This window comes from Sprattus sprattus (genome assembly GCF_963457725.1).
Source record: "Sprattus sprattus genome assembly, chromosome: 1".
NCBI classification, from domain to species: Eukaryota; Metazoa; Chordata; class Actinopteri; order Clupeiformes; family Clupeidae; genus Sprattus; species Sprattus sprattus.
The window spans coordinates 38,542,595-38,678,148 of NC_137920.1; the positions used below are offsets into that span (position 1 = coordinate 38,542,595).

Below are 135,554 nucleotides of genomic sequence, written 5' to 3' on the forward strand. Positions count from 1 at the left end.
AGAGAAAGTTGACAGAGAGAAAGATGGAGATGGAGAGAAAAAAAAATAGAGAATGGATGGTGTCTTAATGTTCCTAGTTACAGTTAAATTGAGAGGGACAGAGAGAGAAGAGGTTCTTTGGATTTGGCACAGGTGTCAGTGAAGCATACTAAGGCAGAAGGCAGTAACTTCTATGTTAAAGCTCAGTGGTATGATAACAATGGAATAATGACCCTATTAATTAATCAGTAGTAATACTATTTCATTTATCACAATTACCAATACAATGATTATCACACACACACACACACACACACACACACACACCATTGAATTATCACATTAAGCACATAAAACAATGAACTTGAATTGTCACATGAAACACATAAAACATCTATGTCAGTCCATTGGGGTGTGTGTGTGAGAGAGAGAGAGAGAGAGAGAGAGAGAGAGAGAGAGAGAACGATAGAGAATGAGGCCCATTTTCCCCCTCCACATGCCCCCGCTCGCCAAGCGAAGTTACCCGATTTAGATGCACCTTTTTCGGACTAGCCACAGGCACTGGGTGGGGGCATATCTGCCATGCAATTCTAATGGTAATGCTACCTAGCTTGGTATGCTAACTGTCGGTAGCCTATACATCGTGAAATCAACCAAAATACTGATGTCACTGGCTTTAATTTGATAATGGCATGTTAGTAGTACATTTAATATCAGTACATTTGTTTAATTACTGCTGATATTTTACAAATACGTCAAAAACTCATTTTTGACCAAACTTGAAGTTACGGTCTTTTGCCTTAGCACGGCAGAGTAAAGCACAGGTGCAAGCCAGTTTAAAGACCCTATTATGATGTCATAATGGCCCAATGTAAGTCAATGGGAGAAATTTATATTCGTTTTTCTTTAATATCTTAAAAAGTATAAAGTTTAGAAAAGTGAAAAATACATAGCATAAGTGTCGTTTACAAGACCTACGCGACAAAGTTTGAATGAAGTTTCTACGTTAAGTGGTTCGGGCTGAATTAATCGCAGAAAAAGGTAACAAGAATAAGAAGAAGAAGAAGAAGAAGAAGAAGAAGAAGAAGAAGAAGCCTAGGAATAACAATACAGGGCATTTCATGCACTGTAACTAGAAAATGCATTTCCTGAAGGAAATACCAGTGCATGAAATGCAAAGGTTAAGAAAGGAAGAAGAAAAGAAAGAAGAGTGAAAGAAAGGAAAGAAGAGTGGAAGAAGGAAAGACAAAAGGAAAGAAGAGTGAAGAAAGGAGAGAAGAGCGGAAGAAGGAAAGAAGAAAGGAAAGAAGAGTGAAAGAAGAAAAGAAAGAAGAGTGAAGAAAGGAAAGAAGAGTGGAAGGAGGAAAGAAGAAAAGAAAGAAGAGTGAAGAAAGGAAAGAAGAGTGGAAGGAGGAAAGAAGAAAAGAAAGAAGAGTGAAATAATGAAAGAAGAAAGGAAAGAAGAGTGAAGGAAGGAAAGAAGAGTGGAAGAAGGAAATAAGAAAAGAAAGAAGAGTGAAAGAAGGAAAGAACAAAGGAAAGAAGAGTGAAAGAAGAAAATAAGAAAGGAAAGAAGAGTGGAAGAAGGAAAGAATAGTGAACAAGAGTGGCTCTGGATGAAGAGATAAAGAGAGAGTGAAAATATTGAAAAAAGGAGATAAAAATGGATTGAAGAAGAGAGATTGAGTGTGAGAGAAAGTTGACTGAGAGAGAAAGATGGAGAGATGGAGAGAAAAAAAATAGAGAATGGATGGTGTCTTAATGTTCCTAGTTACAGTTAAATTGAGAGGGACAGAGAGAGTAGAGGTTCCTTTGATTTGGTGCAGCTGTCAGTGAAGCACAGGTGCAAGCCAGTTTAAAGACCCTATTATGATGTCATAATGGCCCAATGTAAGTCAATGGGAGACATTTATATTCGTTTTTCTTTAATATCTTAAAAAGTATAAAGTTTAGAAAAGTGAAAAATACATAGCATAAGTGTCGTTTACAAGACCTACGCAACAAAGTTTGAATGAAGTTTCTACGTTAAGCGGTTCGGGCTGAATTAATCGCAGAAAAAGGTAACAAGAACTAGACTAGAAAATGCATTTCCTGAAGGAAATACCAGTGCATGAAATGCAAAAGTTAGGAAAGGAAGAAGAAAAGAAAGAAGAGTGAAAGAAGGAAGGAAGAAAGGAAAGAAGAGTGAAGAAAGGAGAGAAGAGAGGATGAAGGAAAGAAGAGTGAAAGAAGGAAAGAAGAAAAGAAAGAAGAGTGAAGAAAGGAAAGAGGAGTGGAAGAAGAAAAGAAAGAAGAGTGAAGAAAGGAAAGAAGAGTGAAAGAAGGAAATAATAGTTGAAGGAAAGAAGAGTGAAAGAAGGAAAGAAGAAAGGAGAGTGAAGGAAAGAAAAGTGAAAGAAGGAAAGAAAAGTGAAAGAAGGAAAGAAGAGTGGAAGAAGGAAAGAAGAGTGAAAGAGAAAAAAGGAGATAAAAATGGAGTGAAGAAGAGAGATTGAGTGTGAGAGAAAGTAGACTGAGAGGGATAGAGAGAAAGATGGAGAGATGGAGAGAAAAAAAGTAGAGAATGGAAGGTGTCTTAATGTTCCTACACTGTAAAAAAAAAAAAAAAGTTGGGTGAACTCAAAATTTTAAGGCAACAAACTTCAGTAAAATTTTAAGGCAACAAACTTCAGTAAAATTTTAAGTTTTGCTTTTGAGTTTGCTCAACTCTGAATTCTGATTTTGGTCAACTCAAGAGTAAGTTCTACTAACTCATAATTTTACATTGTAATAACATTTAATCCTTACTTGTGCCAACTCTCCCCTAAGTTGTACTTACTTATTATTTAACATTGTAATAACATTTAATCCTTACTTGTGCTAACTCTCCCCTAAATTGTACTTACTTATTATTTAACATTGTAATAACTTTTAATCCTTACTTCTGCTAACTCTCCCCTAAATTGTACTAACTTATTATTTAACGTTGTAATAACTTTTAATCCTCACTTCAGCTAACTGTCCTGTAAATTGTAGTAATTTATAATTTTACATTGTAATGAGTTCTTATACAGAATTCACTTTAAATGGGTTTAGTTAGTATAGCAGAATAATTTAAGAGGAATTTAAAATCGCACACTGCAATAGTTTATAATGTAACTCAACTTTATAATTTATAACCAGGAACTTCTAATCAAATGTATAGATAATTACAGACGCAACATATACATTCAAAACATTTGTTTTATTTATACTGTATCAAATCCCTTCCAAAAGGGGCAAGTAAATGCAAACTATCGAGACCATGTAACATGTTTCAGAAAAACCAACCAAAAAAAAAATGTTTCAGAAAAAACTAAACAAAATAAGATGCAAAATAAATGTAAAGTGGGAGATCGAGATACACAACAGTTGATTAATTAACATGGAGTTGGATGGACAGAAGGGAACAATTCCAGATCCAAGTAAATGTAAAGTGGGAGATCGAGAATACACAACAGTTGATTAATTAACATGGTGTCGGATGGACAGAAGGGAACAATTCCAGATCCAACACTTTACTTCACTGAAGAAGTTTGTTTTTTAGGGATCTGACCGTTGCAGAGAGGTCCGACCCCAGTTCCATTATGACCTTTCGGACAGTTTCAAAGGTGTATTTCAAATCCTTTGGGTAACTAAGGTTTAATGTATAGATCAGTCCAACAAGGTAGGCAAATGCAGTTGGCAGGTAAGGGAGATCTTGGAGGACAATCTCTTCTTCCAACACAAGAGCAACATTCCTGACACTTTTAGAGACTGCTCTGCTATCATCCTCCAACACAGTGAGGATACCCACAATGAGGCCTTTCGTCTGTCCCTCTTCTGGGTCAGTGTCCTTGTGTTGACAGACAGAAAACACCAAAACATGAATTGCAAGACATTAGTAATTAAAATACTGTGAATCAGAATAAGCTCTTAATCTAAAATAACTCAAAATATTGTATAAACATTTTTTTTCCAAATAGAATTAATTATGAGTTTGACATATTAACTATTTCCATCCCATACACCACAATCAAAAATGTAACCCTCATACACACATCATATGACATCAATTAGGCTACATCAAGTCAAGGGCAGGACAGTGAAACTACAGAAGACACTCTGGACATGGTTAGGGAACCAGGAGGACAGAGAGGTTATGGTTGAAGACAACGTTAAATACAGTATAATAACATATTTACAATTTCTATTCATAGCCACTCACAGTTCCTGAAGAGCTTCTCCTGACTCTCACGGAGATACAAGGGAAGGCCCTTTAAAGCTGCAGTTTGTCTATGTGCAGTGATGTCAGATGTCTGAAACAAGAGTTGCATGAAACATTACAAGATGTAATTGACATATAAGAAGTAGAGTAAACATGCAGGCAGCTGTCCTTTTCAATATCCAAAATGATTGCTACGATTACGATTGCTCACTGTGAAGGTATATCCACTGGAGGTGCTTTTTGTGTCACTGACAGGCTCATATCATTATCAGTGTCTGACAACATTATGAAAAGGCTCCCCACAGAGCAATGTCTTTTTGTTTTTAAGATTACAATACCCTTTGTTTAACAAGAAAAAGCCGCTATCACCTCGATTTGAAAACTGAATCAAAAACGTCTAAAAATGACCCATATATTCCACAATTCACACTACATGGACAAAGATGTAAACAGTGTTGTTGGACTGATCATTAACTTCACTGGAGCAATTCCAAGAACGCGATTGGATAACAACGACAAAACGTCACGATTATCGGACCCAAAGTGTAGCTGCCCTCTCCATTTGCCTCGGGAATAAAGTTATCGATAACGACTTAATAAGCAATAACTGCAAGTGGCAACAATTTTTGTCTAAACGTGAATACAAACGTAGAACATATTTACAAAAATATGGCTTCTCCATATCCAGGGAACGTTAAAATGCACGAAATCGCACCTCGGCCCACCACCTATTAGGGGAAGCCAAGCTTTAAAGAAATCGCCACTGGTCGTAAGTGTGAACTAGCCAGGTAACAAACTACACACGATGGCAGACAATGCTAATATTTGTATGATGTACGCAAAAAATGAGCTCCCCCTCTTTGAAAGATCAGCAGCTGCCACTGGTGGGGCAGGCAGAACCGAGCAGCAACCTGTCGCTGGCCCCGCTCTCTCTCTGTCCCTACTAAACCAGCCTGCTCACCTGCTACCTGGAGCAGAGACGGAGCATGACTACCACTGTGTAGTAACACTACACTTCTGAAAGATGGCATAAAATGTCAGCTAATGTTGCAACCACAATTTTGAGTTAGCATTAATACCATAATGTCTTTTTTGTATCTGTAACAAGCTGGCAAACACGAATTAAAGCAGCACAACGGATCAATAGCTATACGCTAGCTATATGCTATCAGCTAAAACTGACGAAATCTCTTGAAATGTGCTGACTTTGACATTATTACAAACTAGTTATTCAACAACTGTCCTTACACAGTCAAGCAAGTGCAACACAAGACAAAGCAAGATGGCAAATAAGCTTACTAGTTCAGCAGACAGTGGAAAGTTGGGCGGCAAAACTACAAAACGAAGTTATGTGCCTATAGACCCTGCATAGCAATGGCGCGGATGCAATTCTCCATATTAAGAGTCATTGTAGCGCCCCAATTTTTTTCAAGCTGTTATTTTTAGGTTAAACTGATTATCCTAACCCTAATCATGACGTATAATTGTTGCATTGTGTTACTTTAACACAATACCAACAGTCAGAAGATAACATGCCTGTCCTGTTTGAATAGGTTGCCTGACTGATGCTAGCTTTCTCTAATGACTGAAAAGCTTTGTGTAAATGTCTAGGTCGCTTTCTCCATTAAACGACGTACAACATAGGCCTACTGCACAACACAAATTAAAGGTTGATTTAAAACGTACCTGTTTGGACTCCAGCAAGAGGCAGCAGCACAGCCAGAATGAGACTTCAATTGTAAAGTGCCAACGGACAGTTGGCTATTTGGCGCAGCTGTCAGTAAAGCACAGGTGCAAGCCAGTTTAAAGACCCTATTATGACGTCATAATGGCCCAATGTAAGTCAATGGGAAAATTTCGATTCGTTTTTATTTAATATCTTAAAAAGTATAAAGTTTAGAAAAGTGAAAAATACATAGCATAAGTGTCGTTTACAAGACCTACGCGACAAAGTTTGAATGAAGTTTCTACGTTAAGCGGTTCGGGCTGAATTAATCGCAGAAAAAGGTAACAAGAATAAGAAGAAGAAGAAGAAGAAGAAGAAGAAGAAGAAGAAGAAGCCTAGGAATAACAATACAGGGCATTTCATGCACTGTAAAAATGCATTTCCTGAAGGAAATACCAGTGCATGAAATGCAAAGGTTAAGAAAGGAAGAAGAGTGAAAGAAGGAAAGAAGAGTGAAGAAAGGAAAGAAAAGTGGAAGAAGGAAAGAAGAGTGGATGAAGGAAAAAAGAAAGGCAAGAAGAGTGGAAGAAGGAAAGACAAAAGGAAAGAAGAGTGAAGAAAGGAGAGAAGAGTGGAAGAGGGAAAGAAGAAAGGAAAGAAGAGTGAAAGAAGGAAAGAAGAAAAGAAAGAAGAGTGAAGAAAGGAAAGAAGAGTGGAAGAAGGAAAGAAGAAAAGAAAGAAGAGTGAAATAATGAAAGAAGAAAGGAAAGAAGAGTGAAGGAAGGAAAGAAGAGTGGAAGAAGGAAATAAGGAAAGAAAGAAGAGTGAAAGAAGGAAAGAAGAGTGTAAGAAGGAAAGAAGAGTGAAGAAAGGAAAGAAAAGTGGAAGAAGGAAAGAAGAGTGGATGAAGGAAAAAAGAAAGGCAAGAAGAGTGGAAGAAGGAAAGAAAAATGGAAGAAGAAAATAAGAAAGGAAAGAAGAGTGGAAGAAGGAAAGAAGAGTGAACAAGAGTGGCTCTGGATGAAGAGATAAAGAGAGAGTGAAAATATTGAAAAAAGGAGATAAAAATGGAGTGAAGAAGAGAGATTGAGTGTGAGAGAAAGTTGACAGAGAGAAAGATGGAGAGATGGAGAGAAAAAAAAATAGAGAATGGATGGTGTCTTAATGTTCCTAGTTACAGTTAAATTGAGAGGGACAGAGAGAGAAGAGGTTCTTTGGATTTGGCACAGGTGTCAGTGAAGCATACTAAGGCAGAAGGCAGTAACTTCTATGTTAAAGCTCAGTGGTATGATAACAATGGAATAATGACCCTATTAATTAATCAGTAGTAATACTATTTCATTTATCACAATTACCAATACAATGATTATCACACACACACACACACACACACACACACACACACCATTGAATTATCACATTAAGCACATAAAACAATGAACTTGAATTGTCACATGAAACACATAAAACATCTATGTCAGTCCATTGGGGTGTGGGTGTGTGTGTGTGTGTGTGTGTGTGTGTGTGTGTGTGTGTGTGTGTGAGAGAGAGAGAGAGAGAACGATAGAACGATAGAGAATGAGGCCCATTTTCCCCCTCCACATGCCCCCGCTCGCCAAGCGAAGTTACCCGATTTAGATGCACCTTTTTTGGACTAGCCACAGGCACTGGGTGGGGGAATAGCCCGATAGCTTAGCATATCTGCCATGCAATTCTAATGGTAATGCTACCTAGCTTGGTATGCTAACTGTCGGTAGCCTATACATCGTGAAATCAACCAAAATACTGATGTCACTGGCTTTAATTTGATAATGGCATGTTAGTAGTACATTTAATATCAGTACATTTGTTTAATTACTGCTGATATTTTACAAATACGTCAAAAACTCATTTTTGACCAAACTTGAAGTTACGGTCTTTTGCCTTGGCACGGCAGAGTAAAGCACAGGTGCAAGCCAGTTTAAAGACCCTATTATGATGTCATAATGGCCCAATGTAAGTCAATGGGAGAAATTTATATTCGTTTTTCTTTAATATCTTAAAAAGTATAAAGTTTAGAAAAGTGAAAAATACATAGCATAAGTGTCGTTTACAAGACCTACGCGACAAAGTTTGAATGAAGTTTCTACGTTAAGTGGTTCGGGCTGAATTAATCGCAGAAAAAGGTAACAAGAATAAGAAGAAGAAGCCTAGGAATAACAATACAGGGCATTTCATGCACTGTAACTAGAAAATGCATTTCCTGAAGGAAATACCAGTGCATGAAATGCAAAAGTTAAGAAAGAACTAATAAAAGAAAAGTGAAAGAAGGAAGGAAGAAAGGAAAGAACAGTAAAAGAAGGAAATAAGAGTTGAAGACGGAAAGAAGAAAGGAAAGAAGAGTGAAGAAAGGAAAGAAAAGTGGAAGAAAGAAAGAAGAGTGGAAGAAGGGAAGAAGAAAGGAAAGAAGAGTGAAGAAAGGAAATTAGAGTGGAAGAAGGAAAGAAGAGTGGAAGAAGGAAAGAAGAGTGGAAGAAGGGAAGAAGAGTGGAAGAAGGGAAGAAGAGCCGAAGAAGATAAGAAGAAAAGAAAGAAGAGGGAAAGAAGAAAAGAAAAAGGTAAGAAGAGTGGAAGAAGGGAAGAAGAAAGGAAAGAAGAGTGGAAGAAGGAAAGAAGAAAGTAAAGAAGAGTAGAAAGAAGGAAAGAAGAGAGGAAGAAACAAAGTAAGGAAAGAAGAGTGAACAAGAGTGGCTCTGGATAAAGACAGTAAAGAGTGAAAATATTGACAGAAGGAGAAAAAAAGAGTGAAGCAGAGAGATGGAGTGTGAGAGAAAGTAGAGTGAGAGTGATAGAGAGAAAAAAAAGTAGAGTATGGAAGGTGTCTATTAATATTCCTTGTTATACAGTTGAATGGAGAGGTACAGAGAGAAGAGGACCCTTGGAGGCTTGCTGCAGGTGTCAGTGAAGCACAGGTGCAAGCCAGTTTAATTACCCTATTATGATGTCATAATGGCCCAATGTAAGTCAATGGGAAAATTTAGATTCGTTTTTCTTTAATAACTTAAAAAGTATAAAGTTTAGAAAAGTGAAAAATACATAGCATAAGTGTCCTTTACAAGACCTACGCGACAAAGTTTGAATGAAGTTTCTACGTTAAGCGGTTCGGGCTGAATTAATCGCAGAAAAAGGTAACAAGAATAAGAAGAAGAAGCCTAGGAATAACAATACAGGGCATTTCATGCACTGTAACTAGAAAATGCATTTCCTGAAGGAAATACCAGTGCATGAAATGCAAAGGTTAAGAAAGGAAGAAGAAAAGAAAGAAGAGTGAAAGAAGGAAAGAAGAGTGGAAGAAGGAAAGACAAAAGGAAAGAAGAGTGAAGAAAGGAGAGAAGAGCGGAAGAAGGAAAGAAGAAAGGAAAGAAGAGTGAAAGAAGAAAAAAAAGAAGAGTGAAGAAAGGAAAGAAGAGTGGAAGAAGGAAAGAAGAAAAGAAAGAAGAGTGAAAGAAGGAAAGAACAAAGGAAAGAAGAGTGAAAGAAGAAAATAAGAAAGGAAAGAAGAGTGGAAGAAGGAAAGAATAGTGAACAAGAGTGGCTCTGGATGAAGAGATAAAGAGAGAGTGAAAATATTGAAAAAAGGAGATAAAAATGGAGTGAAGAAGAGAGATTGAGTGTGAGAGAAAGTTGACTGAGAGAGAAAGATGGAGAGATGGAGAAAAAAAAAATAGAGAATGGATGGTGTCTTAATGTTCCTAGTTACAGTTAAATTGAGAGGGACAGAGAGAGTAGAGGTTCCTTTGATTTGGTGCAGCTGTCAGTGAAGCACAGGTGCAAGCCAGTTTAAAGACCCTATTATGATGTCATAATGGCCCAATGTAAGTCAATGGGAGACATTTATATTCGTTTTTCTTTAATATCTTAAAAAGTATAAAGTTTAGAAAAGTGAAAAATACATAGCATAAGTGTCGTTTACAAGACCTACGCGACAAAGTTTGAATGAAGTTTCTAGGTTAAGCAGTTCGGGCTGAATTAATCGCAGAAAAAGGTAACAAGAATAAGAAGAAGATGAAGAAGAAGCCTAGGAATAACAATACAGGGCATTTCATGCACTGTAACTAGAAAATGCATTTCCTGAAGGAAATACCAGTGCATGAAATGCAAAAGTTAGGAAAGGAAGAAGAAAAGAAAGAAGAGTGAAAGAAGGAAAGAAGAAAGGAAAGAAGAGTGGAAGAAGGAAAGAAGAAAGGAAAGAAGAGTGAAAAAAGGAGAGAAGAGAGGAAGAAGGAAAGAAGAGTGAAAGAAGGAAAGAAGAAAAGAAAGAAGAGTGGAAGAAGAAAAGAAAGAAGAGTGAAGAAAGGAAAGAAGAGTGAAAGAAGGAAATAATAGTTGAAGAAGGAAAGAAGAGTGAAAGAAGGAAAGAAAAAAGGAGAGTGAAGAAAGGAAAGAAAAGTGAAAGAAGGAAAGAAGAGTGGAAGAAGGAAAGAAGAGTGAAAGAGAAAAAGAGAGTGAAAATATTGAAAAAAGGAGATAAAAATGGAGTGAAGAAGAGAGATTGAGTGTGAGAGAAAGTAGACTGAGAGGGATAGAGAGAAAGATGGAGAGATGGAGAGAAAAAAAAGTAGAGAATGGAAGGTGTCTTAATGTTCCAAGTTACAGTTAAATTGAGAGGGACAGAGAAGAGGTTCCTTTGATTTGGCGCAGCTGTCAGTGAAGCACAGGTGCAAGCCAGTTTAAAGACCCTATTATGATGTCATAATGGCCCAATGTAAGTCAATGGGAAAATTTAGATTCGTTTTTATTTAATATCTTAAAAAGTATAAAGTTTAGAAAAGTGAAAAATACATAGCATAAGTGTCCTTTACAAGACCTACGCGACAAAGTTTGAATGAAGTTTCTACGTTAAGCGGTTCGGGCTGAATTAATCGCAGAAAAAGGTAACAAGAATAAGAAGAAGAAGAAGAAGAAGAAGAAGAAGCCTAGGAATAACAATACAGGGCATTTCATGCACTGTAATAATAAGAAGAAGAAGCCTAGGAATAACAATACAGGGCATTTCATGCACTGTAACTAGAAAATGCATTTCCTGAAGGAAATACCAGTGCATGAAATGCAAAGGTTAAGAAAGGAAGAAGAAAAGAAAGAAGAGTGAAAGAAGGAAAGAAGAAAGGAAAGAAGAGTGTAAGAAGGAAAGAAGAGTGAAGAAAGGAAAGAAAAGTGGAAGAAGGAAAGAAGAGTGGATGAAGGAAAAAAGAAAGGCAAGAAGAGTGGAAGAAGGAAAGACAAAAGGAAAGAAGAGTGAAGAAAGGAGAGAAGAGTGGAAGAGGGAAAGAAGAAAGGAAAGAAGAGTGAAAGAAGGAAAGAAGAAAAGAAAGAAGAGTGAAGAAAGGAAAGAAGAGTGGAAGAAGGAAAGAAGAAAAGAAAGAAGAGTGAAATAATGAAAGAAGAAAGGAAAGAAGAGTGAAGGAAGGAAAGAAGAGTGGAAGAAGGAAATAAGGAAAGAAAGAAGAGTGAAAGAAGGAAAGAAGAAAGGAAAGAAGAGTGTAAGAAGGAAAGAAGAGTGAAGAAAGGAAAGAAAAGTGGAAGAAGGAAAGAAGAGTGGATGAAGGAAAAAAGAAAGGCAAGAAGAGTGGAAGAAGGAAAGAAAAATGGAAGAAGAAAATAAGAAAGGAAAGAAGAGTGGAAGAAGGAAAGAAGAGTGAACAAGAGTGGCTCTGGATGAAGAGATAAAGAGAGAGTGAAAATATTGAAAAAAGGAGATAAAAATGGAGTGAAGAAGAGAGATTGAGTGTGAGAGAAAGTTGACAGAGAGAAAGATGGAGAGATGGAGAGAAAAAAAAATAGAGAATGGATGGTGTCTTAATGTTCCTAGTTACAGTTAAATTGAGAGGGACAGAGAGAGAAGAGGTTCTTTGGATTTGGCACAGGTGTCAGTGAAGCATACTAAGGCAGAAGGCAGTAACTTCTATGTTAAAGCTCAGTGGTATGATAACAATGGAATAATGACCCTATTAATTAATCAGTAGTAATACTATTTCATTTATCACAATTACCAATACAATGATTATCATACACACACACACACACACACACCATTGAATTATCACATTAAGCACATAAAACAATGAACTTGAATTGTCACATGAAACACATAAAACATCTATGTCAGTCCATTGGGGTGTGTGTGTGTGTGTGTGTGTGTGTGTGTGTGTGTGTGTGTGTGTGTGTGTGTGTGTGTGTGTGTGTGTGTGTGTGTGTGTGTGTGTGTGTGTGTGTGTGTGTGTGTGTGTGTGTGTGTGTGTGTGTGAGAGAGAGAGAGAGAGAGAGAGAGAGAGAGAGAGAGAGAGAGAGAGAGAGAGAGAGAGAGAGAGAGAGAGAGAGAGAGAGAGAGAGAGAACGATAGAGAATGAGGCCCATTTTCCCCCTCCACATGCCCCCGCTCGCCAAGCGAAGTTACCCGATTTAGATGCACCTTTTTCGGACTAGCCACAGGCACTGGGTGGGGGAATAGCCCGATAGCTTAGCATATCTGCCATGCAATTCTAATGGTAATGCTACCTAGCTTGGTATGCTAACTGTCGGTAGCCTATACATCGTGAAATCAACCAAAATACTGATGTCACTGGCTTTAATTTGATAATGGCATGTTAGTAGTACATTTAATATCAGTACATTTGTTTAATTACTGCTGATATTTTACAAATACGTCAAAAACTCATTTTTGACCAAACTTGAAGTTACGGTCTTTTGCCTTAGCACGGCAGAGTAAAGCACAGGTGCAAGCCAGTTTAAAGACCCTATTATGATGTCATAATGGCCCAATGTAAGTCAATGGGAGAAATTTATATTCGTTTTTCTTTAATTTCTTAAAAAGTATAAAGTTTAGAAAAGTGAAATATACATAGCATAAGTGTCGTTTACAAGACCTACGCGACAAAGTTTGAATGAAGTTTCTACGTTAAGTGGTTCGGGCTGAATTAATTGCAGAAAAAGGTAACAAGAAGAAGAAGAAGAAGAAGAAGAAGAAGAAGAAGAAGCCTAGGAATAACAATACAGGGCATTTCATGCACTGTAATTAATATTGTACTTGCCCTTCTGCCTGTGTTTTTATTGGCCACCGAGGTACCAGATCCCTAGCGATAGAACCCTATATTTACTTCTGTTACATTACAAGTCCTAGTGGTGAGTGTCTGCCACCAGTTCTAGTGGTGTGTGTGTGTGTGTGTGTGTGTGTGTGTCTCTTTTCCCCTCACAAGTCCTAGTGGTGTGTGTGTGTGTGTGTGGGTGTGTGTCTTTCTCTTCTCTCCCCTGCATTTCTCTCTTGTGACTACTATAGTTTAGGCACGGTTCTTCAGCTCCCTTGACATCTGACACCACGAACAAGGGTAACAAAAGCAGGACAGGAGGCAATCTTTACAATCTGAACCCTGATAAAGAGACGAGAGAGAGAGAGAGGACATGATTGGTTGAAAGTTTACAACATGCCATAAGAGACCACAACAAGACCACAATGTTTGTGTCAGGCTTGAACAGTCTCAACGGGTAACTGTCTACATCTCAAATAATTTTCATAGAACCGCTTCCTGTCGATGGGTCATTTCATCTCATTGTCATATGACCACTTCCTGTCTGGGTCATTTCATCTCATTTTCAGACCACTTCCTTTCCATGCATGTCTGCTCTAAACAGCTTTCACTTCTACATTTGCGGTCATGTGGACATTAAAGATGTATTATAGTTACATCAGCTCTGTGCATCATGCTCCAGCAGGTAGATACACTAGCAAATGTATAAGAATGATTCAGGCACATTTAACTACTTTAACTTTTTTTGACCAATGTCATACCAAATGTGCCAAACTATGAAACAACATGAGGAATTTTTACAACTAGATTGGGAATAATCTCCAAATTAACTTTGAGACAAACACACCCATCTTTCCCACTAGCCTGCCAGATTATGCAATAAGCAGTTCTGTGGAATTCCAGCCCCCCCCCCCCCCCCCCCCGCCCTCTCTCTCACGCACTCTCCTATCTCTTCTGTCTTTCTTGCTCTCTCTGTTCTCTGTTTATTTCAATGGAACCACACCGCAAGACTATGTCTCTTCTCACACTGTCACAGGCTTATTCATTTTCACACTTTTAAAAAAGAAAATACCCCGCAATCATTGATAAACTTAATGTTACAGACCCCGCTATCAACTGATGAACTGACCCCAAGTTACACATTGCAGCACACAAACACAGATATACAAGCAGCCCTCTCAGCATTTTTGATCTAGTGCATACTGCAAAGCGCACATGATTGGTTAAGTGCATACTGCAAAGTACACATGATTGGTTAAGTGCATACTGCAAAGTACACATATTTGGTTGAATGCATACTGCAAAGTGCACATATTTGGTTGAATGCATACTGCAAAGTGCACATGTTTGGTTGAATGCATACTGTAAACTTGGTATCGTTTAATAAGGCCTCTCCTTCTTTTGGGCAATATCTCTAAACATTTGTTCACAGTTCTGTGGAAGCATCATCACAGTTATATACTGTATAACACAGATTAAGTTTCCACAGTCCCACTTTCCACAAGGAGCCAGCAGGGCATCAAGCAGTGTAACTATTGCCTCACCTGTCGTAAATATGCCTGATCATACATTGCACTGGTGATAGAGGCCATGTTTCTGCTATCAGGCCAACTCCAGGTGAGCCAGTGCATGCCAAGGCCTGTTGCGTTTGAGGTGCTTAGGGAGATACATCCTTGAAATCCCACATCAGCATACCACACCTATTCTAACCCTTTCCCAGGCCATTCCTGTCTGCATGTTTCTGATTCGCCTCAGTTCCCCTCGCTCTCTCCTTCTGAAACCGCCGGCAGCCTTACCTCGATGCCATGTCGCTCCCGGATGGACTTGCGCAGGAAGTAGCCGACCAACGGGTAGGCCACTAAGTCCAGCAGAGGCATTAAGGCGCACCAGCCGTGCTGGGAGGCCGTCTGGCACTGCTGGCAGGGGAAGCACCACCACGCAAAGCAGACTGGAAGGGCATACCATGGATAAGAGGCACAAGAAAGGTCAGATGCATGCGTACCTTACAGTTCCCAAAGCACATTTGTTATTGCATGTCAGGTTCATATAGTCTGAGTTTTGTTCTCATTCGTGCACATATATGAATGAGGAAGAAGAGGGGTTCTGGGGAGGATTTTGTGATTTTTGTCAAAAAGAGCAGGGAGGGCACATATCACTCCATACACAGACTCTGACCTGCCCGCCGCACCCATCATAGGGAACCAGAGGCCACAGCAGCTTTCCTGATTACTTTAACCAGCTCTCCCTTTCTAATGCAATTTGCTGCCAAACTGCTCCTCTCTCTATCAAGGGCCCCTGACGACTCTCAGGCTCCAAAATCATACATTTTCCAGGGCTGCTGTTCAGCAAACCGCGTCACTTTCGGTGAATATTAGACACATGGGCTTTCCTTTAGTGAAACCGGGTAAGAGGAATGCAAAATTGTCTCTCCTTTCCTCTTTATAGTCTCTGTTTTGGTTGCTAACTTAGTAACATTGGTTGCTAAATTCTTTGCTAACTTCTCTCTGCACGCAATTTTCCCAAGCAATAAACATTGTTACATTGTAAGGAGGTGGGTCAACCAACTATTTCGAAATAAAAGTAGCTTGAGATAGACTCCAATTAGTAGCCTAATCCTACTTGGTAGCCTTAGTCTAATGAGGAGGCTCAGTGTTGAATGTCCATCATTGCTATTATTTACAATAGGCAAGGCTATATTGACAGAGGGGTCTAAGATAGAGTTCATTAGAATAATGAAATTATTCAAACAGACCACCAATGGGCTCATTCACATGGTTTATTATCATTAGTTATTTTTAGTAGACCTATCCATTCTCCATGTTGGCCTAGTTGTTGCAAGTTCACGTAAGGGGCACCTACCGCAACGTCTAAAAAGGCAGTTACCTAGATAGTCGATACCAAATTACTTGTTGACCCCTGCCATAGAGAAATGTTGAACTTGCAACTGTCAACCATTTCAAAGTCAACTGTTTCAAAGACCTTTGGGATGGATAAACAACAAGAGGTAAATAGTATTTACAAAAGTGTAACCAATAAAATAAAAGAAGCTTATTAACCCATTTAATTATAAGACACTTTGTGCTTGAAGTATCTGAATAGCTTGTCACGTGAATAAGCCCATGGATAAGATAGGACAAGGCCTTTGACTGAACATTAGAGAATCAACATTTGGTCTAATCAGTTGCAGAGGATGGCTACTACAGGCACGGAAGAAAACATTTCCTTCAATGTGACACCTGCACTGTAAGTGAATGTCCCACCATATACTCCATTACCCACAATTCCCTTATCACATTTCATTCCTTATCTACATTTCAGTGACCTCGCATTGGTTACAGCGAAGTCATAAAAAGGGTGACGCATTTTGCCCTTTAAAACAGCAATAAACCCAAAAATCTGTCTCTGTGGCGGTGGGTTTACAACACGTGAACTCCGTTCAATTAAGAGATACCCTCTCTGCAGAACAAAGGACAACACACGACAGACGTATTTGAGCTTTTGGCCGAAGTTAAGAAAATACTTTGACTCGTTAAGTTGCAACCTAAGTTATACCGGTAGAATTATACTGCAGCCCAGCAGTGTTCTGACTAAAATAAGGCGACCGGCTTCCCTTATTAGTTTCTCCACGTCGACACAGAACTTCTACATCCTTCTAAACCGATCGGACATCCAACCAGGGACGTGCAGTCATAGGAGGCAGGGGAGGCAGAGTAAAGTAAAAAAAAAAAAATATTTAAAAAATATATTTTTTTTTGTATAATAATCATATATATTTATGTATTATAAAATAAATATTCATATTTCTCTAGTTATCTGTGTTACGAGTGTCATTTCTGCATGATTCCGATCATTTCGAGCATTTTTATTATCAAAATCGCTGAATTTGAGCATTTCCGGTTCCCAGTGATCAGCCAATGAACATTGGACGTGCGGTCAAGGGAGGCAGATGCATTGCAGTCTATGGGCAGGGTAGGCAGTGCCTCCCCTAGGATTGCGAAATCACTCCAAACTGCGTTTTACGCATGCGTGCGCAAGCGTAGAACCTTTTGAGTTGAGCTGAAAACGCATTGAAAAATATTGCAAGGGAGGCACGCACTACCACGGATTCAAGAAGGGTGGCGAGCGAGAGGGCACTTGTTGGGTATATAATCTGACGTTGGATTTTCTTCTTCACTTCTCTACTTGAGTTTGACAGCGAAAATGGAAGATTGCATTGCTAACCTGAGGCATGTTGAATTAACTAAGAACGTTTAAGTATTTTAAGTTAACACAGTAGTATTACACATTTGCATTGGAGTATTTCACGTTTCCCAACGGGACTACATATTCATGCGCAACACGAACCTAAAGAAGCTAAAGGCTGTTGATGCAGGAAAGTTGTCTTGAAGTTGTGAGCAGACTAGGTAGGTGCTAATCCTTAGCTAAACTAGCCACTGACTGCATTCACTCAAGAAGAGGACAACGGATTTCCACTGATCTATACTGATAATCGTGAGTGGATTAATTTTGTTTCACCTCAAACTGACGGTTATGAGCTCCAACGAAAGTGCACCAACTTTAAATTATACTGGCCAGTAGAACATTTTGGTATTGTGTGCTATGTATGCGGTGTTTAACTGTTTACATGTTAATATGTTGTGTAAATAAATATGGAATTGTTTTTTCGAAACTGTCCGAGTTGGTTAAATGGTCATTTAAATTAGCATCCCACCACCGTAGTTATATTTTCTCCAGACAAAATTAAATGAGCCATATCATTGGTGGGAGGGCTACATACACTAGCTTGCAACTATTAATATCTTATTAATAACTCATCATAATACAATAAAAAAACAATCGTTTGAAAATAATGGTATTAGACAATAAAACAACGTTTTTTCAGTTCTGATCAGATGACAATTTTAAAACCATAGACATATATACATGTATATATACATGTATATATATAGTTTAAACTAGAGCTCAAAATGACGTAATCACTTCCGGTTTCTGTGCCTCACCAGCTCCGAACCTCACTGCACGTCCCTGCATCCAACCAGGCTTCCGCGAGTTTCAACTAACGAGTTGCAGAAAGAAAGGATACACGGACATTCCGAGAACCTATACGTCCCGCGTTGTTCACAAGGAATTCCGCAAAACACAGTTGAACGCTAAGCAAAAGCGTTCTTCAAGTAAGGCTGACATCTGGGCAGAGATTAATCTTTACTGTATGTGTGTTAATATATGTGTGAAAGTATTTATTTATTATTTAAATGTTTTGTTTGTAATTCACAGTGCACGGTCTGTAACCATGATATATCTTGTTTTTCTTTTACTTTGCTAATTTGTTAGAATGTGCATGCACCGTCTCTCTCTCTCTCTCTAACTCTCTCAATCACCATCTGAACATACACATGTTCACATCACGAGTTCAGTGCTGTTTGAATATATTGTATTGAGTTAAAGGCCGATTCTACCCTTGAGATAAGAATCCTTTGTCTGTAGCCTACTCATTCAATTCGTGCCCATCCTCCAACTTATATTGGCGCCTTAAACAGGCAACTCTGGCCTCATCTATCGCCTGTGCGCTTGCACATAGCTCCTCTCTCACTCCCCCTCTCTCCACTTAGCGCGTCACTGCACATACCTGCGCACGCACGCACGCACGCACACACACACACACACACAGAGACGAGCAGGCTCTCATGCCCCCTCCTCTGTAATCCCAACTCCACTTTGTCCCTTGTTTCATTGTTATACTCAGTTGTTTATGTGATTAGTATTAGCCATTAATTACTGTTTTTTACTTTTAATAAATTGTTTATTTAGACTTAAACAATTGTCTTGTCTGTTGTTGTTCCACTATTCCACTGAAAGCCATTTTCCGCCATTCAAGAACTCCAATTGCCTTCACTTCTCTGGTTGTTCCATGTAGTGTTATAGACTTTGTAGTGATATTGTAGTATGATAGTATTGTGATACCATACTCAGACTGTAGTATAGTGGTACAACTAGAGCTTTCCATTATTTTAGTAATTTAATGATCACATATTAAATACTAAATTTAATGATTAGTACATTTTATGAGACTTTAATTAAATTAAACTTATCTAACAACCCCGGTTTCACCTACAACAGGTCTGTCATGCATGTTTCTAAGTGTGTCAGTAAATATGGAATATGATGTCTAATACAATGTTTGTAGGCAGCAGTCCTGCAAATAGGGGTGTTAAGTCTACGATGGTGCCTTGTGTTATAGTCATGACCAGATGCATTTTGAGTGAACACGATCAGGAAATAAGCAGGGAGGTTTTTGTTTCAGAACTTGTGGTAGAATTTCAGGCACTGTATTATGTAGATATCATCTCATTTTAACTGATTTAACCGTTTGAAAATTGGCTCAGTATGCTCATTATATTTGCTTTTTGGTGATGATCCTCATGGCTCGTTTCTGTAGATGTACCAGACGTGCCGGATTGAGACCCCATAATAGTACACCGAAATGCAGATGCGGAACTATTAGAGCATTGTACATAGTTGTTAAAGTGGAACCTGGTAAAACATTTTTCATACGGTTCATTAGGCCTAGTGTACGAGAAATTTTGTTAGCGATTTTGTCGGTGTGATGTTTCCAGCTTAGTGTCTTGTGCAAAGTTAATCCCAGAAAATTAAAACTTTCTACCTGTTCCAGGGGTTCACCACTGATCTTTAGGTCGAGGGTTATATTTGAGATATCTTTCTGTCTGAAATGGAAGAGCATAAACTTGTTTTTTTTTACATTCAGTGAGAGTCTATTTATATTAAGCCATGTGGCAACCTTCTTAAGCTCATTGTTAATGGTTTCAGACAGGGCGTCTGTATTGAGCTGGTCATTGTCTAGTTGAAATGAGCATATGGGGCTAACCAATGTGGTGTCGTCAGCATATAATATGGCGCGGAAAGTTTGGCTCACTTTGTGGATGTCATTCATATAAAGCAGAAACAAAAGCGGCCCCAGTATAGAGCCTTATGGTACTCCTGTGCTGAGTGGTAGGATGGAGATTTTGCTCCATTGAACTCTACATATTGTAGATGGTTTGTGAGATAGTCTTTTAACCAGTTAAGAGCGCTGTCCCGGATGCCATAATGGAATAGCTTATTTATCAGAATGTCGTGATTAAGCGTGTCAAACGCATTCGACAAGTCCATAAAGACTGAGATTGGGATTTTTCCCTGGTCTAGATTATTTGCAATAATATCAACCATTTCAAGGGACGCGGTCTCTGTCGAATGCATTTGTCGAAAGCCATACTGACTATTATACAGGAGACTATGATTTTCTAAGTAGGTGTATAATTGGTTGAAAACAGTTTTTTCTAATACTTTTGATATTGCAGGGAGGAGAGAGATAGGTCTGTAATTATCAAATAGCTTACTGTCTCCTTTTTTGTAAAGTGGTATAACTTTAGCAATTTTGAGTTTTTCCGGGACAGCGCCGCTGTTTAAAGATTGATTTATTATGAGAGCAATTAGGGCTGCAACCAAATGATTTACAGCCTGAAGAAGTTTGGATGATAATGAGTCATGGCCTGAACTTGACTTCGGTTTTAGGCCTTTAATAATCTTGTAAATATAGCTATCGGAGATTGGAGTGAACTCGAAGGAACTGTTGCTTTGAGTGATCAGGAAATCTTTGTAATTTACCCCCGAGGGATCGCAGGTATGGTTTGAACCAGTTCAGGTCCTTTATTGGCGAAGAATTGGTTGAATTTTGTCATTGATTGATTGATTATTTACTAAAAATGTTGTGCGTTTTCACACCCTTGTTATAGAACTCTTTAATAGCACCCCAAGTTTTCTGTGCATCATTTTTATATGATTCAAACAGAGTCATATAATAACTTTTCTTGGCATTTCTGATGCATTTAGAAAGAATGGAGTTGTATGTATGGAGGTTTGTTGATGGCCTGGAGTGTTCTATACTGCCAGAAGGAGCCTGTTTCACTTTTCTGTACAATTTGTCCCTGTAAACTATCGAGTGTAAGATACCGTTCGTAATCCAACTTGACTTCTTGTGCTTGTGCTTATTAAAGCGAGCTACAGTAACTGGGTAACTACGCTCATAACATTTGACAATGGTTTGATGCATCTTATTGTAATTATCATTGGGATTAGATGTAAAGTCTTGGTTCAACTCGGCCATAATATTACTTGCCTCAATGTGGTTGATAAAGTCTATCAGACCCTTTTCACTATTAGTTCTCATATTAACATATTTTGGAGGCAAAGACTTCTTCTTGATTACATTAATACAAGTTAAGTATGGAAGATGGTCAGAAATTCAGCTGACGATAATTCCTGATCGGGATTTCATTGTCTCTGATGAATACCTGCAGAAAAATTGATCAATTAGAGTACAGTTCAGGTTGGAGAATCTGGTAGGCAGATTCATTTTGGGGTCATTTTGGGGAGGTTGCACCTCGTCTCCCGCCATTGACAGTCACATCAAGTCGTCCCATCTGACGAAGTCGGTTTCTGTAATTACCCATCTTATATTTTAGACTATTCACCCATCCAGCATAGCCACAGGATGAACCTCGTTCTTGAAGACAAGGGTGAGTCTGTACTAAGGCTTTTGCAACAGCTTCGAAATGTTTAGCTGTTGGATATGCTTTAAATTAATACATGGCCTCAGCCAGCTTTTGTAGGATTTCATGCTTCAATTCTTTGGTCACTTTCAGATAGGCTCCATCCCTGCGATACAAAAGGTTGCCTTGGCGGAGTCGATATGCTACATCAACAGAAAATGCAGGGGTCTCAAACTCCTCCGGACACTGCAAACTTATATCAAGAGAGGAAGAGGACAATATTTCTGTGTCTGCCTGACTGCCTGTCTCGCTGCATGTTTCCATTTCTGCTGTGACTATTTGCACGTCAATGACAGGTACAATCTTGATTGTTGCCTTGTCTGGTAACTTTAAATATCAACTAAATTGCAAAGTTCATTATTAAATTCCGGATCCTCATACTGCAGGCAGAATTTGTAGTCTGCTTGAAGAAGGTTTTTAACCCACCCAATCAAGTGTGTCAGGCTTTGTTGTTGTCACCTTCCTTATGTCTCCATCACAAACAACAATCCTCATTTTTAATTTTGGTTGCACAGCCATCTGGGGTGGGGGGGAAGATTATTTAGCAAATAAGAAATCGTTTCAGCGTTACCATCAGCTTCCCCACAGACCCTGTAGGCTGATAATGGGAAAACACCATTCAATTCTGAGACCTGAACCACAGACATAGAGGGAATAGCACTGCCTTCAAGCTCATAAGACCTCAAATGCTCAGAGTACCATGAAGTCATTTTGTGACAGACAAACCAGATTTGCTTGTTGCCAGCTACAACTTTATACATTTGGGGGGTTACTTTTGTTAATTCAATTGTTGTTCTGAAATATGAGCTGGAATCAAGGTGGTAACTGACTGCTTTCTGGTGTTTGGTAGCAAGGCTCATGGCAACGTTTTTGAAATTTTTAGAATTACGAATTGCCCCCTTAAAGAACTTGTGCTTCCCCTCAAAGCGCATTGTCCAAACATGAGACAAGGGACCAAATTTTCTCACATGCTGGGGGTAATGCTCCAAGAAGTGGTGTTTTGGCCTTAGCTGAAAATCTGTGAATTTTGACTGCAATGCAGTTCTGTGCTCTGTATGTCTTGGTGACACAACTAACTCCACAATGTCCTTAAGCAGCATTAGGATATCCCAAGCATCATCACCCTCAGGTACAGAATGGCCAATAAGAAATGGCAAGAGCCTGATAAGACACCAATTTTCATGGGCATTGGCACCAATTGTTTCCTTGGTGGCAAATCCCTTTCCAATTACCTGGGGACGATCTGTTTTGTCAGACAATGAGTATTTAAAGAGCCTGATAGCCAAATTCAATGAATCAAGTGTGAAATATCTTTTGCCAATCAGGTCTTTTAGACACAGTGACAACTCGAATGGAACGATGCCTTCAAAAACATCATGCATCTTTGTGTCTGTTCTCAAAGAGGGAAGAACTTACCTCGTGTTGTTTCGCTTCTCTGTTACTGGCCAAACAGAACCGGCAGAATTTGTCCACAATGAAGCTCTCCAGAAATCCTGCAAGAGAGTGCACCGAGATTGTCAGCAGCAACAAACAACACTGTGCCTTTCACACTGACACCTAGTTTCTCCAGGTAAACCCCATTTTGTTCTAATGACTTGAGATTAAATAAAAGGGGCTGTATCCACACTTCTTTACTCTGCAAAGAAGAGCCAGGTTGATTGAGTCAAGACTTGACCTGTCCTTTGAGGGTATGTTCGCAATTACCCAATAGACTGCACACATTTTATGTTTCAGTTTTGATGTACCCAATGGATTGGCTATTTCAAACTCATCAATATAGAGGCCAAGAGCAATTGTGAATTCATCTGTTGCAAGCAGTGTGTTTTCATTAAAATACTGCCCATCATGATATGACCTGGACATGTATTTCCTTGGCCTTGGCTTTCTGTAACGCTTTGTTCAGCAATCTCTGGAGCATGGGTATAATGGGGACATATGCCACTGCATGTTGGCCCTTTTGCACAGCATATTCTATGGGGCTTACCTGAGAAAATTCTCTGCGTACATAGGTTGCTCTCCTTTTACCAGTTCCTAAGGGTCCATCTTTGGCACAAAATCTCATAATGCTACTTTCTGATACGGCATTGGTAACCACTTTGACTATGGTTTCATCCATGTCTACATAATATTTCTTTAGTACAGCCCTCACTCTGTTACACATCAGTGGCTCCGACATCTTGTCAAGCTCTCAAAGCCGTTGTATCATTTCTTGTACAGTACTCTCTGGTACATGTAGAACAGCTTGTACCTTTAACAGCCGAGATGCAAAGTTGTGCTCAAGCTGTTTTTCTAAATCACAAAGATCACATATGCTGGCTTCTTCACCTACCTCCTCTAACTCCTCCACATCAACGGAAGCATCGGAAATATTCTCTTGGATCACATCATCATTACCGTATGTATGTACCAATAATTTGTAACTTGAAACTCTTCCAGTCTTTCTCCTTGTGAAGCTTACTCTTGTGCGCTTTGAATGTGGAGTAGACACTGCTTTTGAAATTACTTATAAGTGAAGCCCTGGGATAACCTGAGGTTATTGTAGTGCTTTAATATTAATGAGGTTATACCTAAAGTGTACAGATGCTTATCAAATAGCTTCTGAAAAAGTAAAAGGATATGGTTTGGCAATAATATGTTTTCAAAGTTTCTGTAATAAGTTAAAATAGCAAAATAGTGTAGTGTGTAGTAGGCAATCTAACATGTAAATTAGGTAAAATGGTCAGTAGTTGGAGATTATGTCCATCACTCATGAATAGTGACTCCCTATTGGTTGAGAGGCGGGATCTAAAAAAAGAGACGTGAGAGAGCACTCAAAACAGGTGGAGAGAATACCGCGTTTGTGTTAACAGTTAAGTCACGATAAAGACTGAAATTGAGAAGACTACTACAGTAGTAGTTAAAAGGTTGAGACACTATTAGTTATAGTGTACCTAAGGCTTTATTGTTTTATTCAGCCAATGAAAGGGCACAGTATTTTATGTTCTGTTTGTAATGCTAGCTAGCTTGCTTTGCATTCTAAACTCTAGACCTGGGCGCATGCGCACGCTGCGACCGGCAGGAAAAGTTTGGCTGTCAATGTTTAGATCGTGTTTTATTGTTTTAACGTCTGTCTGTGTCTGTGATTACGAGACCCCAAGTGATTCTAACTGTGCACGGTGCTTATGACTGAAGCGACATGGATCTCTTTCACGTCGTATCGCTATTTTCGCTACTTTTCCTGTTTTGCCTGGATATCATCTCTGCCTGCCCGGCTAGGAGGCAATACGACAGAAGTGAGTTGTTGCAACTGAACTTTGTGAGACCGGCTGGCGTGCCAGACATCACGCTACAGATTCCGGTTTTATTGAATCGGTCATCTCCTTCAGCCTGGTGTCTTGGTTCAGCAACCTACCCCTAAAAAATAAGAACTCCCTCAACCAAATTGTGAGGTGGGCTAGTAGGCTGATTGGAGAGCCACAGCTGAACCCAGAATCCCTACACACTAGGCAGCTACAGAGGCTAGTTGGGTACATTTTAGAAGACAGATCCCATCCACTAAATGGTGAATTTCAGCTTCTTCCATCAGGCTGCAGGTACATAATGCCTGTATGCAAAACTAAGAGGTACAGGGGCAGTTTTGTTCCCTCAGCTATTAAAACACTAAATAGCCAGACTATAGACTACAAATGGTCAGACAACACACTAATCTATTAATTTATGGACCGTACAGCCTTCTTAATCTATTTATTTATTTATTTATTTATTTATTCTGGACTAGTGTTTAATATCTATGATGGCTTTTACTCTGTATTTTATCCACTGTATTTCGACACTAATAACTATTTGTATATTTATTATCCATGTCCCTATGTCTGGAGCACTAGTCGTCACTGTTATGTCACTGTCCGTTTTCTGTTAATGTCATTAATGTTGTCTGTGTGTGTAAGCAGCCCACTCTTTTACCTGCAACAAAATCTACCCTCGGGTATAAATAAAGTTAACTTACTTACTTACTTACTTACTTACTTACTTACTTAAACTAGCTAGTGCTAGCTAATACAGTAGAGGAGTACTGTTGATAATACGGTGCACCCAGTGTTGTACCTGAACGCGTTCATTGAACGAAAGTTCATGAACTAGTTCATAATTTTGGTGAACGTGAACTGAACGTTCTGTATTATTGCCTGATGAACGATACTGTGAACGCGTTCATTCTGGTGTCTGTGAACGGTACGTTCACTCTTTTTAATTTCGTTCAATAAGGTGCCAGATTTCTAGAGACTTCCAGGCGAAAATCACACATTTAACAGTTCCTTTTCCAATCGTTGCGTGTGCTTCCTTTTACTGTCAATGCCTGGCAAGTGTAAGAGCGCCAAAGTTGCCTAGAGGCCGAAAGCGGTATTGCAGACATGTAGAGATTTAGATTTTTTTTTAGCTCGCAACATATTGAAAAAAAGAACTGAACTAATTCATTGTTTGGAGCTGTGAACTTAGTTCAAAATTTTGAATTATGAACTATGAACTGAACTAGTTCATTTTCAAATGTGTGAACTATGAACTGAACTAGTTCATGTAGAAAGTGAACTTTCCCAACACTGGGTGCACCGCCGCCATTTGATAAGAGAACGTGCTGCTCAAATAGCACCTGAGTAACCAGGACACTCGTGGTTCCTTTGAGGCAGCCTACGTGGGAGCCACGCCACTGAATAACGCTGCTAGCTACCAGGAACGTTAGCAGTTCCATTCAGCTACGTGGGACCATAGACATCCTATTACGTAGACGCAGCATCGAACGTAACTGCCGACAGGCGAGACGAGACACAGGGCCGCCATCTTGGAATGGTGATACGTTCCATTCATTGTAACTGGTGTAATACGTTTCACAGATGCAACGAACTAAATACCACTGACATTCACACGTTTTTTTTGTCAACCGTGTTGCTATGATATAGGCTAGGACACATTATTCGACGGGGGGTTTATTATTCCAAAAAAAGATGGCCGCCGTATTTCTCGCGTCCTGGCAACCAATGCTGCATCTACGTAATAGGATGTCTATGCGTGGGACAACCAGTTTGCCAGAAACGATTGCCGCCTAAAGGCTGATTCATGCTTCATTACGTAAGCGTAAGCTGTCTTGCGTGCGTCGGCCCCTTTCTTTTTTATTTTCATTGGTTTCATCTTACCCAGATACAACAGATACAAAATAAACATATTTTTCTGATCAGCTATTGTGTAGCCCATTTCTTTTTTTTTATTGGCTGATAAGTGGCACCTCACGGCAGAACTGCAGGGGATTCGGTGAGACGTGCTTCATTCCTCCATGGTGAGGGCAGCCAGCCAGGTCATGTTTGCCCGCTGCGGCACATTAAATAGCACAGTTTTTTTTCAGTGTGAAAAATACGATGTGTGGCGGGAGTGCGTGACAAAAGACCGAAATGATTGACTGTCACGCTCAATGCGTGACACTTGAGAGCCCTGCTTGAAGTATAATGTGAGATGTTCTGGGGTAAATCGCGTTATTGAGTATTTAATGCAGCAAAAGTCTGTCACTTCCAAAAAAAGTGTCCGTCGACGTAATGCTAGTGTTGGTATAGCAACTGTCACTCAAGAGTCGTTCGAAAGCCAATATTACATCACCCTGACCCTTTTGGCGCCCGGACACCTTTTGCCATGACAAGTCCTCTTCTCTCTGTCCCTCTCCATTCAACTGTATAACTAGGAATATTAAGAGACACCTTCCATTCTCTCCTTTTTTTCTCTCCATCTCTCTCTTTATCTCTCTCAGTCTACTTTCTCTCACACTCCATCTCTCTGCTTCACTCCTTTTTTCTCTCCTTCTTTCAATATTTCCCTTTTCACTCTCTTTTTATCTCTTTATCCATAGCCTTTACCTTCTTTTAAACTTTTCCCTCTTCACTCTCTTTTTGCTGTCTTTATCCATAGCCACTCATGTTATTGTTCTTTCTTTTCTTCTTTCACTCTTGTTCACTCTTCTTTCCTTAATTCTTCCTGTCTTAAATTTTGCATTTCATGCACTGGTATTTCCTTCAGGAAAGGCATATTCTAGTTCTTGTTGTTGTGCGCACAGGAACAATGAGTATAGGTAAGATACTCCGGGGTCTACATATTACACACACATAGGTTTACTTCTTGTTACGTAATTGTGAAAGAAATATTCTATATAAGTGTTATCATGATATGGTTTTTCGTTTAATATATGAATTCCTCATTCTCTGTCTCTGTTCGTGTGAGGAGGAGATGCAGTGTCTGGCAAAAGACCATAAGGATTGAACCAAAGCAGACTGGAGGGTCTCCTAGTTCGTCTTCTCTGATGAGTCCAATTTTCAGCTTTGCCCAACACATGGTCGTCTGATGGTTAGACGGAGACCTGGAGAGGCCTACAAGCCACAGAGTCTTGCACCTACTGTGAAATTGGACTCATCAGAGAAGACGAACTAGGAGACCCTCAGGTCGGCTTTGGTTCAATCCTTATGGTCTTTTACAAACCTCAGCCAGGCAAAGTACAACGTTGTCCCGGAAGAAAAACTTGCTTCCTTTTGCTCTGACAATGTTCCCCAACTCTGAGAAGTGTTTTTTCCAGCAGGGCAATGCTCCATGCCACACAGCCAGGCCAGTAAAGGTGTGGATGGAGTATCACCAGATCAGGACTCTGTCATGGCCAGCCCAATTTCGAGACCTGAATCCCATAAAAAAAAAACTCTGAAATGTGATCAAGAGGAAGATGGATGGTCACAAGCCATGAAAAGAAGCCGAGCTGCTTGAATTCTTGCGCCAGGAGTAGCATAAAGTCACCCAACGGCAATGTGAAAGACTGGTGGAGAGCATGCCAAGACACATGAAAGTTGTGATTTTAAATCAAGGTTATTCCACCAAATATTGATTTCTGAACTCTTCCTAAGTTAAAGCATTAGTATTGTGTAGTTTAAAAATGAATATGAGCTTGTTTTCTTTGCATTATTCGAGATCTGAAGACACTGCATCTTTTTTGCTATTTTGACCAATTGTCATTTTTCTGCAAATAAATTATCTAAATGACAATATTTTTATTTGAAATTTGGTAGGAATGTTGCCAGTAGGTTATAGAATAAAACAAAAATGTACATTTTACTTTAACACATACCAACAAATAGTAAAACCAGAGAAACTGATAATTTTGAAGTGGTCTCTTAATTTTTTCCGCGGCTGTATATATATATTTGTTTTGGCGCCTCCCTCTAGGTGGGGCTCTAGGCAACTGCCTTTGTAGCCTATAGGAAGGATTGGCCCTGCCTGGAGGAGAATAGTGTGGCCTAGGCTATTTTACGGGGTATAGTTTGGCCTATGACAGTTTATCCCCTGGGATATACTCTGGCCTGGAGGGGTATAGTATGGCCTAGGACAGTTTATCCCTGGGGTATACTCTGGCCTGGGCCAAAGTATGCCCGGGTTTAATGTGGATGGGGGTTGATTTGGCCTGTTACACCTGTAAAACTGGGATATGCATGAAGGCAATACAGAGTAACACTGTACAGACTAAACGGTGAGTATGAAGCACTATTTTTCTAATCTTGAAATTGAATATAAAGGATACCATGTTATTCAAACCAGGATGCAACTTCTTTCGTGCGCTTTCTCACCATGAGTTCAGGATAACAGTGCAAACTCTGGGGCCCTCTGGTCCAAACAGCTGAGACACTCCACAATGCCACATTCAACGAGCCTCATGGTGGTGCTGTGGTTCTGGAAATAGCAGGTATGAGCTCGTTAAATTAAAACCTCATCTTACTCGGTGGAGGGTTTTCATCACAGACCTCACGCTTTCTGGTAGGTGGGTTATTTAGGACATGCTGAAAATAGGGGAAACGTGTAAAATCTATCAGGGGGAAAAAACTAATTCATTAAAAACATTGAAAAAGCCAATAAAAAAATGCAGTTCTAAAAAAAGTTGTATGTAGACCTACATTATCTTCTCACATGTGTTGAAATGGTTGAATAGAACTCAGGAAATGGGCTTACCAACCAACACCATACACTTCACTGTACTGCAGTGCACCCAACACCATACCCTTCACTGTACTGCTAGAATAAAAGAAGTTGCCAAAGAAAATATATCAGGAAAGAATCAGTCGTGCTTCCATTATGTGTTGCCATGTTGCATATATCACTTTCAGAAAGAAAATATATCAGGAAAGAATCAGTAGTGCTTCTGGAGAGGGGCGTCCCTCTCTACCTTTAAGAAGCTCTTGAAGACCCAACTCTTCAGAGAGCACCTCCCTTCCTAACTGGCACCTTGGCTTAACCTGCACTTAAGCAGTAACAGGCCCGCACTTCTTTTTATTCTTTCTATGTCGTTTTCTATTTCTTTGAAAAAAATAAGCAGTATTTATTGTTACACCAGTTTTTTTTCTTTTTTAATGCTCTTAGATTGATTGTTCTCTCCCTTGAACGTCGCTTTGGACAAAAGCGTCTGCTAAATGACTAAATGTAAATGTAAAAATGTAAATGTAAAACTCAAAAACAGAATGTGATCAAGGAGATCTGGAGACAACAGGTAGACAGAAGCAGCATTGCAAGAGGAGTGGCAGGAACAAGTCCGACTACACTGACAATATGAGGGGAGGGTGGGGGGGGGGGGGGGGGGGGTGGTTGTTTTAAAGTGTTTATGCTTATTTGTATTGCAGGGGGCGATGAATGAGAAAGGCTTTCGCATCTTACCTGCTGTACAGGTAAGAGATCATTCTGTGTAATCCTAGTTTTTACTGCCAGCACATTCTTGGATTTGGAAGAAGAAATGTGAGCTGAAGGCACTAGAACTGTCCATCATGGTTCTAGGAGCTGTGTGTTATGTAACCAATTTTGTACAGATTTCACTTCACCATACTACTGAATTGTGTGATCAGCATATCTAGTTCCTTAGTACTAATGGAACCTTCTTCTAATACAAGTATGCAAACTTTGCAAAAATAAAAGGAATGTGGTTTTGTTTTGCTTTTTCATTTACCTTGTGTAATGTCTTGTCCTATCATACTAACAACCCAATCATGGCCCTCAAAACAAAGTCTTCTAAAAGAAATGGCTTTGCAGTTTGTTTTGTCTTTTTCCACAGGTCTTCAGACTTTAACACAATACCAATATTAAAGACTTCAGCATACAGAGATGTCCCACCAAATGACTGGCAACTATCTTCCTGCCATCACACAATACTTAATTTCTATCATATACATCAAGTCTTTTTTTTAAACCAACACACAGTAAAAATATAAAGATAAACATGTTTCAACCAATTCTGATGTTTTCACGGTATTGTCAGCTAAATTACATATTAGCACATTAAGGAAATAAATCTGCAGAAGGATCAGAATCACAGAGAGTGGCAAGCAGTCTGTGAGAGTCAGATTAATGATGTCTGTGTCTGTTTATACTGTTGGTATCTAGATTTATGCTAACATGCTAATAAAAGTAACATTTTTACTAGGTATAAATAATATGGGATTATTGACTGGCATATACTTATTAACTATGAATACCAGTCCCTTCAATACAGAGTTACTGATGTAAGGAGAACATGAAGTATCAAAACATTTACGTGAGGGATAGTATAACGTGACCAAGAGCACTTCTGCAAGAATTTGATCAAGCCCTTTCTTTGTTCCTCTCCCTCCTACATTGCATAAACGGAGATGCATGCAATGAGTGATTGATAACAAAGATGAATCAAGTAAGGATGAGTCGAAGTGGAAGTGACACAAAAAGCCTGAAGGGTAGAGGGGAGAGAGTATCTGTGCATACACACACATACAACGCTGTTGAATCATCAAAAAAAAAAAAAAAACTAACACGCCCGACTGTGGAACCAGGTCTCATGGGAAAATCCATTGACTAAACCTTTTAGTCGGACTGGTCAGACAAGTTCCAATGTTCCAACGGCTTCCAGCAAACGTCACACCCTTCTAACTTGTTCTGTGGAACACAATTTTCTTGGCTCACACTGATACACTACCATACCTGAAGGACATACACAAGGAATGGACAAGAACTATAGAGCCAATTACGAGAACATTTTAAAAGTAAAACTCTGACCCAGTCTAAATCTCATCCGTACAGATTATGCTTCCTGTTCAAAGTTCAAGGGAACAAATGTCAGAGTCTATGGGTTCATTCTGTTATAGATGTGCAAGGCCGCCAATGTCCAAATCCAATGAACATAGCCACGGCAGGGTTCAAATCCAGTCATGTATTGAAAAGATATGGACTGAATTTGATGCCTATCCGTCAATTGCTTCTGGCTATAGTTGTACGTTTTGTGTTGAATTGTATTCGAATTAATAGATAGCTATTATCATTTATCATCAGTAGGTGCATCGTTATTAAAGATAGACAACAGTTTGAAGCAACACATCACATGCACTACACTTTTTCTTCATTGTTGTGGTAGAAAGATCCTTATTGCTTAATGCATGTGTAGCAGGACGGGTTAAATCTGACATCACTGCACCATCTGTTTACTTCTCCCCGTCCCTCTTAATTTACCTGTAATTAAGTGACACTTTGTGAGTCTGCCCAGCCCCTATAATTTACCAACAAGATGCCATCACGGCATGCGTCAGACTCCACCTGTTGCATCAAGCTCAGGTCGACCAGTTTGTGATAGTAGCTAAGCCTTGTTTGGTTGGGTCCTCGTTACCAGCTGTTGCACCTGTATCACTCCAGGTTGAATAATACGCTTGTTATGCGCTACGGACAGCTAGCGTACTGCCTGTGTCATCCTGCGGTCCGTGCCTTTGGATGCTTGAAATTGGCCTGGGTGGTTTGACACCCGCTGCTGTTTTGCTGGTAGCTGTTTTGCTGGTAGCTGTTTTGCTTATGGTTGTGTTACTGTTTCCTGTTCGTCTGGCTTCACGTCTTGTCCTCCTTCCAAGCAGCAGCTGCTAACAAGTGCTGCTGCTGCGTGGGTCTGTGCGTCTCTGTGCGTGTGTGTGTTATTGTTGATGTTGGTTGTATTATTTATATATTTTCTGTTTATTTGTATCTATCTTTAGGTGGCTACTTTTTTTTTTTTTTAGTGTTCAATGTTCTGTTGGCTGTGCTGGGTACCCAAGGTATCCTCCCCCACCCTAGTGGTGGTAGTATCTCCAGTGTGTGTGATTTTGAGATCATTTGATGTGTGTGGATTCACCTTTCACTAGGTTTGTGTGCATTTGGTGTGAGCGGTGCACGTTTGCTGTGTCCTCCTGGAGGTAATACCCCGCTACTTAAATACCCCTGCCTGACTAGTAAGCCTCAGTCCAGTATCTGTTGTGTATGTGTTGTCCCAGATCTGTCCTCTACTGTTACCAATTTGAGTGTTTGGTACTTTATACCAACGTTGTAATTACGTTGTAATAAAATAAAACATATTTATTATTTATTAAAACACGTCTCCAGCTTCCTCAGCAGACAAACATGTGTGCCCCTAGTGGGCTAGTTTAATTCCATCTAGACCTTAACTACTTCTCTGGGTGAATCTCCCAGGGTGGTGTAGTCGTGCATGTGCACGGTTTAGTCCTAGCTCCACTCCCTATATTGTCATGCCACAATTGTTGATGTTAACTATGGATCGCACCGCCCCCAGTCAGGTCTGAGCCAACAAACATGTTTGCGCATCCTGGCAGGTGGTCAATGGAAACCTTTTACCAAAAGTCGGCCTGTGGTTACACTGGATTTACAACATTTTTCATTGCGCCTACACACGCTTAAAAATACTGATCTGCTCTAACATTAAGGACTGCTGCTGACATACGCACTGTTATTATTATTAGTTCTTCAAAGAGGAGGCTACTCAAGGATAAAACTGGTAAGACCACATTAAACCTTTCTGATGGTTTAACTTCTCTACATTTCTATTCTATTGCTTATTTATTTAGGCCAAGGCTTTCTTTGTTCACACAAGTTTCTCTGGAACTCGGAAATATAAATAATACCTGTTGCAAATGTCCCTGAATTCGAACAAACTCGGTTAATGTGTGTAACCGTATATGTATCTTTTTCATCCGTAATTCCATTTCACACGTTCACGTTTTTCTTTGGCAATAAACGCTTTTTCTGTAGACTGCCATTTAGGAAAATGTAATGCTTTTGAACATTTTTCTTCTCATTTCTTAACTTCTCATTTACAATTTTGTCAATACATTTATTTTATGTCCCATTTAATTTGAAATACGCATAGCCTAGGTTGCCTGTCAGACCTCGTATGCATTCATCTGTCAAAGTAGAGGGTTTAGGTGAAATAATACTCGTTCTGTTCTTCTAAATGCCTGTTGGAAGTTCTGAGCTAGAAGCACTGACCCTGGCTATCGGCAATGTCCGACGGGTAGCAAGAGACTCCCTCAAGGAACAATTCCCGGATTTCAGACCAAGAAATAAGGGGGGATATGTGACTTGAATATGGTACAAAATTCTTTATTAATCAGGTAATGAACTAGACTGGCTGGCGGAACGGGTTGGGGGAGGTAAGAAACATGTCTCTTTGGAGGACAACTTTATTTTTAATAAAGCACTTTTTTTCCCAATGCAATAGAATATAATCAGGATTTACATTCACTTCATATTTACATGTTCTCCTACCATAACCATTTTTAGTGTGACCCTGAATCCCAATCGCACCACATTTAAAGTGTAACATTGAACACATGAGACGCGACAAGGTGACGGGCGAACAATAAGTAAGACAGAGAGGCAGACAAACAGGTAGGTTGACAGGGAGTGAGACGGGCGAAGACAGACAGATAAGACAGGACTGGACAGTTAAACAAAGGGATGTTTTCTTAGTTATTGAATAGAATGGTCTCTGGGTGGCCACGGAAGAATGTTGAAAATGTTTTGCTTGGGTGTTGGTGTGCTTGAGTGTTGCTAGTGAGTGCCTATGTAGAATGGTAATGCAGGAGGGTGGGGGGTCACAGAACATTGAAGGGGGGTGTCTGTTAATACGTATATCTGGCCTATGGTTATGTTTTTGTTCAATTTAGAAATGATAGAAATGGTGACCAATCAGTTTCAAAGGCTGACATTTGCCCCTATGTGTATGGAGGACCAAACCTGCCATATTTACAAATGAATGAATAAATAAATAAATGTCCACATCCATGCATTTAGACAGAAATAAATGGATAAATGTATCAATTAATGCACAATTGTCAATCAATAGTTACTTATAATTTACATTTACGTATGTATTTATTTATTCATTCATATATTCATTCATTCATTCATTCATTCATTCATTCATTTATTCATTCATTTATTTATTCATTCATGTATTTATTCATTTATTCATTCATTCATTCATTCATTCATTCATTCATTCATTCGTTGTTCCTAATATGATAATGAGAGGAGGCCAGTAGGCGTGGAAACTGACGTGGAAACTGACGTTCAGACCTTTTGCAATCAATCCAGAGCCTTGATGATACTGATTTAGTGCTATGGCTTTGTATCAGATCGCCATGTTATTGCTCTCAGGTTGTGCTTTATGCATACCATGGGATACTCAGGAGTAGGCTTCCCATTCACAAAATGCTACAAAGATTTCAATATAAAAAGTTATTAATGGCCTTTTGGGACGTTTTGTTCAAGGTTGTAGTGTGTTGAGCTCCTGGCAAATAGCTGGCGTTTTCTATCGCTAGTAGCTAGGAGGATAGCTCAGACTGCAATTTTTCAAACAGTAACATTAGCATTTTGACGGTGACATTAACATTTTGATTTTAACATTAACACATTTGTTGGAGAGACTAGTTATGTACTTCTGATGGTAATAATACTAGTTGCCATGAACCACAACTGTTAGGCCGGGGATGTTCTCTCAACAAGATAGTTAGTCATCATAACTAGCGATAGATAGCTAGCTTACTGCAAGCAGCTTCATTTATTTTGGAGCAGACATATGTGCATTTTGCGATATATTGAGTTGGGAGTGGGGTTTCCCACACTGTTTAATCCACAGCTGGCAACTTTCCTCCTATGTTTTGGGCTTTGGAAATGCGAACAAAAACGATGTGTCCCTCTAATCTCTCAAGGTACCTTGTGTAAGATCTACAAGTCCCGTAGGCACTCTGGGGACGGCCCAGTGTTCTGAAAGGCCAATATTCCGAAATGTCAATATTGCGGGGGGAAAAAGTCCCCCTTGCATACTTTAGAACTAGTTTAAGTGGCACAAAACACCCACAGGTTTTAATTTGCGCAAGGGGAGACGCCCATCGGGCTATCACGCAGATCACTTTTCCTAGGCAATATTTGTTAACTTAGCCTACTATGGTTTTGAATATGGGGTACCATTCCTGTGAAGGAAATCATGGTTATTGTAAACAATGCACCTAGTGGGGCCGGCAAAGTGCTCAGTATCGTGCCAAATGCTCAAAATGATCGTATTTGAAGGATCATTATTGTGCACCTGGCAACACTGGGAGGGCTGTCGATGACCTATGACAGTTCTCTCTAGTCAGAGCTCGCGCAAGAGGGTGGAACATAAGGGAGATACCCTTTCCCAAACTTGTAAGGGCTTAAAAACGAGTTTGTGAAAGACCCAGAAACACAAATTTCCGATGACGCAAAATCCCGGACAATTTTGGAATCCCAAAAATGTTTAGGTCTCGGAATGTCCGGGTTAAAGAGGACGTCTGGTCACCCTAAAGCACAACCTGAGAGCAATAACCTGTCGATCTGATACGAAGCCATATCATTACATCAGTATCATGAAGGCTCTGGATTGATTGCAAAATGTCTGAACATCAGTTTCCACGTCAGTTTCCACGCCTACTGGCCTCCTCTCATTATCATATTGGGAACAATGAATGAATGAATAAAGAAATGAATGAATGAGTGAATAAACAAATGAATGAATGAATGAATGAATGAATGAATGAATGAATGAATGAATGAATGAATGCATGCATGAATGAATGAATGAATACATAAATAAATAAATAAATAAATGAATGAATGAATGAATGAATAAATATATGAATGAATAAATAAATACATACGTAAATGTAAATTATAAGTAACTATTGATTGACAATTGTGCATTCATTATTACATTTATCCATTTATTTCTGTCTAAATGCATGGATGTGGACATTTATTTATTTATTCATTCATTTGTAAATATGGCAGGTTTGGTCCTCCATATATGTGCGTTGTGTTTTTCTTTTGCAATGTATTGGGCGATAAGATATTTCCAGTGGTTGATGTGGCAAGATTTCTTTGACTTCCAGTTTTGCAGGACTACTTTCCTAGCGACAGCTAGAGAGATGAGCAAGGGGTTCTTACATTTTTGCGGGAAAATATCTCCCTTGCCTGCGACCAGTTTTCTTCTTTTCTTCTTTTGTTTTTGTCAAGGAGGGTCAGAGTAAAACAAACCAGAGATTCTAACATTCAGAATTAGACCCTGTACGAACTCAGCCATCTTTGCCTGAATGATAAACATCTGTGAAAAAGTCAAATTCAAAGTCAAAGTAACTTTAGTGAAACATATAAAGGTGCACAGGCACAACAGATAAGACAAGACATTTCTTAATACTAAGTAAACATAAAGATTCACGTACAGTGGTTATAAATACGTAATACAATCTTAAACGTAATACAAGAAAAAAAGTGCATAGTCCTGAGTGATTTTTAGGGGGGGGGGGGATTTTTCCGGGTGAGGCGGGTGGTGTGTATGGCTGTGTTCACTATGCGTTGCAGTGCTTTTTTTGCTGAGTTCAGCGCAGCTACTGCCCCACACAGTGATGCAGCTGGACATTGTGCTAACCCTCCCCCCAAAACACACATATCTGATGCAAGTGATTTCTAGTCTAGTAGATGTCAACTCTGAAATTTTTGATTTTGAAACCTTCCTCTCTTGCTGTCTTAGAACCATGCCAGTGACACAGCAGGTAACCACAGTGACGACCACGACCACTCGCGGCACCGGCTCCTGGGGTACTGGACTCTTTGAATGCTGCTCAGACATTGGGACCTGTAAGTGTCTACCCCTTCTTCTGAACATACATCTGATACACAGTTCTGATCTTTTGTCATGTCTGTGTACTGTTTCCTTGATTCTTTCATATCCATCAAAAATCTTGTCAAGTGGTAGGATTTGGGTTATCCTGCTTAACTTTGCTTAAAACAATAATTATTGTTTAATTATTTCAAGTTAGCCATTCCTTAATGTCTCATAGTGCAGACATTAAAACCTACTTTTGATGAGGTAAAGCCAGCTAAAGTTGTCAAAAAAACTGGTGCTTATATGTCAAATAAATGCTTGCACTGTCAAAATATAATTTATTTTTCAACCAGAAAAAAGACAGTTCCCAGAACGAGAACTGCGAAGTAAGGAATTCTTGAATAGGATGGATAGTGCAAGTATAACATTGAGGGAAGTGTTCTCTTCCGTGCCTGTAGTAGCCATCCAACAGCAACTGATAAGACCAAATGTTGATTCTCTAATGTTCAGTCAAAGGCCTTGTCCTACCTTATCCATGGGCTTATTCACGTGACAAGCTTTTCAGATATTTCAAGCACAAAGTGTCTTAAAATAAAAATGGGTTAATAAGCTTCTTTTTTTTTATTGGTTACACTTTTGTAAATACTATTTACCTTTTGTTGTTTATCCATCCCAAAGATCTCTGAAACAGTTGACTTTGAAATGGTTGACAGTTGCAAATTGACCTCAAGTCCATGGCTCTATGGCAGGGGTCGGCAAGTAACTTGGTATTGACTTGGAATTGCGCAAAACAGTATTTTTCCCCTAATTGAAAGGGGGAGCTGGTTAAAGTTATCAGGAAAGCTGCTGTGGTTGCTGGTTTCCTCTGGTGGATGCAACGGGCAGGACAGAGTCTGTGTATGGAGTGATATGTGCCCTCCCTGCTCTTTTTGACATCATGAAAAATTATGAAAAACACAAAATTCTCCCCAGAACCCTCTTTTTCGTCTGGCTTCCTCATTCATATATGCGCACGAATGAGAACACAACTCAGTCTATATGAACCTGACATGCAATAACAAAAATAAGCTTTGGGAACTGTAAGGTACGCATGCATCTGACCTTTCTTGTACCTCTTATCCACGTTATGTCCTTTCAGTCTGCTTTGCGTGGTGGTGCTTCCCCTGCATGCAGTGCCAGACGGCCTCCAAGCACGGCTGGTGCCTCTTAATGCCTCTGCTGGACTTAGTGGCCTACCCGTTGGTCGGCTGCTGCCTGCGCAAGTCCATCCGGGAGCGACATGGCATCGAGGTAAGGCTGCCGGAGGTTTCAGAGGGAGAGAGCGAGGGGAACTGAGGGGAATCAGAAACATGCAGACAGGAATGGCCTGGGAAAGCGTTAGAATGGGTGTGGTGTGCCGATAAGTGTGTTTATCTCAAAATTAATTTGAAGATGATTCCAAATCTAGTTGTAAAAACATTCCTAATGTTGTTTTATAGTTTTGCTTTTGGCACATTTGGTATGACACTGGTCAAAAATAGTTAAAGTAGTTAAATGTGCCTGAATCATACTAATACATTTGCTTGTGTATCTACCTGCTGGAGCATGATGCACAGAGCTGATGTAACTACAATACACCTTTAATGTCCACATGACCACAAATGTAGAAGTGAAAGCTGTTTAGAGCAGACATGCATGGAAAGGAAGCGGTCTGAAAATGAGATAAAATGACCCATCGACAGGAAGCAGTCCTATGACAATGAGATGAAATGACCCATCAACAGGAAGTGTTCATATGACAATGAGATGAAATGACCCATCGACAGGAAGTGGTCCTATGACAATGAGATGAAATGACCCATCGACAGGAATCCGTCTTATAAAAATGAGTTGAGATGTAGACGGTTACCCGTTGAGACTGTTCCAGCCTGACGCAAACATTGTGGTCTTGTTGTGGTCTCTTATGTCATGTTGTAAACTTTCAACCAATCATGTCCTCTCTCTCTCTCGTCTCTTTTTCAGGGTTCAGATTGTAAAGATTGCCTCCTGTCCTGCTTTTGTTACCCTTGTTCGTGGTGTCAGATGTCAAGGGAGCTGAAGAACCGTGCCTAAACTATAGTAGTCACAAGAGAGAACAAACAAGAGAGAAATGCAGGGGAGAGAAGAGACACACACACACCACTAGGACTTGTGAGGGGAAAAGAGACACACACTAGGACTGGTGGCAGACACACACACCACTAGGACTGGTGGCAGACACACACACCACTAGGACTTGTGAGGTGTACTTATAAAACTAATGTTAACGTTTTTTGGCCATTAGTATTTCTCTGGTTGTAAACTGTGATTAACTAACAAATTTGGCCTTTTTTGGATCCAGTCTGGGTTTATTTGTTGATCCATCTGACTCCCTCTGTGTTACTTGGGTTCTGATAGTAAAGAACCAAACGCCCATTACTCTGAATTAGGCTGCGCAGTACAACAATATAGTACAACAATATATGAGCCCAATGTAAACTGATTGCCCATACTTGAGTTTTTACAGTCTTTTTTTTTTTTTTTTTTTACTCCTGCTCACATTAGCCGTTATGATTTCATGACAGGTGCTATCATGAATTATAAATACTTTCTTTGCAGTAATACTGTAAGTAGTAAAATATATACTTTAAGTATGACATTTTTGAAGGTACAATGTGTAAACCGCTTCAAAATATTTGTACTGGTATGCAAACATATATTTGTAAACACATCATAATCTTAAGGAGATTTGTGTCTCATAGTCACAGTAAATATGCTTAAGATGTTCACACTCATTATGTTGTCATTTTCCTAACTATGTGCTCAGCAGGGACCAAATAAACAAAGGATGTCTACATATGATTGTCTTCTCATTTTATTTCCATATTGTTCAGTAACATACTTCTGTCATATGCCCATGCATAAACTGTATGTTCATATCATGTTTACCAGATGTTAAATGAGTGTGCTTTCTATCTATCTATCTATCTATCTATCTATCTATCTATCTATCTATCTATCTATCTATCTATCTATCTAACCCTGGTCATTTCCTTAATTTTTTACAAATCTATTTGATTTCTGCATTCTCTTCTTCTTTTGGAAAGTTTAGCTTCCTCTTTACTTGCAATGTAAGAAGTTATGTTACATAAGAGGAAGTGATGCTCCACTCGAGTGAGAAGGCGAACAACAACAACAGGTACAGACCAAATTAAATACAAGATAGAAAGCCAAATTTGTGCTAACAACCATGAACAATGACAAATGAAATGATCACCAGTTAAACCAAACACACCTAAATGTACCTAAAATAACCTGAAAAGAAACCCAAATTGAGTCAGTGAATAACACAACAAAACTAGAATATGCATTTCCTGAAGGAAATACCAGTGCATGAAATGCAAAAATTAGGAAAGGAAAGAAGCGTGAACAACAGTGAAAGAAGAAAAGAAAGAAGAATGAAGAAGACTGGCTATGGATGGACAGTAAAGAGAGAGTGAAGAGGGAAAAAACTGAAAGAAGGAGAGAAAATTGAGTAATGCAGTGAGATGGAGTGTGAGAAAGAGGAGTTGAAGAGGGATAGGAAAACAAGTGGATGGAGGTTCTACAGAGAGAGGGAATTAGTGAAAATAGGAAATAGAATGGACTGGAGGAAGGAGATTTTAGAACCTGGTCCTGATCTGTCCATCTGGTGTAGGTGTTGGGCTTTTGTTATTCCCACCCAGTCATTGTCCAGAGCTTTGTTGAGGTGTCTGTTTGCTTGGCTCTGAGGCCATGTACAGACGAAGTCTAGTTTGTCTTCGTCCGTAAAGTTCATAATACAGATAGCCCTATCATTTAGACGAACACTAATACACAGCCAGCATTTGGTCGCTGGACATAGTATGTATACAGACATCCGGTGGTAAATACATGATACAGGCAAGACCAGATTACTGTACCAATAGGCTTACTGTTACAGGGGTAAGGGATGTAGGGACAGAGAAACATTTCAGTGGTGGCAATAATGTATATTCTATATAAATGCTAGCATAGGGTATTGGGTAGAGTAGGTGTACGGCAATGCAGTGGCGGTGGGTGCGATTGGCTGAGGCAGTAGTAGTGGGTGAGTATAATATTTGTAAGTAGCGTGAGTATTAGTCTGATATCATTAAGTATTGTTTTCCGTTACACTCACAGATGTCAGTGGCTATCTTTTGCCACGGCCTCTCTGAAAGAGGTGTTGGCCGTAATGGTTCTTTGCGCTGAGTGCGTCTGTTTGTCTGACAAAAGTGGCATGTTTGCACTTTGTGCTTAATGTCTGTTGCTTTTTCAGGCCACCACACTGCGCATATTCTCTGCATTTTGACTGGGTTTGATGACCCTCATGTATGCGATCCAACATCTCCTGCCTCATGGATCTGGGTATCACAATGCGGCAGCCTAATGTGATAAGGCCTTTGCACTCTGATAGTGAGTCTTTCACTGTGTGATACGGTCTGTGGTTCAGCTTACGCCCTCTTTGTAGCTGCTCGTCCTCCTCTGTAGTTGACCTTATCATGTCCATCTTGTCCTGTGAAACGGGCCAGCTGTGGACCACTGCATTCACATGACTTGCAATGATCGACTCTGTGGTATTGTCCAACTCATTGATTGCGGGACAAAGTGTCTGCTATGACCAATGTTTTAACCGGTGCATATTCCGCTTTGCCGTTGAATCGCATCGGCCGCATCAAGAGTCTTTGGCACATCACAGGTTCTGCGTCCAGGTCTTTGCTGCTACCTTAATCTGCTGTACTCTTTTCACCAGTCCCATCTCTACTGCTGTCTCTCTGCCTAGGAGGTTGCTGACTGTTGGCCCTCTTGCCAAATATACTGTATATACCTATAGTATATGTTTAGTCTAAGGTACTACACATATTGAAAAAAGTAGTATCTTAAAAAAAGGCTTATGTCACATCAAAACTAGTAAAACACAAGAGAGATCAGGTTCTACTTCTGAACAATGGAACTCTTTGCATGTACTTTATCCACTGATGCAACTATTCCCAAAACGGAATATTGTCTAGTGAAAAGCAGGGACGCTGTCCAAGGTTCTGAATTAGGACCACAGGATCAGAGCTCATGGAGGCAGAAGAGGGAGATACTCTGTTATGGGATGGCCATCTCAGTAGTGTTAGTTTCTAGCAGGCAGGAAACATGTGTATTTTAAATCAATGTCAAAGAACTTTATAAAATCAGTATTTAATATTATGGTCAATACGTTATCAAAATTTCTTTTCGCTTTATCTTAAAGTTTGTCAAATGCCAGTAATGTGCTACTGGTTTTAGAAACACCACGATATTCCTAAACGTATTACATTAAATTAAGGTAATGAAAATCAGCAACAGAATTGTAAGCTCTTCATACCTGATGTATTCAAGTCATGTTGTGGCTAATCCTGTGTTGGGATATGAAAACGAGGGATTTGCGCACAATGTAAAGTAAGTATAATTGTATTTATCTGAAAGCTGTGTTCTGTTAACCTTGCGTAACCATTCCTTCAGATACTGTAAGACTTCATACAATGACACACTGAGCGTGGTGCTACTGAGCGTGCCGGTAGGTGCATGACCTCCTCTCTGATCTCCACTGCACTTTCATATTAGCCTCTCACTTAAATAGTGTCTACATTATGGTTGTGAAGTAGAGTGTGAAGGAATACAAAAAGAAAGACCATCGCACTTCAGTGTTAACACAGTTAATATTAACATAAGTGCATTAATGCACCGATATTACACAAGGCAATTAGTGTGTATGCAGTGTTGGAAGCAGATGGAACGTGTGTAATTTGTGGTTCACTGAACCAGCTGTGTCTGAGACGTAGACAGGGCCTATCGGGAAAAGATGCAAGATCCTAGAAGAGCAGTGCCAAAGTGGACGATGGAGTTTGCAGAGAAGGCCAAACCCTATTAAGACATTTATGGGTAACAGCCTAGCACAGAGGTCAGTAATGCGTCCATGGATACTATGTCTTCCTCCATCCAGTGCAACTTCCAAGTAGGCACCTATTAGTCTGTAGTGATTTTTGCCCTAATTATGTAACGGTGCATGTGTTGCAAGGAACCATTTACATTAGGAGGAGCTGTGTGTTATGTGTTCCATATGGTTGCAATTTGGTACAGATTTGGTACAGATTTCACTTCACCATACAACTGGATTGTGTGATTATCATATCTAGTTCCTGAGCACTAATGGAACATTTTTCTAGAAACATTCTTACTTTGTGTATTGTTTACAATGAAATCTTGCCTAATTTGGTCCATTGTAATTTCAATGTTTAGTATTTAGTATCATAGCAGTTATTCAAGAATATAATGTTCACCACTAGGTGGTGACATGAACTAACCTTAATCTAAAGAACAGTGTGGTGGCAAGTGCCAATATACGTATTTGGATCCATTTTCTGTTTGAGATGGTTATAGTCTCGCGTCAATATAACTGACACTAATATTGTGTCTATGTATTTGTTTATTTTCCCGCAACAGCCATTGGTATCGTGAACTTGCTTATTTATCTTGAACAAACATCCGGGGTCTAAAAGTGCTGGCCAACACAACAGTTGCAGGTAACTGCAAACATCTCAACAGTAGGCCTACTTCCCATTGAGTAGCCTTAGTGTCATATTCATAATTTGGTCACAATTTAATTTGAAGGGCTGATGTCTTTTTTTTTTATGTCTTGACTTGACTTGACTGCTAGCGTGTGTGTGTGTGTGTGTGTGTGGGTGTGTGTGTGTGTGTGTGTGTGTGTGTGTGTGTGTGTGTGTGTGTGTAATCAAGAAATTGATTACTTTCTGCCATCTTTCCCAAGGATCAGGCCGTTACCTTTGACAAAGTCAAATTGCGAAAACAAAATCAGCTCTAACTTCAAACTGTGTAGGCTAATGTTTATGGTTTGCAGTTATTGCAATTTACACTTACAGCAATCATGGCAATATAGATTATAGTGGTATAGATGAGGTAACCGGTTTGTGTGCCGTCCCAAGCTGATCATTTTTGCTTCACTGGTTGAGGATTCAAGTCCATAAGTACCATAACACGTGGTTGTAACCATTATAGGTCAGTACACGTGGAGCCGTGCCGCTTCTTATAGGAGAAGCTGACAGATGGCATGATGCTGTGATGCGCGGGGCATGGGACCTGAGTTGTAGTCAGTGTATGAAATGAATGGAGCGATTTAAAAATGAAGGTGATTACTGTAAAACCCTTGAAAGATATTTGTTTTCGATAACTTCACTAATAGTGTTTTTTTGTATCCAGTCTATGGAATTTTATATGGAAACTGTTCTCCGGTAGGAACGCGAGCTCTAGGGGCGTAGGTTTTTAACTTTCCCTTCCTACACCGCTCCCTGACAAACGTCATCACGTTGGCTGTCAAAATACGGAAGTGTGTAGCTGGACATGAGTGTTGTGTCGTGTGTTGTGTGTGTCCCTCGTGTTGAATGTGCCTGACCCGCAATGTCAGTTAAGCCCGAAGAGGAGCTGAAGAAGGAATGGGAAAGGTTGGAAAGTTTAATCTATTCATAAGATTTTGTGCGAGTCACGCCTCGAGAAAGAGACGTTAGCCTCCCTCAATCCTGAGAACGAGCGGCACTTCGCTATCACTGACTTTAGATAACTCTCCGTCAGTCCGTCATATTACGCAGAGTGAGTCATTCACTAATGAAGCAAGGCGACTTGCTGTCACTGAAAAAATAGCTGAGAAGGTTAGTTTTCTCATAATAAACATAGTTGTGTGAAATCACTTGTAAGTAAATAAGTAGGTTGCAATGACTGTTTTAGTTGGTAAGGGTTATGTTTCTCAGACAGGAAAGCTATACTGACCGGTGATGCACACCTCGACAAAGTGAAGAGTACCGAACACAGGGGATTTAACCAGGTCTTCAGCAGTTTATTGAGTCATTTAAGACTACTACGGTTTTTATTTGTGGTAGATTTGTTGACAAACGTTTATTTTCTGGCCTTGGCAACGTTTTTCTACAGAATAGGCGTCAACGACACTGATATCTGCAGCAGTCTCTCCAGTGATTCTGGGAGAGAAGTTGTACATAAATTGGGCACTGGATGCCCGCCAGCATGGCACAGATTGATGACTTTTTGAATCCCTGATGAGTGCATCCCTGATAAGGACATAACTTCAGTCTCTCTCGTCACCCAAGGCCGATTTGTGGCACAAGTCACCAAATAAATGACATGATCCGTGCACAGAGACAACCCCAAAGGCTACCCTAGGATTTAATCTAAGCTTTACAGTGTGCTGACAAAAGGGATCTGTTCAGGGTTATGCTCTGAATCTTTGAATTCTCTTAGCAGTAGAGCAAAATATATTTGATGCACTTAAAAACATCTTACGTTTTTTTTTCTCCAAGATTACAGCACAACTGTACCATTAGAGCAGTGGTTTTTAACCTTATTGGAGGTACTGAACCCTGCAAGCTTCATCAGTCCATTTACCGAACCCTTCGTAATTGGAAAAATAAAATATGATTTCTTCCAAACATATAGGTATGTTTTTTATTAGTGCAAAAATTAACCATGCATCATTTGCACACAAAATCACTGTGTTCAAAGAACAAAACCAACAAAACATGAATTTCACACAAAAACTTAACTCAATGAATATTTACTGTAAATCAATTTGACTTTTGCTGTTGCCTTTCAGATACTAGTTCAGAAATGCACATTTTTACTAAGCAACAAACTATTTGTAATCTTACACGGCGAAAAGAAAAATTGTGTGTTGCCAAATTGTCGGCAGTCGACATTGCTAGTGTAAAACCGGGCTATAGCCTCAAAAACAGCCCGACATTGCTAGTGCGATCCAGGCTATTGCCTTCTGTGTGTCTTGACCCCTGCCGAACTCCTGAGAGTGACTCAACGAACCCAGGTTAAGAACCACTGCATTAGAGTGTAAAGCAACATAATATATGTTTTTAGGGATGTTTTTGTAGGAAACTACTTTATGTAACATTTTGAAATTAATTTTGATGATGCACGGTTATGTAAAATAGAAATAAACACAACTCACTTGCCCACTTGTTGCTCAGGCTATTCACTCGGTTGTTTCGTGCTCTGGCCACGAACACAAATGCTTACAGCACTTTGTTGCAGAATATATCAGCAAAACACATCAGTTAGATAGTTAGCTTTTATTAAATCCTACTGTGCTGCTGTTGGTGTGTGCTTGACAGGTCTGCCAGCTATTGGCTAGTTAGCTTTAGAAAAACTCCATAATGCCTCTTTAAATAGCCCAAATGGTTTCAAAGGCACTGTATGCACGTAGGTGTTGAGCTGTCCCTGTGTTCCCTGTGAGCAGAGAGCAGGCCAAGCTGAAGGAGCTTCTCCAGGTGGGGGACACTGAGGACTGGCAGAGGAGCCCCGGCTTCGCTGGACTGGAGCGTGTCGGAGGAGTGGATCTGTCCTTCATCAAAGGGGACGATGTTAACGCCTGCGCACAGCTGGTCGTCCTCAGCTACCCAGACATGAAGGTACCGAACATGAAAATGTAAACTCACTTAAGGTTGAACAGGAGGATGTTTTTTTAACAGGTTTGTGTGTATCAGCCTTTTAGAAAGGCTGACCACACCTCAATTCTTCTCCTCCCCGCAAATAGACAAAAGCTAAAACAGGTCAGACCTGTTGCAAGGACAGTCCATCAATGGAGTGACGAGAGTGTGGCGACTCCTGTTTTGACACCACTGACTATACTGAATATACGGACACTGTTTCCAGCTACATCCATCACTGCATGACTATGCACACCGCCCTCTCAAAGGGAAAGGGAATACGTATGTGAGGATGCTGTTCATTGACTATAGTTCAGCATTCAACACCATTATCCCGTCCAGACACCTCTCCAAGCTTGTAGACCATGACTGCGGCTGGTGTCAGGATAATAACCTCTCTCTCAACATCAGCAAGACTAAGGAGATGATTGTGGACTAAAGGAGTCGGCAGGAGGAGGAGCATGCACCCCTTAACAGATCTAAAGTGGAAAAGGTCAACTGCTTCCGGTTCCTTGGGGTGAACATCAGCAGTGATCTCACCAGGTTTGCTCACATGGACAAGGTGGTCAAAGCGGCATGGAAACGCCTCTTCTTACTTCCAAAATAAAGTTCTCTGTAAATTTGTCCTCATCCACATATCTCACGTTAGCGATCAGCTGGCAAAGGCCACTAGCATCAGGGGACTCGTCTATTTGAAGAGCAAATGTCCCCCTTAGCCGTAGTTTCTCACTCAGCACAGATTCCATGTTCTCCGACATATCATCAATGCGATGTTTGATCGTGTTATCATCGTGTTTTCTGAAGTGTGTGCTTTTTAGATTTAGCAAGCAACTCTGCAACTAAAAAACTAGCCTTTTGTACCTTCTCAGACACATGCACGGTAGAAAGCGTTCGCTCTGTGTGGTATTCTGTGTTTTAAGTCTTTCAAAATATTCAATGTCTATGTTCTGGTGTGTCGGGTGCTTGGTCTCCAGGTGCCTTGCCAACCTGTAGACACCTTGGCTGCATTATCCAACGTCTCCCTGCAGAACAGGCATACTAGTGTGGGGCACGTCACCTCACCACACTAAGTGAACCCATACTGGAGGTACGGGTCGTTATAATGGCTCACTTTTCTATTTGATGAATTCGATTCCGATGTCTGTTACTGTGGAGATGGATGCACTCTCTTTAAAAATGTATCCATTGCGCCTACCTGCACTCCTCCATCTGCTGTCAATACGGAATAAAGAACAATGTCAACAAGAGAACTGTTGTTGATGTTACGCCCTGAATCAACAGTAAACTGTAGCCTATTGTTGTTTGTGCTGCAAATACATTTTTTAATTGATATAATTACAATAAAATGAATTTTGAAATTGATATATATATTTTCTAAATGTCATTAAATGATCAAGCCTTGGGCCATTCCACGGCACCCCTGAGCTTGCGTCACGGCACCCACTTTGAAAACCCCTGCTATAGAGAGCATCCTGACTGCATCACAGTGTGGTACGGGAGCTGCACAGCCAAGGACCGTAAGGTCCTACATAGTGTGGTCAGGTCTGCTGAGTTCATCATAGGCCGGGAGCTTCAAGCCCTGCTGGACATATCCACACACGATGCCTCAGAAAAGCTGGCAGGATCCTAAAACACTGCTACCATCTGACCTTTCACAGTTACATGGATACAGTCTCGCCACTTTACATGTTACAGTTTCATCTACTGTTTGCACTCGGTAATATTGCACTACCTTATACCAGACACACTTGGTTTTGTCTTAGGTATAAGTATAGGTCTATAAGGTTAGTATAGGTTACTTTATGTGTATTATATGTTTAGCAGATTGTATTGTATATTTATTTGGTAGATTTATTAGATTTATTATATGTATATCATATGTGTACATTTATGTTCAGAGTACTTGTCCTGTGTTTACGAATTTCAGTGCCCAGTCTGACTCTGAGTTGTTGTGTGCATCTGACAATAAAAGACTTGAATTTAAACTTGAACTTGTAACTACTCCTCCTGTTAATCAACCTTTTTCTACAGGTCAAAGGTATGTTGATGCTACGTCAAAGTCCATCCCCAAATTACTAGTATTACCTACTGTCTTTTTATGGACTGAGGTGCAAGCCAGTGTGAGTACCTAGTGGCGACTGGATTCTGTTCACTTTTAGTGTGATCTCGAGCATTACTTTGTAAATGAGCTTTGAGGTTTGTCCTGAGTACCTGGAGGCTTGAATCATTCCGGTATCTCTCCGATTTCTTGATGATCCTCCATTTAAGTTTTCAACCATTGGCACACCTTCTTAACAACTTCACTTCTGCCCCCCCACCACCCGACTCTTTTATGTATTAAGTTTGCCCCCCCCCACCACCCCACTCCTTTATGTATTAAGTTGGTTCCCCCCCACTCCTTTATGTATTAAGTTGGCTCAGACTCATTTTGTCGCCACACTCATTTGCTGATGTAATGTAATCTGCAACACTAATTAGATTCTCTTCAGTAAGCCTGACAAATTAATTTACTTGTGCTCTCCTCTGCGTCCACAATCTTTTCGCCTCCCACCAATGTCTCTTCATCAAAGCGATGTTACTTCTCTCTGTACTCAATCTCGTTCATTGCCTGTCATTGCCCCTCATTGGCAGCGCTCCTCGACGTGTCCAGACAAACACAGACATGGGCGTTTATGAGCAGCTGGTGAGACAAGGTGGAGGGGCAGTCCAGTATGCGTTCACCTCTCACTGAAGAGTCTCCCCCCCCCCCCTCTCTCCCCCTCCTCCTTCTCCACCTCTCCTCTGCTTCAGTGATGTTATGGCTCTTTTTAAATGCTCCCTTCCTCCCATTTTTCTGCAAACACAGTTTACTCGAGCTGAATGAAGGCCGTTTATTTGCCTGACATTTAAATTCCTCACCTCTCTGGGGAGCCTGAACCCTGTGGAGTGGATGGATTGGGTGGTCTGCTGATATCTGTGCGCTCTACTTTAATCTCTCCCCCCTCCCTACCAGCCCACCTCCATCTCAGGCTGTGTGTATGTGTGTATGTGTGTGTGTGTTTGTGTGTGTGTGTGTGTCTGTGTGTGTCTGTGTGTGTCTGTGTGTGTATGTTTGTGTGTGTCTGTGTGTGTGTCTGTGCGTTTGTGTGTGTGTGTGTGTGTGTGAGCGTGTGTGAGCGTGTGTGCGTGTGTGTGTGTGTCTCTCTGTAATGGCTCCTGACGGCCCTGTCTCTGCTCTGGTGTTTCTCCAGCTGCTCTACCAGGACAGTCAGATGGTGGCCCTGGATGCTCCGTACGTGGCTGGCTTCTTGGCCTTCCGGGAGACACCCTCACTGCTCCGGGCCCTGAGAAGGCTGGAGGAGACCCAGCCCTCTCTGATGCCACAGGTCAGGGTTCATCCTGGGGGTTGGGGAGGGAACTCAACACCTGTACAAACACACTCATCCCTCACTCAATCTACCCTCACACAAACATGCCTATTCACTCTCTCACACACACACACACACACACACACACATGCACACGCGCGCGCACACACACACACACACACACACACACACACACACACACACACACACACACACACACACACACACACACACACACACAAACACCCTCACACCCTCACACACACACACACACACATGCCTAGTCTCGCTTGAGTTTTACTTCTAGTCTTATTGTACACCTCTCTCCTCTCCTTTTCACACAGTTAGGCAGTGTACTTGTCTCGGAAGTGGGTTTCCATGCAGATGCATCTTATGACCTGTTTGTGGTTCTATAGCCATGGCTGGAACCATCTGAAGCTGCACTTTTCTCAGCTGAAGCCCACTTGGCCCTCTCTTTCCTCTGTTTATTTAAGGCCTAGCTGTCTTGTGCTCTCTCTCTCTCCTCTTGTCTTGTGCTCTCTATCTCTCTCTCTTTTCTTGTATTGTGCTTTCTCTCTCTCTCTCTCCTCCTGTCTTGTGCTTTCTCTCTCTCTCTCTTCTCCTGTCTTGTGCTTTCTTTCTCTCTCTCTCTCCTCTTGTCTTACTCAAACTCTACCCCCTCTCTTCCTCACTCTTGCACTCACTCAACTCTCATTATCTGCTCATTATTTGTCTCTCCCTTCTTTCTCATATTTCCACTCAGATTTCTCCACTCTGTCTTTTTTCCCTCTGTCCTGTGATTTATTTTTTCTCTCCCTTTCTCCCTCCCTAACCCCTCTGTCCGCTCAGTCCATCACGTCCCACGCATCCCCTCCCACTCGCCCCGTGCCCCGTGCCTTCGCTGTGTTGCTTTGCTGACAGCATGAGCGTGCCCACGATACAGCTCAGCAGCGCGCTGCCATCTGAGTGTGCCGCCAGGCATCAGCTCCACTCTCCGCTCTCATCAGCGCCCTGTCAGGAGGCGGCAGCTGTGAGCCGCAGCTGCTGCCAACGCTGCCACCGCTGACGGTCGCTTACTCACCACTCCACCAGAGACGGCTCCTTATTCATCGTGCCAATCCCCTCGACTGTGTTATAGATAGAACATTATCACTCTTGGTGTAATTGGGGGTTTGCCAATGTCGGGATAGTCAATTGTGTGTTCGAAGATGCACTGAAGTATCATACAGGGTGCAGATTCTGCCTAATTAATACTGTATTTTATCAGGGCAAATTGTGCTGAAAAGTCAAATGAAAATCATTAAACCCATAATTGGCCTTATAAGACCCTGTAGCCGACTAACCAGACGTTCTTCTGACGCTCACACAGGTGGTGTTTGTTGATGGCAATGGACTCTTCCATTACAGAGGTAAAACTTCAACCTTTCCCTATATATACAGCCGCGGAAAAAATTAAGAGACCACTTCAAAATGATCAGTTTCTCTGGTTTTACTATTTATTGGTATGTGTTAAAGTAAAATGTACATTTTTGTTTTCTTCTATAACCTACTGGCAACATTCCTACCAAATTTCAAATAAAAATATTGTCTTTTAGATCATTTATTTGCAGAAAAATGACAATTGGTCAAAATAGCAAAAAAGATGCAGTGTCTTCAGATCTCGAATAATGCAAAGAAAACAAGCTCATATTCATTTTTAAACTACACAATACTAATGCTTACACTTAAGAAGAGTTCAGAAATCAATATTTGGTGGAATAACCTTGATTTAAAATCACAACTTTCATGTGTCTTGGCATGCTCTCCACCAGTCTTTCACATTGCCGTTGGGTGACTTTATGCTACTCCTGGCGCAAGAATTCAAGCAGCTCGGCTTCTTTTCATGGCTTGTGACCATCCATCTTCCTCTTGATCACATTTCAGAGGTTTTTTATGGGATTCAGGTCTCGAAATTGGGCTGGCCATGACAGGGTCCTGATCTGGTGGTACTCCATCCACACCTTTACTGGCCTGGCTGTGTGGCATGGAGCATTGCCCTGCTGGAAAAAACCCTTCTCAGAGTTGGGGAACATTGTCAGAGCAAAAGGAAGCAAGTTTTTCTTCCGGGACAACGTTGTACTTTGCCTGGCTGAGGTTTGTAAAAGACCATAAGGATTGAAAAAAGCGGACTGGGGGATCCTCTAGTTCGTCTTCTCTGATGAGTCCAATTTTCAGCTTTGCCCAACACATGGTCGTCTGATGGTTAGACGGAGACCTGGAGAGGCCTACAAGCCAGAGAGTCTTGCACCTACTGTGAAATCAGACTCATCAGAGAAGACGAACTTAGAAGAACCTCCAGTCCGCTTTTTCAATCCTTATGGTCTTTTACAAACCTCAGCCAGGCAAAGTACAACGTTGTCCCGGAAGAAAAACTTGCTTCCTTTTGCTCTGACAATGTTCCCCAACTCTGAGAAGGGTTTTTTCCAGCGGGGCAATGCTCCATGCCACACAGCCAGGCCAGTAAAGGTGTGGATGGAGTACCACCAGATCAGGACCCTGTCATGGCCAGCCCAATTTCGAGACCTGAATCCCATAAAAAACCTCTGAAATGTGATCAAGAGGAAGATGGATGGTCACAAGCCATGAAAAGAAGCCGAGCTGCTTAAATTCTTGCGCCAGGAGTAGCACAAAGTCACCCAACGGCAATGTGAAAGACTGGTGGAGAGCATGCCAAGACAAGTGAAAGTTGTGATTTTAAATCAAGGTTATTCCACCCAATATTGATTTCTGAACTCTTCCTAAGTGTAAGCATTAGTATTGTGTAGTTTAAAAATGAATATGAGCTTGTTTTCTTTGCATTATTCGAGATCTGAAGACACTGCATCTTTTTTGCTATTTTGACCAATTGTCATTTTTCTGCAAATAAATGATCTAAATGACAATATTTTTATTTGAAATTTGGTAGGAATGTTGCCAGTAGGTTATAGAATAAAACTAAAATGTACATTTTACTTTAAAACATACCAATAAATAGTAAAACCAGAGAAACTGATAATTTTGAAGTGGTCTCTTAATTTTTTCCGCGGCTGTATGTTTACGTATATATATATACTGTTTTTATAAATGTAAAACCTTAGTCAGAAGAATTGACAGATATTTGGAAAGTATATATAAAAATAAACTTCAACTTCTTCCAGTGCTCTAAAACACCATAAACACTTGTTCACTAGTTAATTGTCAGTGCTTTGAGCAGTCTTGGCGTTGGTCTTGGACTGGATGAAACCCCCCCCGGACTCTGAATGGGCCTGTCCTGTTTTGTCTGCGTCTCCTGTAGAGTTTGGCCTGGCCTGTCACCTGGGGGTGCTCTCAGACCTTCCCTGTGTCGGAGTGGCCAAAAACCTGCTGCAGGTCCAGGGGGTGGTCCGGGACGAGGAGCACCTTTCTCAGGTGAGAAACACACACACAGACAAGTTTCAGACAAGTTTTGATTTACGGTTACTTAAGGTTCCTTAGGTTCTCTAAGGATTGTGCGTGTTGCAAAGCAAATGTAGGATTTATTAGCATGTAGCAACTGTAGGATTTATTGTGGATGAAGTAGGCGTATTTATTGCAGCAGGACAAAGGAAAAAAATTACTGGAGCATGAAAGTGTAGTGGGCGAAAGGCTTGATGTTATGAATACATGTGTTACACAAAATACAAAGGTTGGCAATTCAGTACCAGTGGTGAAAAAGACAGATCACATGATGCAGAAGTTTGTTTATTGACACATCTTTTAATGACGGCAACAGCGCTTTAAAACGATGTGTTTATGAGTTACATTATTCAAAGGTGAAAGGTAAACGGCGAGAGAATCGCCAGATGTACCTTCTCATCATGAGGGTATGTTGTCAGTGCTTGTAATACAATGCTGTTGGCTGCAAGTTAACTCCACTTTAATGTTATCTTTTGTTTATGAGCAGACCCGGCTCATTCTATCAAACTCGCGCTTGCCTCACGGGTGCAATTGATTGATTCACGTCAATATGAATGGATGTCAAGACTTACAAGTGGTGGAAAATGAATATGAAAGTATTTGTTTGGTGAATTAGCGCGTTCTCTCCAAAACAATCAAGGGTGATGTCTCCTGTGAGAATGGGATAGTCTCTCCATAAATTCGCGGTCATTTGAGCATCCTTATAAGTGTTTAAAGAGGGTTTGTAAAGGAGTTAATGTCTTCGGACCTCTTCTGTTATGTTTGTTCATACTCCACAAGGCTTGTGAGACGGTCTGCAGGCTATTCATGATTAAAAGACTGTAGTATTCTATGAAACCGGAAACGTGAGACTCATGAAAGGCTGTGGTTAGCAGGCCAATCACAGTCTTTGCGAGCTGCGTGGGGCCGGAGTGGCTTTGTCGGATAGTCCGAAATTTTGGGGGATGCACTTAAGCACATAAAGAGGGTAAGTAACTGCGCAAGGCTGGGCTCTTGTGTATCTTACGTGCTTACTAGGGATGCAACGGTTTTCGGTATTTTAGCGAACCGTTCGGTTCGCCTTGTTCGGTTCGGTTGACCCAGGTGAACCGCGATATTACGGTATGGGTCACATTAAACTTTTAATTTAATATGTGGTTATAATGAATGCACGCATGTATTGGGCGATAGCCATGACTGTTTGGGACTCAGGGGATGAGTTCTGCGCTCCACAACCATGCAACAACCAATCAGAATTGTACTGACTTTCCCAAGAGCCAATCAGCGCTCTGAATGCAGACGCTGGAGCTCCATGTGGGGAAAACGAAACTTACCCTGTTGCAGCACGATCATGGCAAGTCAACAAGACACGGAGAAAAGAAAGAGGCACCGTCATCTTACAAATCAGTTGTATGGAAATATTTTGGGTTCAGTGTGGAGTATGATGATAAAGGGAAAAAGATCGTCAGCAAGGAAAGCACGGTGTGCAAGCATTGCTTTACTACGATCGCCTACTCCACAGGTAATACATCCAACATGTTGAGCCACTTGCCCCGTCATCACCCAGCTGTAACTATAAGCGGAGCAGCACGGTTTGTCGCCGAAAACACAACCATCCATTGCTGCAGCATTTCAGCAACAATATGCAAATAATTCCGAAAAACACAAGGCAATAACCAACTCAATGGGCGTCTTCATAGGGAAAGACATGCAGCCCTATTCAGTAGTTTTAGGCACGGGATTCCGTCACAGGATAAAGACCATTGATCCTCGTTTTAATATCCCCTCCCGCACGCATTTCAGCAGCAAAATAATTCCAGAACTGTACGAAGTGACTAGGAGAGAGGAGGTTTGTTCTGTTGTTCTTTAAGGGTGTATTTATAACAGTTAAGTATTTTCTAGGGTTTAAGTGTGTGAATGACAATGTTTGTTGTTTGAGTTTATTGAATAATGTCAATGTTTACTTTTCACATTACTTTACAGTATACTGCACTTTACTATATTTAATATTGCCTGTTTTTTTTTTTTACAGAAGGCCAGAATAGTGTTCCTTGTTTAAAATACATTTTGTGATTTTACTTAATATGTGCCCTTTTTACATTTAATTGCATCTTGCATTGTCTCTGCAAGTGTGAGTAGAAGCACCTTGTTGACTTGAAATAGAAAAGACAAATATAACCTAATGCTTGTTAGCGGCAGGATAATATTGATATATCGAAACCGAACCGTTACCGTGGCCCAAAAACCGTGATACAAACCGAACCGTGGCCACACTGTACCGTTGCATCCCTAGTGCTTACGCGTTGCGTTTAAAACCAACTATAATCCGGTCTTTAGTGTTTGAGTGCTGTAATTGTAAGGTGTGCATGATTGGATTCACTTCTAATGAGGCAGTTCCCGCTGAGAAACATGGCAGTTTAGCAAGTCAGCCTTTTCTGGGCTTCTTTCCCATGATGTTCTTGGTCGTCGTGGCTGTTGGTGCTGTGTGCTTCTTGAGGGTTCTCTGGTTTCAGTAATCAGTTTTTGTTTGTCTTTGTGTGTGTGTGTGTGTGTGTGTGTGTGTGTGTGTGTGTGTGTGTGTGTGTGTGTGTCTGTCTGCTTGCATAGGTGTCATTTATGCTGGGGACGGTGTTTACATATCCCCACCATTTTTTGCAATCACAATTCCGTTCCCACTACTTTGGTGATAAAATCTTACCACAATGAATAGAAAGCGTTTCACAGAAAGTGCTTATTCACCAATTGAGAAATTAATATCAACATGATACACGGAAATGTTGTGTGTAACGGAAGTGTTACATTGTATCCATATGATGACCCCCAACGGGAGGCTATGCCTATGCCATCACCTTTGTTCCTGTGTATTGTACTAGCCGACCATCTAAAATGAAAGCTTTTCTATCAAGTGTCAGGATCGGTATGTCTTCCTGCCATTCCTGGAGAGGTTTTAAAACTCTCTTACAGAGTTTCTAAGTGTTGCTACCAATCGCAATGTTTGGTTTAGTTTGCCAGGTCCCAATAACAGAAAGTGTTGCTGTGCTAAAAAATAGTCAGATTTGTTGTAATGACAGTAGCAACTCTGGCAAGGCTAATCTCTAACTAGCTATCTACTAGTTCACCATGTCTAGCATACATTGTTTCATTACCGAAAAAACAGTGGACTTAACTCTGTGTTTCGATTAAGTTTTATTTATGTAGCCAAACCATAAAATTGTCCAAATGCGCTTTGCAGCTTTATGTGGATAACTCTCAGTGGACCATATAAAGGTAAAATAGCAGGCTTGTTACAGCTGAATGTTGTTGAACATATGCAGTAGTTGGATTATTTTATTGACAGGCTCATATGTCTGTCCCATCTTGAGATTAGAGTCGCCGCTGTGAAGCGTGCAGAACTTGATGTTATCCATGGACACAAACTCCCAGCATGCAGAGTTGATTTTTTTTATGTGTTGCTTGCTATGTGATTTTATAGTGTAGTGAGATTGGGTTTCATACATAGGAGAACTCATAAGTCAATGGGAACAGCAATAGGCCAAAAGCACCCCCGCACTGACGGACACAATAACGCTTGACAGATAATCGCTAACCTAACAGGGCATAAAACATCAGACATACATTACACATGCACTCTTACTAGATACAAAAGGGACCTGAACGAGGAAGCCTCCAAGCAGGCCGCAGTGTTAACGTACAGTACACAGTCCTGTAATGGTTTCGAACCTGCACCCTCAACGACCGGGGGTGGGGGTGCTAATTATAATGCAGGGGTTTTCAAAGTGGGTGCCGCGGCACCCTGGGGTGCCCTGACGCATGCTCAGGGGTGCCGCGGAATGGCCCAAGGCTTGATCATTTAATGACATTTAAAAATATATGGGCCATTCTACCGAATTGGTGCAAAGTCAGGTCGGAAATATTTAGATTTTTTTTATGTTTTATTCCCAAAACTTTGTCCGTATGTATATTGTACCATATCTAAAGTACACTTATCTAGTAAAAGAACAGTCAATTTTTATATTGTATTTTCAGAATGTGTTGGAATGTTTTTCCTCTTCCAAAAATTGTCACTACCGAAACATCACATTTACTATAGTAAAAAAGTATTATTATTGACCTGTTCAGATTGTGTTTCCTTCCCTTCTCTGAAGAGTATTTTTACAAATATTTCTTGAAGGTTTTCACAATGAAATCCATAAAAATGAATTTTTTATCAAATTTTCAAGTTCAATTTATACAATTCATCAAAATCTAAGTGCAATATTTCTTTGTAAAATGCAAAATACTGATCATATTGATTCCAGAGTTGTTAATTGATGAAATTGAACATACATTAATCCAATCAGTATCATAACATTTTAGTTGATTACTCAATATACTTAATTTTTTACAAAACATCCTGTGTTTCGGTAGTGCTGCACTGTTTCGGTAGTGACATCCAGTGTTTCGGTAGTGACTGCACTGTTGGATGGATGTTCATTTCTCTCCCAAAATCTTCCAAAAGGTGCTCTGGGCCGCCCTTTAGTCCACACAACACATATATTTAAAAATTATGGGATTGAACTACTTACCATTTCATTTTGTCACTACTGAAATCATCAGGTCACTACCATATGTTTCGGTAGTGACTGTTTCGGTAGTGACAATTCTAGCTAACTTTAAGCATAAATAAAGAATTCTAACAAGCACACGGCATGCAAACACATCTTTGAAGAGGTGAACACACATACAAACATAAGATTTTCCATGAAACCCCAAAAGGTTTACTTAATTGAAGAAAACATGCGTTTCGGTAGTGACAATTCTTAAGGTTACACGTCGATTTTCAGACTTTGGAACACATTTATATAAAAACTATGGGATTTAGCTACTTACCATTCAACCATGAGGGTCAGAGATGCAGTGTCACTGCATGGTCAAAAATGCAGAGTCGTGGCTAAAACACAGGCTCAGCCAATGGACTAAAACTCTTGTGTTTCGGTAGTGACATGAAAACTAGGGACATGATTTTTTGAGTATAGAAAATTGATTTAAAAATTAAACCCACAATAAATCTAAATATTCCAAGTTCTGTTTCAACCCAATCATAAAGATCTTTGAAATTAAATCATTGAAAAAAATCTAAAAAAATTGAAAAGTGTTATTTAAAGGCATTGAAATTTAGATGTCAGGGTTGGGGACAGCTACTTCTCAATAGAAAGTACCCTATAAATGATGATTTTGTATATATTTAGCTTATCACTATCTCATGAAATGCATTGGGTTTATATAGACCATAACATTTTCTAATTAAATATCTATGCCTAAATACCTAATTGTTTTGTAAATAGTTTTTATTGTTGAGGGACTGCATATTACACGAATTCGGTAGAATGGCCCATATACATCAATTTCAAAATTCATTTTATTGTAATTATTCAATAAAAAAATGTATTTGCAGCACAAACAACAATAGGCTACAGTTTACAGTTGATTCAGGGCGTAACATCAACAACAGTTCTCTTGTTGACTTCGTTCTTTATTCCATATTGACAGCAGATGGAGTTGTGCAGGTAGGCGCAATAGATACGTTTTTAAAGAGAGTGCATCCATCTCCACAGTAACAGACATCGGAATCGGATTCATCAAATAGAAAAGTGAGCCATTATAACGTCCCGTACCTCCAGTATGGGTTCACTAAGTGTGGGGAGGTGACGTGCCCCACACTAGTATGCCTGTTCTGCAGGGAGACGTTGGCTAATGCAGCCGTGGTGCCTACAGGTTGGCAAGGCACCTGGAGACCAAGCACCCGACACACCAGAACAAAGACATTGAATATTTTCAAAGACTTAAAACACAGAATACCACACAGAGCGAACGCTTTCTTCCGTGCATGTGTCTGAGAAGGCACAAAAGGCTAGTTTTTTAGTTGCCGAGTTGCTTGCTAAATCTAAAAAGCACACACTTCAGAAAAAAAATCCCCCTCTCTGATTACACGATCAAACGTCGCATTGATGATGTGTCGGAGAACATGGATTCTGTACTGAGTGAGAAACTACGGTAAGGGGGACATTTGCGCTTCAAATAGACGAGTCCACTGATGCTAGTGGCCTTTGCCAGCTGATCGCTAACGTGAGATATGTGGATGAGGACAAGGAACTGGACAACCATGCTACACTTAATGGGACACATGTGCCCGTCTTTGACTGCAGAGTTTGTTAATGCGAGGAGGGATTGTGGACAGTGCAGCACCTGAGGAAAAGGCTGTCAGTTGAACAGGACCTCCGTGTTGCACTGTCCACAATCCCTCCTACACCTGAGGCAAAGGCTGTCATTTGAACAGGACCTCTGTGTTGCACTGTCAACAATCCCTCCTCTCATTAACAAACTCTGCAGTCAGAGACAGGCACATGTGTCCCATTAAGTTGATAAGTTGTCTGTGGAGACGTGAATAACTATATTTTTGTGAACTTTATATTGAAGGTTTGTTTCTGCTATGTTTTGTTACTGCCAGCTAATTTCTCGATTATTACCCATACGTATTTTGGCTGTGATATAGTTGTGAGAGGGACAGCACTGTCTGTTCATATTCTGTTCACTATTTATTCAAAAGTTCTATTAAATGAGTTGAATTAAAGAGAGTGGTTCATTTGAATTTAACAAAAATTAGATAAACCTCGCCTTCTCAATGTAATGCCTGTAATGACGAGATGAAAGGAGAGGAGAAGAGAGGAGAGGAGAGGAGGGAGAGAAGAGGAGGAAGAGGAGAGAGAGAAGAGGAGAGGAGAGGAGTGGGATAAGAGGAGGGAGAGAGACGAGATGAAAGGAGAGGAGAAGAGAGCAGTTATAGCCTATTCAACATATGACAAGGTTAAATCAAATGGCATAAAGTACCAATATGACATAAAAAATAGGGGTACCGTGGATGGAGAGAGATTTGTTTAGAGGTGCCTTGAGCCAGAAAAGTTTGGGAACCACTGTCTTATAGTATCAGAGAATGAGATGTTCTCACTCCTGTAGTCGCTGACCAGTAATACATAGAGATGCATCCCACTTGTTTTTTTAATTAATTTATTTATCTATTATTTCTAGTCTTACAAAGCCCAAGTTCTCCAAACTCCAAGTAACCTATGCAGTTTGGTGCAGACGCTGCAAACGGTCAGTTACCCGGTGGGATCGTGACATCCCATTTATGTCCCCAGCACTTTTCAAAACAGAAATGAAGCCCTTGTGTATTTGTGTTCAAATGTTTTTCCATTTATAGCATTTGATTGTGCAGCTCAACTGTTCAAAGCAGGCTGTCCTTGAACAGCTTGGTATTCTATCTTTGCTTTGTAGCCTCCTCTTCCTGTATTTCTTTTTATCTCTATGATTCGTGACACTTGTGACACAAAAGCCTCTCTAAGCTCTGACAGTTGTTTCATCTCTGTAAAGGTCAGTGCCATAGCAAATGTAATATTGCTGTGGCCATGAGATTTCTACCCATCAGACTCATCACGCTGCCATGTCATAGACCAGTGGTTTTCCTTTCATCACCGTGTCCTTATGTACTGTATTTTCCACCTACAAGGTTGTGTGGTTTCCCTTAAACAGACAGATCTTTCGATTTTTCTGGGATAAAAGCAGCCAAACTGAGTTGATCATGAACACTGTTGAGCTGTACACTGACGTCTTTGGTGACCCTGGATCTGTGCCTCAATTTCTGGTAATTGAAAGACACTCAAGAAGTACCTGGGAATGGGTGGATGGTGAGGAGACCTTGAACAATATATAGTTTGACTATTGTTCAAAAAGCATCTGAACTTTTAAAACCAGGAAGTGAAGTTAGCTTTAAAAAGAAGCATAGACATCTTTGCTATATGCAACTGTATAAGAAGTGAAATTTACTGTGGTCCATCCACACAGAGGCAGTTTTATTATCTGCTTCTCTAAAAATCCCCCAGCCCCTGCAATTATGAGTTGAGCTCCAGAAACTAAGGTAAATATTAAAGCAATTGTGTGGGAGTAGGAGTGCAATAAGCTGGGTGGGAAGATGTGCTTGAAATGAAAGCAGATAAAAAAACTTTCTCCGGGTGTTTTTCTTCTCTGCTTCTTCGAGATGAGGAACTGAACATAAGTGCAAAAGGTGCATCTGAGCAATAAAGCCTTTGCTCTTCCCTCAGTTTGGCGGCTGAACTCAAACAGCCACCGCTGACTTTGTGCTACACTCAGACTTGTGCTTGGTCTGCTGTGGAAGCATGACTGTGAACCAATCAGCTGGACCCGGTGGATCCTGCCCCCATTTCTAACCCTCCATCAGGCTCTTATTTTTCCAGAACTCTTTGGGCCTTTTAACACAGATCGTTGGTTGTTCAATGAAAAGGACTTATAAATCATGTTTTTCTTTGCCAGATATAAAGTCTAGATGGCCAAAAATGCAGGCACTGGTAAATGATATGCATCATATTAATTGAGGGCTCCTCTGTTGAATGATGACTTGCCTTACACTGTTCAATAATATGGTAGATAATGAGATCCCATGGTTTTGTTAGGCAAAGCCAAATCTTGTGGCGCTACTGATGAACCCAAACGAGCTCAGCCTTTTGGGAAAAGGAAAGCAGGCAGAGAGCTTGCAGCTTACGGGGCACCCAATGGCACCCAATGGCACCCAATGGCAATGCTCACCATATTCAATTAACCGGTGGTAAGCACCCGGCTTTCCATTAGCCAGTAGTTTTTACCTGATAAATGTATAAATGAATAACTGGCTGTACAAAATGTCAAGCAATAATGGATACAAAAGGGATATCCCTGGACAGGAAATTTTACAGCAAAACCTACAGCCTACAGTACTTTTTTTTTTCACCAAAAGGGTGCGATTTACCCTGAAGTGACAGCTGCACCTCTCAATGATGCGAAGAGCGCTCTTTGAGATGTAGTGGCAGTGATGACGTTATGGGAGGTTTTTATGCTTATTTATGAGTTCAGCAAACTAGCCCCTGATTGGGCTAAACTGCTAGTGTCCCCTGATTGGGCTTCACTGGCTAAAACTGCTAGTGTTCTGCATCCTGATTGGGCTACACTGGCTAAAGCTGCTAGTGTTCTGCATCCTGATTGGGCTTCACTGGCTAAAGCTGCTAGTGTTCTGCATCCTGATTGGGCTTCATTGGCTAAAACTGCTAGTGTTCTGCACCCTGATCGGGCTTCACTGGCTAAAACTGCTAGTTTTCTGCATCCTGATTGGCCTACACTGGCTTAAACTGCTAGTGTTCTGCACCCTGATTGGGCTTCACTGGCTAAAACTGCTAGTGTTCTGCATCCTGATTGGGCTACACTTGCTTAAACTGCTAGTGTTCTGCATCCTGATTGGGCTACACTGGCTAAAACTGCTAGTGCTCTGCAAGTGTGAAGCGTGTCAGGGGGCTTCTCTCTGCAGAAGTTAATTAAGACAACGCTGTGATGTCATCTGGAGGAGAAGAGAGTGATACAGCTTATGCGCGTTGCAAGATGCAAACATTGGAAACATTTGATTTCAAGTCGGCAATGTTGGGCCAATGTTCAATTGTTACTGTTGGATTTGCCTAATCGTTACTGTTTAGTAAATAGTGAAACTGAATTGTCATTCTTTCATTTAACTTGGTGCACTTTATGTTTGTGTTTGTAACATAGATTATTGAAACATGACCAATAAGTTATACATTTGTCCGGTAAAATAAATGATTTTCGGCCACCAGCAAGAACAGCAAGGTAACAAACTAGTGGTAATCCTGGTTAGCACCACACTGATGTTACCCATGGCACACACATACAGTCGGCTATCACACCACACTGATGTTACCCATGGCACACACATACAGTCGGCTATCACACCACACTGATGTTACCCATGGCACACACATACAGTCGGCTATCACACCACACTGATGTTACCCATGGCACACACATACAGTCGGCTATCACACCACACTGATGTTACCCATGGCACACACATACAGTCGGCTATCACACCACACTGATGTTACCCATGGCACACACATACAGTCGGCTATCACACCACACTGATGTTACCCATGGCACACACATACAGTCGGCTATCACACCACACTGATGTTACCCATGGCACACACATACAGTCGGCTATCACACCACACTGATGTTACCCATGGCACACACATACAGTCGGCTATCACACCACACTGATGTTACCCATGGCACACACATACAGTCGGCTATCACACCACACTGATGTTACCCATGGCACACACATACAGTCGGCTATCACACCACACTGATGTTACCCATGGCACACACATACAGTCGGCTATCACACCACACTGATGTTACCCATGGCACACACATACAGTCGGCTATCATTTTTCTTGGACATTATAGTGGTATTACCCTCCCCTGTCCCTGTGTGCAACTGGCTGTGCCTTTTATGGCCTCTTGGCCTGGTAATGGTGACCGTGTTGGTGCCATCCCATGTCATTACGGGGAGGTTTATGGCCAGTTTCCCACGACTGCTCTGCTCTCATTTAGGCCCGGCCATAGGGCTCTTCACCACTATGTCACACCGCCAAGTCAGCTCTTCTGTTGTTAGCTGCGTTGCACTGGTGCTGTGTTGCAGACACACGGAGACAATCAAGCTAGCGCCCCCATGTGGACAGTGATGAGTGAGTGCCTCGTTGAGTTCCCTCTGTCCAGTCAGTGTTTTTGAGCAGGCCTGAGCTGTCTTGGTTGGGTGACCTGTTACAGGTCATTTAGCGCTACATGTTGTATAGCACCTGGGGATATTTGGTTCTTGCCTTGCAACTCTCCAGATTTCCAAATTGTATAGGTGGATGTGATGGTAATATGCATGTTTTATGTTTTTAAGTTATACTGCAGACATATCTCACAATATCTCCACACTCTAGACTAGACAGTGGCTCTAAATCCCCTACACTTGCTCAAAGATGAGCATCAAGCCTCCAGCCATTTTTCATCCTTGAGTTGACACAAGGCAAAGCATCTCGGGAGGTTTTCTTCAAAAACATGCTCCGAGAGGTATATGACTGTTATAAAATCTTTTACAACCCTTCTTTACCCCCCCCACCCAGAGGAGCGGGCTACTGGTGACAGCATCGCTACGGTGACGACTTCCATCTCTGCACTACGCCGTGTCCCTGTCACTAGCTTAATGCTCCCCTGAGCCGAGGAGGAAATTGAAAAAAGACGCCGCTCTCCAGCTCGCTGTTATTCCACTCCAGGCAGTCACTCGGGGAGCCCCGTTGCCATTTATTGTCTCTCGTGCCATCACTCTTCGGGTTCCTGTTCAAATGTGGGCCGACTGTCAAAGACGACGCTCTGAGGCCCTATGGCACACTCTGCATAGAGTACACCCACCAAGCCCCCTTTAATCTTTTCATCATCCCAACTGTCAATTTAGGGGTGGGGGGTGTGGGGATGAAAGCCATTCCTCCCACCAACATAGGGCCATTTATAAAATCATCTCTGTCCCCACTGACCCAACTTTGTGCTTCTGGGGGCCATTCAGTCAGTTGCCCATGTTCATCTTGCTCTGCGTTGGAATAATGTGTCCAGAGGTGGCCTTGTGTTCCCAGCACCGTCTGCAAGGCGTCTTCAAGCGCTTTTCTGTAATTGCGTTTAGCTGGAATGGCTCTGCCGGCTTTGTGGTGTCAGTAATTTGTTGGGGGATGCGATACAGAGGAGGTTATGCTGAATCAACATTGTGAGGCAGCCTGGCAGAGCTGCAGATTGAGGAGGTGTGGGGGAATAAATGCATCACAATCGATCCTGGGGCCAATACTCTATGGAAGGGAAAGGCTGCATTGTAGTCAGTCAGGAAATTCTTGTGAACAATGCGACATTTTCTAGAGCTAGAGTTACTGCTGTAAAGTGGCGATTAAGCCGAGCCATCACCTTTAGTTTGGATAGTTTACCCAAACATGAAACATTTGGTATAAGCTAACCAGTTTCATTCCAGTAGTCACAAATGCAATTATTGTTTGGCAATTTGGCCTTGGAATTTTTTTTTAATTCACTGGATCTGCCATTCATTTGTGTATTGCAGAACCAGTGATTTCTTGTCAAGGTCATCAGATGAAGAGGTAAGGGACGTGTTAAACTGTGTCTGGCGCGTAACACACACATGGGTAAGATATAACTGTCATGTGCAAACATTGAGTTATGGGGGTGAATTCAACTCACAAAAGCAGCAGCTGGTAAGGCCTCTCAAAGTGCCTCGTAAATGATGGATAACCTGCTAGAGGAATGATGGCCTTGGTCACCCCCCCCCCCCCCCCCCCAGCCCCCCTATCTTTGTGCGTATGTCGTAGTCCCTTCACCCCTCTCTCGCTCTCCAAGTTTCTCTCCGTCTCAGCTCTGTTCGTGCCCAAACACCACAGTTTGAGCCCCAAAAACGCCTTGCTGAGGAGAAAACAAACAGACTCTGTCAGCACCGAGCCACTCAGCAGAAGCCCCAAATCGAGCCGGCGTCGGCCCTGCTGTCGTGTGCCCCTTTTTCATCCAACCACCGCTCTCTCCGCCTCTCTACAGGTTGCTCCGACACGCCGAGCGCCCACCTGTCCCACCTCTGCCTGGTGTCACCGCTGCCCGGCACCAGGCATCCATCACCCTCGCCCTCGTGCCCGGGCCCCCGCTCAGCCCATTATCACTCTAAGTGCCTGAGGTGCTTCATTAGCCTGCCACAGGCTGTCCAAACACAACACCCGTATGGATGCATTAACATGCTAATGCTCCCTGCCTGGTGTGGCCACTCAATCACTCCACAAGCACAAACCTGTTGTGGTCTTTAACCTGGCGCTATTGTGTGTGTGTGAGGGTGGTGCTGTGGTCGCGGTGAGGTGTAATCACGGTTTGAAATCTTGATCATAACTGAAAAATTAATCGCGTTAGATCGAACTCAACTCACCTTGTGAGAGAAAAGAGGGAAAGGGTTTCGCTGTGACAGATGGCCTGCTGCCAGAAAGTGAAAGGAAGAGAAAGAGGGGAAGGGAGAGATGACTCTCTTCTTTTTTCGCCCTCTCTGATAGATCAATGTGCTGCAGAAAGGAGGAGACACCTTCTCCCTGACCTCAGAATCAGGACGAGAGCTGGGAAAGGTATGGAGAAAACACGACTGGGAGCCTGTTAATTTCCACTAATATGTTTTACCTATATTATATATTCTTATATGTTTAACTATACTATATATACTAATATGTTTAACTTTACTATATATACTAATATGTTTAACTTTACTATATATACTAATATGTTTAACTAAACTATATACTGTATACTAATATGTTTATCTATACTATATATATACTAATATGTTTAACTATATATACTATAACTATTGAGCCACTGCCATTCTTGAAACTGTATGGAATGATTTTATTCAGACATTTTTCTTTAAGATAATATCGACCTTCACTTTGGGTAGTATAAGGGAAAGATTGCCTTGTCTATTTAATATAGAGGCTTCTCTCCTGTGCCTCTCACTCCCACCTCTTTCTGTCTTTCTCTCTTTGTCTTTCTCTCTCTGTCTTTCTCTCTCTCTTTCTTTCTCTCTCTCTCGCTCTCTCTCTCTCTCTCTCTCTCTTGCCCCAGGCCCTGCGCAGCTCCGACTCGAGCACCAAACCTGTGTATGTGTCGGTGGGCCATCGCATCAGTCTAGACACGGCCGTGCGTCTCACCCATGCCTGCTGCCGTTACCGCGTGCCGGAGCCCATTAGACAGGCAAGCCAGTACCACACCACGCCATGCCAAACCATGCCATGCCACAGCCTATCACATCACAACACCCCCCAGTCTGTGCTCTCTCCAAGCTCTGCACTCCAGACCACTCTCCTCAGTGGCTCACTTGGTTTGTTGAACACGTCTGATTTAGTGAATGAAGAACATCCTAATTACAAGGAGAAGAACTGACAACCTCTGCTCTGCGCCATACCATTTCATATCACCACTCCGTACAACACTAGCATCATACCCCTCTATCCAGGTCACTCAATACAATATCATGTCGTTCTACAGTCTAACCACTGATATAGAAACACTTTCCATGATGGGTTGGGCATCTTTACTGCCTTGTAATCCTGCCCTACTTCTGCTAGCATTAGCTGTTACTACCCTTAGCTATAGCTGTGGCAGTTTATAGCCCTTCTGTCGTGTATAATTGCGTAGCTGTGTGTGTCTGTTACCGTCGCTGTGGGGATATTTTGTTTGTGTGCCTGGGTAGTGTTGTAGCTACAGCATCCATATTGTGTCATAAAATAGAAATGGGAGAAACTGGGACATCATTCCCTTGTTAATTAATGGTTTCCTGGTAAAGGCTGGCAAACAGGAGGACACAGACAGAAAAGCATTCAACTGAGCTTTGCTCTCCTCATCTGCTGCTGTATTGCCTGAGGAGCAGTTAGAGTGGGGATGCTGTACTGCCTGCCTAACACTAGGGGGCGCTACTCCATTGGTCATGAAGAGCGTCAGCAACATCATGAGCCTCTCTTCTCCTGCTCCCTGGCTTCACACGACACTGCACCTGTCTCTCTGCTGCAGTCTCTTCCCCTCCACACACACACACACACACACACACACACACACACACACACACACACACACACACACACACACACACACACAAGCACACAACCTCGACCACTATATATTTCCCTCAACATACCGAGAATATCACCAGAATCACAACACACATCAGAATTTCAACACACACACTTCTGCAGAAACACACTTCATACATACCTCATGCTTACCACACACACACACACACTCACACAATCCCATATACATAATCATAGTCACTCTCACTCTCAATTATGCAAACACAAATATATATATACTCATACCCCTCCCACATACACACACACACACACACACACACACACACACACACACACACACACACACACACACACACACACACACACACACACACACACACACACAGACTTAAATGCACATCTCTATCTATTCTCATACAGCGTGCCTTAGCCAGCGTGGCCGTCCACCAGTGTGGGCGTGATTTATTTTATCAGCAACAGTTTAAATCTGGTTTGTGGGCAGGAGGTCAGTAATGGGATTTAATCTGGGGGAGTTATCCAGCCGCCTGCTGGAGTAGTAAATGCCACACACACACACACACACACACACACACACACACACACACACACACACTCTTACACGCATACACACACACTCTTACACACACAGACACACCCCTTCCCCCCTCAAACAAACACTCAAGGTCGAGCTGTGGCATGTGGCTTGATTCCCAGTAGAAGTGTGACACACGTTTCCGTCCTATATACTTTCACACCCACACACGTGAGGGAACGACCCTGCAGAAGTTACTCTTGAGACACACACACACACACACACACACACACGCGCGCACATGCACATTTCACCATGCACGCACATCAGCACTCACATAGCTATACTGTTACATGTGCTCCCAAGCATTCTCCAGGACACATATTTTTCAAATACAGATGCACTCTAACTTAGATTCACTTGCTTAATACGTACTACACACACACACACACACACACACACACACACACACAGACGGCCGTGATAGCTTGTGACAACTTGTGAGGGCGCGTGGCAGAAATCTGCAATATGGTTTTGTTCCCTCCCTCTTGCCTTTCTCTTAATTGCAGTTCAGTGCTGGGACATCAAAGGGGGTAAAAAGGCTGGGTTTTCCCTGCATACCATTTTCCAGGCACACACACACACACACACACACACACACATACGGGCACAGCAGCTGTCAGAGGACTCACAGGAGAGCGGCGAGGGATCAGCCGCCAAAGACACTGTGTCAGTCGAGAGAGGGAGAGTAACAAAGAGTGTGAGAGGTGTTTGAGTGCGTGCGTGCGTGTGTGTGTGTGCGTGCGTGTGTGTGTGTGTGTGTGTGCGTGTGTGTGTGTGTGTGAGTGTGTGTGCCTGTGACGGTGTGCAGTGTGATGATGCGGAGGGCTGTATAAAATGCCCTGTGTGATAGTGTGTCACTGTCAGACCTAGAGCTGCTCTGGGGCGCCTTAAGACTGCAGCCAGAGAGCTGCCCCACATCGTCTGCATATTTATGTCCTCCTACGAAAGAATGAAGGGAGATAGAGAGAGAGAGAGAGAGAGAGAGAGAGAGAGAGAGAGAGAGAGAGAGAGAGAGAGAGGGAGGGGGGGGGGAAGAAGTAGCAAAAAGGGAACAGTAGCAGAAAAGAAACCGAGTGAGAAAAGGAGAAAGATAGACAGCGAGAGAGGGATTGGCAAGGGAGTGTAAGACAGAAATAGGAGAGGAGAAAAGGCGTAGTGTGTGAGTGTGCGGTGTGTGTTTGTGTGTGAGAGGGAGAGGGAGAGATTCTGATTCAGAGAGAAACTTCAAGGGATGGGAAAAACATCAAACTCAGTGGAGTGAGTGTGAAAGGTGGGATGGGGGAGTGTTGCGTGCGTGCGTGAGTGAAGGGGTGGGGGGGGGGGGGGGGGGGGGGGGGTATCCTGGATCTTTCACTCAAAAAAGAAACAAAACCCTGAGATCATCCAGAATAATCTGCAGTGATCCGTGGAGCTGCTCTACAGAATGCTGCTGCATTCCATGCACCTCCAGCCAGTCATGAGCCAGCAGAACAGGGAGAGAACCAGCCAGAGCCAGTTGAAAACCCCAACCAGTGGCCAGCAGCCCTGGATCTCATGACCGGCCCTGGAGCACCAGCTGCACTTACAGGCATTTGTGGCCAGCAACCCATCCTTTTCCCTCCCTTGTCCACCAGTGGTTCTCCTATACATACATACAATGACTGTTCATCTTTACATTGTCCTAACAAGGCCATAAACACCCTAATGGACAGAGGGAGAGTCCAGTAACCCAAACATGCCTCTTAACAGAGTACAGCCAGGCAGCCCAAGGGGTGCCTAACACCTTATAATTTACTGGACTGCAGACCATGTCCTGGAGGAAAGTGGTTACCATGGAAACTGAAAAAAAAGTGAAAAAGAAGCAAAGGATTTAAAAAAGTGAAAAAGGAAGGAACATGAACAATGGAATGGCTTGCAGCAAGGTTTCCTAGTTGAAGGAGGGACGTTTTTCACGTACGCCTCCCTAGCCCCAGGTTCACTCTTCAGTCATTTCTTTTCCATTTGTCAACCCCCTTGTGGCAATGGTTTACGGTTTATATGAGAGTTGTTGTGAGTTTTGAGGTACAGTAACATCATAAATTCACTTTTTATGGATTGAGAGGTAAAAGAATGACGGTACCAATGCTCTGTGCCGGTCGAATAATACACCTGAGCCAGAGGTCGATCAGGCGCCCCGACTGGATGCGTATCCCAGCCTGCAGCCCAAACACTCCCAAACCCAAACAAATAAGCACTAGTACTGTGGCCCTGGAAGGAGTCTGCTGGTCCAAACACAGACTGCGTCAGTGAAGCAGAAGGGTTATGCGAGGGGGTTGTAACTCTGGGCACCCGCTGGAGTCTGTTTTGGTTTCCAGCTGAGTCGCTCGCCGGCTGTACAAGTCTGCTTATGATTACCTTTCAGCACAGCTTCTCTCCTCTCCAGCATAGAGCAGGCCTGCTTCTTGTTGTTCAGTCTCCAAACAGGCTCGCTAGACTCAACAGGATATGCATCGGATATGCATCCCAAGTCACTGTGGCGCTCCCGTGTTCGCTGCGGGGGATGGGGTTTTGAGTCAGGGTAGTTTGGGAGAGGGGGGTGGAGTGGGGATGAGCAGGCGTGAGGAGAGAAGGATGCTGAAGCTAGCTCCCGCCCGCAGCAGAGATCCCTCCTCAATTTGTTATTTTAATCTGTCATGTTCTTCTCTCTGCCTCTCGTCCCCTTTCCTCCTGTTCTGTCCTGCCCTCCTGGTCCCGTGAAGGCTGTTCACTTCTGTCCTCTCTACTCCAGATATTCTCTCTCTCTCTCCTCTTCTCCTCCTCTCCTTAGCTCTCTCTTCTGCGTTGTAGTCCGTTGCAGTTATCTGAACCTTTCTCCTTTTCCCTTCTCTCCTCTCCTCTCTTCCCTTCTCTCCTCTCCTCTCTTCTCCTTCCCTCCTCTCCTCTGCTCTTTTCTCCTCTCCTCTCCTCTCTTCCCTTCTCTCCTTTCCTCTCTTCTCCTTCTCTTCTGTCCTCTCTTCCCTTCTCAGCTCATTGCAATCTGGTGTCGGCTGCTGCAGAGGTAGTAGTAGCAGGCGCCGCTTGCTTGCCATTCCACTCCCCTCTGAATAATTCAGGCCCCGAAAATGGCTCCAGCCCTTTTACCCACCTGGGCACGCCGTTTTGTTGGCTGTTTGTTGCCTTTTTGTCACCGTGCGGTTAAAAGACACCCTGACAAGTGTGCCGGTGGTGGTGCTGCCGCTGCAGCCGTTATGGATATAAATGAGGGCGTGCGCCTGGAAAACCCCACACCTCCAGCCTGCTTAATGATGAGGGATAACTCCGGAGCATAATTACTCTCTTCCCTACCCAGCCCCTTCTGCCCAAAGTGGAGCCTGGCGGCTGAACTCAAACATGTGACACTCTTAATACTCAGACACTGCAGCAGTGAAGCCTGGCCTCATCAGCTGTGACAGTGAGCCAGAGACTAACTAAGCGGTAACTGTGAACATGTGGGTTTGTTTGTATTATAATCTAAGTAAAAATCATGGAAGACCAGATGTGTTGCTGTTCGCAGAACTATCAGTTGCAATTTGATTGATCCCCCCCTCCCCCTCCTCCTCCACACTTGGTATCCACATGATGGACGGTCGCCACCACTGTTTCTATGGGAACAGTTTTGATGCTGCTGTGTCTTGTGTGTGAGATGACTGTTTATTCATACAGGCCCTCAGGCGTTTAGAAAATGCTAATGTCGGTCCATTTAAAAGTGCTACAAACATGGCCCGTCCTTCCACCACGCGGCGAAGGCATAATTCCCACACGGCAGCGGGAAAGCGAGGGGGCGCTGCAAGTCTCTCCAGGCCATGAACTGCAGCAGCGCCAGAGTTAAGCCCCTCCACCTGACCCATCTGTGGCCCTGCTCCTGGTGCCCGGCCCGAGGGCGCCCACCTGCAAGGGTCCTGGCTGGAGGAGCTGGAGGTGGTTGGTTGAGAGTGACGCGGAGTAGAGTTGGGTGTTCAGCCTCCTTCTGGGCCTGGCATCCCTGATCCGGTACACTCTCATTCTCCCTGTTTGTTTGGACTCCCAGATGCCCACAGCTACTTTGAACACTGCGTTGAACCGTTGCATCATGCTGTTGATTTTCCAACTGTTCCTCCTACTCGACAAAGGCGACAGTTCCGCACAAGTTTGCCTTTGTTGCAAAGGAGGAGGAGGAGGAGGAGGAGTATGGAAATGACTCAGCACCCGCTGTGCTCTCTCTTTGCACGGCAGCACAAGAGACAGTTGGCTTGAGCCATAAATACCTCTTAACTTTTTCCCTTTTTTCTCCCCGTCCGCTCTCCTCTCCTCACCTCCTCTCTTGCCTGTTAAGCTACACCCCGGTGGGCAGGGCGCGGCACGCTATTGCCTGAGAGAGGGGGGATTTTCAAATGTCATATTACTGTTGGCAGAGGAGAAAAGGAAGGGTGGGGTCCAATCCTGGCTACCCACCGTGACTTAAATGAGTCACCCCTCTGATGAACAAGAGAGTCCCTGCAGCGCCTTTCGTGGAGGATCTTGTTATCGAGCAGAACTCACACAGGGTTGGAGACTTGCCTCTCATTACCCACTTTTTCTTGGCTTTTGTGTTGCAGTCCTGAGCCAGGTGTCATTCTCCGGCTCACCTGAAACACGGGGTCAGGCGGGGTGAACCCGTGACATGACACATTGGAAGCAATTTGCTGCTTGGCTTGTCTGTACCGCCATGCGAGATCATGATTTGTTTGAGCTGCTTTTGATGGGGTTTGTTTCCTCTGCTAGGGAGGATGTGTAGAGATGAATCGCCCTTGCTGGCTAATCTGTCTGTTAATGGTTGAGGAAGTGCCAAGGTACAGGGGTGTGGTTGATCCATCAGTAGCAGGATTAACTTCTCTCTCTCTCTCTCTCTTCCTTTCCCCCTCTCTCTTTCTCTCCCGCTGTCACTCCCCCCCCCCCCCCACTCTCTCTCTCTCTCTCTCTGCTTTTCCACAGGCTGACATGCTCTCCAGAGAGTACCTGCGCAAACACTTCCCCTCTGCAGGCTTACAGACACAGGATGGAGGACAACGGTAAGTGGTGGCTGCAGAGACTCTCTCTCCATTAGAGAAGGGCTGTGCTGTGTGAATGCCTGTTTATGCATGTGACCGGCAGGAGTGCGCTTCACTGTGTAGGTCAGTGCTGCTGATTGCTTTTAACAGGACTTCATGGCTTCACATGATTCACAGCCTTTTGAGAATGGCCATGGTCTGAATTATATTATTGGATGCATAACATTCAGAGAGGAAGGTGATGTGAAATGCATTGTGGGTCATTGAGTCAGTTTACTGTGTGTTGTTTGGTTTGCTTCCTGTCTAAGGCACACCCTAATACAGGGAGCCGATGCCAGTTTGGCAGTCCTTGTCATTAAAGGTATTTGAGGCCACATGCTGTGTCAGGCTGACTGAGAGGAGAGGACAGAGGGCTGAAATGCCAAAATTAAGCAAAACAGCTTGAGGAAGTGAGTGGTTTTAGAGGAAAACTGCTCTTAAGCTCCCTGTTATTTGGTGGTGAATATACAAGGTTAAGGGGGAGACTAGAGCCCACCTGTGCCATATTAACATGATTGCTCTGAACTCTGTGAAGGGTGATGAGTCTTTACACCCACAGTTGGAGGTGATCCTCAGAGCAGGAGCAGCACGTCCCCTACTCCTCATTCAGACACGCCCAGAATGACTGGCTCCTCGCCGAGGCCCCTTCCTCGGGGGACCCTCTTCAAAATCCACTCTTACTTTCTTTTAGCCTGTTTTGATCATCCCTCTTTTTCATCTAAAAAAGAAGCAAAGGGGAAGAAAGAACAGGGTGGGTTTTTCTGCCAAGAAAGCAGCAAACATGTCCTCCTCCCTCAGATGGAATCTCCTGGCTTCAGCAGAAATTTTCGGAAGCAATCGGAGACGTCCCTGGGGAGAGCCGGTGCAGCCCAGTGGTCGTCCCCCCCCCCCCCCCCCCCTTTGGGAAAGCCTGGCTGTGATCTCGTCATATTAGCTCACTAATGAGGCGCCCCGAGTCTGCTGAGTGCAACCGTACGGTGCCCCAGACTTCCGTGTCATTAAACCGTTTTTGGAGGGGGTAGCCCTGCTTCATTACCAGGAGTTCACTCCTCTTTCTCACTCTTCTATTATGTGCGTAGATTCACTAAATAACTTGAAGTAGAATTGCTGATCAGACTAGAACACCCTTCTCCAAACCTCATTTGTGATTCGGTTGTTAGGATATATTATCCATGTATGCCCTTACGAGCAGATTGTCTGATTGAGGCTAGAGGGAGCCTTAACTCTGAGCAGAATTCCTCAGAGTGATATGTTAAGAGATGGCAATAAGACTTGTAATAGCGTTGAGAATTACCCTCTGGTAAAGGGGGTGGGAAAGTCGCTCTGAGGCCTCCTTATGCAGCAGCAAAACGAGTAAATCCTTGAATGTCTGATTTCTCCATGTCTCTCTAAAATGCCTAAACAGGCGCTGAGGCCTGATGCATCCGGAATTTAGCTGCAAAGTCTCATCCCCTCACATCACATTGTCACCTCCTGCATATGGATGCCTCATTTACACCGCCAGAGGAAAGGAAAAAGCTCTTTGGTGTTTGAAAAGCCAACCCCTTTTGATGAAGCCTTTTTATCCCAGTTATGGGGGGGGGGGGGGGTGGGGGGGATGTGCTTCCGACCACCTGTAATTGCCAATTATTTGATTAACGTTTAATTGGCTGCAGCTTGATGTCATTAGCAGCTCACAAACATCAACACTCGGTATCAAACACTGACCATGACAGAGAAGAACAGTACAAATATGTTACGCGTGGCGGTTACAGTAAGGTAAAGTGGCAGCGCCGAAACAAAAACCCAATTTAGGGTTGAACTTTTGTTGGTGATGGTCTGACATTTTGTGTGCTAGACTTCCACCCTCAGCTAATTCATTTTGTATCATTTGTTAATTAAATTACATTTCTAGGCCATCGTGGTCTATGTGGCTCGAAGTGCTCAGTAATACTCTTTTAGTCACGATCTTCAAAGGCTGTTGCTGCTTGTGCTGGCAAAACTAGAGATGAGTCATCATCGCTCCATGATCGCCAACGGCTGTGTCGGTGAATTCATCGCTGGTTAGTCACCGCCAGAGGACATGATGGCACATTGATGCTCACAGTCATGTTGGCCTCGGTGAGCAGTGGTCTTGGAAGTGGAGGGATGGATCCAGGCTCTAGGTGTCCCACGGCGCTCCGTAAGGTCCGAACGCGTGCCGCGGCACCACCCCCACTGCGCTCAGGTAATGAGCCCAGTGCCCCGGCAGGAAGCTGGCCAGCGGGAGAGCGAGTGGCGGCAGCCGGGAGATGAATGGGATTCCCTCGCCCCCTTCCCGGCCGGGCCCTGAGAACAGGCAGAGCCAGAGGCTGGGAGTGGGACAGGGAACAGCAGGAGAGGAGATGAAGGGAGATGATGGCGAAAGGGAGAGAAGAAGAGGAGAGGAGGTGGGGAGGAGGTCGTGGAAAGACCCATCGGGTGGTGAGATTGACGGGAGACACGGGAGCGACGGGACGGCATTGACTGCGAGAGGAGGTCATCTGTACCTCGCACTCACTCACTCACTCACACACTCCCGCAGCCACTAATTTACTCCTTCACTCATCCTCTCATTGCCGTGACTACGCACCTGCGGCACTAATAGACTCGCTGGGCTGCTGCTGATGAAGGCACTCTGTTACAGGCATGGAGAGTTCTGCACGTGTCGGTCTAATGGCTCCCATTTGCTTTTCCTCAGCCCAATCCCCCCCCCCCCTCTCTCAAACACCAGCAACCCTGCATCCTCTCCCCCCTCCCCAGCCATCATCAGCACCACCCACCCCCCATCCCCCCCCAGCTGTCCATAAGTCCTTTTGAACATCAGGCCAACAGGTTAACAAAAAAATCGGAGTGGGCAATCTATGGGCTGTCCTGCTTTAATTAAGTTCACGCTGATGTACACATCGAACTGCCCTTTTCCAAACAGCCCAAATGTCAAGCAAATGTTAAGGAATGTGTTTAGGAATGCCTCTCTGCAGCTTTTCACTGATTGCCTCTGTGGGGAGCTGCCCGCCGTTATAAACGACAGAGGCAGGAAAGGTCGTCATGCTTTACCGATGCTTGCCGGACCTGGGGGACTAAATGCTCCAAGCGTTTGCCAAACACAGACTACTCTCTCCCTCCTTCTCTCTGCCATTCAAAAAATCAGATCCCTGGTAAGGTATTGACCCTTTTCTATACTTTGGTGTCGAGGAAATTGAATAACCCATGAGAGTCAGTTCGCTTGTAATCCTCCCCCGTCCCCCCTTTAAGACCTTCTGATTCCCCGGATGGAGCCCTGTGCAGTCGTGGGGGATGTCATCTGGAAGATCACCTGTTCGTTTCCCCCGATGTTTTGAAATAATGTGCTGATGAGTTGGCCCGTGCACTAAAGTTTTAAAGGTCACTGTCCAGCTTGGTATTCAAATTAAGTTTTGACCAGGTGATGAGCTGATTGATCGGAGTACAGAAGGTGGCCCCAGGAGGGAGGCAAATATTGACAGCTCTGTGATCCACGGAAATCAACCTCTTTCTCCCCGTCTCTCTCTCGCATGCATGTGCACTCAATCCCTCTTTCTCCCTCGGCCTCATTCACCCGGGCTCTGCTCTCCCTCTCCCTCTCCCCTCCTCTCCCCTCCTCTCCCCTACTCTCCTCTCCTCTCCTCTCCTCTCCCTCTCGCTCTCTCCTCCTCTCCTCCTCTCATCTCCTCTCCCCTCCTCTCCTCTCCTCTCCTCTCCTCTCCTCTGCCTCTCCCCCTCCCTCTCTTTCTTACTGATGCTCTCAGACAATGTGCCTGTAGTCACTCTCTCTCACACACACACACACACACACACACACACACACACACACACACACACACACACACTCACACACTCATAGACACACACAGAAACATTTCTCCTGAAATGCGTGGCCAGGCCTCCTGTGTGATGGGAGCAGAAGCACACAGTGCCTGAGGCTGCAGGCATCTGGGCCAGCCTGGCACCCTGGAGCAGGAGCTATGGAGCACGTCTCTCCCCAGCACACACTGGGACGGTGCAATGGGAGAAGGAGAGAGGGAAAGATAAAGAGGGAGGAGGAGAGAAAGAGAGAGATGGTGAGAAAGTGGAAGGAAGAGTCAGTGAAAGAAAGGGGGAGGGAAAGATTGTGCAACAAGAAGGCAGTGAAAAAGAGACTTTATTTACCTGTTTCATACAGCCATTCATATGCCTGCTGTGAGTTGCCAGCCATGCAGAGAGAGAGGGAGGGAGAGGGAGAAGTTGACGAGGGGGGGGGGGAGAAAGAAGGAAGGCAGGACACGGAGGGAGAGGGAGAGAGGAAGTAGAGTCAGAGGAAGTATGAGGGAGGAGGGGAGGAGAGAGGAGGGGCGGACTGAGAAGGCTGACAGGAAGTGCGATGGGAAGCAGCTGCAGCCGAGAGGAGGCCGGGCGGGCCACTTCTGTCTGTTTGATGCAGTGCGTGGGCTCGGCAATCGTCTCATCATGCTTGGCCTCACACTGAGCCTCGGCGCGCCTCGAGGAAGGGCTGCGTTCCCCCAGGAGCTGATAAATCACAGCCACCTGCATCATTTTTCACCTGCTCCCAGCTTAGACACCAGCGTGTGACAACACCAGCACGCGGCAGCACAGAGCTGGGGCCAAGAGTGTGGCCAGATGAGTGGAGAGGATGAGGGGAATGGAGGAGAAGTGGATAGAGTGATCGTGTTATTAGAGAATGAGTGGACACGATGAGGGTGTTTGGGGGACGGTGGGTGAAGGTGAAGGGGGGTGAGAGGACGGGGTGGAAGTGAAGGAGAACGAGGTGGAAGTGTTCGAGGCCAGAAGAGTGGATTGGATGAGGGGGTTTGAGGAGGGGGTTTGAGGGGGTTTGAGGAGAAGTGGATAGAGTGATCGTGTTATTAGAGAATGAGTGGATGGGATGATGGTGTTGGGGGCAGAGTGAACAGGCTGAAGGTGTTGGAGGATAAGAGGATGGGCTGATCATGTGGGCGAATGGGATGAATCGATTAACGAATGTTGAAAGAATCCAAACATAGATGACATGATGATGCCCGTGATGGAAGGGCCTGGGAAATTAGTCATGAGAAGGATCCTTATGAAATACTGTATATTGATTAACACTTCAAAAAGAGTGGTAGGTTAAAAGATGCTCTGCCGTTTCACTGAATTCCAATTTCAGTTGTACAACCAGTCTCTGTTTTGAGTAATCAAAGTAAATGAATGTGCTGAATAATTATCATAAAACCTTAATTTTTTTCTACATGAGCCTTCGGTACCAAAACACCTTATGTTAATTTCATTTCTCACAGATGTGCTTTTGTGTGTACCTGGTCATTCTTCTAGACGAATGAGCCGGTGCAGCCTTCATCACATCTGCTGCCGAAATGAGACGGTCTCCACAGACGCCTCATGTAATAAAAAATGGGCATCTTTGATCTGAGGTGATTTTCTGTTTCCCCGGTACCTTAAGCAGGTGTGAGCAGATTGAGTCTGTAACCGACACCCGGAGAACAGATTCAATAATCAGCACGCCATTAGAGCAGTGGGGAGGGAGATCACCACGGTAACCCATCACCCCACACGCTGGGAACCAATCCATTCACAGCGGCCGAGGGCTGAGGAGAAGTAGACTCATGCTTATCAGATTGCTGAGAGTGAAGAGAGACTGAGCGGGTCAGAGAGAGCAGGGGGCTCCCGCAGAGCCGCTAACCCTGTCTCAACCGGACCAGGCGGCTCAGCTTTGGAGATATATAATACTGCTCCATCTCAGGAGATGTCATGGAGGGAAGGCTTGCTTTAGAAAGGGTAGTGATGGGGCCTGGCCCCCTGTTGTTTTCATGCACAGGTTATTTTCTTGGTCCGTGCAATTTGATTGTACATTATATTGCTAGGCTAATAGTTAGCCTTTAGCTTGTCCTTGATGCTAATAGATATCTGTAGACCTCCAGAGGTCAGGGGTCAGGCATGTCCTCAGTGCCGTGATTAAGGAGGCTGCTGCAGGCGTGCTCCCACAGAGGGTTTGACCTGAAAGGTCCCGTGTGACGCACGAGCTGGGAGGCGATGAGGGGCCTTGATGGAAGAGATGTGCGTAGCCCTCACGGAATCTTCCGGATGGAGACGGGAGCTTGGCCATCACACAGACATGGCGCATCTGTCTCTGCGGCGTGTCACTGCCCTGGCGGTCTTCTCCGTGACAGACGCCGGCTGCTGCTCAGACGCTGCCGCCTTCCTGCACCCCCCAGTCGGCGTGATTGACAGGCTGGTCGCCATGGCGGCAGTGCTGCTCGCATCATAATCTAATCACTCACCCTACCTGAGGCGTCGGGCAGCATGTCAACAGGTGGCCTCGTCACATTCCCCTCACATCCTCTCCTGTTCTCTTCCTGTCTGATGGGCAAGACTCTCATTTGTCCCCTCAACACCACCCCTCCCAAACAAACACACACACACGCATGCACACACTCACACATACACACACACACACACACGCAGACACACACTCACTCACACACACACACAGGCACACGCACTCACACACACGCACTCACACACACGCACTCACACACACACACTCAGACACACACACACAGACACACACGCACTCACACACACACACACGCAAACACACACACGCAGACACACACGCACTCACACGCACACACACACGTACACACACATACACACACACACACACACACACACACACACACACACATGCACACACACATGCACACGCACTCACACACACACACAAGCACTCACATGCACTCACACACCCGTGTGTAATCCCCATCAAGGCAAACGGCTACAAATCCCTTGTCCTCAGCCTGAATTGAAAAATCAATGCCATTTTGTTATCTTTTAAGGCAAATCAATGGAGTCCAATCTGTTCCAATAAGAACATAACCATCTCAGATGGACAAGAAAGTGAGGGAGAGGGGCCAGACAGACAGAAGAAGAGAGGAAGAGGGATGTTGAAAAGAGCAGAGAAGAGTTAATCAATTTCTGACAGCAGAGAACAAATCTGTGGAGAAATCTGCTCTATCTGTCGTCCTCTTCATCCCCAGACTCGCTGTAGGACTAACTCTGTAAACACCTCAGCCCCTCTCACGCCTCTTCTCCGAGCCTTCTCATTCCACATACTTAAAAAAACACTTGTGGAACTTGTAATGTCAACTTCTGCCCAGACAGATTAAACATTCTTCGCGTCGCGCTCTAAAGGTTATCTTTAGTGAGCGCGCTCGCACCGAGGCGGCACGCTGAGTGTTGCCTATGGAAGCCGCTGGAGGTCTCCCATATATTTTTCCTTCTCTCCATCCGCTGCCAGGTCCCCATGAGAAAAGGCCCCATAAATTATCTCCACTTCAAAGCGGGAGAATCACAAGCGCAGCTGCTTCGCAACACATCAATGGATGATCCTCTGCATTTTCCATGAATGTCGTTTTTTCCGTCAGTGTATGAGTTTCTGCATCTCTGAAGGGGCTCGAGCATACATATGCATGTTGCTCAGTGGTGAGCAGACACCGGCGATATGAAGCGTGCCGAATCGGCAGGCTCTAGTCACGCCGCAAACCCCCCCCCCCTGTCACATCTGTTTGGTGGGGAAACGGAGTGAATTTGGGGGCACTGCCTATGTTTGATAATTACATTTGGCCATCCTGCCAGTTTAGATATTATTTTACTGCAGGCGTCTCTTATAAAGGACTGTCAAATGTTCTTTTGAAGTCGGGTGCCATTGCTAACTGCGTAAGCAAATAATCCATCAGTATAACCATCAGTTCTTATTAGCTCAGTGGGGGGATTGTGAATTGTGTGTACAGAAAAGGTTCTCTAGTTCGTCTCAGTTCGTTCACCTCCCTTTTCACAAAGCAGGAAGATTTGCTTTATTGGCATCAAATATGGATCTCCTATAAAATTCTCTCATTTTGGACTTAGCTTTGTTTGTTTGTTCTTTGTTTTCTTTTTTAACAGAGAGCCAAGAATACTGACCCCTAGTGCTTGTGCCTCCTGCTCGGGCTGTCACCCACGATGTTGAGTCGCTGGAAGTATTTCCTGTAGTGGGGGGCCTGATGAGGCGTTTAATCACGGGGCCGCTGAGAGTCTGGCAGTGGAGATGTGTGGGGGCACAGTGCACCGCTGGCGTCTGCTGGTCGCCCGCATTATCCCCAGTATTTATGGCACCGGAGGAGATGAGTGATGGGATGGTGGCCCGGCTTTGCCATTGAGATGTACGGTGTGGAGCAAGGGAATAGAGAGAGAGGGAGAGGGAGGGAGGGAGAGAGTGGGAGAGAGAGAGAGAGGGAGTGGGAGAGAGAGAGAGGGAGTGGGAGAGAGAGAGGGAGAGGTGGCTGACTGCAGGTCTGGGGCACAGATGAATATGAATGCGCAGTTAGCAGTGGTTTGACAGTCAGGTTCCACACTTACTCACACACACACACACACACACACACACACTCACACACACACACACTCTCTCTCTCTCTCTCTCTCTGTCTCTCACACACACACACACACACTCTCACACACACACACACACAAACGCACACTCACACACACACTCACACACACACACACACACACAAACACACACACACACACCCTCTCTCACACACACACACACACACACACACACACTCACAAACTCACACACAAACACACACACACACTCTCTCTCTCTGTCTCTCTCTCACACACACACACACACAGGCACACACTCTCTCTCTCTCTCTCTGTCTCCCTCACACACACACACACACACACTCTGAGCCCTCAGTAATTCACTATGACCCTGTCTCCAAGTGTCACTTACAACATTTGCATCTTATTCACCTGAGCAAGTTCACAGACATTCCAAAACAACATGTCACCTGTGCAGCGCAGTGTAGCTGTAACACACACACACACACACAGATGCACCTTGTGTCCACACCCTGTAGACGTGTACAGCTGAGGTCTCATGTAACACACACACAGATGCACATTGTGTCCACACAGTGTAGACGTGATTAGCTGAGGTCTCATGTAACACACACACACACACACACAGATGCACATTGTGTCCACACAGTGTAGACGTGATTAGCTGAGGTCTCATGTAACACACACACACACACACACACACACAGATGCACATTGTGTCCACATAGCGTAGACGTGTACAGCTGCGGTCTCATGTAACACAAACACACACACAGATGCACATTGTGTCCACATAGCGTAGACGTGTGCAGCTGAGGTCTCATGTCACACACACAAGGGCACATGTGCAATGTTGTGACATGTGCTGTCCTCTCACAGAAGCACACAACATGCTCAGTGTTTTGACAGGCAGAGGTGCATACATCCTCTCACACCCAGTCACTTTGCAAGTTAATGTTTCAACACATACCTGCTGAGACGCTCAGAAGGGTCACACACACAAACACAAACACACACACAATTAAGAGAGCCACACACACACACCCACACACACACACAAACACACACACAATTAAGAGAGCCACACACACACACACACAAACACACACACAATTAAGAGAGCCACACACACACACACACACACAAACACACACACACACACACACACTGCCTGGCCCTTCTCCCTCCAACCCTCCTGCCTTCTGCATGCCCCCGCACGCAGAGGAGAGCTGCAGCACCAGGTGACCGTCAGCAGAGGCATTCATTAGCAGCCCTCTCCACATTCCAGTGCTGCAGGCCCAGTCCCACAGGGGGTCTGTTTGTGGAGCGAGTATGATATGTGTGTGTGTGCGTGTGTGTGTTTGTGTGTGAGGGAGCGAGAGTGCTGGTGAGTTACTGCCCGAGTCCCATGGGATGTGTATACGACGCAGTATTTGTGAGTGTGTGTGTGTGTTTGGTGTGATGTATGTTAAATGTGAGTGTGTTTGTATTTATGGATGTCTACCTATATGTGTTTGAGAGCACTTGACTATAAAGATGTGTGTAAGTGTGTGGCTATGCACGTGTACATGTGAACTTGCCTGGTCATAAATTAGGTCCCCTTGCTGTTGGGGCGTAGTGCTCCACCCCCGCTGGAGCTGGGATGGGGTATCACTCACCCCCGCCCCCGCCTGCTGGTATTAGGGTCGACGGACGGCGCTGTAATAACACGCAACGCTCCGCTGCAATGTTTTATGCATCACGCAGCCACTAAAATGTGACGTGCATCACCCCCTCGTTATACAGCGCTGTTATCACAGCCTTATTGTGATGTAAGGCGCATTATGGTGGGCTTATTGCCAACACACGCCGCATTATATTCTGATGGGTGCCCGCCACCGCTGATGCTGTAGACCTGCATCATTTTTATTGGCTGCTGTTGTTTTTGGCTGTCCTTGTTGAGTCTGCCTGCCCCCCTTTTTCTGCTCACCCTCTCTGCCCTTCTGTTTTTTTCTTTTTTCCTGTCTTTTCCTCTTCTTTCTTTCCCTTTTTACCCTTCCTGTGTCTCTCTCCTTGTCTTTCTCCCTCTCTCTCCATCTCTCTCTTTCTCCCTCTCTCTCCATCTCTCTCTTTCTCCCTCTCTTTACATCTCTCTATTTCTCCCTCTCTCTCCATCTCTCTCTCAGTCTTTCTCTCTCTCTCTCTCCTTGTCTTTCTCTCTGTTTCTCCCTCTCTCTCCATCTCTCTCTCCGTCTCTGTTATTTGATACCCTCTGATGCCCCCCCTACCAGTGAGCGGAGCACTGTTTTGTCAAGCGGAGCAGGTCAATGTCAGCCTAGCTGTTCTTTCCTTCTGTCTCGCTCTCTCTCTCTCTCTCTCTCTCTCTCTCTCTCCTCCTTTCCTCCTGTTGTTTACCCAGTCATCTGTCTGGGCTGGATCATATCTGCAGTGCCTTAAATCACACAAGCAGGCTCCCTTTCTCTCTTCCTATCCTACAAACTGCACTGAGCACTGAGTTTTTCTTTGTGTGTGTGTGTGTGTGTGTGTGCTGTTGTGAAGCTACGGCTAGTGAAGCGTTTAGCGGCTGCCGCTAACCCAATTAAAGCAGCTGGAAGCCCCAGCAACCCCACTGCTGACCTCTAGAGTTGAAGCAGGGGAGGTGCAGAGACGTCCCCTCGTCCCTCACGTCTTTCCCTCTCCTGTTATCTCCTCTCCTCCCATCTCCAGGATGCTTTAGGCAATTAGCCGTGGAGGAGGCGGTTGGCTGCTCCGGGGCATTGGCTCCCCAGGGGACAGGGAGAAGGGTGGGGGAGAGGGGTGGGCACCCGGCACGGTGACTCAAGCAGTCCCTCCTCCCTCCCTCCCTCAGCAGTGCAGGTCACTGCACAGCAAGCAGGCAGCTCACTTAGCACACACACTCATACACACACACACACTCTCACACACACACACTCACTCACACACACACACACACACTCACACACAAACACACTCACACACAAACACACTCACACAAAAACACACTCACACACACACTCACTCACACACACACACACACACACACACTCTCACACACACACACACACACACACACACACACAAACATTCACACACACACAAACACAAACATACACACACACACACACACACTCACACACACACACACACACACACACACACAAACATTCACACAAACACAAACATACACACACACACACACACACACTCACACACACACACAGGGAGAGAGGGAAAGACTGTATGTGTGCTTACACTGCATGTGTGATCTGGCAAAAACATTTGAACACTAGACAGGATTGTAATCTCAAATCTGAGATGGCACTTATATGCAGGTTTACCACTAGTTTGGTTCACTTTTACTTCACAAATATCATACATTAGACCTTGGTACCTGAACGTCACATGAAATTCACTTGATGTGATCTCCACAATCCTCTCATCCCGCTTGTACTCTCCCAAACTTCCTGTCTTAAGGTGCATTGTTCTTGAAATTCTCTTTTTTCTACTTCACAGACAGCACAACGCCTGGATGTTATTCCTGTGCCTTGCGCTTAGGACGAAACCTGTGCTAAACAACTTCCCTTGAAGCTATTTAGCGTTCGTTTCGGCACCTGTCTCTATGCTTCCGGAAGCCACTGATCATATGTCGTGACAGACAGGCCTTTCCAGCACATGAAAGACGAGACTCTTGACAAGCGTGCGTTCGTAAAGTAAGTGTTCGTAGAGTGCGTTTTTTTTAAACTGGGGAGAAAAAAGGGAAAACAACACATTAAAAACAGCACACCCTTACATAACACCCTTCAGAGGACCTGCAACAAAGCTGAGAGATAAAACATTGAAATTAAACTCCATAAGATAAAGCTTTGGCAACTCGCCTCTGCTGATGCGTCCCGTCTGGGACCTGCGCGGTAAGCTTCCCGTTTAACGTCTCCCTCAACGGGATTTTTTTACCCTTCTGATGAAAATAATGGCAGGATTAAGGCGATATAATCTCCTAAACCAAAGGTTGCTTGGTTATGGTTTTACACACTTGTTGTTTACATGTTCCGGACATTGTGCAAGCTTCTTTGTGCTGCCCCCTTTTCATTCCATCCGTCCATTCTTTCGTCTTTCCATTTGCTCTATGCCATTATAAGATTGAAAATTATCTTCTAAGTCTTTTATTTGCTCATGAAATGTTTGTCAAGCCAGCTGGGCTAAAGTAGTTACTGCCTATTAGCTCGTTTCAGCTTTTGTCTGAGTGATTCAACAAAATCAATCAAATACAGGATTCTGCAGTCAATCACATTATGTAATTTCTCTGAAAAGCACTTCCAAAGCACTCACTCCTAGCAAAGCCTCTTTCTCTGCTGTACTGAAATTACAAAGTGTTGCACCAACGTCAGACAGTGATCTTGTTCACCTCACAGGCCCCTTCTCCGTGACTTCCATCCTGCTTGAAAATAACTTTTCAAGCAAGAGAACTCTTCATGGGTGTCAGTAGAGGCCAAGTTGATGTGTCACAGCAAAGGCCTGAAGTGTTCGGAGGGTTTCAGTGTATCGGACCATGTTCCCTCCGTGGTGATTAACCCCAGCCATGCTAAGTGCTCGCCTGTGTGCGGTGCTCCAGTCAGACAGCAGGCTCTGCAGGCTCCCTCTAGCACAGAGCTCAGCCAGAGAGCTCCAGGAGTGCCTCTCTTAATCACCCAGGTCAATCAGGTAGGTCTTACATCAGACTCTAGTCCACGTCTTTGCCAGCGTCACAGATGTCACCCTACATGCCCAGCCACTTCCACTGAGGGTGGCAGGAGAGGGGGTGGGTGGGTGGTGGTGGTGGGTCATATTGGGTGGAAGAGTGGGTTGGGTCCTTTGTGGGTCTAAGTAACACAAAGCCTTTGTGATAATGGATGTCTTTCAGTGTGTAGTATCCTGCCGACTTCCAATCTATATGCACCAGTCTGTTTGTAAGATCTTGAAGCTCGCTGTTGTTTCCCCCCATAAGGCCTGTGTCATCTGCAAAGCGCAGGTTGCAGATAAGTCTGTCCCCAATGGCGACTGAGGTGTGGTGGTCGTGGAGGGTCTCTTGCATGATTCTCTCCAGGAAAAGCATTGAATAGCACTGGAGAGAGTAGCACCTTTGAATAGCACTGGAGAGAGTAGCACCTTTGAATAGCACTGGAGAGAGTAGCAACTTTGAATAGCACTGGAGAGAGTAGCACCTTTGAATAGCACTGGAGAGAGTAGCACCTTTGAATAGCACTGGAGAGAGTAGCACCTTTGAATAGCACTGGAGAGAGTAGGCACCTTTGTCTGACACCAGCAGTTGTTTGGAAGAACTCTCCCAGTTGGATGTCCAGAAGCACTGTGCTACTTAAGTGGTCATAAAACACCTTCATGACTTAGACTAGGCCTTCTTCTAAGTCTCTGAGGACCTGCCAGTCTAACACACTCTATCAAAGGCTTGCTTGAAGTCAGTAGTGGAACTGGTCCTTTTGACACTGGAGGTGTTATAGTTTAGGCTTATAGTTCTATAATTCTGGCATTGTTGTGAGTGAGCTGATGAAGTGACAAACACCATCAAACTACCAACAGGAGGAACCATTATCGGAATACGATGGCATGTTATGGGTGGGTTTTAGGGCTGTAGGGCTATCGGGCCCGGTAGTAAAAACAAAAATGATTTTGTTAAGGCCTCAGGCCATTAGCCCTGGTTGACCTGAAGCTGGCCCTAGCTCGCACTGGCCCGATCGCGGAAGCGCAGCTAAGGATGGCAAGCTTCTGACCACCTGTGATGACGCCCTTACTGCAGAGACCTTTACTACCTTGAACTCCACCCAGACACCTCCATACTGCAAGCAAAACCAGTACCGCACAACAGTACTGAAGGCGGAGGTTGAAGTGAAGGAGAATAGACAACAAAGGCCTTAACCGCTCTCTGCTAGAAGATCTGGGAATCTGGGACCGAAGACACAGTCTAAGGAGCAGACACAGTCACTGGTGATAAGGCTCCTAAAGCAGGCTCTCTCTGAGTAGTGTGATCCTATTGAATGTGATTAATGTTGAAATGCAGAAAGCCCCCTCCCCCCTCCTTTAGTTTGCCATCTCCCCCACTTATTCAGTGCCGCAAGTGCTCCATTCGGCCCTGTGAAGAAGATGGAGAAATATTGCAAATGTTTACGGGCTTTTTCCAGAGCGAGGCATCAAACACAGAGCCTCTGAGCTGGGTAATAACCCCACCTGCATCGCCAAGCAGCTGGAAGCCTATTTTGTTAGTCCTGAATCTGCTGACAGCAGCGGGAAAACGAGAGTGTGTGTGCGTGCGTTTGAGCGTGTGTGTGTGAGCGAGTGTGTGTTTGAGCGAGTGTGTGTGTGTGTGTGTGTGTGGGCGCTGACAGTTACAGGTGTTGATTTAATGTCTGTGGATCTGTTTGTGAGAGCCCACTCGTCTTGTATTGGATTGTGCATTGTCGGCTTGTACTCCAGTGCATGTTTGTGTCCCAATTCTGAAAACAGGACAGGAAGTATGCCGTGTCCTGCAGGCAGGTGTGTGTGTGTGTGTGTGTGTGTGTGTGTGTGTGTGTGTGTGTGTGTGTGTGTGTGTGTGTGTGTGTGTGTGTGTGTGTGTGTGTGTGTGTGCGCTCTCATATATTTCTTGCACTAACATTTGTATCATAGTCAGTTACTCAGTACAGTTCAAATGTGGGGCAGAAGACAAACTGAACCCCTCGCCTCATTTGAAAAATAAATAAATAAATAAATACATGCAATCGATGCCGTAATCACCACACAGACACATTCATCACCTCATGTTGCATGCCTGTTAGCCTTTAAGAGACCAACATATAGTCCACCATCACTCTGTTACTTCACTTAAATTCCCCTTTGAGCTTTCCCACATTTCCCTGTTTGGTGTAATCTCGCCATACTGCACGATTGATTGAGTCAGGTGACACAGCATTGGGGTCTTAGAACATAGCTGAGTTGCTTTCGTTGGAGCTCATTTGTGCAGACTGCGGGAGATTGCTGTTTGATTCAATGATGAGATCGACCTGCCAGGAAAGTGCTGAATGGCGTGGAAAGGAACAGCAGAGAGAGAGGGGTAACGGCACCCATGTGGAAACTAACAGAGGAGAAAAGGAACAGCAGGGAGCCATAGATCACAATTAAAACTTACTCCACCATTAGCGGGCCAGCAGTGAGCTGTAAAAACGGGGCCTGGCTCAGCCGAAAGGGGATTGCAGCCGACACTTCAGCGTGCTAATGCTGACGCAGCCTCGGGTCTGTCTGTCGAATGTTTATGCAGCCGCTGGTATTAAGGAACACGTCTGATGCTGATTGGGTAAAAACAATGGGAACTTTCGTTTAAACAAAAAGCTGTCAAGCTATTTTTTTTAATCAGCACCCCATGCTATATTGACTATTGCATTCACCATCAGGGGAGATTTATGGCTAAGCTACCGTTTGACGATGTCAGTGAAAAGCACCACTACAAATTGGCAGAAAGCCAGCATACATTTTTTTTTCCTTCTGGTCATACACTAATCTCAATTACGGCCATTAGCACTCTCTCCAATTCTTCATACGCTTGCAACTTGAGTGGTGAGTCCTTCACATCCTTCTACACCAGCAGTTCAGTGCATTTCGATTTTGTGTGATCGTTAGACATACTGTAGAACTTAGTAGAGGTCATAGAAGCTACGCTGCTGGAACTCTCTTGTGTTTGTTGTGGTTCTCCTTCTCTTGTTCTTCTCCAGTGAAGAACACGGGCAGAACAACAATAAGGTGCACAGGCACCACATCATCACCCTAGATTCCAAATTGGTGGAATGACTTGGTGAAATTACCATTTTTTGGTAGCGCTGCATTCATATGCACATTTATGTTTTTTCTCATATCTTAAAAAATGATTTCCTCCGATTCCTTGTAATCTAATGCACCCATTCCCACCAATCTGCCTGCCACATTGTTTCACCATTTTCAAAAAACAAACTTGTCATAGGCCATCCATCCAATTCTCATTCGATTTGTCTGTAGATGATGTATACCAATGCTGACAAAAACTTATCAGAGAAATGTTGTTTCGTCAATCCGTCTCAAAGTTGTGCCTCAATCAAATTTGAAATCGTGTCCCATATGCCTTTATGGCCAAGCTCTTGTGATGTAGAAGTCCAAACTTAACAGAACTTCATACTAAATCAATACGACATTCTTTAGACTCCCCAAATTCTGTAAACATTTCGTCCATAGGGTTCACAACAACTGGAACTGCAATACCTCAAGAACCACTTTGCTAAAATTGTGAAATTTGGCCTATGTTACATAAAGTGCCAATATGTTCACTCAAAAAAAATGATCATTGCATAAGCCACAACTTTCCAAATGCTCCCAATCTGCTTGGACCCCGATGATTGCCGCTTGCTGCAATATTTTGGAATACTTTTGAAACTGGCCTTTTCACTTCTGGCAGGTGACCTAAACACTATGAGATGATTTGAGGGCGACCCAGCCCTTCTTCCTGATCTTTATTCTCCAAACAGAGTGTTTGAGTGCGATGGCCTTTCTGGCTGACCAGCCATGTGACGGAGCGATGTCTGAGGCAGGGGGCCCAGAAGGTGGGAGCACCAGCGGTGACAACCGGCCTTATCGCAGGGTTCGGGTCGCCTGGCGGGGTCCACAGCTGCGGGGCGCTGACGGACGGGGGGGGGGAGGGGGGGATGCCCCCATCTGATTATCAGTAGGACATTCATCTCTGTCTCTCTCTCTGTCTCTTTTTCTCTCACACACATACACACACTCAGAGCAGGCCAGGGCAAGGACGTCATCCACACATCAGGGCTGACAGCTGTAGAGAGAGAGAGAGAGGGATAGAGTTTGAAAATTACAAGGAAAATATATATATATATATATATAAATATATATATATTCTCTCTTCAGAAAAACGTCTATTCACGTCTAGCTTATTCTCCTGGTGTGTCAAGAAATTGTCCAATGTGAGAATGAATGATGGTATTTTTCTTCAAACTGTCATTACAGTGCATGAAATGCCCTGTATTGTTATTCCTAGGCTTCTTCTTCTTCTTATTCTTGTTACCTTTTTCTGCGATTAATTCAGCCCGAACCACTTAACGTAGAAACTTCATTCAAACTTTGTCGCGTAGGTCTTGTAAACGACACTTATGCTATGTATTTTTCACTTTTCTAAACTTTATACTTTTTAAGATATTAAAGAAAAACGAATATAAATTTCTCCCATTGACTTACATTGGGCCATTATGACATCATAATAGGGTCTTTAAACTGGCTTGCACCTGTGCTTTACTCTGCCGTGCTAAGGCAAAAGACCGTAACTTCAAGTTTGGTCAAAAATGAGTTTTTGACGTATTTGTAAAATATCAGCAGTAATTAAACAAATGTACTGATATTAAATGTACTACTAACATGCCATTATCAAATTAAAGCCAGTGACATCAGTATTTTGGTTGATTTCACGATGTATAGGCTACCGACAGTTAGCATACCAAGCTAGGTAGCATTACCATTAGAATTGCATGGCAGATATGCTAAGCTATCGGGCTATTCCCCCACCCAGTGCCTGTGGCTAGTCCGAAAAAGGTGCATCTAAATCGGGTAATTTCGCTTGGCGAGCGGGGGCATGTGGAGGGGGAAAATGGGCCTCATTCTCTATCGTTCTCTCTCTCTCTCTCTCTCTCTCACACACACACACACCCCAATGGACTGACATAGATGTTTTATGTGTTTCATGTGACAATTCAAGTTCATTGTTTTATGTGCTTAATGTGATAATTCAATGGTGTGTGTGTGTGTGTGTGTGTGTGTGTGATAATCATTGTAGGCTATTGGTAATTGTGATAAATGAAATAGTATTACTACTGATTAATTAATAGGGCCATTATTCCATTGTTATCATACCACTGAGCTTTAACATAGAAGTTACTGCCTTCTGCCTTAGTATGCTTCACTGACACCTGTGCCAAATCCAAAGAACCTCTTCTCTCTCTGTCCCTCTCAATTTAACTGTAACTAGGAACATTAAGACACCATCCATTCTCTATTTTTTTTTCTCTCCATCTCTCCATCTTTCTCTCTGTCAACTTTCTCTCACACTCAATCTCTCTTCTTCACTCCATTTTTATCTCCTTTTTTCAATATTTTCACTCTCTCTTTATCTCTTCATCCAGAGCCACTCTTGTTCACTCTTCTTTCCTTCTTCCACTCTTCTTTCCTTTCTTATTTTCTTCTTCCATTTTTCTTTCCTTCTTCCACTCTTCTTGCCTTTCTTTTTTCCTTCATCCACTCTTCTTTCCTTCTTCCACTTTTCTTTCCTTTCTTCACTCTTCTTTCCTTCTTACACTCTTCTTTCCTTTCTTCTTTCCTTCTTTCACTCTTCTTTCTTTCCTTATTTCCTTCTTCCACTCTTCTTTCCTTCCTTCACTCTTCTTTCCTTTCTTCTTTCATTATTTCACTCTTCTTTCTTTTCTTCTTTCCTTCTTCCACTCTTCTTTCCTTTCTTCACTCTTCTTTCTTTTCTTCTTTCCTTCTTTCACTCTTCTTTCCTTTCTTCTTTCCCTCTTCCACTCTTCTCTCCTTTCTTCACTCTTCTTTCCTTTTGTCTTTCCTTCTTCCACTCTTCTTTCCTTCTTCCACTTTTCTTTCCTTTCTTCACTCTTCTTTCCTTCTTTCACTCTTCTTTCTTGTCTTCTTCCTTTCTTAACCTTTGCATTTCATGCACTGGTATTTCCTTCAGGAAATGCATTTTCTAGTTTGATAATGGCATGTTAGTAGTACATTTAATATCAGTACATTTGTTTAATTACAGTGCATGAAATGCCCTGTATTGTTATTCCTAGGCTTCTTCTTCTTCTTCTTATTCTTGTTACCTTTTTCTGCGATTAATTCAGCCCGAACCGCTTAACGTAGAAACTTCATTCAAACTTTGTCGCGTAGGTCTTGTAAAGGACACTTATGCTATGTATTTTTCACTTTTCTAAACTTTATACTTTTTAAGTTATTAAAGAAAAACGAATCTAAATTTTCCCATTGACTTACATTGGGCCATTATGACATCATAATAGGGTAATTAAACTGGCTTGCACCTGTGCTTCACTGACACCTGCGGCAAGCCTCCAAGGGTCCTCTTCTCTCTGTACCTCTCCATTCAACTGTATAACTAGGAATATTAATAGACACCTTCCATACTCTACTTTTTTTTCTCTCTATCACTCTCACTCTACTTTCTCTCACACTCCATCTCTCTGCTTCACTCTTTTTTTTCTCCTTCTTTCAATATTTTCTCTCTCTCTTTACTGTCTTTATCCAGAGCCACTCTTGTTCACTCTTCTTTCCTTACTTTGTTTCTCCCTCTCTTCTTTCCTTTCTTCTTACCTTCTTTCTACTCTTCTTTACTTTCTTCTTTCCTTCATCCACTCTTCTTTCCTTTCTTCTTCCCTTCTTCCACTCTTCTTACCTTTTTCTTTTCTTCTTTCCTTCTTTCACTCTTCTTTCTTTTCTTCTTATCTTCTTCGGCTCTTCTTCCCTTCTTCCACTTTTCTTTCCTTCTTCCACTCTTCTTTCCTTCTTCCACTCTAATTTCCTTTCTTCACTCTTCTTTCCTTTCTTCTTCCCTTCTTCCACTCTTCTTTCTTTCTTCCACTCTTCTTTCCTTTCTTCACTCTTCTTTCCTTTCTTCTTTCCTTCTTCAACTCTTCTTTCCTTCTTTTACTGTTCTTTCCTTTCTTCCTTCCTCCTTTCACTTTTCTTTTATTCGTTCTTTCTTAATTTTTGCATTTCATGCACTGGTATTTCCTTCAGGAAATGCATTTTCTAGTTTATTTTGTTCTGTGAATATAATACAATTTCATTTGACATGACATTTTTGTTTTATTAGAAGAAGGTTCTGGAAAAACAAACATGCACTGTAGTGTTATTTCACAACGCTGTCACAATGGCACCATTCTGTGCAACTTCACCTTTTTAATCTATTTGATTACTTTATTGATTCACTTAGTTAAGTAATTAAGGCTAGTTAAGAAAACATTTGTGTTGAATTGGAGCTCTAGTATGCTACAATGCAGGATGGCATAGTTGTAGGTGGGTTGATGTAGCTGTGAAATAATTTTTCAATGCGGTGGTACTTACTGGCAGTAATTCGACACAGCGGGAAATGCATCTGTGTAACAGGCTCAGGTTGCATTTTCCAGCAGTTCTAAATATGTATAGAATAACTTTCCATTTTAAAATCAGGTCACAGCAGCTAATTGCATAATTAGTCAGGTGAGCATGTCAAGTACCCCTGGAGGGTTCAGCTTTAATGTTATAATAATAAACTCGGTGTGTCACAAGCTGTAGATCCTCTAGAATAGAGACCTTGGTAGTTATCAGGGGAATGCCAGGGTTGAAATGTGAAATTAGTTGAAATTCAACTGGATAATGATGACCATGGCATTCTAGTGGTGTTAACATGGCATTCAGTTCAAAAATTGGACACGACGTCTCACAGAATTCAATTTTTCCCTACATAAAGAATGTGGAGAGTTAATTAGCAGGAAACCTGAATGCTTCTCCACATTACTTGACTGCAGTTATGTCTCTGTGGAGGTTGGTCTTGGATTTGAGGCGCTGCTAACGGCTCTATATGATCAGTAATGATATGGCAGCGCTAGGCTAAGTAGGTAGTAGATTTCCTGTTGAATTTAGCAGTTTACTTGGCACAAATATTTCCCCTCTGTAAAGTAGACTATTTTGTGATAAGTGTTTCCAGCATGGTCACACGCAAGACATGGATAAACAAGGAAATTCTCCGATTACAGGCTCTTGCAGGCAAAAGGTCAACAGACAACCTCCGCAAACAAACACGTACCTTGAATGAACATGTAGCCTAAAGGAAACCAACAGCCGTGAGCCAGTGTCATGACATGGAGGAGTGCGAGGGAGTTAGGGAGGGAGTGATGCAGGCTGCAGCTGCAGAGGGAGCGGGAGGAGATCGATGTGGAGGTGAGAATGGAAAGGCATCCTGTTTGATGTGGCAAGGGAGATTAGTTCTCACACAAAGAGGGCCACAGGGAGAGAGGGAGAGGAGTGGAGCACGGGATGTGGAGAGGGAGAGAGAGAGAGAGAAAGAGAGAGAGATTAAACAGGGAGTTAGACCTCACAGACCACGTCAGCTGCGCTTTGTAAGGAATACGAATTGTTCATTTGTGTTGAGTGTCATCATTTCAGTGGTGTCAAGTGACCAACCAATGCCTTTTATCCTCATTCGTGGAGCAGTTTTAATAAAAAGCCTGATCCTGTGATAGATGTTGGAGGATATGAATCATATCCCACGGCTTTAACACATAAAAAGGGTGCTGGAGAAGAAAAAAAAAAAGAACAGAGATGGATTTGACTGCAGGTGTAACCCGCTACGCCACATCTTGCCACATTACATGCGTAATTCTTTCCGTTGCAATGTTTAACAGTACGGTACAACTACCTCTATATCATGAATGGAAGCTTAACATGTCTGTTCCAAAGGCAGATTATCATGTCCATCAAAGGAAATGGCTTCCGTTTGTCTTCATTGTGTGATAAACTTGCTTTTATAGAGCATGGTGTGTTGATGTCCTTCATGCTTTGTGATTTACTTCATCAAGGATCATAGGGGACCACACTTCAGCCTGAGTCTCAAGGTCCACGGCTCCAGACATTGATCTCCCTTCAGCACGAGTCATATTGACTAGTCATTCAGCCATTACTAGTCAATAAATATGTCCTGTTCCGTCTCCTCTCTATTCACCCTCAACAGCCACGACCAGCGATATGAATCCAGTCTTCCTCCCAGCTCTCATAATGGCTGGAGCAGTTTTTAGTTTTTTTTTTTGGTGCAGTCCAGGCTGAGTACCGTCCTAATGAACGCTCCTCAGTGTGCCAGGCATAATTGCACCCGTGACTGACTGGCACCGCTAGCGGCCTCCACTGCTACAATTCTTTCCATCCTAACTGCTTATGGCTAATAGCTAATGGCTAATGTGTGGGGAAGCATTTACCATCCGGCGTTTCGCCCGCCCTAACGGCCACCATCGCTTCAACCCGCAGGGGAGAACGACAGCTCACAGTCCCCTTACCCTCCATCAGTGCCTGACCCGGGTCAGTCCGCCACTCACTCCATTCACACATCACACACACACACACACACACACACACACACACACACACACTCACACACACTAACACACACACTCACTCCATTCACACATCATGCACACATCACACACACACACACACACACACACACACACACACACACACACACACATACATACACACATACACACACACACACACATACACTCACTCCATTCACACATCACACACACACATACACATTACACACACACACACACTCACACACACACACTCACACTCACACACACTAACACACACACACACTCCATTCACACATCATGCATACATCACACACACACACATACACACACACACATACATACACACATACACACACACACACACACACACATACACTCACTCCATTCACACATCACACACACACATATACATTACACACACACATACATCACACACACACACACACACATACACATTACACATACACACACTCACTCCATTCACACATCACACATCACACACACTCCACCACACCTATCCATTGCCCCGTGGGCTGGTATGGTTTCGAGCAGCACTCTGACCTCCTCCCTCTGGTAAGTGTGGAGGCCTAATGGGCGGCGGCAGTAATGTGTATTCAGCCAACAGAGCCTGGCCTGGCCTGTAGATTACAGCCTAATGGCGTCGGGAGGGAAATGTCTTCCCGAGCAATTGAGCACAAATCAAAAGGGCTCGCACAGAAGGGAACCAGAGCCTCTGATTTTCACACATTTCCCAGGTGCCGGCAGTGGGCATTTGTTACCGCACATTCATTTCCATGGGGGGATGCTGTCCGTGTGCTGTCAGAATGCCTTTTTTTCTTCTCCCCCTCCCTCCGCAGTTGTTTCTCCCTCTCTCTCTCTCTCTCTCTCTGTGCTGACCAGTGCTGCACCATATGGCATGAGTGAGAGAGAGAGGGAAAGGTGAGAGGGGGGGGGGGGGGGGGGGGGAAGTGAGCGAGGGAGTGAAAAAGAGCAAGAAAATGGCTCATTTGTATGTCACAGTTGATTTAGGATCATTTCCTCTTGACTGCAGAGCTAACCACCATGGCCACTGTAGCCAAGGGGCCACTCAATCTGCCTGCCCTGGACCAGTTGCCATGGGTTAAGGACAAAACACACTGCAGTGCAGTTCTGTGCTTTCAGACACCTATTAGGCTGCTCCGAAATCAGTCGGCTTCAGCACATGTGAGAAGTGTGTGTTCTCACCATTGTGTGTGTGTGTGTGTGTGTGTGTGTGTGTGTGTGTGTGTGTGTGTGTGTGTGTGTGTGTGTGTGTGTGTGTGTGCCCTACAGGTGACCTTGGGGAGGAATCAGCCAGCGAGATCGTCCAAAGCAACACTAGGCCCAGCGGAGCAGTCTCTACACCGTGCCCCCGGTGATGGAGTGTGTGTGTGTCCTTGTGTGTGTACATGTACTGTTTTTTCCATCCCTGCATTCATCTGAACAGACTACTTGTATTGATTTTTTTAATATAAATGTGTGGTGCAGAATTTATTAAAAATAGATTTTATAGTGAAATTTACATAGTAATATCTTGGTTTTGTGTACAATCAAAATTTGCTGGAGTTATTTTGCCTTGTAATGGTGGCTGCACATTCTACTACACACATTTAGCTTTCGTTAAAAATGTATGATGGAAATATTGAGGCATGTAATCTATTTCCACCAATTCAATCAACATACACACTGACGCATACTCACACTCAAAAGACTACTTACTATATTTGAAAATGATTATTTTTACTCATGCCTGGCAAAGCGAAGCCTCACTTTCCATTTGGACGTATGCTATAGCGTCTGGTGGCGTTGGTGTTTGGCATGCCCTTTGCCACGCCAGCACAATGGCACTGGGCATAGGGCTCTGTGCTGGCAGGCTCGGTGTGGGAACAGGAAGGGCACGGGCTGACGAGGCAGGCTGACTTCCGACACGGTCCCCGTAGGGTCATCATCGAGCTGTGGGTGGTCAGCACCAGGTCGCGGCCGTTGAGACGTCAGTGGGAACTCAGCCCAGCAGAGGGGAGGAGGAGGAGGGGGCTCGACAAGTCCTGTGGAGAGGAGCTAATGTCGGGAGAGGGGAGTGTGTGTGTGTGTGTGTGTGTGTGTGTGTGTGTGTGTGTGTGTGTGTGTGTGTGTGTGTGTGTGTGTGTGTGTGTGTGTGTGTGTGTGTCCCTATTTGCAGGTATGTAATGTATCTAAAAAAAAAGGCAGCATATGTTTTCCGTATCTTTCCCTGTGTGAAAAAAAATCTCCCGCTTTCTCTCTCGTCTCCCTCTCTCTGCACCTCCTCTCCTCTCTGAGTGCAGCCCCACCCCCTCAGAGGAGGCGGAGCAGACGTCTGCATCCTTTCGCTCAGTTACATAAGCGCTGCATCTCTCCATCCCCTCCGAAAAGAGAGATGGGTGTCCTCTACCACCCCCTCTCCCTGCCAATGCAGCAAACACTCCCCCTCTCCCTACTTCTCTTTCTGCTTCCCTCCCTTTTACTCACTCTTTGTTTCTGCAACACACGCTCCACAAAAGTCCCTGCAAAGACTATTATGGGCAGTCTCTCTCCCTCTTTCACACTCCATATGTTCATCTACAGTCACAATCTTCTCACTAGCAAAGAAAGAAAGATGTGTAAAAGTCACCTTTTCACCTCTGCATGGACTTCTGAAGACCCCTGAATTTGGTGTAAGCCATATAATGGTGGTGGTGAGGACCACCCAGGGAAATAACTGAGTTTACTCTGTCTCAATGAATGGATGAATGAATGAATGGATGGATGGATGAGTGCCGGACCAGGGGAAGCCGCCCGTGCTCAGTCCTTCTCCCTCCAGGCACTCAACCTTCTCCTGTTCTCAGCCCACTGAAGTGGAGAGCAGCTTTGATGTTGACGGGTGCTTTGATTCCACAGCCCTGCATTGTGTCTGTTCCTCAGGAAGCTTCGTCTGATGCAGCTTCGCATGAAGGAAGCAAGTAGAAATGTAGGCCAGTGTTTTATTCATTTTCTTTGTATAAGCATTTTTTTTTTAGGTGTTGTTGCTATCTTTGTATTTTCTTCTCATTGTATAAGAGGTCAAAGGCCAAACTCATGTTAGGGGTGGGAGGCGTGTCCTCTCTGCTCTGCTGATGCACCCCACAGCTGAGCTAGCCTGCCAAGAAAATGAAAGTGGCTGCCTCCGTCTGCTCAGGACATATCAGGTTGTTATACGCCATCACTGAATCTTGCCAATAGAGATCAAACATAAATATAGACTTCCTCAGGAAGGGATCCAAACTCTGTTGAATCCAAATGTGCCAATCGATACTCGACGGTTGAGATAGAAGTGAGAGAACAGCGTGATTGGCCTCAGCCCACAGAATGATCCCCACACAGGAATTGGAGAGCATCTCAAAGCAGCCATTTTGAAGTAGTTATCCTCACGCGCTCTCCCGAAAGCAGTTGTTAGATATGAGACACAGTGGGACTCATTAGGTCATTAGGAGTCCTTAGGTTGGAGTGGGTCCAGCTTTGCTACTGTGTTTTGAGACAGTGTCTATGTATTTTGAAATGTGCTGAAGCAGCATCTTTAGAAATGTTCAGATTCCACCCTGAGACAAACTCAACCTGAGAACAAATCTGAAAGATACAAAGATTCTCCATAGAGAATGGTCTCGAATGAAGTCGTTTTGTTTGGTTGCTAGGAGATTGGCAAGAGGAGGAGTTCAGGGTTGCCAGCTTTCAGGGCAGTCTCGGCGTGAGATGGAATGCCCCCGCTTCTGAAATGAATTGTGTTCATAGCGTGAGGTGCATCGCCATCAAAGAAAAAAAAGAAACCCTATGGTGAGACAGTCTGAGACAAAGCCTGAGAGTGTGAGCCTGGTGCCAAAAGCTTGTCAGTTGGCAACCCTGGAAGCAGTTATGTTTGGCCAATTCATTGGAAATAAAGGTAGAGTGGAAAACTTGAGTCCATAATTCAATCTGTCCATCTCTCTCGCTCTCTCTCTTTCTCTCTTTCTAACAGCCATTTCTTTCTCTACTTTGTTTTGATTACATTTGTTTGGAAGATATTGAACCAGAAAGCTTTTTATTAATGAGTTCACAGTATGTGTCGAACACCATACAGCCCAATCAGAGGCTCGGTTGAGAGGGTAGCTCACAGAGACAGCACACTATAGGTTGAGAGTGCAGCACACTGCTGAATGTGTTTTGAAATCTTTCTCCTTTTAAGTGCCTGCTGATGATTGGGGCGAGAAGTCCACCAGGTGAAGATTTACACGTAATTATCCTGTGGCAGCTCTGTTGTTAACTTGCAATAACAGGTGAAAAACTACACCATTGGGGGAAAAAAGAAACATTTCATAAAAAGTTGCTTTTTTTAAAAGTTGAATTCCCTCTTTCTCTTCTTTTTCTGCCTCTTTTGTTGTTCGTCTGACCGTCCTGTCCCTGCTGTTTCCCTGCACGTAATTTTGAAGAAAGCTGCTTTCCTGCCTGTCGTCAGTAATTTTTAAGAAACACTATTGTGGGCTCAGCATGTTTTAATGGTCCCTAATAAGGTACAATGTATTCAGGTCCTTCTGGCAGCGATATTCACAACAAACCCTTGTTTGGGCCTGGAGGGTCTGGCTAATGACTGATGGGCTGAGACGAGCTGCCGCCTTTCAGAAGAAACTGCTGCAGAAGAAGATTCCTCTATTCTCCTTCTCTCTTCCTCTCTCTCTCTCTCTCTCTCTCCCTCTCTCTCTTAGTTTTGATGCTACTATGTCATACATTCTCATCGTCTCTTGTCTTTATAGAATCCCCACCAAGCCTCAAATCTGTCATGACTTGGAGATTAAATGTCTGAAGGGGTACGGGCCTGTAAAATGTTTGGGAACCACTGCCTTGCCCCACTGACTAGGGCCTGTCATAATAGCCTGCACCTGGGCCCGTCGTAACTATGTTACGCCACTGGTCACGTGTCACTCATTATCTGTGCACATGTTCTTCACATGGTGTCTGTCTGATATGTGTGGCTATATATATCACTGTGGAGGGGAAAAGGATGGTACCACTCAGTGCTGTCTGCAGCCAAGCGCACAAAGGTCCTTGAAGACCACTTACTCCCAAGTGCACACAACCTTTGACTGGGTGAGAGCAGAGGGTCATGACCCAGACCAGTGACTTCCTCCCCCTTGAATATGTGGACTGGAGAGACCTGGAGTTGACCCTTCAGAGATCCTTCAGTATAATTAGGTTTCCTCCGGTAGGAGGTAACCTATTGTATCTGTTAGTATTATTCTTGTTCCATGGGAGTCAATGGCAGCCCATAGAACCATATGGTAACTTTTTGTGAAATTTGGCACACTCATTAAGGACAGTCCCTTCTTCATTCACACCAAGTTTCATGGCTTTCATTACACAACTCTAGCGCCACCAACAGGTCAAAGTTGGACTTTTGTAACACACGCAACTTTTGAACCGTATGGCCGATTTTCAAAAATGAGGTACCATTGGATTCCCTGGATCAAGACGAATTTAACAGACCCTATGGCGTCAATTTCCGGTTGTATAGATTTTCCGCTATTTCCGGTTTTATCAAAAACCTTTGAAAGCCTACTCCTCCTACAATTTTTGGCAAATCTTCTTCAAAATCACCAGAGATGATCTTCAGACCTAGCCTCACAAAAGTTACTATTTAGAATTTTGATCCTTACAACCGTTTGTCCGGTACAGCCACTCAAATTCAGCAGAAAAGGCACCAAACAGGAAGTAAAGTCATATCTTGGCAAATCTTTGAGAAATCAACACCAAACTTGATATGTCACTGGAAGACACTACAACATGTTCCCATGTGCAAAGGCAACTTCATATCTTGAAAAATGATTGATATAAAGCAAATTGGATACATTGTTAATGCTAAAATAATGCTTTACACATCAACAGGTCAAAAAGTGATACTCTGATTCAATCACAAGTTCATGTGAAGACACTTGAGAATGTTTAGTACACAAATCTGAAAAAAAGTTGACTGCAAGATGAAAAGTGGATTTTTGGTGAATATTTGAAACATGCATGCTTGGCTAATTTCTAGGGTGATTTTCAGTAGAAGGTCTCTCTCTCTACTCCTCCGCGCGTGTGCGCTCCAGATTCTCTCTCTCTCACACACACACACACACACACACACACACACACACATGGACAGGCTCCTTTGACACACGCAAGCACACACACACAACATTTAAGGAAATTTAGGGATGACCACCCCCTTTCTCACTCTTAGCTTGAAGCCATGGCCCTTGAGGATCTTCAAAGTAATGCATTTGAAATAAATGTAATATCCCATTGGCAAGTCTGCAGCATGGATTTTTCTATACAGTGACAGATTGTCACAAAAATACATTTTTCCCTGGTTCGCAATGTCTGGCGGAGGAAACCGCCATCGCTGCTTGCAGCTATATTCCAGTTTATTTTAGGAGCAGTGAGGAGAAATGTACTTCTTGCAAGTATCAGTGTTCTGTTATCATTTGTTTATAAGTGTTCTTTTAAATAGAATTATTCTCGCTCTTTCTCTTTTTTCTCTCCTTTTTTCCTCTGTACCATTTCTTTCCTTTCATCAGCAGAACATGTACAGTCCCACATATTTCTTTTTTTGTATCTCTCTCTCTCCTACACACGCACACACACACACACACACACACACACACAATGCTCACACATCTCATCGTTCTTTCATGTGGATTTCTATAATGCGTTGGAGTCCCAGTATAACCCAGCGTGCAATGCAGAGGGGACAGCGTGACTTTCTTTTGTGTTTATCGCCCTTCTCCTCCCCTCCCTCCCTCCCTCCCTCCCTCCCTCTTGTTTTTGTTTGAAGTTGCACCTCAGCGAGGAATTGGATGTTATTTCCCTCCTCGAATCCAATCCAATCGCTGTCTGGCGGATTTCACTCAGGTGCTCTCCGCTTTCATTTCTCTTTGATAGTCTTCCTGTCTTTCCGCGCCTGCCAACCTCACCTGACGTTCCCTCGCCGTTTCACTTTGAGATGCTGTTTCCCCGACCGGGCATCGTCCACAGCGGTACGGATGACTTAAATAGAAAACTCGGAAACGTGGTCCGTTGGCTGCAATGATTCTCCCCGTGTTTGGCCCGCTGTGTTTTAAAGCAAAGTTAAGCTACCCACCCTCATCCCACCTGTAGCGCTAAGCAGAGGGCGTCATACACAAGTTTACCGTCGGTCATTTCTCTGTTTTCAGCAAAGCAAATACAACTCGTAAAGGGATGCATTTATTTTACAGTTTATTCAGCAATGGATATAAGGCCCTGACCTGAAATAAATAACTTGCCATGTGGTTTGCATGGTAGAGATCTTAATGCGTACAATAGGCTAAATTACCAATCCTTTGTAGTGCTAGGGTAAAACGTGGTTGTTAAAGCTAAGCGAAAAATAGATTGTGATCTATGGAAAAATCTGAGGGAAATAGGGCAAGGTCAGCATGGTATGAGACAGAAAATATATTTGTGTATATCGGGCCAGTACTATTGGTAATGGCTACAGTAAACTGCCGGTCTGCTTTGCTCCCGGTGTCACTTCACTGTTTCCACAGCACGGTAATAGGATGTGAAGGTCACACCTGTTCCTATCTGCTTCTGTGCCAGGTCCCGTGACGCAGCCTCCCGCTCAGGTAAGCCTGAGAAGGCGCCACACACTTACATATGCTCACACACGACTCTTCTCACAGGCGGGCACCTCCATAAGCCGGAGGTGTGAGAGAAAGGCTGACAGTGTGTCTGTTTGTTTGTGTGTCTGTGTGTGTCTCTGTGTGTGTGTGTGTCTGTGTGAGAGAGAGAGAGAGAGGGAAAAGAAGGGGGAAGGACAGAGTTGAAGAAGGAAGGAGGGAGTCCTGCTGGCACAGTTTCTGATTGACCTAATTATGGGCCGAAGCCGCTGGCACTGTTCCCAGCTGATCGGAGATAGAGTGAGTGTGTGTGTGTGTGTGTGTGTGTGTGTGTGTGTGGAAAGAGAGAGAGAGAGAGAGAGAGTGTGTGGGGAAAGAGAGAGAGAGTGTGTGGGGAAAGAGTGAAGAGGGAGTGTGTGGGGAAAGAGACAGAGAGAGAGTTTGTGGGGTAAGAGAGAGAGAGTGTGTGGGGAAAGAGAGAGAGTTTGTGGGGAAAGAGAGAGAGAGAGTGTGGGGAAAGATTGAGAGGGAGAGAGAGAGAGAGTGTGTGGGGTAAGAGAGAGTGAGGGTATAGGGAAAGAGAGAGAGCGAGTGTGTGGGGAAAGAGAGCGAGAGTGTGGGGAAAGAGAGAAAGAGAGAGCGAGGGTGTGGGGAAAGACAGAGAGAGAGTGTGTCGGGAAAGAGAGAGAGAGAGAGTGTGTCGGGAAAGAGAGAGAGAGCGAGTGTGTGGGGAAAGATTAAGAGAGAGAGAGAGAGTGTGTCGGGGAAGAGTGGTGGTAATGTGTGTCCTGTCACCCACGCTCTCCTCTCTACCGCTGAAGGGGGGGGGGGGGGGGGGGTAGAGAGGAGCTGAATGGCAGATTTGGGCCAATTAAGGTAGTGGTACAAGGATTGCAAGGTTGGACTAAAACTCCCTGTGGACATACGGTGTTGTCTCTCTCGCTCTCTTACACATACACACAAATACACATGCTAACTGACTTCACAGACACACAGACACACACACACACACACAATCTTGACACATGCACAGTAAACACATACACAGTCTGTTTGTTCATAAAGACATCACAGCCATGCAACACAAAAACACCAGCCCTGACACTGCTTGTTAGTGCTTCAGCCTCTCTCCTCTCTCACCCACTCCAACACCGCTGCTTTGATCAGCATCTGTTGGGTCTCACCTGGCCAGGTGGAGGTCAGTGCATCCTGGGCTTGAGACCTGGAGTGACGCTCATCAGGTGGCCTGGTTAAGCTACAGGGAAGGCACTCAGCCCGTGGCACAGGAGGAGAAAAAGAAAAGACATGTTCCAATCTTCGATTTCTGAAAACTCCGCCAGCTTGGTTGAGTTTAGCATATGCCTTGTTGTTGTTTTTTTTTTCTTGCATGGGTTGCAGTGATAATGCAAAACATTTAGTAAATATCAGGGAAGAGCTTCAGGGAGGTGGACTGCAGCTTGTCAACACTGAGAGAGAGCAGCCTAGTTGAGGAGGAGGAGGCGTTTGGAACACTGTTAATCTGGCAGCCTGGTTGGAATAATGCTAATACAATAAAGCTCTCTTCTCTTACTGAAAGCCATTATCCATCCATGTTCATCACACAGTAACATTAGAAGCAGTCTCAGGTTTAAGGAATTTATATCGAATGCAACACAATATGTACTGAGTGACATGAGCCTCCCTTCATTGTTTGTCTAATGGATTGCTGAATTGTATATGTCCGTTCAAGTCCCATAGGAATGACTTCATTGACTGCATTGACTGCTATGACCATTATGTCACTCCAGTCCAGACGGTCTGTGCTGTCTCCCAGGTTAAGGTGCCTCTGTGACGTCTGAACGCTAATCAGATTGCAGGTGTTGCTGAGAAGACTCCATCCAGGGGCAGCGTTGAGGTGACTCACACGCCATGACGACCGGCCACTATTGCCAGTGCTGGAGTAGCTCACTCACCATGACGACCGGCCTCTAAAGCCTCCCCTTCTGAGAGGCCTCTTGTTTTATGTATTTATTTTCTGCTCATGTGTTTGTTTGTGCTCGGAGGTTTTCTTTGCCTTCCGCCTCCTTGCTTTTGTGTTTCCACAAGGGAGTCCCTCATGAATAAAAAAAAATGAGAGAGAAAGATAGAGAAAGAAGGGGGGAAGAGAGAGAAAGAGAGTGGAAAAGAAGGGGTGAAGAGAGGGATAAAGAGAGTGGAAAAGAAGGGGTGAAGAGAGGGAGAAAGAGAGTGAGAAAGAAGGGGGAAGAGAGAAAGAGAGTTAGAAAGTTGGAAGGAAGAGAGGGAGAAAGAGAGCGAGAAAGAAGGGGGAAGAGAGAGAAAGAGAAGGAGGAAGCAGGGGGCAAAAGTAGCTGTTCCGATACCCCACCATTCTACTGAAAATGAAAAATGTTCCCCTCCATCCTCACCTTCATTTATTCATCTGCAGGGGTTAGCTGTGGCACAGGCTGCCTGTCTGCCACTCAGTTAGCGTGGGGCTTTTTGGGGAGATGGAGACGGAATATGGATGTGCTTGCCTGTAGCTGACACTTTTATATGTGGCTCCACTGCCAGTCACGCTCTCTCTCTCTCTTTCTCTCTCTCTCACGCTCTCTCTATCTCACATTCCCTCTCTTTCTCTCTCTCTCTTTCTCACTTTCTCACTCTCCCTCGCTATCTCTCTTGTGTGCTCTCTCTCTCTCTCTCTCTCTCTCTCTCTCTCTCTCCCCTTCCCTGACTCTCCGAGCTGTATCTAAAATATTTTTTATTTCTACCATGAATTTTCCTTTTCCCTCTCCTCGTTATAACCTCTATCTCACACACATTTTCACTTCCTTCCCATAACCTCTCTCACATACATTCTGTCTCTCTCACACACAGACACACACACACACACACACACACACACACACACGCACACACACATACACATACACACTTTAGTTGTCATCTTATGCAATAGATAGTTTCAATTTCATTCCTCTTTCCCCCAGCTGACATTGTAGTGTTTTCATACTCCAGCATATCCCTCCCTTTCTCTCTCCCTGCCGCTCAGCCTGATTACCCAAGGCTCCAGTCAGCGGCTCAGCACCATAGACTGTGATCATTACTCAAAGGATATGGGATTTCTGTACGGCGCAGTCAAGAATGAGGCACCACAGGACATTTGCGCAGTTGGTCCAGGTTTTAAAGACAGGCTTGGGTTCCTCACAGGCCAGCCTTAACTCTTTGGTGACGGTCCATTCAAATTTCGGTCACTCATGACTGGTCACGTATCTGGTTACATTCTTGTTCTATTTCACTCAATCTTCGTTCCCATGGTACTGAAAATGTTGTTTACAGTTGTCCAATCACAAGGATGTATTTTATTTAAGTACCCAATCTCAAATACCATTGGTTTAGAGACGTTTTACCGGAAAAAATAATTGACGGCGCTTCATTTCAAATATGGCGTTTTCAAGCAAAGTGTATACGCTCGATCAAGCGGTTCAGCTTTGTTTACAAACGGACAATGAAGAGGATAACGATGCAGATAGTTCAACTGGTAGGATGAGCAGTGGAGAAGAGTAAGAACTTGACAATCTGTTAATGAATGATTGTGATCTGATCAAGAATTGAGGTGAGATGCGTCTATGTTGACTCCTGAATGACACGCTGTTTATCCTTACATTACAATTTCCGCTTTTTTGCGGCATCAATATATACATAATTTTTAGTAACACTAAACGTTTGAACATTATATTATTATTTGGAAGGGGTTATTGGAAGTTATTAGACGTTTTCTTGAAAATAACCGATGTGTTTCCAGTGTTTTGGGTCCACGTGGAATGACGTGTCATTCATGCATTCGTTCGTGCCATATGTCCCGCATTTAGATCGCGATACAAATTATTTTATACAATGCTATCACTTCTGTCTCATAGTTCTTTTGTTTTGTATCTTGATCAACCAAAATAAATGATTATATATTTCTATACTTGCATTTGTGTTGTTATTTCTCGTAATAGCTTTGTAGTTTTCAAGTTTGGCACAGTATGGGCTACCACAAATAGGTCACTCTTGACCTTCCATGCCATGTTTGTTTATTGAAGTAACCTGATCAAATAACTGTTGTTCATGTTGTTCAAATGTTCTATAGTGACATGTTTTATATCTATTTAGGCAAATACATTGGTGTTTCAACAAGATACAGAAAAAATATTTTTTTTAGGAAAAAAATTAGTTTTTTTCCAAATGATTATGTTTTTCCGTTTTTTTCAGCGACCTATAGATGCATGAAAGGAGATGAAGATTTTGTCAAATTGACTCCAAACTTGGCAGGAAGATTCCTTACAATATATACTAAAACTTAGCGTTTGCACAATTGCAGTAATTTAAACATGATGGCAACCACAGCAGATTACACCTACATTTTGTGTTTTATTTCAGAAATATCGCCGCATAAATTAGCATAAATTATGGTTTAATAATTTAAATTGAGAGAATTTTTTTTTTAAATCTATTCTACATTGATTCTACATCCATCGCCCTTTAAAATTAATCCTAATATATGGTGTTATGTGCAATATTTGCAGAGATATCCAAGATTTACAAAAAGTCACAAAAAATTGTCAATTTTGGGGCAGTCACCAAAGAGTTAAAGCACCAACTTCAGAGGTATGCCTTTCAAGATGGCGGCGCCTGGGAGATTCACTGATCAAATTACATTGACTAATGGAGAGGCCTAACAGCAGCATTAATCATTCTGTTGCATATTTGGAAGAATCCTTAGCCTGTTAGCGCTCGTGGAAGGGTAGAGATACTGTTGCAAGGTTTGCTCTTGGAGCGTTGGCCTCATCGTTACGTGAGGAAACTGCACAGCCCACAATGTCTTTCCAAGGATGCAGAAACTGCCTTAGATATGTAACCGAGCACTGACACAAATAACCATTAAAAAACCACCCATGAAAACCATTAGCGTTGAAGCCATTAGTGTTTAGACCATTCAACATGTGCACTAATTGGCCATATCAGTTGATGGTAATTGGCAGACTGTTGACTTTTCAGTAGTGGTCATTGACTTCCACTGAGAATGTTCCTGACATCCGAGGCCTTCTCTTTAGACCATTGAGTTGAGGGCTCCCACAGCCGCTGAGTGAACCCCTTCTTCCGCTCGCGCTTGTCTGCCTCTGAAGTGGTTCTCGTGTGCTCGGCGCGTGCTGTAGCCAAGGCTGCGGTTCTACCCGGTGGTGTCTGTTCCCACCGACAGACGGAGCCCTAATTTCCATGATGTCAGACATGAGGTAACTGTTTCCCCCTGGAGAGCCGGGGGGAACCATCGGCACCAGTCCACCTGCTGTCGCAGCATGCTCCCACCCTCTGTCACAACATGTTACTCGCACACACTTAGTCCCATTCGCTAACTCTCTCTCATACACACACAGACACACACTCAGGGGCAGTGCGTCCCAATGGGCAAACCGGGCAGTTGCCCAGGGCCTCGGCCACCAGGGGGGCCTCGTCGTATTTCCTTTTTTTTTTTTTTTTTTCTAATTAAAATAAATCACTTGTCATTGCAAAAGAATGACAATTCATAATAAGCATGAAAAAACGATTATTTTATTTTCAGTATCAGCCTAAAATGTATCCTAATTCCATCATGGAACAAATTATTCCAGGTCACGTGACTTTTCTCTCACGGACAATTTTTCGTGTGGTGACGTGTGTGGTTGCAAAGTTAAGTGTAAAACGATTTCTAAGTGGCAGTGAGAAAAGAAAGAGGAAAGGGCAGGATGAGAAGTTCAGGGAGAAATTACCTAAGGTAACACACAATTTCCAATGAAGGAATTTGTCCGTGGAAGTGGAAGAAATATCTGATAATGTTTCAAGTTCATCTGATAATGTTTCAAGTGCTGCTGAGCCAAGTTTAGCGAATGCTAACAGCAGCAGACAAACAGCTTGTAGTTGCACCAACTAGCTCTGCCTGCTTTGCTTCTACAAACGGTGAGCCATCATGTACCACCCGCACTGACGACGCGCATGATACTACCATGGTCACGAACACAGCTCAAGCACAGCTGGCTGATAACGACAGCAGTGATGTCAACAATGTGAGTAACATCAATGGTAGTGATACAGTGATTAGTGAAGACCCATTATTATGGCGTGACAAATTAACAGATAGAGAGAGAATTGACTTGGTTAAAACAGGACCTGTACAAATTTGGAAGTTTCAGTTGAAAACATTCAGAAACAGAACTATAAAGCATTAATCAAATGTAACAAGAAACATTGTTTTGATAAAGTAATAAAAAAGTTACACTACTAAAACACTGCACTCAAAACCTCATAATTCAAATAATTTACAACTGTTAAATTGTTAAAGTCATATACTCACATATACTCGCTATACAGATATTCTGAAACGGCAATCAATGTGCTGACACATGTAGTCACACGCTTACTCACATATGTGCAGTTTATATACATACATCCATGTTATGTACACTCACAAACACACACATAAACGTAAGGTAAGGGAGACAGACGCATAAGGATGCATTCTGATACTTCAAATCACACCTACACACACATATGAATATGGTCCCCATTATGGACATACATACATCCACACATTCAGTCTCCATCTCTGATTTCTCTCCACAGTCTTTGGCTGCTTCTGTTTGCTTCTTGCTGTCTCTCTGTCTCGCTATCTCTCTCTCTTTTTCTCTCTCTCTCTCTCTTTCTTCTCTTCCTCCTCCTCCTATCCCAAGCAGCGTTGGATCATTTCCAGGATCACCTGTGCTTTCCCAGCCCACTTCCCCACCCCACTCTCCTCACGCTTCCATAATTCCTCCCTCGTCTCCCATCCCGGGCCCCTCTTCCTGTCTCCACTACTGGAACTTCCTGTTCATCACGGCCTCTCATGCATCTTTCATGGGAGAGAGCTGGCGGGAGAGTGCTGCAGGGGCTCTCATCAATGATGCACCACAGATGAGGAGGATTCTGGGAAAAGGAGGGGAGTGGGAGCCACTGCAGGAGCGCACGACCCACACAGCTGCTCCCCCTCTGGGGCCCGTCTGGCACAGGAGAGACAGGGGGTCTGGGGACTAGCATGGCACTCCTGTTAATGCCATCATAGCCATTCAACCCAGCAAAAGGGGAATGGACTGCCAGGAAATATCAGCCAACCACTTAAGCAACCCTTCCACACCTCCATGTTCTTTTCACAGCTATTACATCCCAACCCCTCGGTGGTATTTGCCTCTTTTTCTTCCCTTCGAGCCCATCTGACCGGTCAGAAGAGAATCACAGTAATGTTTACCAGTAGTCGGTAAGTAACATTTCGGACCTGAAGTTTAGGATAAGAATTTTCTAGACCTGCTTCCTGTTCCTTGTTCCCAAAGGAAATGTAAAACTCTGCTAACCTCTTCCGCTACGCCATTTGGACCGGAATCTTCTCTGCATTCTACACCATTACTTCCCTCTGGCCTGGTTGCACACACATGGGGAAATTCACTAGGATCTACCCGCCATTAGGAAGGCATTTCTATTTCAGCACCAAGGACAGCTACCCTAAGGATTTGGCTTTCTGAATAGGCCTCAGTGATGGCATATCTGTGTTTTTCTCTCTGTGTAGAAGAAATCCATGGAACTGCACCCTTGCTACAGTGTGTCATCACTGAGTACCACACTTTAGGCTAGTGTCAGCAATGGCGTGTACTTTATCAGACCAACTCTGGAGTGATTGATAGCTTGAGTCACTAACACTGATAGTAGGGGTTAGGGTCACTATGGTAATGTTCTCTCTCCCTAACGGTATTTATGTGTGAGTTGCAACATTCCCACTATATCCCTCTTGTGTTGTAGCGTTCCCACTGTATCCCTCTTGTTTAGACGCAGTGATGCAACCGTACCTCCATCTTGCTTTGCAGCGATGACCTCATTCAAGTGGCTACAGTAGTGTTACCTGTTTTGCGGCTAGCAGCTGCCACGCTAACTCATTATCCAACATGCATCTAGCCAGGGAGCCAACAGCATGCTGCTCATTATAACCCATGAGCGCAGCTCTCGCAGCCTCTGGGACTGTACTCTGAGAGAGAGAGAGAGAGACAGAAAGAAAGAGAGAGAGAAAGAGAAAGAGAGAGAGTTTCCTCCTCTCTCCCTTTGACAGGCAAAGCAGCTGAGATGTCATGGCTGTCTTTTGGGCCTAGCTGTGAATAATTGTAATTGTAATAATAATAATTGTAACCCATTATTCATGCGGGTTGTCCTTTTGCCCTATATATGTATTGTGTGGTATACGTGGTATACGTGTGTGTGCGTGTACGTGTACGTGTACGTGTACGTGTACGTGTACGTGTACGTGTGCATGTACGTGTGCGTGTGCGTGTGCGGGTGCGTGTACGTGTATGTGTACATGTATGTGTATGTGTATCGTTAACAACCCCCCTGAAAGTCATCACCATTTTCTACTTCACAGAAAAAACTTACACACATTATCCTCTTGTGTAAACTTATGCTCTAACACATTTCTAAAGGTAAAATAAGTTACTTGTCTACTAAAATGGAAATTAAATCAATTAAAAACCAAAATATTTTGCTTGCGTAAGTATTCAACCCCAATACATTAGTGCTTGGTAGAGAACCGCTTTAGTGCTGTTACAGTCTTTTGAAGTGAGTAACTGCCAGCTTTTCACATTGTTCTGCAGTATTTTTCCTCATTCTTCCTAGTAGGATTTGTATTGATCGTCTGGGTTAGTGGGAATGTCGCTCCTGGACTAGCGTCTCAGTGGACATTTGATCAGTGCTATTACTGAGCCCTTCTAGAACATTCACTGTACTGTTTGAGCTACTCCAGTGTTGCTTTAGCCTTCTGTCTTGTGCTCCTGCTCGTAGGTTAACCCTGTCCCAAGCCTTCATCTTATGACAGACTGCAACAGGTTCTCTTGCGACATCCTCACAGCATGATGCCACCCCAGCCATTTTTCACTGTAGGGAGGATATTTTTGAGGCATTGACAGTCTGACATTTACAGTTGTATTTTCATTTTTTTCTGGTCTTTTTTAGAATTGCTAAAAGTGTTTTAGGTTTATAACATCAGTGTGTAAGTGGTACAAACAGAATTCAGTCATATGCAATGTGTGTTTCATATGATAACAAAATATGGTTTTGTTAAATTAGTGTATAGATTTTACTAGAGTGTTTCATTTTGCAATGGATCTGAGGTGTTTTGCTCATTGGGTGTGTGGTTGTGCTTATTGTGTGAGGCCGATTGAAAAAAAAAAAACAAGCAGTCAAAATTGTGTGTATCCGATCGTAAAAACTGTAAGCCACATGTTGCACTTTGAGGATTGACCAAAAAAGCTCTGTTTTGGCCTTGACCTTTTCCCACATCCTAAACAACTTCCAAACACGATCTGGATCTTTTTTTATAAACAATAACTTATTTTTTTACCACTTTTGCATGGAGGTTTTATGGCTGGATCTGGCGGCCTCCTCACCAGTTAATGTCCTCCTCAGATGCTTCCTGAGGGGGTGTCTGAGTGGTGTGATGCCACCTCCAAGTTCTTGTTATGGATCCAATGGTGTTCAATTGGACGTGCAAGAGCATGGATTTTCTCTTCTTGAGTCCTTTCCTCGACTTAGCATTTGAATCACTTTGTCTCTTTAGTCTTCATTGTCTCAAGTATTACACAAACTGGCTAAATACCCTTAGACAGAGTGATCTTTTTAATTATTTATCCAGAAGCCAATTTCTACTTCAATCACACATAGATAATAACAAATCCTGATCAGTTATGGTCAAATATAAAAAGTTAAAAATAAAATTTGTAAATAATTTGCTACATCTGGAACTCAAAAGCACAAGTGTTTGAATACTCGCAAGTCATGTATTAAAGTTTTTTATGAATAATTTTTTAATGCATACAAATAACTTATTTTGTCTTTGGAAATGTACAAAGCATAGATGTTTGCAATCAAAAATATGTAAGTATCTTTTGTAATTCAGAAAATAACTTTCAGAATCCTATACTAAACATAACAGCCCTCTGTGGATAGTAGTTATCATTTTGGTTATTGTCTGTTGGTTGCTTTTATATTTGGGATTTGGGGCACATTCACAGGAACATGCTTTGTGGACTACAGAGACTGCACTTAGATAGGGTCTGGTCAGTGCAAGTAAATACACAATGTCTTTTCCCTCGATGAATACATTGACACATTCTTGCTCCGGCTTCAGCTCTTCAGTGTTTGCTTGCGTTGTTACGTCTGCTTGTATCACTTTGTCTAGCTCGAGCACTGCCGCCATTGTTGGAACCACAAATGCTTCACCTCAGCGTCATCGCACTGAGCCACCCCCACTGGCTGCTAAGAGTGGTCCAATAGGTGGGTGGAGCCAGGCCACATTCGTGGGTTTCCTACTGCACTGTGATGAATTGTTCATTTTTGTCGACAGAAAATATTTGGAACATTCCTTATTGCCTTACTTCTAGGTATAACGGCATTGTGTGTGTGTGCGTGTGTGTGTGTGTGTGTGTGTGTGTGTGTGTGTGTGTGTGTGTGTGCGTGCGTGCGTGTGTGCGTGCGTGCGTGTGCGTATGTATGTATATTTGTGTTTATCTATCTTGGTTGGTGTGTGTGTGTGTCTGTAGTTATGTGCCGTTAAATTTAATGACGTTCCATATGTTTCCTATGCATATGATAAACACTGTCCCTCTGGCCTCCATTGTTGTATAGAGCCTGTTGGACTGCATTGTGCCTACATTTTCTAATTATTCTTTGTGGTTTTGATCACTCAGATCTCAAGACTAAGCACTGTTCTTTTGTGTAGTTTATCTTAACAGTCTCCTCAACACTCAGTTCAAAAGTATGTTCTAATTATAGCTTTAGTTGAAATAGATACCACAGGTTAGAAAAGCTCTGATGACGCAACCTGAGAAGACTTCAAAACCCCATGATGCATGAAAGGTTTTGGGCGCGTCTTCTTCCGTGTTACAGCATGGCCTGAAACTCTCTTGTCGGAGCGGGTTTAATTTTTTTGTTTACTTCAGTCTGTGACTCTCTCATTCATGGCCGCCAACCCCCTCCTTGAAGAGATGGCATCAGCCTGCAGAGTGGCAGCTCTCCGTCCTGACAATTGAAAGTAAGGCACTGCAGTGACCTTGAGTCTGTGACAGCTTTGAGATAGCTTGTCATTCCAATGAAGGTACAAGAAAAAAAAAACTACAAGCCTTACATAATGATGACAGTGAGTGACATTGTTCCTTCTGAAAATATTGCATGTCTATGACATAATGTAGTTATGGTGTTTTTGAACTTCCCTGGCAGTCAAATGACCATTGATGTAATAATGAAGACCATTTGTCACGCTCAGATTTGAAGTGCTCTGTCTTACACATCATAGGCACTGTAGATCCACTGTGGTATTTCATTGTGTCGCCATGCAATGCAGATCATTGCGGTGTGAATGATGGTCACTGTGGTGTTGAGCAAGGCCTTATGAGTCAGGATGGCAAACGCTCCACTCCAGCACACTGTTCTGCTTAAGCTGCATGATGCTATCAAGGAATTAGCTGGCATAGTAAGGAATTAGCTGCCATAGCAAGGAATTAGCTGGCATAGTAGGCAAGCAGGTGATTACAACAGAATGCCTGTCTGTGGCTGGGATGTAACAGTCACAGTGACGTTCGTTTGTGGGTGGAGCCATGAAGTGGCGTAGACATGCCACGCCCCCCCAACTTCAGCCTTCCCAGTGCTGTCATTGGCTGACAGCTGAGGCAATGTGTAGAGCTAAACAGCAGGACAATAAGACACACGTTACAACCATACATCTATTGGCTGTACATTCAGCTGACCTGAATGATAGTGGCACAGATCCTCTTGCTCTGTAGCTCGAGAGAGAGAAAGAGAGAGAGAAAGAGAGAGAGAGAGAGAGAGAGAGAGAGAGAGAACAGAGGACCAGTGCATTAGTCAGTCAGTTCCATCATGTGCCCTTGAGGTCTACCTTTATGGGCTTCGGCCTTTGGCATAACCCTTGGGCACTGAAGATGTACTATAGACTGACGAGGTCACAGTTGTCATTTCTAAAGTCTCTCGCTTGCAACAGTGATTTCCACTTCCACAGTCAGCTTGACTGTGCCCTAGGTAAGATGATGGAGGTCTAAACCCACACTAAAGAGTGCCACAAGTGCCACAGAGCTGCCGCTCAATGTAGCATGCCCAGAAGAAAAACAGCCACATGCCCAAAAAGGCAAAAAGGTAGTTGCTTTAAACAGTCCGAGAGAGGCTGTAAACATCATTAGTCAGGTAGCGTGTTGCACCATAACACTGCAACATGGATCACACGAGCTAACTTTTTGCATGATGTTTGAAAAGTGGTGACAAATAGTCTTCATCATTACATCAATGGTCATTTGACTTGGTGCTCATTTTATTGGTTGGTCTGATGATGAGAGAGGGATATGACAAGGCGTTTTCTCAGGTTGCCTCTGCGGTGTCATCATCCTCAACAGTAGCAGCAGCAGCAGCAGTGGCAATGCAGCACGGAGAGCTCCGTCACTCACACGCACAACAAAAGAGCTGCCAGTGCTCGTAACTCCGCAGCCAGTGAAGAGGAGGCCAACACCTCCCTGACACAAAAACACAGTGGCATCTCCCAATCACACCTGTGCAAAGGATGTAACAAACGTTTCCACAGCAATGCCCTTTGACCTTCATAGTAGTGTTGCAAGGCAACTGTCTGCAATATGGAGGTCTCCAAAATGAACAGCTATATTTTCTCTCTCTCTCTCTTTCTCTCTTTCTCTTTCTCTCTGTCCCTTTTTCTGTTTTCACATCCTCTGCCACACCTACTCACTCACATACCAACACACACTCTTTTTTATATGTAGGTCCTGGTGAGTTCTCAATGAGTCCAGGAATAAAATATATTATGTATCACAATTTTATTACAAAAATTAGATCTTTTTATCTTTCAGTGGTGCCATGCTTGGAGCATATAACAATACAGTAAAAAAGACCCGACCTGGAAGGATAGTAAAAGCATTTGTCGACGATGCTGTTGCAGCATTTTGTCAGTCATGCTGTTACTATACAGAGAACATTCCTAATACAGTGTACAAACACTTGCCGATACACGCCATGTCCTTTAACAAAATCGCCAGTAAGTACATTGAATAGAGTTACGACAATTTCTCTCTCAAAGAAAGTAAATCATACTTAGAATATGCAAATGATAACGAAATGTGCTGAATATTTGTACCAGCCCAAGGCACCCAGGCTTGTAGCATGTTGGCAATTTTTAGACATTCTTACAGAAACACGTTGAAGCAAACAACGAGAACAAGTAAAGTAGGTGCAATCCGTCATTGCATCGTCCTTCATCCCTGTCTACCACGCAAGTCAGTCACAGTGCAAATTCCGGAGAGGTTGGGGGTGCCATTAAGTGCAGTAATGAACTCTTGCCATCTTTCTCAAATACTGTCGGTTGGACTGTCGGTTTTGATTTCTGTATCAAGAAGAAGGCGATGTTTTCCACTCTGTGTTGAGATATTGTCCAACGTACAGTAAGGCTTCAGATGCCCAGCTGCCGGTCCAAGAGAAAAATAAGCGAAACCAAAGCTTGAGTGCGCTTGCAAAAAATTAAAACGAACTCCGAATCAAAAAGTAATCAATACCAACACTGTCTCACGGAGATTTCCAAGACATATGACAGGAAAATATTTTTTTTTTCAAGACCAAAAACGTTTGCTTGTTTTGCACATAAATATTTAATTATGTATAGAAATCCCAGCTTTTCGCTCACCTTTTAAATCAATGTTTACTTTTGTTCTTTTTTTTTCAACGTCAAATGAAGACAAGAAAGATGAGAAGCTCAGAAACAAGTATCTCGGGACTGGATTTTTCTTTTTGCCGTAGTGCTGTTCAGTTGAGCTGACGACAAGGCTCAAATGGCCATTTCTTCGCTCCACCGAATACTTCGATGCTGGTCTCTGCCCACGCAAAGACGTTGCCAACCTGCGCTCTGTTGTTGCAGGTGGCCAGCATGTAAATTTCCCCCGTTGTCAGCTTACGGTCCCACACGTTAAAATTGGCCAGCTCGCCAACAAATGCTTGAGTTGCATCGAAACCTCCTCCCAGTGTGTCCTATGTGGTTCAAAAAACACGCAATGAGATTCAGTTAGACAAAGTCTAGTTTTTCCGTCTACTCATTAAAAAATCATGCTTAATCAGCCTTCAACATAACACTATAGGTGTGATGTTTCATATGCTATACTTAACACCTACATGTTGCAAATAGTACGATAGTGTGTATCATGCTTCTGTATCTATGCAAGAACTTGTAGAGTATGTAATGGCCATTGAGCTTGGTCAAGTTTGCTTTGCTTAAAATCCTTAATTAGACTGCCAAGTTATCTGACAGGCGCTTCAAGGTCTAAATGATCTAATTACGCAGGGAGAAAAGCGCGCGTTGTGAACATGAAGATAATTCCTTGCCCTTGGTTATCCGTTATCAGATATCAGCGTTCAGAAATAACGTTTCACATTAGGCTTGAAAAACATTGACATTTTAGTAGCCTTTTATGTAATCAGATCCGGCAGGAAAGACCGTATCCCTGGAGCAATGTAAGATACCATCGCAAAGATTTTTAATTGCCGTCTCTCACCTGCTCCTGTCCGAGCACAAGCACTCCATGGGGTTTAATAGGGTGGTAAGGGGCCAGGTTTTCGCCGTTGCCACGCTGAACCCCATCCTGAAAGGCTTCCCACACCCCGTCTCTCGTGGTCCATGTGACGCAGATGTGATGCCACTTGTCATCGTTGATTTGGAAAGGTAGTTTTGCCACCTGTCATATAAAAGGTGTTACACAGTTACTGGATAGTAAATGGAACAGTCCTTCTGATAAAGTGCACACGTATACATTAGTGTGCCTTTAACAGTGGTCCACTTTTCAGAAGAGGACTCCTTCAAAGTTGAATGCAGCCTTGTCTAAGTATACACTGTTGCAATTGGGTGCTCCTTTCAAGGAACAGGCCACGCTAGTATTGAAACCGCGCAGTGATTACCTTGTCATTGATGAGAATCTCCATAGGGTTGTTCCCCCACTCCATCAACACCAGTTCGTTGGCCTGCCCCGGGACCGCATAGGAGAATGGCGTGCCAACGCCTGGCGACGCACTAGATTTAATCCACATGCAGAGGGTAAAGGCATACATCTCCGGTAGGCTCTTTTTGACCTTCGCATACATGTAGTTGGTTCGCAGAAGGAAAGTCAGCTGAAACTTGTCCAATGGTCTGTTGCCTTTTGGACCTGAAATCAGAGGTGAAGACGTACAAGACTGTCAGATTGCTTATTATAAGTTTGATGTGCCCGTAGTTTCTTTCCCACCATGAATGTCTACGTTATTCCAGTGCCGTGGTCTTTAAATCACTACCACATCTTCAGTCATTCTCACAGCTACATATTAAAGAATGTAGTTTTGTCAGGTGCGGACAGGCGAGAGCGCGCTTATCCTCCTTTCACCTATGCTCACTGCATTCCTAAAAAAACACCATGCTTGTCTTTAATGAGCAAACGGGTCGTGATATCTTAGTACATCTGACAGAGCTGATCCACGCACAAACTTTCCTCGTCCGCTCAGTGCACTCAATATTAAAATACGATGCAACACATCCTGAGACTGAGATACAGGTCGTTGGCCCACCACGATTGTTAAGGCTTTGCCTGTGACGTTGGGTATGTATATCAGATACGTGAGAGAGTTAATGTGAGGAGAAATATGCAAAGCAATGCAGCTCCCCCTCCCCACCCGCTGAGGGTCCGCTGCGACAGCGCGATGGGGCAAACATGCCTGCAACTTTAAACATATTTTGCGTAACACAATGATTCTTTAACCATCAATTTAGATTTGTTTTAGCTTTCCCGTAGATTTTGAGTTGGGTTACACAAACAGCCCATACCGTATTAGGCAGATATAACTCCCAATAGCCATACCGACAGTATACCGACTTATAGCCTACTGGGATATGCTTTGTGATTTGCTCTGATATTCCCTGGCTTTGAAAACGAAACTCCGCCGTTCCGCAGCACTCACCCTTTTCCAGACCTGTGATTCTGTCGTGGATTTTGGTCAGAGTTGACTCCACTTTGTTTCGCTGGTCCGTGTCATTCCTCGGCCCAGTTTTGGTCTCTTCCAGCGTGTTGACCCGGAGCAGCACCTGTTTTTCCATGTCGTCTATTTTGTTCTGGAGTAGGTCTTTCAGACTATTTGTCTGCGCTGTGCTGTTGACTCTGCTGTATTGCTGCGGGATACAGAAAAGACGTGGTGAGAGGATGATACAAATTAAGGAAAGGTTGTAACCCTCAGTAAATAAACACAATAAACACGTGCAAGGTTGCTCCGAGGGTAACGCCAGATTACCACCTTTAGGGCTTACTGTCTTGGATTGTTTAAAACCATTTGCATTAAATCACTGAAATTGCCAACCACGAGGCCATCCGTTCGCTTAGATTTGTCTGGTTTTACCGGACTGAAAAAAGGCGTTACTTTGTAGTGCTAGAATAGCTTTTCATGATTGCCGCAGTAGTCTGAATATAAGTGGCGTTCAATATATGGCCAATATTGTCATGCTGCATGTGTTGTGACAGTAGATCTAATCACTCGGTGCAGCCGAAAGTGACACAATACCTCCGTATTTCAATGTTACGTACAAAGTAACTTAAACACCTACCTCCAAGTTCTCCAGTCTCTGTTTCAGGGTTTGTAACGTCTGCCCCAGTTGGGCCAGTGTATCGGACGGACCCCGTGATACATCCCCCATAGTGTTGCCCGGTTCTTTTCTCCTGCCCCCTACTCCAGGCTCCGGGACACTCTGACTCTCACACCGAGTCAACTTGGACGTTAGTTCCCTGATCGTCTCTTTTTGGTTCATGATTAGCTCTTTTTGCTGAAGTACGGTTTCTCTCAACTGCATAACAGTGGTCTTCAGATCCTCTGCGGGGCCACTGTTCTGCATAGTGGCCGCACACAAGTCCATATCCTTGGGCACCGACGTGCAGATGAACTGCGTTTGTCCGAAATCTTGCGTAGACCCCTCCAAAAGTACCAAAGAAAGTAAAAACAACCTCCAAGAGATCCCCTCCATTGTGAATAAAATCTTAAGATCGTATTCGATCCCCTTTTTCTGACTTTTCTTTTCGGTCAGAGAAATGCGCATAGGAGCTGCTGCACGGAGCTGTCCACTGAAACTGGTGCTGTACTCTGCGCGTACCCGCCTTTATAGGGCTCAGCGAGAGTAGCGCGCTGCATCATTCTAGGGGGGGAAGTATGTTCTCGCTGTTTAATCGTGCACGTCCTCCTTCTTAAGGTAGTGCACGATAAATCCGTAGATAGCGGAAGTGCGCCGTATCAACAAATCGTTTATGTAATAGCGTGCCATTGCTGCCTGAGGAGAGCAATGCAGTCCGGGTTGTTAATAGCCTACCCTGATTTAATGTTGAAAAATATTAATTATATTACTAATCTAGACATAAACTCCTCAAATATATACACAACACAACTGACACATTAAGCTCAATCTTACTTCTAGATGCCATATATGCATAGGCCTAAATATTATTTCGACCAGGTTGTGCTTAAACATTACAAAAAAAATCTCCATTGATTTCATTATTTTGTTCAGATAATATTCCTTCATTCTAGCGGTGTGCCGTAGAAAATGAAAGATGTCAACTGTAAAGCCAATAAAGCGTATCTACCTTAAATCTAACCACACCCATGATCATGGCTCAAGCAGCATGCGTGGTCAGTGCAAGTTAAACCCCGGCTCTTTCTGTTAGGCCGTTGGGCTCCTACTTTCCACCTCTGACCTCTGCACTTAAATCCACAATTTTAACTCGTTTATTATGTTTTACGTATTTTCATTTGAGCTAAGTGACAATCACAACATTAACCTTTAATCCGTCTTCAAAGGGACACTATCTATCATCAATCTATAGGTGGTGAATATTCTTAGAAGGACTATCGTTGGTTCGATCCATTGTGACACTGGACATTGTAACTGTTTCAGATTATTATTAACATTCAGGGGCTTTCCTCGCTTTTTTATGGGGGCTGGGGCTGCAGTCAGTTGAGAGAGGAGGGGTTGGGTGCTTGTCTATCTCTGAAAAAAAAAAACATGAAACATGAAAAGTTCGTCGATTAATAGCTTTCTACGGTGTATTCATAGCGTGAATTCGCCTCACTGCAAGTTGAGTGGCAAGTTTAATTTCTGGGAAAATAATTAGCACTTTTAATAAGCTGATTTGTGGACCACTACAAACCATGTCAATGCAAACCACACTTTGGGCAAACACAGATCTGTAGACCCAGTTTTAATAACGGCAGAACGAGCACACAGAGCGCTGTGGGTTGACTTTCTTCTCACTACCCCATTTGGTGTCCCCACATGAACAACTCCAAGCCGCGTGCAAATCCCCAAAGATTCTCAGCCTCTGGCGCGAGAGAAAAGATTCCTCGCGCGCTCGCTCTCATGCAGGTTGACATTCAGTAATGTTGAATCATCCGAGGGTGCTGTGAAATAGAACGCGATCATCATTCCAAAAAATCTGTCGACCGACCGGCGCAGAAGAGATATGGGACTTCTTACTGGTATCATTAATTTAACAGGTTGTTGCGTAACCACTCTTTTGAGTGTTCAATATTTATAAGATATACAGTGTGTAACCTAGTGGTAGTTAGGTCTTGGCTCTGCTATGCGACTACGCCACTTGGTGCCTTTCTCACCAAGATATGTTGTTGTGTAATTGTACCTTCTGAGAGAGACAAGCGGGCTCACGCCCAGGTATGTTCTAGTGACGACAGAGACGTGGTATTTCAAAGAGAAAAATAATATTTATTAATACATGGCTAACTGACATTAAAATGAGGCAAGAGAGGGAGTAATGACTGCCTCCATGGTAGGGGGCATAGGGAGCAGCTGCTGCAGGGGGGGGTTACCTGTCCTGGGGAAAGGAGTGAGACCGACACGCCACCCGTGCTCTTGGTTCGTTTACCTACTCACACTCACACACACACACACACACAACACACATAGGGACAAGCACTGCAAACAAGGATCACAGAAAATGGTGAGGTACAAGTTACCACTCAGAAAAGGACATGCAGTGCGCGAAAAAGAAGGACTCGGATCCAGTGACCTGCCCCGCAGACAGCTACCACCCTCTGGAGAGGAAAGGGAAGGAGGGGTTGGAGTTAAACCTAACTGGCTAAAACCAGGCAGAGTTCTAGCTATGGAAAAGCCTACTCAAACTAGGGGAACAATGCTAGGGCAGCCACTACAGCACAAATCACTCTAGCACCGCAGGGAGGAGAGGGGACAATAATAAAAGTAATAAAAATCAGCACGCTAAACCTAGCTCACACCTAGGTTTAGTCAACCAAACCAAGATAAAAGCAAACAAGATAAAACGATGTCAAAAGCTGAAAGCACACAAATTTTACTACAGGCAAAGCAGCAGTGGCAAATCTTCCTTTATGTGCATGCGTCACTGACGGAACACCCACTGAACATAAAGCTCCAGGCGTTTCCCAACCAACACTTCAACCAGTCTTCCGTCCGTTACATCGGGTGTGCTTGCTCGGTGTCTAACCCAGACCTTCGGTAGCGTACAGGCATACCCGGAAGCGTTTGGGTGAACGGTAAACACCTGTTGCCAAATAGTCACTTTATGCATGAAAGATCATTTAGCTGAATTGCTAACAAGCTGTATTCATAGTTGAAATAAAACAGGGGCACATACCTTATGCAACAATAGCACACAGAGCAAGAATGTGGAAACCCAGACACCTGTATTTCCCTACCTGGTGAGATGGTTATATAGGCGCAGCACTTTAGCTAAGTAATGAACAGCCACGGAGTGCTACTCGGGGGCGTGGCAGAGCCGGACCGGAGCTACGGTGGCTGCTTTAGAACAGGACCGCAGTTCTGCCGGTTACATTCTACCCCCCCATTTGTTATCGGCGTCCCGCAGATAAAACAAAAAAAACACCCTATATAATAAATACAATCCTAAAATGAGCTCTTAAAACCAGGGTCGGAAACCTGCTGTAGTCCTATTAATAGAGCCAGGCACCTGGGAGTTCATAGTCCCATCCACGGTGGTCCTAGTCACCGACACTGGGAGGTGATTGGGGTTTCCATGCCTTCCTGCAGTGCCCCGGGATGTCCTCCGTGGAGGTAGTATACGTACACGACCACCAGGGCCCGGATCTGTGGGGACAGGTAGAGCAAGGCTAGGAAAAGGCAGTTCAATCTGCTCATAGGGATTTACAGACCCAGAGGCTGCTGCAGGAGAAAGAGCCGGGTTGGGTGGTGCATGTTGCATTGAAGCATCAGGAGGACTAACAATGCCCAACTGTCCCGCCTCATCCTCTTCAGTACTTTCGGGCTCCGCTACTGGGGGTTCTGGAGGTGCAGCAGGGGGGGGTGGCCAGTGACTCCATGGGACCGGCTGCAGCATGGTCTGCTGTACTTGACGGGGAACCCGCTGGTCATGCTGTTCTGGGGGTTCTGGAGGTGCAGCAGGGAGGTCTGGCCAGTGACTCCGTAGGGCTGGCTTCAGCATGGTCCGCTGTACTTGACTCTGTAACCTCTGGTCATGCCGCTCATTCCTTCGTGGCGCCACAGTCTGCTGCACAGGAACCGCTCGATCACCATCACACTCTCTGGCATAATGCCCAGGCCTCTGGCATCGCCTGCAAACAACAGAGGGAGAACGTCCAGGCCTAGCCTGGCCTACTGGTACCTGCAACATAGCCAAGCTGCTAATGAGCTGGTGAATCTGTTCTTGCTGTGCAAGCAACATTGTTCTTAATTCGGTCATCTCCAACTTTAATGGGTTTTCCTGGGGTAGGTAGCTGTTCTGCTGGACTGTAGAGGACTGCATGGTACAGAGGGATGGGACAGAACAACTTCCACCTCTAGCGAAACCACTGGGCCTACCTTCACGCTCCCACTGGACGGCTTCAGCTCGTACTTCCAACATAGAAAGCCCTGGGGTCTGGCGGACCAACCGCTTCAGCTCCCTGCGGAGATCGAGGTCAAGGAGATGCTCTACAAATGTATCCCGCAAAAGGACATCAGGGTTAGGCACTGCAACAGGGGAACTCTGGGTCACTTTATTCATGAGAGAATAAAGGGCATGCGAATATGCTAGAAAGGACTCTCCATGAAGTTGTCTTCTAGAGAAAAAGCTCTCTTGTAAGGCAATGTAAGATTTTGGACAACCATAGAGTTCTTTCAGTATAGATAAGACCTTTTCTGGATCCTCCCTCTCGGCCTTAGTCCTATACTTGATCTCATCCTTAGCCTCCCCATCCAAGTGGTCAAAAATAAAATAGGCTTGATCAAGTGCGTCCAAGTGTCTTGCCCTTATGCTAGCATACACTTCTTCCACCCATTCCACAATACCCATCCCCGCTCTGCCCCTGAACATTGGGCACTTTTTTTCGCTAGGGAGGTACAACACTCGTCCCTGCTGTAAGTGTTCTTTCTTTGCCTGAAGTTGCCGCACCTGCTCCCTCAGTTCCCGTAGCTCGTTATCCATGACTACAAACGAAGAACAGTGCAGTTAGTCAGGCAAAAAAACTAAAACACAAATAAACAAAACAGGGTATCTGCCGTCAGCCAGTCGGGGCGCTGTTGTTGTCCAGTGTAGATGTCCCACGACGTGCCAACTGCTGCTTTGCCTAAAAGTTCTATTACACAGCTTTTAACAAAAACACAAAGAAAAACAAAACAAACCAGAAATACACGTCTCTGTGTACCAGATCCTGCCGAACTACGCCAATTGTAACCTAGTGGTAGTTAGGTCTTGGCTCTGCTATGCGACTACGCCACTTGGTGCCTTTCTCACCAAGATATGTTGTTGTGTAATTGTACCTTCTGAGAGAGACAAGCGGGCTCACGCCCAGGTATGTTCTAGTGACGACAGAGACGTGGTATTTCAAAGAGAAAAATAATATTTATTAATACATGGCTAACTGACATTAAAATGAGGCAAGAGAGGGAGTAATGACTGCCTCCATGGTAGGGGGCATAGGGAGCAGCTGCTGCAGGGGGGGGTTACCTGTCCTGGGGAAAGGAGTGAGACCGACACGCCACCCGTGCTCTTGGTTCGTTTACCTACTCACACTCACACACACACACACACAACACACATAGGGACAAGCACTGCAAACAAGGATCACAGAAAATGGTGAGGTACAAGTTACCACTCAGAAAAGGACATGCAGTGCGCGAAAAAGAAGGACTCGGATCCAGTGACCTGCCCCGCAGACAGCTACCACCCTCTGGAGAGGAAAGGGAAGGAGGGGTTGGAGTTAAACCTAACTGGCTAAAACCAGGCAGAGTTCTAGCTATGGAAAAGCCTACTCAAACTAGGGGAACAATGCTAGGGCAGCCACTACAGCACAAATCACTCTAGCACCGCAGGGAGGAGAGGGGACAATAATAAAAGTAATAAAAATCAGCACGCTAAACCTAGCTCACACCTAGGTTTAGTCAACCAAACCAAGATAAAAGCAAACAAGATAAAACGATGTCAAAAGCTGAAAGCACACAAATTTTACTACAGGCAAAGCAGCAGTGGCAAATCTTCCTTTATGTGCATGCGTCACTGACGGAACACCCACTGAACATAAAGCTCCAGGCGTTTCCCAACCAACACTTCAACCAGTCTTCCGTCCGTTACATCGGGTGTGCTTGCTCGGTGTCTAACCCAGACCTTCGGTAGCGTACAGGCATACCCGGAAGCGTTTGGGTGAACGGTAAACACCTGTTGCCAAATAGTCACTTTATGCATGAAAGATCATTTAGCTGAATTGCTAACAAGCTGTATTCATAGTTGAAATAAAACAGGGGCACATACCTTATGCAACAATAGCACACAGAGCAAGAATGTGGAAACCCAGACACCTGTATTTCCCTACCTGGTGAGATGGTTATATAGGCGCAGCACTTTAGCTAAGTAATGAACAGCCACGGAGTGCTACTCGGGGGCGTGGCAGAGCCGGACCGGAGCTACGGTGGCTGCTTTAGAACAGGACCGCAGTTCTGCCGGTTACAAGTGTATGAAACGCGCAAATCTTCGTCACCGGAATGTTGCTGTTAGGAAATAACTAGTTGAATTTCTAAGTATGAAGAAAAAAAAACTCTCTCTCCCTCGGGGATTGTATATTACTTACCCACTCGACACACTGCGCACATACAGTAATTGTTGTTAGACACTGATTGTCTTACTTCACTCACACATTTTTTTTTACGTGCATAGAATCATTGGTCTTGGCAGAACTGACCATTCACTAAGGAAAAGTAAGTGATATAGACTAGTTGGTCGTGGTTAATTTGTTTCATTATTGATTCGAACATTCTAATCAGCAAGGTGTCAAGCTCCAGGCAACGAACGGCCAGGGTAATAAATGGTTAATGGCTATGCGTAATTGCTGCTGGGAAAATGAGCCTGAGAAATAAACCAATCTCAGCAATTAAAGCGAAAGGGATGTACTCGTGGTACACCGTGACTACACCTTTTCGCCTGGGTCAACATCTTTATATATCATTCACCTCTACCCCCTATTAACATTTTCAGCGATATAGTATTCAAATGACACCCCTTTATGCATTATACCTGCATGTAAATAACTCCAGTGGCCGGAAACCCCTGGGGCTCTACAAAGGGTTAAGTACGTCCAGCGGCCTGGTCTCTTATTAATTCAACTCTCCGCATTAACAACTAAACGCTGCCATATGCTGGATACTTTCATCACATATTTTCAGCTTTTTGCTGTTCAATATTGGCCGTTTATTGTTGCCTGGCCAGGTTTTTGCAGTTTGGCAGTGCTAGGTTTAATAAAATAAGTCTTTGCTATCTGCCGATTTGGAGCAATTTCTCCAGTAACCTGATTAGTACTTTCAGCTTGCTTGTTTTGCTGGAGCTTTGCAGGCTTGCAAGGACAATTGTTCAGATTTGCTGCTCGGGCTGCCAAGCGCTTCCCCTGGAGAGCTGTGAGAAAGAATACGTTTTGTGATGAAAGGCTCGTTTAATACAGAGTGATGAGAGAACTTCATGAAGGTGTGGGCCAGCCTTAAAAAATATCTTATTGCCTATTTTCCCTTTTCCCCCTTAATTTCATCTTTAGTTTTTCCTGTTTTTTTTGTGTGGCTTTTCTTTGTATCGATAGGACAGTGGAGGGTGGGTGGGAAGCGTGGGGTGGGGGTGGAGGTGGAGGTGGAGGTGGGTGGTCTCTTCTGGAGATGACCTCAGGCCACACTTTACCCGTGAGGTATGGGACAACGCTGCGGTATGGCTCCCCCTTTGGCTGTCCTTACTGGGGACAAGATCAGCTGTCACTCACCCAGCTTAACCTAACACCACTCACTACACAAGCACTTCTAACTTTTGAGCACAACTACACACACAACTAGCCGCCGTAGTCACACACACCTACACACACAACTAGCTTACAGCCACACACAGCGACAAACACAACACACAACTACAGCCAGGAGCACATCTACAAGCACAGCTGGAGTGCCCAACGCTCATTCCACCTGAGTCAGCCGCCCAGTCCGCAGTGGGAGCAGGACGGTTGAGGATGTGTGTGTGTGTGTGTGTGTGTGTGTGTGTGTGTGTGTGGGTGTGTGTGTGTGTGTGTGTGTGTGTGTGTGTGTGGGTGTGTGTGTGTGTGTGTGTGTGTGTGTGTGTGTGTGTGTGTGTGTGTGTGTGTGTGTGTGTGTCTGTGTCTGTGTCTGTGTGTCTGTGTGTGTCTGAGTGTGTGTCTGTGTGTGTGTGTGTGTGTGTGTGTCAGAGCATTTCTGGGGAACTGGGGAGCCAATCTATCTGTAATAATCAGTCTCCCCGCAATGGCCCTGAATAATGCATCCCCTTATACCAGAACACACTCTGTTAATGGCAGAGATAGATCAGTATCATTTCGCTCTTTGGCACTCCCTCGTCCTCCGTCCCCCTGTAGTATTTGCAGCGGTGTGGAGGCCATTAAATTAGTCTCACAAACAAGCAAGCCAGCAATCTTCAGTTATTGCTGGCTGTGCTGGGGAGGGACTGCTCACTGCTGTGGGAATCTGTTGCAAAAACAAATGGCTGCCTATTATATGGTTCTGAGCTCTCGCTCACCCACTGATGTTTGTCAACGTTGGCGTTCCCATCATGCCCAAGATTCCCAGTCCATCTTAAAGCACAGGGGAGTGGGAATGCCCAAGATTCCCAGTCCATCTTAAAGCACAGGGGAGTGGGAATGCCCAAGATTCCCAGTCCATCTTAAAGCACAGGTTAGTGGGAATGCTCAAGATTCCCAGTCCATCTTAAAGCACAGGGTAGGGGGAATGCCGAGATGTTGAGGTATTGAGGGGTCGTCTGAGAGGAGGAAATTAGTTGGTTGTGAAACTCAGATCCACAATCTTTTTTTTTACAATCCTCCCCTAACAGCAGAACTGGCACGCTATGATGGGATGCCCACACGTGCGGCCCGCGGGCACATTTAAATATGGCCACGGAAGGCACAGTCGGGCACGGCAATCTGTTCTTGTGAGTTACTTCTTCTCCACCCCAGTCAACATAGGAGAACGCTGCGTTCTGTAGGTGTGAATTGAATTATATCCAATTTCCTCCTAAGATTCTAGGATTATTAGGAACAGTTTGTCAAAGCACCTGCCCTGCGACAGCATTTTAGAGCAGAGGTATCACTTACACACACCCTCAGAACACTGCCTGCTCAACAAGGTCGTGTGACCCTATAGGACAGAAAAAAAATGCCCTACCTGCCTGAATTTGGAATGGAAGCGGTGACCATGACAAAACCGCTCCAAAGGACGACACAAAATGCAGCTGTTGTTATGTAGGTGTGTATTGCGCAGTGCAGAGGGAAAAAAGGCTTATTGTGTTAACAGATGTCTCACTTTTTAAAGTTGATGACATGCTCTTTTATCTTGTTTACCTCAGTCGAGTGCAATCTCTTCAATTATGGCGCTGTAGAGTGCGTAGGATGTTCGTCTTTGTCCCTGGGTTTGTCATCTCTTTTATGTTATAGGCTCTAAAAGGATCAACACGAACAGTATGCAGAGATCTGCTATTGTGTTATTGCCAGACAGGTTGCTTTTTCAATTACTGCTCTTAAATTCTCAGATCAAAGGCTTCTGTGCCAAGGTTGGTGAGTTTTCAAAGAAAATCCTCGCTTGTGTAAGGACTGTGTGTGTGTCTGAGTGTGGAGGTGTCATAAATGTTTAAAAGCAATCTTCTTTTTCTATCCTTTTCTCTCTTCACACTCGCTTGGAATTCAGATTTTGACTACCAGCACTTTGTGTAATTTTTTTTGTTAAGGAGGTTGAGGGTAACATTCCAATTAAGCCCTCGGAGAGCACTCTCAATGCAAGGTCATCCCAACACTGCGTTTCAGAGCAACATTGATATCGCCCTTTTATAATGTAAAACAGTCGCCTCTGGGGGCGATAACCAGAATGTCGGCGATGTGAGCAGACTTCACAAAAATGAGCGAATCGTACCCCTTGAGAGGCCTGGTTCTGTGAGCCTGGGGGCAAGCATAATGCTGGGACACATAAATGTTTCAAAAACGCTCACAAATTGTAAAATACAACAAAAGTAAGCACCGACCAGCAGCCTAGTGGTCTCACAACTCCTTATCAGAACTTGTGAGGAAAGTGAGGTCCAACATTCATCATGTAGTTGGCATTAGTCAACCAGTACATCACCCCCCTACACTTGTTGCGGCTGCAGTCCGTGAGCCATTGGGGGATAATTCACAGTACTTTATGTGCTGCTACTCATTCTTGTTCATAAGTGACAAAAGTCTCTGCTGGGGCTGTTTATGACACAGAGCTGCACCGATCACGGGAATGTGATGGATGTGATGATCGACTATAAACAGTCCGACTCCAGCCTGGAGTCGTTTTTTCGGTGCAAGAGCCCTATTTCCGACGGTTGAGACAGTAATAACCGGTTTCTCAGCCTCTTCCACGGCTTAGGTTAATGAAATGAGGAGAGAATATTGGCCGTCCTCTCTGTCTGTGTTGTCGAATTACATAACTGTAGAGGAGACTCTAAATGAATCCAATAAAAGGGAGGATGTTGGCTCCTCAAGTACCATTTCCACCACCTGAACCCTCCTTCTCTCCCCCACCCCACCCCAATCACTGGTGGGTCCAGGTTTGCGTTTGATTTTGGAGGTCACCATGACATGCTGTTTCTCTTGGAAGCCCCATGCACTTCAACAGTGCCCATTTTACCTGCCACAGAAAATCCTTCCTGTGGCTGTTAATTATTCCAGACACAGAAAGTCATTAGTCAAGTTTTCCCCCCCGCTTCTACTTTGATTTTGGCTTGCGTGAGCAGTGGCTCTACATCATTCCAGCATGTTTTCACAAAGATTATCAGTTAATCATTTTCCCTCTCTCATGTAGGAGTCGGTGTAAATTAATGTAATACATCATCGGATGTTGTTTGCCTTTGCATGGTTGTGGCAATATGGCCGCTATTTTGACAGGATTATCACAGTGATTGTCAGTGGTGCTCATAACAAAGTTTTCTGATATCAAAGGGAGAATTTGAAGCTAGCTGGCTTAGCTCTGGAGTGATGTATGCCTTCAGTGAAAGCAGACAGGCCCTTGTCTTAGGAAAGGATTCAGGCGGCGTCTGTAATGACAGATCTGTATGAATAAAAAAAGAGTGAATTTAAACCTGCGAGCTGTTAAACATATTAAGTTAGTCAGATCGGCTTTCAGAAGAAGATTGCTCATTAACAACTGAATATGGTGCATGTCATATACAGTTAATATATATCTGCTTGGGCTGTCTGTAAGATCTTCTCATTCACAAAGAGGTAAGGATCATAAGGATGTGATAGACCACAACTAAAGAAAAGTTCATTGTAGAATGAATAGGATGTGTACATAAGTAAGGACTCATTCAAGTTCATACTTTCTCACTCTTTTCAGAATGCAATTACATCTTTTGGCTGTGTAGTATTACTGAGATGAAAATGCAAACCAAACTTACCAATCACAATACAGTAGAAATTTTGTAAAATGCGAGGTGGAGTTTAAATAAAAACCTAAATGAATAAATATGTTTATCTCCTGAAACTCAGACATGGGGCCCTAATTTCATAGAGCAACAAACACGGCGGGCGGGCTACTCATGTCAACAGCTGTTCAGTGAGAATAGGTGGGGATACCTATTTTTGCTAATTTTATTGACACACAGCCGGGTGCAATCAAGAATGGATGAGCTGAGTAATTAGTGGATGTGGCAATTCTTTATCAGCCAATGACAATGATTCAACCACACCTTAATAAAGTTCACACGGAAGTCAGTAATTGTTTGAGGTGTGTGTGAGATCTGCCCGACATTAAATAATTGAGATGTTTTAGGTAAAACAGTGTTGCTTTGAAGGAATTTGTTTTTACAGGGAACTCCCACGTCTGTGCACGGATACACTCCAGCATGAGAATCTTCAAATCTGGCTCATGTTATGAAATTAGCTAAATCATTTTGCCAAGTTATTAAATTAGCTTTAGGTCATGCGCTGCGGTCCTCTGCATGTTCCCAGCCATGTTGCCCATCAATTAAATTAGGCCCCATGGCATTGCAAGCATGATATTGCGCTATAGAGAACCTGTTTCAGAGGAGTGTTAAATACTTGTTTGGGCTTAAAGCTGGTCACAGCTCACCAGGCTGGGTCGTTTGCATACTAACTAAAGCACAAGTTGATCACTTTTACTGAGTGAATATCTTCTCGTTCATAAGAGACTCGTTCATTTGGGATATTTTGACAAAGCCACTGTAATCACCAACATGTATGTCTCCAACGTCCAGATCATCTCTATTTCCATTTAGACAGTTTTATTAATCCACAGGAAGTCATTTGTAGTACCTTTTTAGCATGATATATAGCCCGGCTATCCAGCTGGAACACTGAGATCGCAAAGAACTGAATCTTCCCGCTAATCAATTCGACGTCCATTTTGGTCCTGTTTTAGTGGTGAGGTGTGGATGGTAATGTTGACCTGAGCGTAACCTTGCCTCTTTAAATCGGCACTTCCTGTGGTACTCCGGAAGAGCAGCTGCTCGCCTCTAATGACCAGATTCTCATGTTCATAGTGATCATTATTCGGTGGGCATTACATTCTATATCTATGAGGAGGTGAACATGAAGATGACTTATTTATGATGGATGATGTTGGCGGTGTAATAGTCTCAGTACAGCCCAGTGAGCCTGAGGAGAGGGGTTGTGGTTTTGTGTGTGGGTAAGAGTGTTACTCCTATATGTGTTTGGTGTGTGTGTGTGTGTGTGTGTGTGGGGGGGGGGTGTGTGTGTGTGTGTGTGTGTGAAAACACAGCTAAATATAGCCCTTTGCCAGTGAAAGGGTTGTGGATTCAGGAGTCAGTGAAGCAACACAATCCCCCCTCTTTTAACGAGAGGATCCTTTCCCCTTTCAAGTGCACCCACAGCTCTGATCCATGATGGGTCAAGGTCAACCTTTCTATCTCTGCAGGTCACTGGCTCTTCTGTCTGCCTGCCTTCCTTTCATTAGACCTTGTTGTCTTCATCAAGTCACGCTCCATCGAGGTTAAACAATACTGTCTCAGGTCTGAAGACAAGGCGAAGGGGGTTGAGGTTCTTGCATCGTTTCCTTGTCTGAGATCGTGTTTCACCGTGTGCCTCGGACCAGTCGATGCCGGCCAGCCCAACTCACATTAACGCTTCTAGCTGTGAAGAAATCTTAGAGCGTCAGTGCGAGTTTGATGAACGATAGCCTCATGGACATTCATCCAGCAAAGTGTTTATTGATTCCAATTGTCTTGCTAAAGATGCCTGCACAATTACATGAACAAAGGAATATGTGCCTGGCAGTTAACTGTATCTTGTTTAGTTAGCCGTGTTCAAGAATCACAGATGCGTTGTCATCTGGTGCTAACAGTTGACATCAGACTACACATATAGCTAGCACAGTTTAAACTGGCAATTGGCTTAATGCAATGACTGGTATGCATGTTAAAAATGGTAATGGTCATCCTCTCATTGAAAAGTCATTATAAAGCACTTTCTGCAAGAGGTTTGTCAAGCAAATGACTAGTAATTAAATTTTTATATCGGAGATTGCACAGTGCAATGAGACTAATGCTTGGAAATATTTTTTTCTTTTAAACAAGTCACAATCCATGGTTGTTTGCCTTTTGCAGTAGCATCGGAATATCTTAGAAGCATCCCACACTGTGTTCATAATCTTATCAGGAGAACTTAAATAAAACATAGACCAGCGGTATGTAATAAAATATTGGGTGGCACTAAGCTTTAAGAGATGATGTGGACAACATCTAAAGAAAACACTGAGCAGGAGTCGGGGGCTTCAGACAAGTTGGACAAAAGAGTAGGAACTACAAAGAGTGACTCTAGCATTCTGAGTTTTGTTGGGAACAAATGCATGAATGAAATGCACTTCCTGTATCAGTCATTGATACCTTATTGATTCCAGTTCCCCCTTTCCAGTGTGTCATTCATGTGTAGAGCTCTCATTGGTCCTGTGCACTCTTATTGCTTCCTGTCTTCTCTCTCAGTTGGAATATGTGAAGTGCTTTCCCGGAAAAGTTACTTGGTGTATCTAACTCTCAATGGTTTCCAGCCACCTTCTTTTTCCATTAGACCAAGGTTTATACTCTTGTAGGTTTTTGGAGACATAACACAACTGAATAGAGAAGGTGTGGGGGTCATACGTATACAGTCCTAAATGTGTGGATGATCAGGAATTAAAAACAGGGGATCACTCGCTGTAAGACCACAAACAAGGGGAAACACACTAGCCAACCGCTAGTTATTCCCTTGTTTCTAGAATCAAAACAGTAATCTGTTTCTGTTTAAGTCAAACGGCAGTGGTAGTAGCTACACCATCAAAGCAGCAATTTACTCTCTCCACTCTGTGCAAAGAAAAAGGCGCCACACATCCAACCTATTTTTCCTGACAAAATAGCGACCATTTTATAGCTTTCCCCCTCTCTCAGCTCAGGATGCAGAAGCTGTGCCCCCACTCTTTTTCTTCCACTGCCTGTGTAGCCTCCACAGGGACTCTGCACACATCGCCTCTAAATCATCATATCAATAGCCTCCCTCGGAGCGACTTCTGAGAGGAATAAAAGATGATGTGTGCTGTTTGCGTGTCAGAGGCATCCGCTCCGAGAGTGGAGAGGTGGCTGCTCTCCAGTAGTCTGTTGGGGGGGGGGGGGTGTCCAGTATGGCCTGTGCCCTACCCTCTCAGTCCCTCTCTCTCTCTCTCTTTCTCTCTCTCTCTCTCTCTCTCTCTCGCTCTCTCTCTCTCTCTCTCACTTCCTGTCTCTCCCACTTCCTGTCTCTCCATCTCAATCTATCACCGCTTCT

The 135,554-nt window shown here is 43.5% G+C and overlaps 2 protein-coding genes across 2 annotated transcripts; one reads left to right on the forward strand and one right to left on the reverse strand.

Annotated features, from left to right (window-relative positions):
- The first annotated feature begins 44,893 nt into the window (after positions 1–44,893).
- On the forward strand, positions 44,894–97,877 carry LOC308372717 (endonuclease V-like). Its single transcript, XM_080848004.1, has 9 exons — positions 44,894–45,000; positions 46,815–46,986; positions 50,235–50,369; positions 51,721–51,760; positions 53,665–53,777; positions 66,791–66,859; positions 67,353–67,481; positions 73,860–73,936; positions 97,804–97,877. The coding sequence occupies exons 1-9, from the start codon at positions 44,957–44,959 to the stop codon at positions 97,805–97,807; spliced, it is 783 nt and encodes a 260-aa protein (XP_080704130.1). The 5' UTR covers positions 44,894–44,956; the 3' UTR covers positions 97,808–97,877.
- A 20,133-nt stretch (positions 97,878–118,010) lies between these two features.
- On the reverse strand, positions 118,011–121,233 carry LOC308372707 (neuronal pentraxin-1-like; the record flags this gene model as incomplete). The annotated part of the gene is made up of 5 exons (XM_080847992.1): positions 118,011–118,232; positions 118,754–118,933; positions 119,154–119,398; positions 120,183–120,390; positions 120,820–121,233. 5 exons carry the CDS (start codon positions 121,231–121,233, stop codon positions 118,011–118,013), a joined length of 1,269 nt encoding a protein of 422 aa, XP_080704118.1.
- Positions 121,234–135,554: the final 14,321 nt, after the last annotated feature.

What these genes read in the sequence shown, in the direction of transcription:
- LOC308372717 (XM_080848004.1), top strand. Translation starts at nt 44,957, where the DNA reads ATGTCAGTTAAGCCCGAAGAGGAGCTGAAGAAGGAATGGGAAAG. An exon ending in CTGAAGAAGGAATGGGAAAG is followed by an intron (nt 45,001 to 46,814) that starts GTTGGAAAGTTT and finishes CCCTGTGAGCAG; the next exon opens with AGAGCAGGCCAAGCTGAAGG. An exon ending in AGCCCTCTCTGATGCCACAG is followed by an intron (nt 50,370 to 51,720) that starts GTCAGGGTTCAT and finishes ACGCTCACACAG; the next exon opens with GTGGTGTTTGTTGATGGCAA.